We start from the raw sequence: 122,276 nt of genomic DNA on the forward strand, positions 1-122,276 counted from the left end.
TCCCGCCTGAAATGGCTACCCCTGGCTGGTGCTTTGTTGACTTTGTTGTTGGACCTGTAACCAGGGTTTCTCTGCTCAGTTCCAATAACCCCCTTGGAGAGGCAGCACACTGTGCTTCACCAACCTCAAGTGCCTTAATGGGAAAGAGTTGCAAAATAACTTCGGGAGGACAGTGATTGTTGGTGAAGCAAAATGGCTCTTGGGATCTGGGGTGGAGAAATGAGGGTAGTACAGAAGGTCTGGGAGCGGGAGTCACAGCTTCAACCTCCTTTTATTTTCCCCCTTTCCTGTAAACCTCCCCTGAACTGCTAGTTGCCTTTGTGATTATAACCAGGTCAGTGTAGACCTAGTGTTGCCATTAAAAATATTCTCCCTTCACTCTTTTGGGAATAGGCCACTTACCACCTTCTGTAGAGCTTATGTCAAAAAATCTGCACTCTTCCTGATGACCTCAGAGCCAGTTTTCCTTCTCCACCTATTCCTTTGAATGGTTCCAAATAGCAAGACGTCCTTTGGTGGAGGGGACTCAAACCCATCATTTGAATGGAAACATAGTCTTTTGGTGGGAAGGGGAAAGATTCAGCATCTTTTGGAAAAATACCAGGTTTTGGGGTCAGACATCGATTTAAGCTCTGGTTCTGCCAGTTTCTGGGTGTGTGACTTTCAGCGAGTTACTTAACCTCTCTGAGCCTCAGATTTCTCATACCAGGGGCAGTTAATAGGTTAATGTGATGCCCGGTCCAAAGTCGTCCTTCCTACCACAGCTACTTTCTATGCCATTGCATTGTTCATTTCCTCCATCATTCTTACCACAATCTGAAATCCTTCTCCCTACTGATTGATTTCTTGTCTGTTGTCTGTTTTGCCTCCCTGTGAGGACAGGGAGTGTGTCCATCTGGCATCAGGCTGCAGCCCCACTCCCTAGAGCAGTGTCTGGCACATTGGAGGCATTAGCGTGTATTTGCTGAATGAGCAGATGAATGAACAGCATTATCCTTTGGCAAACACAGAACTCACTTGAACCATCTGTGCAGAGGGGCCTGGTCCTCCTCTTCCAGATCTGCCCACGCTCATCCAGTCAATTCAATCTGCAGATATATATATATTTTTCTTTTTGAGATGGAGTCTTGCTCTGTTGCCTAGGCTGGAGTGCAGTGCCATGATCTCAGCTCATTGCAACCCTTGCCTCCTGGGTTCAAGCGATTCTTCTGCCTCAGCCTCCTGAGTAGCTGGGACCACAGGCATGTGCCACACTCCCAGCTAATTTTTTAGTATTTTTAGTAGAGACAGGGTTCGCCATGTTGGCCAGGCTGGTCACAAACTCAAGTGATCTGCCCACCTTGGCCTCCCAAAGTACTGGGATTACAGGCGTGAGCCACCGTGCCTGGCCTGAATGCAGATATTTCTTGAGCATCTACTACTATGTGTGAAGCATTGTTCTAGGTTCTGAGTATACAGCAATGGATAAAACAGACAAAAATCCCACCTTGTACAGCTTGCATTTTAGTCAGAGCAGACAGGCAAAAGAATAAAGAAGTGAAATAGAAGGAGGCCAGATGGTGAGGAGTGCTGTGGGGAGAGGATGGGAGTGTTAGGGAGTGCTAGGGAGGAGCAGTTGGTAAGGCTGCATGGAGGAGGTGCTATGTTAGAAAAACTCTGGAGGAGGGGAACGAGTGAGTCTCCAGCCATTTGGGGAAAAAGTCTTCAGGCAGAGGGAGCAGCGAGTGCAAAGGCCCTGGGCCTGGATGATGGTTAGAGTGGGCAAGGGGGAGAAAGGGCAGGGGTATCTCATGCAGGGCCTTACAAACCATGGGGGGGCTTTGAGCCTTACTCTGAGCAAGATGGGAGGCATGCAATGGGATTTGTGTGTGTCGGGGTCCCTAGAGGGCTGTTTGTTGCTGGAAGATTCTGTGGTTGGATGGCATCCTGATGAACGTGGAGCTCATCTGTCCTTCAGATGGGAGGCAGCAGCTGCTGTGAGTGCTGTCCTGGACACGGTCTCAGCTCTGCGTGTCATTTCCCCTCTCTGGACCTCATCATCCCCAGCTGGAGGCTGAGTGGTGAAGGAGAACTGGCTCATCACCAGCCCCCGTTGAACCACAAGACTTCTTTCTGGGGACCTCTGGACAGCATGGGTGAGCCGCTCACCATCCCCACCTACAAAGTCATTGCCTGCCGAGCACCTGCTCTGCCTGGGGCACTGGAATTACAGAGGGGCAGCAGGAGACAACGGGTCTCAGCTTGGTCCTCAAAGCCCAGCAGGGAGGTGTGGGGTGGTGGGGGCAAGGGGGAGTGGGTGAAGGAGGGTAGGAAGGGGTCCCCTTGTAACTGATTGGGAAGACCGGCTCTCTGAGCAACAAAAATGAGTGACATTATAAATATCAGATACACAATGTCAAAAGATTGTTACAACGATAACAATGACTAGCAATTACAGTGTGCTACTCAATGAGGGTACAATTATGGTGTGCTACTCAATGAGGGTACAATTAGAGTTTGGGGTCAGACTGACACCGGAAGGGGAGCCCTGGTCACACAAATTATGGGTTGCAGGGACTGGAAGGCAATCAGCAGCTGCCGGAAGGTGCTACAGCCCTGACCCTTCCCACCAGGTTCCCGTCCTTCTGTCCTCCTCATCTCTCTGTCAGGTCACCGGCTCCTGGCTCAGAAATCAGAGAACCCTCAGAGGTGGGAGGTGGGAGGGGCCCTGGGCTGCCTTCCCGATCTCCATCTTCCTCTGGCTTCCCGGGGCACTGGTCTGTGGGTAGAAAGAATCTTTAGAAAACGGAGAACAACGGCCTGTTTTGGGAAGTCTGCCTGGGACCCCAGCTCAGCTTCGTGGCAGGGATGTGTGCCTGGAAGCCCCAGGGACCCTGCTGGGCCTCTCAGTGCCCTGTCTTATGAAGGGAGGGCTTGGCCACCCACAGGTAATCCTCAGCTCTGACAGCAGGTGGCCCTAGGGGAAGGGCCTGGAAGGGGACTCCCTCACCACAGTCAGGAGATTCCACTGCCCTGTTTGAGGTTTTGGGGCTTCCCCATGAATTCCAATTTAGGAAAGGATTCTGTAGCTTTAAAAAAAGCCATATATGGCCAGGCACAGTGGCTCACGCCTGTAATCCCAGGACTTTGAGAGGCCGAGGCAGGTGGATCACAAGGTCAAGAGATCGAGACCATCCTGGTCAACATGGTGAAACTGTCTCTACTAAAAATACAAAAATTAGCTGGGTGTGGGGATGCCCGCCTGTAGTTCCAGCTACTCGGGAGGCTGAGGCAGGAGAATCGCTTGAACCCGGGAGGTGGAGGTTGCAGCGAGCTGAGATCGCACCACTGCACTCCAGCCTAGCGACAGAGCGAGACTCAAATAAATAAATAAAAAGCCACATATGACCCTTGTAGGGGGCTCTTCCCCATGAAGACCAGTCTTCTGGTGCTGGGATTTAGGGGCTTGGTCCGACCTCCTGGAGTGTGCTATGGGGAGCCGCTTAAAATTGCCTGGGGGAAGGTGCTTTGCAAATGGGGCCTGGGTGCCGAGTCTCTGAGCTTTAATGGGCTTCTCTTACTTCCTGTTGTTCTTCATGGCAGTTCTGGGATGAATCAAATGGAACTTTGTGGTTGTGGTCTTCCACCCCATGCTGTTTAAGCAGATGCTTCTAACCAGTAGGCAGGGGAAGATGAGGGTCCTCTGGGAGGGGCTACTGCTGGAAGGGGTTGTCCCCCCGGAACCCTTCTCTTCCTCCAAAGAAAGACCTTTCTAAATGGTGTCTTAGGAGCCACAAAATGGCCTTGGGACAAGATGGGGCACCTGACGGTGAAGCCCGAGGACCCACACAGTGTTGGCAGGTGGCCCTCAACCCCATTGTCTTCTGCCCGCACGCCCGGGACCACCACATCCTTCTTGTTCCACTGATGTCACCCATTTCCCACCTGGGATGCCTATCTGGGCTGGCTTTGAAATGACAGCTAGCCTTCACCGTTTCCTTCTTCCTGGTGTCTCGTGAATAAAAAGCTCACAAGCCCTTGTTGTCTTAGGATCTTTTCTGCTAACCAGCGTGGACAAAGGATGCGGTCAAAACAACAAAAACGGGGAGGTTGCACAGTTCAGAAAATCCCACACATTCTCAAGAAGGGTGTCCCTGGCAAGCTGAGAGATAGCTGGGACATCACGCTTTCCTGGAGGGGAAGGCTCCCCGCCCCCATTCCTGCACAGCTGGGAGAATCTCTCCCGTTCCTCCTCCAGTCTTCTCACTCTCATTTGCTGGGCTGACCCCTGCTGGTATTTCAAGACTGTTTGGTGCCACTGTCTCTGAGGGATGGCCTCCGTCATCTGATTTAGATGCTTTTCTTTACGTTCTCATAGTGGCTTGTGCTAATACTTGCTACCCCCTGTTGAAATTGTCACCAGGCCGGTCTAAGACCAGGCAGTCTGCTTTTGTCTCAGGACACTTATTACCCCTTCCTGTTCACAGGTATTGAGTATTCTTACCATCATCTTTCCCTGCTGTGCTCACGGCAGACAATGCTAATCTATCATGACACTCTGAGGATCCCAGACCCAGCTGCATAATCATTCTCAGTCCAACACTCCAGGAACCAAGGGATCACAATCCCCTTCTAAGAGGAATCCAGCGTGTGTCTGGTCTTGGGCATTCCCTGGTAGGTGAGTAACCCTGTTCTCTCATCACTCAGTGCTTATCAGTTGCTGATCTGGCAGTAGGAGGATGAAACACAGTCAGCCTATTTTGTGTTCCTGTTCTCCTCAAGGGGTGAAGAGGCACCTGGAAACAACAGGAAGAGTTGTAGGATTAAAAAGGAAATCAAAGATTGAATGTAACTTTCATCTGGATGAAGCCAAAGGCAGACTTCCAGCCCTAAATTCTGACTGGTGGCTGACACAGGACATAGGTTCATGGTACCCTTCTAGAATGCAGCACAGACTACTGATGAGCAGTGCATGGCAAAGAAGCCAAGTGTCATTTGATGGCCTCAGCCTCTCAGCTGAGAAGCAGGGCACAGCTCATCCAGGCTAGGAAAACAGAGGCAAGTCCTGGAAAACTGCCTGCCTTTAACTAAGAGTTACTGGCCATCAAGTGTCTTTCCCAAAAAATAAATGTCAGGCAACCTTCTCAGTAGAGTGTGTGGGGGGATTGTCAGACTCTGGTGATGACTTCTGAGGGTCCCAAAGAGTGAAGTGATATTTACATAGCAAATTCAATGAGGGGGATTGTGTGCAGTGTAGGTGGAGGTTGGGGGCAGGTTTTGTAGGTTTGCCAAGCTCCAAGGGTCATACAATGTGCATGTCAAGTATAAGAAATCAAAGCCGTGGAAATGGTTGGAGGTGGTTCAGTTTGAGGTCATGTGTTTCTCAGCTCCTGTTGTGGAATTAGTGTGAGACCCAGAAGACTGTGGCCAAAGTTATTATGGACTCATGGTCTCCATGGAATCATCCCTCATGCCTTCTGCTCTCTGATCACATCCACACTCATGTCATCCTCATTCTTCCAAGGTGAGGTTACTTGCACTGCACAGGGGCTGATGAGAGAATGTCCTGCCAGGAAAAACCATCCCAAAGAGATTCTTTCCCCCTTGGCACTGTGTCTTGTATTTGCTCAGCAGCCCACATCCTGTTCTGCTCCAAACCTTGGGGCAAACTTCCCACAGGTTAATTTGAACTCCCCAAGATTAAAATCAAGCCCATATTCAGGAAACACTTAGGAGTCTTCGAGGTTCACCTAGAAGGAAGTTGGAAATTGTTCACTTATGTCAGTGCATTTGCAGTTGGGCAACAGCCAGATTGTTCATATGGCAATCAATCAAACACACCTAAGTTTTTCCCACAGATTAGCCATTGACCGTTAGCAAAAGCCCTCACTTCCTTATATTGATTTATAGCAGCAGTGGAAATATGCCACCCTAGAGGACACACCTCCTTTTAGCTAGGTACCTATAAATGTCAAGGATTTTCTATTCAATTAAGAACCCAGCAAAATGGGGATCTCCACGGTCATCCTTGAAATATGTCTATTATGGGGACAAGTTCTATCTACAGGTATTACGTTTAATTATTATATTCATTAATTTCTCTCTTGCAGACTCAATCATGGCAAATTATATATACTGGTTTCCATTTCAAGGGAAGTTTTATATCAAAGAGTGGGTAGCCCTTTGCTGATAATTCTAATTGTTTGCAGGTATTTGGGAGGAATGGCTCTTTTTTGTTTTGTTTCTGGCTGAGAAATATAAATGGTTGTAGTTAGAAAAAGCCAGTCATTATGTCAATGTTTTCAGTAAGTCATTCAACTAAAGGAATGATTGATTGGTCTTAGAAAAATCCCTGAAGTTCAGGAAAGGTGGATGTGTATTATTAAAGAGGCCCTCAAACTTTGCAGCAATTGGTTAAACACACAATTTGTGTGCTATGAAAATGGACAGAAAGGATGCCCACTGTAAATGCCCTTTATGCGGCTTCTTTCTACAGGTGTGTCTGGCTTGATGGCTAATATTTGCCGAGCAAAATCAGGTCAAGTAATTGAGCACAGACAAAATCATTAAGATTCCAAGTTTGTCTTGGAATTCCAAGTTTGTCTGTCATGCACAGCTTTAAACAAACACTTGAAGCCCAGTCACTCAAGCATAGCTGTATGTTCTTAGAGTCAGATGATAAACGTGAGAGAGCCATCGGCAGAGTGTGCTGATTGCTGAATCTCAATGGCATTTTGCAGAGATACTAGGGGAACAAGTGATTCTCAGTTTCCCTATTCTGTCTCTCTCTCTTCCTCTCTCTATGCCTCTGTCTGTCTCTCTCTCTGTATCTTTCTCTCTTATCTATTGTGTAGTTATTATCACCTTTTCTCTCCCCTCTCTCTCCCTGTTTCTGTCTGCCTCTCTGTTTCTCTCTTTCCGTATCTTTCTCTCTTTCCCATCTTTTGGGCAGCTATCACCTTTTCTCTCTCCTTCTCCCTCTGTTTCTGTCTCTGCCTTTCTGTCCCTGCCCCCCTCACCGTATCTTCCTGTCTCTCTCATCTATCAGGCAGTTATTACTTTTCCTTCCTCCTTCCTCCCTCCTCTCTGTTTCTCTCTCCATCTCTCTTTCTCTTTATTGGGGAGATGTTATCACCTTTCTCTCTGTCTCTCTCTTCAACTATTGGGCAACTATTATCACCTTCCTTCTCTCTCTCTCTCTCTCTCTCTCTCTGTTTCTCTTCATCTATCAGGCAGCTATTACCACCTTCCCTCCCTCTCTCTTTTTCTCTCTCGCTCTTTCTCCTCATCTATCAGGCAGCTCTTATCACCTTTCCTCCCTATTTCTCTCTCTCTCCCTTTGTTTCTATCTTCCTACCTTTCTTCCCTCCCTTTTGCTTTCTCTTCCTCTCTTTATTCATTTCTTTCTTCCTTCTTCTATATTTCCTACTGCCATTTTTTTTTTCTTTTGTGTCACCTTTTGCTAGATTTATGAATTTCAGGAGACAGGTAAAAACCACCTAATTTTCAGATAACTTCCAGAACTCTCACTCTCCCCCTAGGCTCAGTGGGGGAAGCTTTGAAGATTAAGGTTCATTTGGGAGGTTGCTTTCATGAAAGCAGCACCCCAAAATCCAGCCCTCACACCCGGGTGGTAGGGAGCAGGCCCACGCCCTGTGATGAGCGTGTGGAGGGGCTGGGGGTCACCAGACCCAGGACCTCAGGGGAGTGGAGACTGGGCATCCTCATCCTGCCTCCATCAGAAGCATCTGAAACTGGGAGGCTGCGTCCTCAGCCCCAGCTCTTGTCAGTACCGAGTTCACCCTCCAGATTGTCTCTGAACCATGACATGGAATTCGCGTCAGCCACTGCAGATGGAGTGAATTGCCCTGTCTTTATCCACAAAGGAACAACAGGCAGCAGTGCTGTTGGATTGAGGAAATTTGTAGTTTGCCCATGATGTTACGTGCATGCATATGGACAGACACGCACACATGTGCAAGCAGGCCTGTGTTTGCCGTTCAGAGGTGGGAATTCATGCTCTCTGAAATGGACCCGTATTCTTTTATTTAAATTTGCTAACATTCCTGAAGTTAGGAACAATTATTTCTACATTTCAGGTGGGGGAACTGAGGCTCAGAAAGGTTATTGACTTGTCCAAAGACAGCACTGGTGAGTGGCTGTGTTAGGGCTTGAATCTGGATCAAATTCATTAGCATTCAGATGACAGCTCTGGCCCTCTGGCCCACTGGCCCTTGCTGATCCTTGCAGGGAGCTGAGGTGATGAACTGAACCGTGGCGTCTTACTCAGTGCTTGGAGCCTGGTCACAGAGCTTTGCGCTGGAAGTACCAAGGTGGCAAGCACCTGTCAGCTTTGGTCTTCACACAAACTCTTGAGAATGCCCAGGTTTGTGCTGGGCAGGAAGGGCTGTGGTACCCACTGGCTGGCCCCAGCAATGCCCCTCCTCTGCCACTTGCCCGCTGTGGAGCCTCTGCGAGTCTCAGTTTACTCATTTATAAATGGGGGTTATGTTCCAACCCATGCAGTGTCTGGCACATGGACAGAGCCTCAGAACCATTTAGTGTTGCTACTCTAGACATTTTCCTCATGTTTTATCCAAAAGCAGCTTCCTAAAAGTAATGTGAACTCTTGAATTGGATCCTGGAACAGAAAAGGAAAAACTGGTGAAATCCAGATAAAGCCTGGAGTAAACTCAGTAGGAAGGTACCTGTGTTTGTTTGTTAGCATGAGAATCACTTGAACTCAGGAGGCGGAGGTTGCAGTGAGCTGCGACTGTGCCACTGCACTCCAGCCTGGGTGACAGAGTGAGACTCTGTCTCAAAAAAAAAAAAAAAAAAAAAAAAAAAATTAATAAATCATTTTCCAGAAGTGATTCTTACTTCTACCAGGAAAAAACAAGAGTAGCAATTCCTGCACTTTCACCAGCTCTGAAGTTACTGTTCAAAAATCTTGGCTGAACTGCTGGATGAAAAAATGCCATAGAGTCATTTAAGTTTGCATTTCTTAGTCTACAGTGAGAGTGAACATTTTTAAGCCATCTGTACTCCTTTTCTTTGAATTGCTTATGTATTTTGTCCAATTTTGGGGAAAGTTAGTGTTTTCTTTATTGATTTATATAAACTCTATATATTTGGGATACTTATACTTTGCCATTATATTGATGACAAATATTTTCCCAGTTTGTAGTTTGCCTTTTAATCTTGATTTTTTTCTGCACACATATTTTATATTTTTATGTAATTAAATATACTGCTGTTTTCCTTTGTGATTTCTGCAATTGATTTTTTTTTTTTTTTTTTTTGAGATGGAGTCTTGCTCTGTTGCCCAGGCTGGAGAGCAGTGGTGTGATCATCGCTCACTGCAACCTCTGCCTCCCGGGTTCAAGCAATTCTCCTATCTCAGCCTCCCGCGTAGCTGGGACCACAGGCGCCCACCACCACACCTGGCTAATTTTTGTATTTTTAGTAGAGATAGTGTTTCACCATGTTGGCTAGGCTGGTCTCGAACTCCTGAGCTCAGGTGATCCACCTACCCCAGCCTCCCAAAGTGCTGGGATTACAGGCATGAGCCACCACACCCAGCTGATTTCTTCTATTGATTTTAAATCTAGAAATTTCTAACAGGAATCAGATAAAAATGTAACTAGTTTCTTATTTTTGTGCCTTTAAAAAATAGTTCTTGAGTTCTGAAAATTATTTTACTTTCTGGTGTGAGTTATATCTGACTTAGGTTTTTTCTATATTTTAATTTTTATAGCTTTAGTTTAGTTTATCTCACTTTATTTTACTAATTTTGAGCAAATGTTTTTGAACACTGACTACGTGGCAAACACTGTACTAAACACTTATGTTTTCTGATTTTGTCTTCACAATAACCTTATGAAGTAGCATAATCACCCTTTTACAAATGAGGAAACGAAGACTGAGGAGGTCGCATGGCTTGTCTGTGTTCAGAGAAAAAATATAGGGCGGGTCTAGAACTTGAACCCCGGTCACCTGCCTCCCAAGTCCATGGGGAACTCAGGTTCTCCCATCCCATTTCCATCCTCCTAACACCCTGCCCTGTCAGTATTTTTTATTTTTCAAGAATGTATCAGTTATTTTTAGCCTATTCATTTGTCCTGGTGAACTTTAGAATTATTTTCTGAAAGAACTAGTCAAACAAAGAAAAACCCTTTGATAAAAATTATATGAAACCTATGAATTAGTTTTGAATGATCAACATTTCTATGCTCAGTGTCGCCATCCAGAAACCTGGTTCTTCTCTGTCTGCCATGAGGCGCTCAAGAAGTTTTGTAGTTTGTAGCTTAATTCTTAGGAGGTTGTTTCGAAGGAGTAGTTCGTTCATAGTGTCTCTGCCTCCTTAGTGCTAATTTTAACCTGGACCTTCCCCTTTGCCTGGCTTTCCTCTGCCCATCCTGCCTGGTATAGCTCAGTGATTGACTTGAGGGTCAATCACATGTGACCTTCTGCTGTCCTCCTGAACATCCGTCCATTGGAGCCCTTAGTTTGCTATGCTCTACTTGCTTACCTGCATGTTTGCTGCAGCTACTAATTGCTTATCTGTACGTTTCACTCACTAGAGCCGAATTCCAAAGGGCAGTGGAGGCGTCGTATAATCTCAATATTCTCCCCGCCTGGTGGAAGAGCATCTATTATAGCCACAGCTCAGTATGTGGTTGTAAATGAATTCTTCCTTACCACACTAATAACATTGCTGCTACCGTTCCCTTTACACATGCTGTAGAACAGCATTTTTCAAGCTTAGTGTGTGTTAGAATCATGGGAGTGCTTCTGAAAACAGTGTTGAGTGCCACCTCTGAAGTTCCTGACTTTGTAAGTCTGGGCGAGGCTAAGACTTTACATTTTCATCAAGTCCCCAGGTGCTGCCTGATGCTTCATGGAACCCACTTTGAGAATCATTTCTCAAGAAGAACTCTTTTCTTTTTTTTTTTTTGAGACGGAGTCTTGCTCTGTCGCCCAGGCTGGAGTGCCGTGGTGCGCAATCTCGGCTCACTGCAAGCTCTGGTTCCGGGGTTCACGCCATTCTCCTGCCTCAGCCTCCCAAGAAACTGGGACTACAGGCACCCACCACCACGCCCAGCTAATTTTTTGTGTTGTTTAGTAAAGACGGGGTTTCACCATGTTAGCCAGGAAGGTCTCGATCTCTTGACCTCGTGATCCACCTGCCTCAGCCTCCCAAAGTGCTGGGATTACAGGCATAAGCCACTGTGCCTGGCCTAAGAAGAACTCTTCTCTAATGTAATTGAGACAGGTAGTTGATGGGTTATTCAAAAAAGCTGTTTAAAACGGGAAATCAGAAAATAGGATCTACACACTTTAGATGTTTCGTTTTAACTTAAAACATGTAATCCATACATTGATTCCCTAATTTGTTGATGTAGGCATTTCTCTCTGCAGGGATCTTCAGTAGTTCTGCAATGCTTTTCTGGCATAAACCACACCCATTATGCATCATCTATTATTTCTAATTTTAGTTTCTCTAAAGAGGAACCTGGCATTAAAAACATTTGCAAAGCAAATAAAAGTGCAAAAGTTCTGTTGTTTTATTTACCTTTCTTCTACTTATTTTTATTTTCTTTCTTCTACTGAATAAACTAAGTTGCTAAAAAGCATTCTGCCTTATCTTTATAGAAAGACATCTTTCTTTTTGTACTCATATTTCATTAATGTATTTAATATTTAATTTAATTTCATGCCAAGTACCACTGGCACAAGTACGTTTGGGACTCACATCTGACTCTAGATGACCACGCATTGCAGTTGGTTGGAGTGGAAACTGCCAGGTGTGCCAAATGTGCTTGGCCCACCCACACTAGTGCTCAGCAGGTTACAGAGGTTGAAGGGCTTCAGTTGACCTGGCTGGGGTTTAGCTAAAGGTCGGTGAAGAGAGCTTCCTGCCTATTGCCACCTCTGGGGTACCTTTCATCCAGAGTTAACAGATTCCTCAAATAAAAATACAGGACACCCATTTAAATGTGAATTTTGGATACAAAATAATTTTTTTTTGTATAAGTTTGTCCCATGCAATATTTGGGACATACTTACATTTAAAAAGTATTTCTTGTTGATCTGACATTCAAGTTTAACTGGACGTCCTGTATTTTATCTGACAATCCTATTTTTACCCCGTTTTCTCTTGACACATGTCTATATCTCCTTCCATACCTACGTGAAATATCCACTTCTCTGGGTAGTTCCTGCTCAGAGGGGCCCCGTGAATTGCTCCCTCTGATGTTTCCACTTCTCCTCTACTCTGGGCCCCACTTAGGCCAAAACCCAATTTATCAGGCACCAAACTGTGTCTGCCCAAGTGGCCTGTGAGCTCCGGAGGGCTGAGTCTTACCTTTTAGGACAAATTCCTTCTTTTCTCCCTGACGTTTAATGCTTCATGGAGCAGTCAGAGATTATTCCATATTCACTGAGTGACTTAATTAACAAGTGACAAACCCAGTGAACCCCCAAACTAAAATGTAGTGTTGCCTCCCTCTCCTGCTTGAATTAAGAAGGGTGTCAGATCTAACTCTTGTTTTCAGCTGACCTCTCATTTGGCCTTTTTGCTTTGCAATTTCAGCAGCAGTAAGCGTGAGACACGCCACAGAAACTGGTTTTCAGGAGACTCGGGTGATGACTGGTAATGCTATATCTAAGCTCTGGGGCTGGGGAGTGGTGCTGCCCAAGACTACCCCCAAGGAATCAGGAGGGTCTGCTGCAGAAAATCCTGCTGGGTTTTGTTTTAAAAGAAAATACATATATAGACATATATGTGTACATCTCAAATATATGTCTTTTTCTGATATATATATATATATATTTATATTTGAGACAGGGTCTTGTTCTGTTGCCAGGGATGGGGTGCAGTGGCCTAGACATGGCTTACCATAGCCTCGACCTCCCAGGTTCAAGCCTTTCTCCTCCCTCAGCCTCTGGAGTAGCTGGGACCACAGGTGCACACCACTATGCCTGGCTATTTTATTTTATTTTATTTAACTTTTGTAGAGACAAGTTCTCGCCATGTTGCCCAGGCTGGTCTGCAACTCCTAGGCTCAAGCAATCCTCCTGCCTTGGCCTCCCGAAGTGCTAAGATTACACATGTGAGCCACTGCATCCAACTGCTGCTAGGTTTTAGACATAGGGCAGGGAGAACCTCCTTTAATGGGGTCACCAATGTTGGGCCCTTCAGCCCCTTCCTCCTTCCAGCTGACAGGCCCTGGGCCTCCATGCCCACCCCTGCCTATGCATACCTCCTGCCTCTGATCTCTGCCCCCAGGCTGCCCCACTGGGTGTCTGGGGGATTGTACCCAGTCACCAGGGCAGCAGAGGCACATGAGTACAGCAGCATCTAACTGAGGACCTTTGGATATAATCCCTTATTTTTTTTTTCTTTTCTAGAATTTGCAACACATCTTGAAACCTCTACCCTAGTTAATACTTCAAATGATAACTGCCTCCACTCAGTATTTCCTCATCTTATTATAGTCCTGTGTGTGTATGTGAGCACCTGTTTGTACAAAAGCATAGGCCATGAGTTGGGTCAAATGTTTCAAATGTTAAAAAATATATAGCAGAAGGCAGAAGCGTGAAATGGTTAAGAGCAATAGCTTGAGGACATGTCCTGCTCTGTCACTTGCGAGTCAGTTGACGAGCAAGTGGGTGACCTTCTTGACCCTCAGTCTCTCCATGGAGTTGTGTTGAGAATGAGCTAAGATGATACGTGTGAAGCTCTTGTACATGATCTGAGGTTCCCATGTTAGCAGATGCCCAAAATCATCTGCCATGAGTAAGCTTTCGAGATTGGCACCTTGGGGCATGAGGGACTGGGGAGAAGAGGTATCAGGAGTGTGGAAGTGTGAAGCGCAGGGTTACAGGCACCTTAGAAGCAAGCCTAGCTCTCCCAGTGATACCTGGAGGGCTATTTTGTTTCCTGAAGGGAGCCCATCTGGAGTAATTCCCATCACAGTGCTGGGCTCACGTGGGGCACTTCCATTGGCGAGAAAAGGAGTTGCCGTGGGCAGGACAGGTTCTTCATAACTGGAACCTTACTTGAAAGGTCAGGCCAGAGGCACAGTAGAACTTGAAATTGATGATGCCATGCAGGCCCCCTCAAGACGCAAGGTTGGCCAAACTCTACTGAAGGGTCAGGAAAGTCGAGCTTAAGTTCAAACAGGAAAACACGCTGAGGAATCTGGGTTTCGGATCGTCGGTTCTTTTTGGGGTCCTTGCTCACAGTGTAGGGCAAGGGACAGAGAAGTGAAGTCTCTGTATCTCCCTCTAGATTTGACCCTGAGGCTGGTGAATGGAGGTGACCGGTGTAAGGGCTGGGTGGAGGTCAGGTACCATGGTTCCTGGGGCACCATGTGTGATGACTTCTGGGACATCAATGATGCCAACGTGGTCTGCAGGCAGCTCGGCTGTGTCAGCCCCGGGAAGTGGCTGGTTTTGGCCAGGGCTCAGGGCCGGTTGTCCTGGATGACATACGCTGCTCAGGATATGAGTCTTACCTGCGGAGCTGCCCCCACAATGGCTGGCTCTCCCATAATTGTGGCCACAATGAAGACGCTGGTGTCATCTGCTCAGTTGGGCCTCGAAGAGATAATGCAAATGTGTAGCACAGGGCAGAGTAATAATAGTCATTATACCTATTCCTCCCTAAACTTCAGTTTCTCCAAAAGGAAAATGGAAATAATACTAATATCTTGGGTAACTTATTTTACCTCTAAGTGCTTCAGTTTACGTCTCTATAAGCCAAGAGGAAAAGCCCCACCATCGCGAGTTGCCATAAAGACAAAATGAGATAATACAGGTGAAATGTTTAAAACACTGAGTAGTAGAAATTGTACAATCAGTCATCATCATCATTGATATTACTATAGTACCTAACCCTTGCGGTTTGCTGACTTTGTGCCAGTTAGTAGGATGAGAATTTCATCTGCATTGTCCCCTTTAATTCTCCCAGTAACCTTATGAAAGGTAGGAAGTCTCAATAAATGATTATCTCTGTCATTTTATGGGAAAGAAAAGGCATTTTCATCGCCCATTGTCTCTGTCAACACATCACTTGACGTTTTAGAATTAAATGACCAAGTAATTGCTGATCTGAACTTTTAGCAATTTCATTCAGTTCATTTAAAGCTAGCAAATTAATTCAAAGCTCTCAAACTCAACTCCTCAGGCCTATAAATACAAGCTGGATGGGCTAATTTTTTCAAAGAAATAAGAAAAGCAACGAGTCCCACATTTGTGCACAAGCCTAATCTGCTTTTCCACTGTGATGAAGGGTTGATTGTATTTTAGTAAAATAACAAAGTATCTTCAGCAGGAAATATACAGGAGCAAATGTACAAGTTATTACCGAGTGTTTCATTAAACTTATTTTTAAGATATTGAGAGCCCTTTTTTTTAAATCGCCACATTTCCTGGGGCTGGTTTAGTATTTCGCCTTGTATATGCTAAAGACTCAGGAAATTGTTATCAATTTGAATTACATTTCAAAAACAGACTATAGATCTGTTGATGGTGATTTATGTGTAGCCTCTACAACTCTAGTTCACAGCCCACTGTATTGGTTTGAAGGTGGGTGTTTTGGTCAGGATTCCTGTGGGTGAAACACATGTGTCTGATTTTTCTTTTATTTCTTTTCAGCTTCTGAATCATCTCATCTCACAATACCCAGTAAGTACTTTGAAAAGAACATCCTGTATTAGTCTATGATTTTAAAAAATCCTATATAGTTATTTATATCTTAAGAATAAACGCTGCTGCACTGAACTTTAATGAATGGTACAAGGACTGAGTAAAACTTTGATTTGTGTCCCTTCTTGAAATACAAAGGCAATAGAAACTTCTTTCAGTACAGCATAAATGGATTATAAATTGTGTTCTTTTTCAATGTTATTTTGTCTCTGCCTTAAACTTCAGTGCACGTCAGAATCAACTAGAGTATTTGTTCGAATAGGTCCTTGGAATTCCTCCCTCCAGAGACCCTGATTTGGAGGGCCTGAGGTGAGGCTCAAGAATCCTCAGTTTTATAGAACCACACGAGGATGGTTTGCAGACCACACTTTGAGAAACCATCCTGCATGGCCCAATACTGAATTAAACTTTGGTGTCTGCAATGTAATTTTGGAAGCACTACTTTGCTCAGAATTTACAAAGAAAGTGACAGAAGGGGTGTGTGTATGTGTGTGTGTGTCCTTTAAGTGCTGCCTACTTTTATTTATTGTCAAGTGAATTTAAATTTTTAACATTTTCCCAAACAGTTCTTGGCTACATCGTAAGTTTGACTTGTTGATATTAAAGACTTTTTCATGAGCAGATTGGTAACACTGAACCTTTAACATTGACTTCTCAAAATGGCCTCGACATCCTTGCCACCTCATCTGGCGAACCCCAGTCCTCCTAGGAGCCTTCTAAGCAGGAGAGCCCACAGCTTGGGAACACGTTCCCTGCCTTCAGGGATGATGCATCAACTGATCACACAGGCACAATGACAAAGTGTAAAAAGTGCTGGAGCCAGAGGTGCATGGCAGGAGAGGTGTGAGCAGCCCATCTGGGAGAGCAACCCTGAGGAAGTCACAGGGAGCTGAGGTCGGGAGCAGGTGCAGGAGTAGCCAGGCAGAGTGGGGAAGGAGAGTATTTGCCTCTTACCCCAGGCACTATTGTTAGGAACTTGAAAGAAACAGACATGGACTTAGGTTGACTGTAGCCACTGTCCCCCAGCAACCATATACTCTCCTCCCTGCTCAGCTACCCTAATGTGTATCTAGTCAGGGTGATGCTCTGATGGGAGGTTCTCCTGAGGTCCCATTTCTCTGTCTGTGTTCTTGATACACTTGCTGAAGCTCTAGGGAAAAAGACTGCTGATCAGTGAAGTTTTGAAAGTGGTGCTTGCCTTTGGTGGCGGGAAAATATTGGTTTTTGGGGATAAAGGGGTGAAGAGCGGGTGTGTGCACAGCTGTGGTCAGTCTTGGTTCTTATTTGCTTTCTAAGTCCTTGTCTAAATCTGGAGGGAGAGGGCAGGGGTAAGTCCGCAGATATAATCAATGAGGAAATCTCTGGGGAGCTCATTCTTGGTCATGTCTCGAACCGACACATTAAGCAATGAACAATCCACCACTACATCCACTTTGTGGCATCCTCTACCTCCTCCACACTATCCCCTCGGGCTGTCCCCATTCACTTGGGGACAATGAGACTCCATGGCAAGGGCTCACATGAGGCTCCCATCCACAAAATCCTTAAACCGTGCTGAGACAGAGGCAGACTATAGGGCAGAAAAGATAGTTCCTGAGAGTGTGAGATAAGCTGTGTGCTTGTGGTGGATGAAGGGGAAGGGCTTACCACCTCCTTAAAGATGAAAACTGTGAGGATCAAAATGGTCTTATCTTGAATGGTGCTGCAAAGTCAATAGTAAAGCAATGTGGAGCTTTGGTCAAGGCTGCTGGGTGACTTCCCATTGAAGACCCACCTCTGGTGGGCTATGGAAAGTAGGTTGGCATGGACCACCTTCCTTGCATCAGCTAGAACCACAAGGAGTGGGTTGGTAGCAGACAGTGGTTTTGCAAGAGGCAGTACATGGGAAAATGGTGGACAGGGATGTTACAATCTGTGTGTCCTTGCCTACTCTGTAAACATCTGTGCCTCAGTTTCTCATCTATAAGTGCAGATGACAGGGTTTATGGGAGGGTTAAAAGTGATAACATATATAAATAGTAAAACGTTATTATCTTCAAGAAATTATGAAGACACAGTAAGTCTTCAATGAATGTTTGCTTAGGTTCTCTTCCCGTAGTGCTCCTCCTCTTAGGCTTCTCTCCCAGCATCATTGGAGTAGCCTACTTGGTAGATATGGGCTGGCTTGATGATACCTTGCCTATTTTTATGTTCAAGCTCTTCATCAGCAGGTACATTTCTCACCTTCATGAGATTTGTGGCAGTGACTAAGTCCAAATGGAAAGGCACCAGAACTCTTGGAAAATGCTTAGATCTTTGGGAAATACCTTGACAGATCTCTTTGTGGCTTCTGGTTGGGCCATTCTGATGGCTTAGCTATGTCGGACACTGATCCCCAGTGGTAGAGACCAGCCTATCTCCATTTCCTGGAAAACAAACAAGTGGAAGCTTCTCTCTTCAGACAATGTACCACCATTCCTACAATGGCAGCTGGAGTAATCTATAGCTATGTGGTTGATTCTTGGAAGACTACAAATTGGTCTCAATATGTGCAGAAAGGTCTATTCAAAATGTGTGGACAGCAGAACCAGGAACAACTTCAATGTTCTGTTCCATGCGGTGGATGAGCCTTGTCAAGGTTCTGGAGCTCTGAGTTTCTGAGCTGGATGAGTTTGACTGCCATGGGATTAAGCAGGATACTTGGGGCCTGGCAGTGGGAATTGCATGGTGTCATGTAGACTGTGTTTAAATGACAGAGTGTTGAATGGAAGGCTCTCTCAGGCACATCTGTCAGCTTGTCCTTGAGTGTGGGAGCAGGGATGGCATGTCAGAAATGAGGTGGGGATGTTCTGGTACAGATGTTCCCTAGTTCACTATCTTTGTTGAAAGAATGTTCCGGTTTCTGGTTTCTTTTTTTATTTTATTTTTAAGTTTTTTATTATACTTTAAGTTCTAGGGTACATGTGCATAACGTGCAGGTTTGTTACATATGTATACATGTGCTATATTGGTGTGCTGCACCCATTAACTCGTCATTTACATTAGATCTATCTCCTAATGCTATCCCTCCCCTCTGCCCCCACCCCACGACAGGCCCCATTGTGTGATGTTCCCCTTCCTGTGTTCAAGTGTTCTCATTGTTCGATTCCCACCTATGAGTTAGAACATGTGGTGTTTGGTTTTCTGTTCCTGCGATAGTTTGCTGAGAATGATAGTTTCCAGCTGCATTCATGTCCCTACAAAGGACATGAACTCATCCTTTCTTATGGCTGCATAGTATTCCATGGTGTATATGTGCTATATTTTCTTTATCCACTCTATCATTGATGGACATTTGGTTCCAAGTCTTTGCTATTGTGAATAGTGCTGCAGTAAACATGTGTGCATGTGTCTTTATAGCAGCATGATTTGTACTCCTTTGGTTATAAACCCAGTAATGGCATGGCTGGGTCAAATGGTATTTCTAGTTCTAGATCCCTGAGGAATAGCCACACTGTCTTCCACAATGGTTGAACTAGTTTACAGTCCCACCAACAGTGTAAAAGTGTTCCTATTTCTCCACATCCTCTCCAGCACCTGTTGTTTCCTGACTTTTTAATGATTGCCATTCTAACTGGTGTGAGATGGTATCTCATTGTGGTTTTGATTTGCATTTCTCTGATGGTAAGTGATGATGAGCATTTTTTCATGTGTCTGTTGGCTACATAAATGTCTTCTTTTGAGAAGTATCTGTTCATATCCTTCACCCACTTTTTGATGGGGTTGTTTGTTTTTTTCTTGTAAATTTGTTTGCCTTCTTTGTAGGTTCTGGATATTAGCCCTTTGTCAGATGAGTAGATTGCAAAAATTTTCTCCCATTCTGTAGGTTGCCTGTTCACTCTAATGGTAGTTTCTTTTGCTGTGCAGAAGCTCTTTAGTTTAATTAGATCCCATTTGTCAAATTTGGCTTTTGTTGCCATTGCTTTTGGTGTTTTAGACATGAAGTCCTTGTCCATGCCTATGTCCTGAATGGTATTGCCTAGGTTTTCTTCTAGGGTTTTTATGGTTTTAGGTCTAACATTTAAGTCTCTAATCCATCTTGAATTACTTTTCGTATAAGGTGTAAGGAAGGGATCCAGTTTCAGCTTTCTAAATATGGCTAGCCAGTTTTCCCAGCATCATTTATTAAATAGGGAATCCTTTCCCCATTTCTTGTTTCCGTTGGGTTTGTCAAAGATCAGATGATTGTTGATGTGTGGTATTATTTCTGAGGGCTCTGTTCTGTTCCATTGGTCTATATCTCTGTTTTGGTACAAGTACCATGCTGTTTTGGTTACTGTAGCCTTGTAGTATAGTTTGAAGTCAGGTAGCGTGATGCTTCCAGCTTTGTTCTTTTGGCTTAGGATTGTCTTGGCAATGTGGGCTCTTTTTTGGTTCCATATGAATTTTAAAGTCATTTTTCCAATTCTGTGAAGAAAGTCATTGGTAGCTTAATGGGGATGGCACTGAATCTATAAATTACCTTGGGCAGTATGGCCATTTTCACAATATTGATTCTTCCTATCCGTGAGCATGGAATGTTCTTCCTTTGTTTGTGTCCTCTTTTATTTCATTGAGCAGTGGTTTCTAGTTTTCCTTGAAGAGGTCCTTCACATCCTTGTAAGTTTGATTCCTAGCTATTTTATTCTATTTGAAGCAATTGTGAATAGGATTCACCCATGATTTGGCTCTCTGTTTGTCTGTTATTGATGTGTAAGAATGCTTGTGATTTTTGCACATTGATTTTGTAACCTGAGACTTTGTTGAAGTTGCTTATCAGGTTAAGGAGATTTTGGGCTGAGACGATGGGGTTTTCTAAATATACAATCATGTCATCTGCAAAGAGGGACAATTTGACTTCCTCTTTTCCTAATTGAATACCCTTTATTTCTTTCTCCTGCCTGATTGCCCTGGCCAGAACTTCCAACACTATGTTGAATAAGAGTGGTGAGAGAGGGCATCCCTGTCTTGTGCCAGTTTTCAAAGGGAATGTTTCCAGTTTTTGCCCATTCAGTGTGATATTGGCTGTGGGTTTGTCATAAGTAGCTCTTATTATTTTGAGATACGTTCCATCATGAATGTTCTGGTTTCTACTGTGAGTTTCGTCTTCATTTTCAGGGATGCGTAGCCACGTGGTTTCAGTGGCCCCCTTCCTAAGCCATCAGGGCAGCTGGGGGAGCCCATCATGGAGCTCACATTCAGACTGTTGAGGCAGGTGAAGAGGTTCTCTGACATACAGCAAGTCCTGTCACTGGCCTGTTGGTTCCATTAGAGAAATTCAAATCTCTGAACCATGATTGTCACTGCTATCAGGACCCACGTTTACAAAGAATCTGAAGAGCCGGGCATGGTGGCGCATACCTATAGTTCCAGCTACTCCAGGGCTGGAGGCAGGAGGCTCACTTGAACCTAGGAATTTGAATCCAGCCTGGGCAATACAGCAAGACTCTGTCTCTAAAACTAAAATAATAATCTGTCAAATGCCTTAATCCTCCTTTTACCAGGAAGTAAAAAGAAAAGGAATAATGAAAGAAAGTTGTTGGATTGTTAATAAAAATTTAAACATAGCAGACCTTTTTGTATCACATAGATTTTGGTATATAAACATCAAAAAAGACAAAAGAATACCATCACAGGTCTTTTTTTCTAGCAAAATAAGATGATTGAAGTTCTTGCTGTAAAATATCATGTGATGAAATCCCTATCAAAGTGGGTAAGAGTACTGTATTTTATTTTTGTCCTTAGAATTGTATCATTGGCTCCTGGATTCTTGAATTTAAGAAATTCATCTAGGATATCATCATCTGAGGACTCATAGTCTGAGATTTTTGTTGTACAATCAATTCTACCATTATTTGTATCTGGAGTGCTATATCTTGTATCTTTATGTTCCTCTTCTGGTTCATCTAATTATTGCAAAAACATCTTCCTTTGTCAGTTTTCTTCTCTTTGCTATCACAAGTAGAAAATGAAAAAATTCTAATTCCTAATTGCATTCAATGAAAGCTAAAAGCAGACTATGAAGAAAGTATCTCTAGTCTTAAAAAAATCTTCTTGAAAGATAATACAATACTTTGGGCATGGAAGAATTATGACTTATTTCACTCGTTCATCTTCCTTCTAGGCAACTTGACCATTCTATCATTTTCTTACTATTTAATAATTGATGAATAATGATGCAATAATTTATTGGATGACAAAATAGTGAAATGTTTCAAGATATAGAAAAAATAAAATCAGGAGCCAATAATGAATCTTGGATTTATAAAAGGATCTAATGGATTCATATGGTGATTACAAGATAGAATGAGTTTTATCCTTTAAAAAAATGAATAAATGTTGTCTCTGATCTTTGAAAGACCTCTAAAATATATAAAAGTTGTGAAATATCAACAATCACAAGTATAGTTAGAGTTGCTCAAAAAGAAACTCAAAAGCTACAGTTGAGTCCGACGGACCTTGTCCAGCCTCACTGAATATAAAGATCCAGGGATCTCTAGATTTCCATTTGCTTCAAGATAGAATAAAATGTTTTCAGGTTATGGGTCAGAAGGAACAGAATATCTGACACTAACATATTTTCTTATTTAGGGGGCATCCGAGTGGTTGTTGTCAATGCCAGCTATACTCATATTTCAGACTGGACAACCAGCTTAAGCTGTCTTCTCTTGTCCAGCCCTTCTTTCCAAGCATAGATTACATCCTGTAGCTATAAGCTGTAGCGTTAGGGGCCTAGTAAAGAGACATATGTGCTTCATTACATCTAAAATGATCGAACTCCTCATATCCAATCCCCTTGCTTTAATCTGCTATTGCAAAATTCATTTAGCAAGAACGTCGGAGACACACAAACCCAAGATTGAGCCACAGCGCCCTCTGGTGTGATTGCACGGTGAAGCGAAAGCCAATTTCTGTGACTCATAGGAAATCATTTCTAAACAGTGTTTCTAAGACGAATTTGCGTTCTTTCCAGGTGAGTGGATCCCAAGTACTGCAGACTACGATAAGACCTTTTCTTCATTCGTCTTCCCTGGTGGGGTTGGCCAGTTCTCCTCTGCTGCTGTTGGCTAGCTGAGGCTGAGCACAGCCCAGGTCACAGAGCAAACACCCGCCTTGCGAACGCAGGAATGCCGGGGAGACAGGAGACGTGGGTGCCAAGACCTGGGGCGTATCCCAAGTGCACACTGGGTCAATCCCAGCTGTCGTTCCCCTTCCTCTTGTTCTCTGACTCTCAGTCATTTATCAGATGAGGTTAGCTTCAGTTTGGTGTGAGGAGAGATAGTTGAAAATAAAGGTCAGTACCTTTTCTTTCTTTCTTTCTTTTTTTTTTTTTTTTTTGAGGCGGAGTCTCGCTCTGTCGCCAGACTGGAGTGCAGTGGTGCAACCTCGGCTCACTGCAATCTCCGCCTCCCAGGTTCAAGCAATTTTCCTGCCTCAGCCTCCAGAGTAGCTGGGACTACAGGCACGCGCCACCACGCCCAGCTAATTTTTGTATTTTTAGTAGAGATGAGGTTTCACCATGTTGGCCAGGATGGTCTCGATTTCTTGACCTCGTGATCCACCCACCTCGGATTCCCAAAGTGCTGGGATTACAGGCGTGAGTCACTGTGTCCAGCCCACCTTTCTTTTCACTAATAATGACAGGTATCTTGAAGATAACTAAACTCTACCAAGTACTTGCTATATACCATGCGTAAAATGATTTTCATGTATGAAATGAATGGATATATTTTAAAAATACTTAAAATATCACCTGGCACACAGTAAGTGCCCAACTAATGCACATAGTGAGTGCTATTGTCATGAAATCTTCCCAAGAACACTTTGAGGTAAGTAATATGATTATGCCCATTTTGCAGATGGGAAAACCAGGGCACAGTTAGCTAATTTGTCAATATTTCTATGTCTAAGATTATGTGTCTGGTGAGTAGCAGGGCAGAGATTTGAGCCTAGGATGGGTGCCTCCTCCTACCCCTGTCCTGGTCTTTGACTTTGGCTAAATGTCCCCGCCTCTCCAGTGAGAGTGTGCAGACTTTTGTGCCTAAGTTTGATTTTTCAGGGTCTTCTATGTGTTCACTTAAGATGACTCTGCTCCTGGGCCCTTGGCCCTGTTGAGGTCAGTCCCTCCCTTTCCAAGACATGACTTGAGAGATCCAGAAATGGCCTGGGAAAGGCAGCTTTCTGACCAACACCCAGCAAGGGAGAGTCTGAGGCAGGGACACTGAGCACTTTTCTGGAAGGACCATTCACAGGGTGACCAGGAGGGGGCGCATTGCCCCGCTGCACCTCTAGGTTCATCTCTGTACCAGAAGAGGTGCAGATGGCATAGAAGATAGCGTGTTTAGCTCCTAAGAGGAGCTCTTCCGAATAAGGCCTCAGGTCTGAACAGGCATCTCCTCCGTGGATTATGTCCCTGAATCTGGGGAGGGACAGAGCATGGGAGGTCCTGAATGTATTTTGGGGATGCCCTGAAGATGGTGCAGCTGGCCTTTCCTCCCTCTGGGAGAAAAAGCAACCTGCCCCCTTCCCTTGCATCCCATTCCAGCCTCTCACTCTGTGACCACAAGTTTCTCATAATCTCAAACTCACCATTGAAAAGCCACACCCAGGATCTGGCTGGTACTCTCAGGATGGTGGGCTGTACCCCTCAGGACCTGTGCCTCTTTTCCTCACACCATCAATGCAGCTTACCCCAGTGGGTGGTCTAGTGGCATTGTGTCAGGCAGGAACATGGTACTTATTGACTTCCCAGCATGGCCAGCTCTGCGGTGGGAAGCAGGCTGTTTCAGCCCCTCCCAGGATAGGAGGCTGGAAAAGTAGGTCAAAGCTTGCTCTTGGACTTGATCCTGATGGGACTGGAGAGTGTATTGAAGCATTTTGAGCAAGGAATTGAATTGAATATATTTGTACTTTGTAAAGATAAAACTTGAAGACCACCTGGAGACTGATGAATCCTCTTAGCACTGAAATGGGCACAGAGTAAGCACTCCATCAATGCTGGTTGAATCAATGAATGTGGATGGACTAGAGAAAGGAAGAGCAGAGACGGAGGATTCAGCTGGGAGGAGGCCAGGTTCAAGGGGATGAAGGCTTATCCCAGTGAAATGGCAGTGGGAATGACAAGGAAAGAATGACCTTGGTGATGTTAGATGTAGGACGTGAGGAGAAGGAGGAGTCGAATATGATGCCCTCGTTCCCAGCATGGTTGATGTGGAGCATGATGACATCCTTAATTCAAATGGAGGGAAGAGGCTGTGTTGAGTTTGGGATGATGTGGGGGATAGGATGGCCAGGAGGCCACTGAAAATGCTGGTCTAGAGCTCAGGGCTGGGCTGTCAGGGCTGAGTCAGGATCAGAGAGGTAGATTTGGGGGTCTTCTGGAAAGTTCTCAGAGTACATGAGGTTCTCCAGGGGGAAAATACAGAATGAGAAGAGGGCAAAGACAGAACGTGGAAGAACAAGGATATTTAAGGTCCTGTGGGGAGAAGGACTATAAATAGGCAGGGTGGTGAGAGGAAGAAGGGGGAGTGAGGTGGGTAGGGATGCAAGTCAAGGTGGCCAAGAGCACCAGGATAAGGGCTTCTCGCTGTGTCACTGCAGGTCTGCCTCTGAGACTGGTGAATGGAGGTGACCTGTGTCAGGGCCGGGTGGAGGTCCTGTACCAAGGCTACTGGGGCACTGTGTGTGATGACAGCTGGAATGCCCAGGATGCCAATGTTGTCTGCAGGCAGCTCGGCTGTGGCTATTCCGTGTCAGCCCTGGACGGGGCCCACTTTGGTCAGGGCTTGGGAAACATTCTCTTGGGTGATGTGCATTGCTCGGGAAGGGAGCCCTACCTGTCAAGCTGTCCCCACAGCGGATGGCATAACCACGAATGTGGCCACAGGGAAGATGCCGGTGTCATGTGCTCTGGTAGTGTGGATATCACCTTGCTCTGTGTATGTGCAACTCTGAGCCAATATCAACACAGATGAGCACGTGTGTGTATGTATGTGTGTGCTCTGCAGCTTACTTGCTTTGCAGTAAGTCATGTCTTAATTGATATTGGAGGGCAGGTGGTTACTGGCCCATTTCATAGACAATGAAGGTCAAGGGATCATCAGCCTGTCCTGAAGCTGGATGTAGTGGAGGCAGGCTTCAGTCTCAGGCCCCCAGAGCCTGCTGATGCAATCATCTCACGGACTGGTTCTGATGAGCAGCATCACGACCACCCCTGGCCTCGGATACCAAATAAATATCTTCCTAAGTGGCAGTTTCTCCTCCTTTAAAGGCTGAGGAAGATGGGGGGAACTTAAAACATAAATGTATACCAACATCAAATTGAGGAGTAACGCAAAGCATTCTCTTTATTGGGAATTAAATAAAGGATACTTAAAATCCTCAATGGAAAAGAGAACTTCTCCTGGACCCAACCCAGCAAATCTCAGTGCTGATGTCCTTTGTTCACATAGTGCCAGGATGTGCACAAAGACCAAGGGGTTCTTTGATCCACAAATAAACCTCCAAGGACACTGGCCAATGGCGTGCTCCCCAAAGAGGAGTTTTGGGTTAAACTGTCCACTTCTAGAGGAACCGTGGCATTTGCTGTGTGGACTGGCCTGAGCCCATGCCTCTGCGCATGGGATGTGCCCTTGATAATCCAACCACCATGTAGGACTGGGCTCCCCAAGGGGGCATGGTTCTATATGCAGCCACTTTGTGAGTGGTTTAGTTTTGCATTCTGAAAAGGATAGTTTTCTTCAGAAACCACCTTTTTTTCTGGTTGAATCACGTTCTCAGGGATGTTTCAGTGATGGTGAATATTTGTCATTTGAGGGTGTGTTTGAGCTATAGAAACGGCCAGGTGTTATTTGTCATCCAATCTTGTGACTAGGATGGGGCTGTGAATGGACTGGGTGACTTTTTGAATAGAGGCTGTGGCAGCAGAGCAGGTTGGGGGAGGGAAACAAGAGCAAAGGATGCTCGTGCGGCATCCTAGCCCAGCCTGGGGCCATTATGGTGACAGAGGGATTGACAGTCGATTGGCTCTTAGTAATGGAGCCTGCACTTAGGCCCTGTGCTTCCAGTCTTTGCTTGAGAGCTGAGGAAGCCATGGACCAGCCCTTCCCAAGCAAGGGCTACCATTAATGAGCCCCTCCTTTCTCCACCCTGCAGGTACTGTGTTTCCCTCAGAGGCGCTCCTGGAGTCAACTGCAGCAGAAGGTAACATCTACTATGGGGGATCCCTGTGGGCTCATTACCCCACTGCACCCCTAGGTTCATCTCTGATCCAGAAGAGGTGCAGAGGGCATAGAAAGTAGTGAGCTGGCGTCATGTGCTCAGGTAGTGTGGATATCACCTTGCACTGTGTATGTGCAACTCTGAGTCAATATCACCACACATGAGCACGTGTTTGTACACTTGTGTGTGCTCTGCAGTTACTTGCTTTGCTGTAAGTGATGTCTTAGTTGATGTTGGAGGGTAGGTGGCACTGCCCCTATTTCATAGACAATGAAGGTCAAGGGATCATCTGCCTGTCCTTCTGAACCTGGATGTGGTGCAGGCAGGCTTCAGTCTCAGCCCCTCAGAGCCTGCTGATGCAATCACCTCATGGACTAGTTCTGATGAGCAGCATCAGGACCACCCCTGTCCTGCGCTACAAATAAATACCTTCCTAGGGAGAAGTTTCTCCTCTTTTAAAGGCTAAGGAGGATGGGGGAACTGCTGGTCCTTAAGACATAAATGTTTACCAACATCAAATTGAGGAATAACCCAAGGCATTCTCTTTATTGGGAATTAAATGACAAATAAAAGATACTTAATACTCTCGATGGAAAAGAGAACTTCTCCCGGACCTGACCCAGCAAATCCCAGTTCTGATTTCCTTTGTTCACACAGTGCCAGGATGTGTGCAGACACCAAGGGGATTTTTAATCCACAAAGAAACCTCCAAGGACACTGTCCCATGGTGTGATCCCCAAAGAGGAGTTTCTGGTTAAACTGTCTACTTTGAGAGAAACTCTGGCATTTGGAGTGTGGGCTGGACTGAGCCCAGGCTACCATGCTGGGGTGTGCCCTTGATAATCCAACTACCAAGTGGGACTGGGCTCCCCAAGGGGGCATCGTCCCCCATGCAGCCGCTTTGTGAGTGGCTTAGTGTTGCATTCTGGAAAGGTTGGTTTGCTTTCAAAACCACCTTTTTTCTAGTTGAACCACCTTCTCAGGAATATTCCAGTCATGGTGAATATTTGTCATTTGAGGGTGTGTTTGAGCCATAGACACAGTCAGATGTCTTTTGACATTCAATCTTGTGACTAGCCTGGGGTTGTGAATGGACTGGGTAACCTCTTGAATAGAGACTGTGGCAGCAGAGGAGGTGGGGGGTAGGGTAATAATAGTAAAGGATGCTCGTGTGGCATCCTAGCCCAGTCTGGGACCAGTACAATCAATCACAGAGCGATTGGCACATGGTTGGCTTTTAGCAATGGAGCGTGCCCTTAGGCCCTGTGTTTCCAGCCCTTGCTTCAGAGCTGAGGAAGCCATGGACCAACCCTCCCCAAGCAAGGGCTACCATTAATGAGCCCCTCCTTTCTCCACCCTGCAGATACTGTGTTTCCCTCGGAGGCGCTCCTGGAGTCAACTACAGCAGAAGGTAACATCTACTATGGGGGATCCCTGTGGGCTCATTACCCCACTGCACCCCTAGGTTCATCTCTGATCCAGAAGAGGTGCAGAGGGCATAGAAAGTAGTGAGCTGGCGTCATGTGCTCAGGTAGTGTGGATGTCACCTTACACTGTGTATGTGCAACTCTGAGTCAATATCACCACGCATGAGCTCATGTGTATACTTATGAGTGTGCTCTATAGTTTACTTGCTTTGATGTAAGTCATGTCTTAATTGATGTTGGAGGGCAGGTGGTACCGCCCCTTTTCATAGATAGTGCAGGTCAATGGATCATCTGCCTGTCTTTCTGAAGCTGAATGTGGTGGAGGCAGGCTTCAGTCTCAGCACCCCGGAGTCTGCTGATACAATCACCTCATAGACTGGTTCTGATGAGCAGCATCGCGACCACCCCTGGCCTAGGATACCAAGTATATATCTTCCTAAGTGGCAGTTTCTCCTCTTTTAAAGGATGAGGAGGATGGAGGGTTTTTTAAATCCACAAAGAAACCTCCAAGGACACTGTCCCATGGTGTGTTCCCCAAAGAGGAGTTTCTGGTTAAACTGTCTACTTTGAGAGTAACTCTGGCATTTGGAGTGTGGACTGGACTGAGCCCAGGCTACCATGCCTGGGGTGTGCCCTTGATAATCCAGCTACCAAGTGGGACTGGGCTCCCCAAGGGGGCATCGTCCCCCATGCAGCCGCTTTGTGAGTGGCTTAATGTTGCATTCTGGAAAGGTTGGTTTGCTTTCAAAACCACCTTTTTTCTAGTTGAACCACCTTCTCAGGAATATTCCAGTCATGGTGAATATTTGTCATTTGAGGGTGTGTTTGAGCCATAGACACAGTCAGATGTCTTTTGACATTCAATCTTGTGACTAGCCTGGGGTTGTGAATGGACTGGGTAACCTCTTGAATAGAGACTGTGGCAGCAGAGGAGGTGGGGGTAGGGTAATAATAGTAAAGGATGCTCGTGTGGCATCCTAGCTCAGTCTGGGACCAGTACAATCAATCACAGAGCGATTGGCACATGGTTGGCTTTTAGCAATGGAGGGTGCCCTTAGGCCCTGTGTTTCCAGCCCTTGCTTCAGAGCTGAGGAAGCCATGGACCAACCCTCCCCAAGCAAGGGCTACCATTAATGAGCTCCTCCCTTCTCCACCCTGCAGGTACTGTGTTTCCCTCGGAGGCGCTCCTGGAGGCAACTGCAGCAGAAGGTAACATCTACTATGGGGGATCCCTGTGGGCTCATTACCCCACTGCACCCCTAGGTTCATCTCTGATCCAGAAGAGGTGCAGAGGGCATAGAAAGTAGTGAGCTGGCGTCATGTGCTCAGGTAGTGTGGATGTCACCTTACACTGTGTATGTGCAACTCTGAGTCAATATCACCACGCATGAGCTCATGTGTATACTTATGAGTGTGCTCTATAGTTTACTTGCTTTGATGTAAGTCATGTCTTAATTGATGTTGGAGGGCAGGTGGTACCGCCCCTTTTCATAGATAGTGCAGGTCAATGGATCATCTGCCTGTCTTTCTGAAGCTGAATGTGGTGGAGGCAGGCTTCAGTCTCAGCACCCCGGAGTCTGCTGATACAATCACCTCGTAGACTGGTTCTGATGAGCAGCATCGCGACCACCCCTGGCCTAGGATACCAAGTATATATCTTCCTAAGTGGCAGTTTCTCCTCTTTTAAAGGATGAGGAGGATGGAGGGTTTTTTAAATCCACAAAGAAACCTCCAAGGACACTGTCCCATGGTGTGTTCCCCAAAGAGGAGTTTCTGGTTAAACTGTCTACTTTGAGAGTAACTCTGGCATTTGGAGTGTGGGCTGGACTGAGCCCAGGCTACCATGCCTGGGGTGTGCCCTTGATAATCCAGCTACCAAGTGGGACTGGGCTCCCCAAGGGGGCATCGTCCCCCATGCAGCCGCTTTGTGAGTGGCTTAGTGTTGCATTCTGGAAAGGTTGGTTTGCTTTCAAAACCACCTTTTTTCTAGTTGAACCACCTTCTCAGGAATATTCCAGTCATGGTGAATATTTGTCATTTGAGGGTGTGTTTGAGCCATAGACACAGTCAGATGTCTTTTGACATTCAATCTTGTGACTAGCCTGGGGTTGTGAATGGACTGGGTAACCTCTTGAATAGAGACTGTGGCAGCAGAGGAGGTGGGGGTAGGGTAATAATAGTAAGGGATGCTCGTGTGGCATCCTAGCCCAGTCTGGGACCAGTACAATCAATCACAGATCGATTGGCACATGGTTGGCTTTTAGCAATGGAGGGTGCCCTTAGGCCCTGTGTTTCCAGCCCTTGCTTCAGAGCTGAGGAAGCCATGGACCAACCCTCCCCAAGCAAGGGCTACCATTAATGAGCTCCTCCCTTCTCCACCCTGCAGGTACTGTGTTTCCCTCGGAGGCGCTCCTGGAGGCAACTGCAGCAGAAGGTAACATCTACTATGGGGGATCCCTGTGGGCTCATTACCCCACTGCACCCCTAGGTTCATCTCTGATCCAGAAGAGGTGCAGAGGGCATAGAAAGTAGTGAGCTGGCGTCATGTGCTCAGGTAGTGTGGATGTCACCTTACACTGTGTATGTGCAACTCTGAGTCAATATCACCACGCATGAGCTCATGTGTATACTTATGAGTGTGCTCTATAGTTTACTTGCTTTGATGTAAGTCATGTCTTAATTGATGTTGGAGGGCAGGTGGTACCGCCCCTTTTCATAGATAGTGCAGGTCAATGGATCATCTGCCTGTCTTTCTGAAGCTGAATGTGGTGGAGGCAGGCTTCAGTCTCAGCCCCCCGGAGTCTGCTGATACAATCACCTCGTAGACTGGTTCTGATGAGCAGCATCGCGACCACCCCTGGCCTAGGATACCAAGTATATATCTTCCTAAGTGGCAGTTTCTCCTCTTTTAAAGGATGAGGAGGATGGAGGGTTTTTTAAATCCACAAAAGAAACCTCCAAGGACACTGTCCCATGGTGTGTTCCCCAAAGAGGAGTTTCTGGTTAAACTGTCTACTTTGAGAGTAACTCTGGCATTTGGAGTGTGGGCTGGACTGAGCCCAGGCTACCATGCCTGGGGTGTGCCCTTGATAATCCAGCTACCAAGTGGGACTGGGCTCCCCAAGGGGGCATCGTCCCCCATGCAGCCGCTTTGTGAGTGGCTTAGTGTTGCATTCTGGAAAGGTTGGTTTGCTTTCAAAACCACCTTTTTTCTAGTTGAACCACCTTCTCAGGAATATTCCAGTCATGGTGAATATTTGTCATTTGAGGGTGTGTTTGAGCCATAGACACAGTCAGATGTCTTTTGACATTCAATCTTGTGACTAGCCTGGGGTTGTGAATGGACTGGGTAACCTCTTGAATAGAGACTGTGGCAGCAGAGGAGGTGGGGGTAGGGTAATAATAGTAAAGGATGCTCGTGTGGCATCCTAGCCCAGTCTGGGACCAGTACAATCAATCACAGAGCGATTGGCACATGGTTGGCTTTTAGCAATGGAGGGTGCCCTTAGGCCCTGTGTTTCCAGCCCTTGCTTCAGAGCTGAGGAAGCCATGGACCAACCCTCCCCAAGCAAGGGCTACCATTAATGAGCTCCTCCCTTCTCCACCCTGCAGGTACTGTGTTTCCCTCGGAGGCGCTCCTGGAGGCAACTGCAGCAGAAGGTAACATCTACTATGGGGGATCCCTGTGGGCTCATTACCCCACTGCACCCCTAGGTTCATCTCTGATCCAGAAGAGGTGCAGAGGGCATAGAAAGTAGTGAGCTGGCGTCATGTGCTCAGGTAGTGTGGATGTCACCTTACACTGTGTATGTGCAACTCTGAGTCAATATCACCACGCATGAGCTCATGTGTATACTTATGAGTGTGCTCTATAGTTTACTTGCTTTGATGTAAGTCATGTCTTAATTGATGTTGGAGGGCAGGTGGTACCGCCCCTTTTCATAGATAGTGCAGGTCAATGGATCATCTGCCTGTCTTTCTGAAGCTGAATGTGGTGGAGGCAGGCTTCAGTCTCAGCCCCCCGGAGTCTGCTGATACAATCACCTCGTAGACTGGTTCTGATGAGCAGCATCGCGACCACCCCTGGCCTAGGATACCAAGTATATATCTTCCTAAGTGGCAGTTTCTCCTCTTTTAAAGGATGAGGAGGATGGAGGGTTTTTTAAATCCACAAAGAAACCTCCAAGGACACTGTCCCATGGTGTGTTCCCCAAAGAGGAGTTTCTGGTTAAACTGTCTACTTTGAGAGTAACTCTGGCATTTGGAGTGTGGGCTGGACTGAGCCCAGGCTACCATGCCTGGGGTGTGCCCTTGATAATCCAGCTACCAAGTGGGACTGGGCTCCCCAAGGGGGCATCGTCCCCCATGCAGCCGCTTTGTGAGTGGCTTAGTGTTGCATTCTGGAAAGGTTGGTTTGCTTTCAAAACCACCTTTTTTCTAGTTGAACCACCTTCTCAGGAATATTCCAGTCATGGTGAATATTTGTCATTTGAGGGTGTGTTTGAGCCATAGACACAGTCAGATGTCTTTTGACATTCAATCTTGTGACTAGCCTGGGGTTGTGAATGGACTGGGTAACCTCTTGAATAGAGACTGTGGCAGCAGAGGAGGTGGGGGTAGGGTAATAATAGTAAAGGATGCTCGTGTGGCATCCTAGCCCAGTCTGGGACCAGTACAATCAATCACAGAGCGATTGGCACATGGTTGGCTTTTAGCAATGGAGGGTGCCCTTAGGCCCTGTGTTTCCAGCCCTTGCTTCAGAGCTGAGGAAGCCATGGACCAACCCTCCCCAAGCAAGGGCTACCATTAATGAGCTCCTCCCTTCTCCACCCTGCAGGTACTGTGTTTCCCTCGGAGGCGCTCCTGGAGGCAACTGCAGCAGAAGGTAACATCTACTATGGGGGATCCCTGTGGGCTCATTACCCCACTGCACCCCTAGGTTCATCTCTGATCCAGAAGAGGTGCAGAGGGCATAGAAAGTAGTGAGCTGGCGTCATGTGCTCAGGTAGTGTGGATGTCACCTTACACTGTGTATGTGCAACTCTGAGTCAATATCACCACGCATGAGCTCATGTGTATACTTATGAGTGTGCTCTATAGTTTACTTGCTTTGATGTAAGTCATGTCTTAATTGATGTTGGAGGGCAGGTGGTACCGCCCCTTTTCATAGATAGTGCAGGTCAATGGATCATCTGCCTGTCTTTCTGAAGCTGAATGTGGTGGAGGCAGGCTTCAGTCTCAGCACCCCGGAGTCTGCTGATACAATCACCTCGTAGACTGTTTCTGATGAACAGCATCGCGACCACCCCTGGCCTAGGATACCAAATATCTTCCTGAGTGGCAGTTTCTCCTCTTTTAAAGGATGAGGAGGATGGAGGGTTTTTTAAATCCACAAAGAAACCTCCAAGGACACTGTCCTATGGTGTGTTCCCCAAAGAGGAGTTTCTGGTTAAACTGTCTACTTCGAGAGCAACTCTGGCATTTGGAGTGTGGGCTGGACTGAGCCCAGGCTACCATGCTGGGGTGTGTCCTTGATAATCCAGCTACCAAGTGGGACTGGGCTCCCCAAGGGGGCATCGTCCTCCATGCAGCCGCTTTGTGAGTGGCTTTATGTTGCATTCTGGAAAGGATTGGTTTGCTTTCGAAACTTCCTTTTTTCTAGTTGAACCACCTTCTCAGGAATATTCCAGTCATGGTGAATATTTGTCATTTGAGGGTGTGTTTTGTCATTTGAGGAGGTGGGGATAGGGTAATAAGAATAAAGGATGCTCATGTGGCATCCTAGCCAGCCTGGGACCAGTACAATGACAGAGCGATTGGCAAATGGTTGGCTTTTAGCAATGGAGGGTGCCCTTCGGCACTGTGTTTCCAGCCCTTGCTTCAGCGCTGAGGAAGCCATGGACCAACCCTCCCCAAGTGAGGGCTACCATTAATGAGCTCCTCCTTTCTCCACCCTGCAGGTTCTGTGTTTCCTACAGAGGCGCCCCTGGAGTCAACTGCAGCAGAAGGTAACGTCTACTATGAGGGATCCCTGTGGGCTCATTACCACTCTGCACCCCTAGGTTCATCTCTGATTCAGATGAGGTGCAGAGGTCCTAGAAAGTAGGGTGCTTAGCTCCCAAGAGGGGCCCTTCCACATAAGGCCTTAGGTCTGAACAGGTATCTCTTGCATCGATCGTGTCTGAGACTGAGGAGGAATCAACTTGAAGATACATCTCCAAGGAGTTCTCAGTGGACTCTTGTTTCTAGAGATTCTGTTATCCTTGCTTGTTGCTCGCTCCTGTGTTCCTCACCCAGCTGTGCTCATCTCTGGCCAGCCTATGGTGCTGGATCTCTGGCTACAGGGCCTTGAGAGGCAGGTGCCTACCTGCTAAACGTAGCCAAATTGCTAGGACAGCATCCTTGCCCTTGCCCTTTCTTTAAGCCCATGTTAGGCCACCCTTGTTTCTTCTTAACAGAGAGAAATCACAGTCCTTCAACTCATGGGCATCAGAGGTCATGTACTTCCCCCTTGGGTACCTCCAGTGAGAAATCTGGGAGACATAGTCAATACAGCCTGGGATTCTGGCAGTCTGGGCTTTGGGAAGGGAAGTCACTTCCCATTTCCCATGGGAAACCTTGGCCCTAGGAGAAGCTCAAGGACAACATTCTCACCAAAGCCTCTGCCCTGCCGAGGGTTGGCATGCAGCAGTTGGGAATGCAATGTACACGCATCAGGCCCTCCCATTCCTCAGGTCATCTCTTTCCTCTCCCTCTGGCCCATGGGGTGAGGCCTGACTTAACCTCTTTCTCTTTCCTATGATTAAGGACACAGAAGACACTAGAAATGAGGGTGAGACTGGCTTTATTCTGACTTAGCCATGTCCCTTACCAAGATTCCCACATTTTCTTATTTGCAGCAGCTATAAGAGGAGAATCTGTTCCTTCCTCTGGAGTGGTTTCCCCTGAGGACCCTGTTACATGTTAAGAACCACATCTTGGCCTGACAAGCCCTTTGGTATAACTGGTCCAGCCAAGGATGGGAGCAAGAGGGTGGAGGGATTTGGCTGATCTGCCTGTCACACAGGATTGCAGATAGGACTTACTCGGAGTTGCTCTTATCAGGAACTCCAGTGTCAAGTGGGAGTCACATTTCTTCTAGATATAGAGACCTCATGTGGAAGCCCAGTGGAGAGCTCAGACAGAAGCTGAGTGCTGTGGCTGCAGTGGGTTAAGGGTAACTCTCAGGTCACTTCCTCTCCAAGCCCCAGTTCTTGTAGGTCAGTTCTTGTAGGTGCCCTGGACAAATTCCAGGGCTCCGGAGCAATTCAAAAACAGAGATTCCAAGCCAGTATCTTACTTAAAGGGGAATATTAGAAGCATTTCCACTAGTGTGAAAAACAAGGCAAGTATGCCCTCCATCCCCACTGCTGTTCAATGTCATACTGGAGGTAGTAGCCAATGCAATTAGAGAAGAGAAATCAATTAGAGGCATAATAATGAGAAAAGTTATTTTTGCATCCCTCTCCTGGAGTTCTGTATAGGATACATGTAGACATATCAGAATCAGAGTGAGTATGTTGGTACAGAAATATTTCCTCCACAAGCAGCCCTTTAGAATTGAAGAACTCAGTGCCAGACAGGTTTCTTGACTTTCCCAAAGTTACACAGCAAGACAATATCCAGATCAGGAGTGATGGCTTCTCAGCAGATCCTAGTTTACTTTTAGCCCATGAGTGTCCTCAGAGGAGGTCTAATTATATATATATATATATATTTTTTTTTTTTTTGATTTTGTTTTTCATCTTCTACAATTGGCAAATGCAGAGACTACCACCACAAATACCGAGTCTACTGTTGTGACAGATAATCAGTAATTTTGAGTCTGTTTCTGTTATGTCATGATGCCAACTATATCCATGGGCTTTACTGTTATTCAGGAAAAGTTTTAGGGAATGGGATGGGAGGGAATGTTGTGAGTACACAGTGACCTGGATCCCAGAGGTCAGCTAGAGTGAAGCTTCCTTCATTGCCCATGCTCCTGGGAGTAGGGAGAAATCAGTCAGAATGTGGCATCTCCAAGAGCCTGTGTGCTTTGGAAGCAGAGACCAGTGGGATCAGTCTCCAGTTCAGAGTGACAACCCAGCTCCCCCATCTCCACAGCTCTGTGCTGACCCCAGCCATCCTGGCCCTGAGGAAGGCTATAAGGCCAGGAAGATCACATGCAAAATGTGCTCCAAGCCAACCTTAGAGCTACAGATACACATCAGAGCTCCTTCCAGGACATCCTGATGTCATCACGCTGCTCTTCAGTGTGGGATGTTATGTGTCCCCTGTCTGAGTGAATCAGGCAGAGCCCATGGTCTGCTTAGAGAAGGGTCTTGTGTATCTCTAGGCCCCTTCCAGGATGCAGATTAGGTGGAGTCTTTTATTCTCCTCCAGCAGAAGCTCTAAGACTTGGGTTTGGGCCAAGCAGTCACTGTCCTCTTCCCCATGAAGAACTCTAACCTTAAGGCACGTTAGAGCCCAGCCTAGTTAGAGATTCTCTCAAAGATATTTGCCTGTGGGAAAGACCCTGAATACCCTGCAGGCCCTGAGACCTTGTCTCTCAGTAGGAGTGTACAAGAGAAATTCTGCACCTTCCTCTAGGATCTGATTATGATTTGGCCCTGAGACTGGTGAATGGAGATGGCAGGTGTCAGGGCCGGGTGGAGGTCCTGTATCAAGGCTCCTGGGGCACCGTGTGTGATGACAGCTGGGACACCAATGATGCCAACGTGGTCTGCAGGCAGCTGGGTTGTGGCTGGGCCATGTCAGCTCCAGGAAATGCCTGGTTTGGCCAGGGCTCAGGACCCATTGTCCTGGATGACGTGCGCTGCTCAGGGTACGAGTCCTACCTGTGGAGCTGCCCCCACAATGGCTGGCTCTCCCATAACTGTGGCCATAGTGAAGATGCTGGTGTTATCTGCTCAGGTGGGCATCAAAGATCTCTGGAGGGTCAGGTGTGGTGGCTCACAACTGTAATCCCAGCACTTTGGGAGGATGAGGCAGGCAGATTGCTTGAGCTCAGGTGTTCAAGACCAGTTCTGGGCAAGATGGCAAACCCCGTCTCTATTAAAAAAAGAAAATCACTTGGGCCCATTCTGGGGACAGACTGTATTCAGAGAATATAGTGACAAACAGGTTTCTCACTCCAGGGCCCCTGCCCAAGACTTTCCTGGTTATCTGGTGGCTCTGGAGTTTAGTTGGGGCAACTGGCCTGTGGGTACAATGCCATGGTCAGCACGGATCCCCAAGCTGCAAGCAGTGCCCCAACATTGGTTTGGGGGTGACTGAGGCACCGGTGTTCAGACACAGGGTCCAGCATGCTGACATCAGAAATAACGAGCTTTTTATTCTGCTCTAGGAACGTCCGCATAACTCATACCCCTGTTTTCCCCGATGCTCCTTCTCAGGGATGGCATGTTTCAGGGACCTGGTTGGTGAAACCTCCCCTCCCCTTGAACACCGTATTACCTTGAGTGCTGTCAGCCACTGACCCAGAGGGAAGGATGCATTTGTAAATAGTTCACTTATGATTGCTGTGAAGAGAGGCAGGGAAGTGGGGTAAGGGTGGGAGGATGTCAGTGAGTCACAAATGGTGGGCTCACATGCGAGCTCAGCGTGGGGAGCAGGGGGACCTCCCAGAGGATCACCAAGAATCCACGTCAAACCTCAGACTCATTGCCGCTCAAGGGTGGAGAGTTAGGGTCTTCATCCACTCATTGCTTAGAGTGGCTGTTTGCTGCTCCCTGGGTGTTGATACTGAGGTTGTTGTGGCCAGTTCCAGGCACCGAAGTGACCTTCATATCCCTGGAGAGTGAGCCGCAGGCACAGAGATGGAGGCAATGCCGGGGGCTGTAGGTTCCCTGAGGGACTGAGGGCTTCACGGTGGGCACTGGCAGGGCCCACTTGGTGGACATGTGATGGGCATCAGCTGAGGGTGTGGCTACCCCAAGTCACTTCAACCTTAACTCTAGTTGGAGTCACTGAGTGTTTGGTGTCTAATGTTGCTATTTTTTCTCATAGCTGCCCAGCCTCAGTCGACGCTCAGGCCAGGTGAGTCCCCAGAATCCTTCCTCGGGATACCCCTTTCTGCTTGGTTACCCCTTCCCCAATCCACAGAGCCTTCCTGCTTCTCTGCAGATACTCTCGGGCATGTTATTTTCACCCCAGCTCTATAACTGAGACCCTAGCATGGTGCTTCTTAAGCACACGTAGGATTCAGCTTCTGCCTTCTCTTCAATCCATCTCAGCTTTCATCATATAGTTCCATGCTGTCCCAATGGAAAACCCTTACAGGTTCAGAAAGAAGCCACCTGTTTAATGAGCTTTGGCCCCTTTATGTTCTGGGCTGACATAACCTTTCTGAGAATTGAGGGTGAGACCCTCTAATGTTCTGTTGAAGGCAAGGTCAGTATAGGCCTGATACCCGCATCTCTCACTACTTGAAAGACCCTTGAAAGACCCCCAGATTCTGCAGGGCCATGTCTGCATTCAGAAGAGGCAGAGGCCATGCTCAGGTGAGAGAGAGGCTAAGAAATGTTTCTGGTGCCTTCACTTACCAGGAAACCTGATATCCCCCGGGTGGGCCCGCTAGTCCCCCGAATATTTTAGCTGCAAGTGTCAAGACTTGGCAGTGGTGTCAGATGAGTCAGACAGTCCATGTGTCAGTGGATGGTGGGGGATGGAGGTGGCGAAGGTTTCCTAATTGAGAAGAGGTCATCCTTGTCTCAGAGAGAGATGGAAGGGCCTGCATGGTGTCCTTTGTCCCTGAATGAGTTCTGTGGGCAGGAGACCTGGGCAGACACATGGGGAGCAAGTGGCTGGACCTGGGAGTGGAATTGTTTTCACAACCATGTCCTAGGAAATGCCCGGTTTGGCCAGGGCTCAGGACCCATTGTCCTGGATGATGTGTGCTGCCTGGTCCAGAGAACTGCTTGTTTTTTACCTTTTTCCCTTCAAATCCAATTGTATCCTTTCTCTTTGTTGCTGTTTACAGACAGTTGGCCTGTCAGGACATCACCTGTACCCACAGAAGGTAAAGAATCCTCTCAACACTCCCTGGGGCTCACTTTCTACCTCTGCATACACTTCGGAGTTCATAGTTCACTTATGATTGCCATGAAGAGAGGTGGGGAAGTAGGCTAAGGGTGGGAGGATGGCAGCAGGTGATAAACAGTTGGCTCAACAGTGAGCTGGGCACTAGGAACAGGAGTAGGACCTCCCAGAAGATCATTAGGAATCATTAGGCTCACGATAGGATGAGGCTCAAGGTGGGCCCTTGCTTCTTCATGTTTCTGTGGGTTGGGTAGGGAGGAAGCTGGAGTCTCTGAAGACCCAGAACTAGATGTGATGTTGGAGAGTGGAGGGTGCTGGTGACCTATCTCCTGTGGGATCCTGTTCCAAGTGGTCAGGAAAGATCCTCATCTGTGTGCTCAGGACAAGCCTTGGGGGTCTCCCTAATCCTACGGGGACCTCATCCCTGCCATCTCTGGTACTTTCCCAGTCAGCCAGACAGGACCATGCTCCTGAATAAGGGAGGGGTCTGGGCCTGCCATCTGCAGCTGAGAAGCTCCATCCTCTGTGTACCCAACTAGATAGTGGGATATCCATTCCTATCACCTCCACTGGGGTCACAGGTGCTTCCCCAGAAGTTGAGCATCCATAGACCTGGGCAGAGTAGGCTGTCAGTGCTACTTTCACTATAATTAAGCCTAATCTCTGGCTTCATTATGCAAAGGTGACTGCCTGCCTGGGTGACTTAGTTCATTAGGAAATGCCCTGAGTGTGGAACTTGCCCTAGATTGTTAGGGGTCTAGGCCTGCCATTTGTAGCTGTGTAGCTCCATCCTGTCTGCCCCCAGAGTGGGGAGTGGGGTGTCCATTCCTGGCCCCTCCTCTGGGATGTCATACATGCTTACCCATAACTTCAGCTTTTATAGACTTGAGTAGAATAGGGCATCACTTTTTCCACTATGACAAAGCTTAACCTCTGGGTATGGTAATCTTCAGTCGTGACTGCGTGTCCTGGTGACATTGGCATTTGTATTCAAACTTGACTACTTTGCCTACTGCTCTGAGTGTTGTACATGCCTTATCCTTGACCTCATCATAGAGATGGATGAAGGGTTCTTGTGTTCCCCTGTAGGATCTGAATCCAGTTTGGCCCTGAGGCTGGTGAATGGAGGTGACAGGTGTCAGGGCCGAGTGGAGGTCCTATACCGAGGCTCCTGGGGCACCGTGTGTGATGACTCCTGGGACACCAGTGACGCCAATGTGGTCTGCAGGCAGCTGGGCTGTGGCTGGGCCACGTCAGCCCCAGGAAATGCCCGGTTTGGCCAGGGCTCAGGACCCATTGTCCTGGATGACGTGCGCTGCTCAGGACAGGAGTCCTACTTGTGGAGCTGCCCCCACAATGGCTGGCTCTCCCACAACTGTGGCCACAGTGAAGATGCTGGTGTCATCTGCTCAGGTGGGTCTCCAAGACCTTGGGCTCCCTCTCTTGGAGTAGATTTTGCTCAAGAAGCAAGATCTCATGATGCTCTGATCTCCTCACTCAGAGCTTTTTCAACCTTTCCTATATTTCTAATATCTCCTTAGCTCTCTGCTAGGAAACAGCGTGAGTGTTCATTGCCAGGTTTTGAGGAGGTCAGGCAGGACAATGGCCAAAGTTAAATAAGGGTCACACCTTTGTTCACCGAAGCAGCACAAGCAGAGGGAAAAAACGAAAGCGCCAGGTCTTTGCCTTTTAGTGTGGCTGGAAAGGAATAGCTTGGGCAGGTTTGTTCAGCTCAGCTTCTGCTGAGGGCCTCGGGCTACTCGTACTCCTGGCAGAAGAGGATGGGGAACTGGCCTGGGCAGAGGTCACATGGTGAGGGAGGAAGCAAGAGAGGGCAAGAGGGAAGGCCCAGGCTCTTTTCAACCACCAACTCTTGCTAGGAACTAAGAGAAGAACTCATCCCTCACCAGGAGGGCAGTAAGTTATTCATGAAGGGTGGGTCTCCATGACCCAGACATGGCGCATCAGGCCTCAACTCTAAACTTGGGGATCCAATTGCAATATGACACTTGGACGTGACAAGCCTCCAAAGTATAGCACTCTGGTTCTCCAGGGTTCCAACTTTCCCCTACTGAAAGATTTTGCATAAGGGTTACGTGGATGAAGCACATATAGGGGATGGGGGAGGGACTGTCTCACTGGAAGGAGCCCAGAACCAAAGGCTCCTGCTAGGAACTGCGGTCTTCTGCTTAGGCCCAATAAGGTGGTGTCTTAATAGAGACACAAGGCTAGGAGTGCAGATCTGTGTCTGTCCGTGTCTGGTCTGGGATTTGGGCACTGTGAGTCCTTGACCACAACTCCCTCCAGAGCACTGCAGTGTTGTGCCTGTGCACCAGTCTGGTGTGGAGTGTGCAGTTCCCATGAGGTCTGCTGGGCAAAGCCTTATTATGAATGCCTGTTGGCTGGGCTGGAAGATCACAGGCAGGACTTTGGCTGGAGTGGCCTCCTCACATTTTTTGACTCAGGGACTGCTAAGATGTGCAAGGGAGAGTGTTGGTTTTGTGTCAACCTGATTACTATTGGCAGACACAAAGTTAATCACTTTGGAGTTGGCAATAGTGGACAGGATCTGCCTAGACACCTTCCAAGGAGCATCTCTGTGGGGATGTGCATGGCAATACCCCTCCCTCTGTGATGGAGACCTAGGGTGGACTGAAGGCATGACCTGTTTAGTTCCTTCCACCTTTGTTCTGGTTTTGCCATCTTCGTAGTGCATCTGATCTGACCTCCTCTTTCTCACAGCTGCCCAGTCCTGGTCGACGCCCAAGCCAGGTGATTCCCCAGTGTCCTTCCTTGGGATGTCCCTCTTCTTTCTGCACAATTATCCCTTTCTGCACTCCACAGAGCCCTCATTCTTCTCAGAGTGGATACTTCAGGGCATATGATTTTCCCTTGCTCTGTAACTGAGACCCCAGCATGGCACTTCTAAACCAGACCTAGGGTTCAGGAGGCTTCTGTCTTCTGTTCCATTTATCTCAGCTTTCGTGAAGCAGTTTCATATTGTCCCAATGACCAACCCTTAGAGGTTTAGAAAGTGGCCTCATATTTAATTAGCTTTGGTCCTTTTCTATTCAGAGCTGATATGACCTTCCTGAGAATTGAGTGATTGCCAAAGTCTCCTGGGAAGCCAATATCAGTCAATAAACATGACTTCTGCCATGGGCAAGCAATGTCAGTGCAGGCCTAATACCTCCATTCCTCACTCCTTCAAACACCTCAGATTCTGCAGGGCCACATCTGCATCTAGAAGAGGCATAGGCCATGCTCGGGCAGGGAGAGGGATAATAAATATTTCTGGCAATTCCACGTACCAGGAAACTTGATACCCCTTGGTTAGCTCCTTGGTTCCCCTAACATTTTAGCTCGAACTAGTAGAGTCTCAGCAATGGTGTCAAATATGCCTGTTAGTCCATGTGTCAGTGCATGGAACAGGCTAACCCTTTGTGACTGAGAAGAGGACATCCCACACTTCAGAGATAGGAGGGATCGAACTAGTCTTCCATCAGGCCTATGTCCCTTGCCGAGCTTGTTGAGCTGAAGACTTGGGCAGACACATAGGGAACAAGTGGCAGGAACCAGAAGTGGGGTAGTTTTCATGATGCTTGCCTTGTCCGGAGACCTTTCCTTTTGGGGCTTTTCATCCTCAGGTTTAACTCTAGCCTTTGTCTTTGTTGCAATTTATAGACGCGTTGCCAACCACCACCTTACCGGCATCGACAGTAGATAAATAGTCCTCTCACTCCTCCCTAGGGCTCGCTCTCTACCTCTGGACAAATGTTTTGTCTGAAAATGATAGAATGAGGGTCAAGGAGGGCCCATCTCTTTTTCATGTCCCTGCGGGTTGCGGGGGAGGAAGGTAGAGTCTGTGGGGACCCAGCTCTGGGTCTGATGTTGGAGGCTGGAGGTTGCTGGTGACTTGTCTCCTGTGGAATCCTGTTCCAACTGGTCAGGAAAGATCTTCATCCAGGTGCTGAGGAAAAGCCCTGGAGGATTCCCTAATCCTACTAAGACCTCATTCCTGTCCCTCAGCCCATGCATTGCAGAGGTGTGAAAAGTCAGTGAAAGTGACTGTCCCCGCACCTGTCTGGCCAAGGCCTTGTCATACCTGTGAAATTTTCAGAAGCCAGAAAGGACCATAGAATTGCCACCAAGCTCCTGAGCATGGGGAGGGTCTCGCCTGCCAACTGTAGCTGTGTAGCTCTGTCCTGGGTGTGCCCAAGTTAGGGAATGGAGTATCCATTCCTTTTAACTCCAGTGGGATCACAGGTGCTTCCCCAAAACTTGAGCCTTCATAAACCCAGACAGAAAAGGGTGTCACTGCTCCTTCAACTTTGATGAAGCTGAATCTCTGGTTGCAGTCATATTCAAAGGTGACTGCCTGCTCAGGTGACTTTAGCCATTAGGATGTGCCTTGAGTGTGGAACATTCCTTAGATCCTTGACCTCCTGATAGGGATGGATGAAGGGTTCTTCTGTTCCCCTGTAGGACCTGAATCCAGTTTGGCCCTGAGGCTGGTGAATGGAGGTGACAGATGTCAGGGCCGAGTGGAGGTCCTATACCGAGGCTCCTGGGGCACTGTGTGTGATGACAGCTGGGACACCAATGATGCCAGTGTGGTCTGCAGGCAGCTGGGCTGTGGCTGGGCCACATCAGCCCCAGGAAGTGCCCGGTTTGGCCAGGGCTCAGGACCCATTGTCCTGGATGATGTGCGCTGCTCAGGGAATGAGTCGTACCTGTGGAACTGCCCCCACAATGGCTGGCTCTCCCACAACTGTGGCCATCATGAAGACGCTGGTGTCATCTGCACAGGTGGGTCTCCAAGACTTTGGGTCTCCTCTCTTGGGGTAGATTTTGCTCAGGAAATGAGGTCTTAATATGTTCTAATCTCCTCACTCAGAGCTTTTTCAATATTTCCTATATTTCTGATATCTCCTTAGCTCTCTCCTAGGAAACTGCGTGAGTCTTTACCACATTGCCAGGTTTTGAGGAGGTCAGAGAGGACAATGGGCCAAAGTGAAATAAGGGTCACACCTTTGTTCACTGAGGCAGCACAAGCAGAGGGAGAAGACAAAAGCACCAGGTCTTTGCCTTTTAGTGTGGCTGGAAAGGAATAGCTGGGGCCAGGTTGTTCATGAAGATAGAGGTTGATTTGAGTCGTGACTTTGCAGGCTGCATAGGAGCATGGTGCAGGCATCTGCTCAGCTTTTGCTGTGGGCCTCAGGCTGCTTGTACTCCTGGTAGAAGGGGATGGGGAGCTGGCTTGGGCAGAGGTCACATGGTGAGGGAGGAAGCAAGAGAGAGCAAGAGGGAGGGCCCAGACTCTTTTCAACCACCAGCTCTTGCTAGGAACTAAGAGAAGAACTCATCCCTGACCAGGGAGGTCACTAAGTGATTCATGAAGTGTTGGCCTCTATGACCCAGACGTGGGACATCAGGCCTCACCTGTATACTTGGGGATCCAATCCCAACATGAGTCTTGGAGGGGATAAGCATCCAAACTATAGCATGCTGGCTCTCCAGGGTTCTGCCTTTCCCCTACTGAAAGGTTTAAGTGAGGGTGAGGTGGATGCAGCACATATAGGCATTGGTGGAGGGATGGTCTCACTGGGAGGAGCCCAGAAGCAAAGGCTTATGCTGGGAAGGGAGGGTCTTCTGCTGAGGACCAATAAGGAGGCATCAGACTGGAAACACAAGGCTGGGAGTGCAGTTTTGTGACTGTCCATGACTGTCCATGTCTGGCCTGCTTGACTGCAATTCCCTCCAGAGCACTGCAGTGTCCTGCCTGTGCACCAGTCAGGTGTGGTGGTGGTGGGGTGGTGGCAATGTCCATGAGGCCTGCTGAGCAAAGCCTTGTTATGAATGCCTGTGGGCTGGGCTAGGAGATGACAGGCTGGATTTTTGCTGGAGTGCCTCTTCATACTTGCTGATGCAGGGACTACTAACATGTGCAAGGGAGAGGGTTGGTTTTGTGTCAACCTGATTGCTATGGGCAGACACAAAGTCCTTCAAACATCCCCAGATGCATCAGGGCCCCATCTACATCCAGAAAGGCAGAGGCCATGCTTGGGCAGGGAGAGAGATATTACATATTTCTGGTGCCTCCACTTGCTAGGAGACTTTATACTCCTTTGGGCAGCTCCCTGATCCTTCTAACACTTTAGCTCCAAAGGTCAGAGGCTCATCAATGGTGTCAGATATGCCCATTAGTCCATATGTCAGTGGATGGGGCAGGCAAACCCTTTGAACCTGAGAAGAGGATATCCCACACTTCAGAGGCTGGAGGGACCAGACTGGTCTCCAGTGAGGCCTGTGTCCCTTGCAGTGCTCACTGGGCTGAAGACATGGGCAGACACATGGGGAGCAAGTGACAGGAACCAGAAATTGAGTAGGTTTCATGATGCTTGCCATGTCCGGAGACTTTTCCTTTTGGAGCTTTTCACCCTCAAGTTTAATTCTAGCCTTTGTCTTTGTTGCAATTAAAGACCCGTTGCCGACCACCACCTTACCTGCATTGACAGTAGGTAAATAATCCTCTCAACCCTTCCTAGGGCTCGCTCTCTACCTCTGGACAAATGTTTTTTTCTGGAAAGGATAGGATGAGGGTCAAGGTGGGCCCCTGTGTTTTTCATGCCTTGTGTATTAGTGGGAGGAAGTTGGAGTCTCTGGGGAGCCAGTCCTGGTTCTGGTGTTGGAGGCTGGAGGGTGCTGGTGACCTGTCTCCCACGGGATCCTCTTCCAAGTATCAGGAAAGATCCTCATCCACGTGCTGAGGACAAGTCCTGGAGGACTCCCTACATCCTAATGGGACCTCGTTCCTGGCCCTCCGGCCATGCATTGCAGACCTGCAAGGGTGGGTGACAGTTCCTGTCCCTGCAGCTGTCTGGCCAAGGCCTTGCCATCCTTGGCAATTTGCCAGAAACCAGGGAGGACCACGTGGGTGCCACCTAACTCTTGAACATGGGGACAGCATGGGCCTGACCTCTGGAGCTGTGACACTCCATCCTGTGTGTGCCCAGAGTAGGGAGTAGGGCGCCTACTCCTGTCACCTCCACTGGGGTCACAGATGCTTCCCCAAAACTTGATCCTCCATAAACCCGGGCAGGATAGCGTATCACCTCTCCTTCCACTGTGATGAAGCTGAACCTCTGGTTGCAGTCATACTCAATCGTGACTGCCTGCCCAGGTGACTTTGGCATTAGGAAGTGCCCTGAGTGTGGAATGTGCCTTAGATCCTTGACCTCCTGATAGGAATGGATGAAGAGTTCTTGTGTTCCCCTGTAGGACCTGAATCCAGTTTGGCCCTGAGGCTGGTGAATGGAGGTGACAGGTGTCAGGGCCGAGTGGAGGTCCTATACCGAGGCTCCTGGGGCACCGTGTGTGATGACAGCTGGGACACCAATGATGCCAATGTGGTCTGCAGGCAGCTGGGCTGTGGCTGGGCCACATCAGCCCCAGGAAATGCCCGGTTTGGCCAGGGCTCAGGACCCATTGTCCTGGATGACGTGCGCTGCTCAGGCTACGAGTCCTACCTGTGGAACTGCCCCCACAATGGCTGGCTCTCCCACAACTGTGGCCATCATGAAGACGCTGGTGTCATCTGCTCAGGTGGGTCTCCAAGACTTTGGGTCTCCTCTCTTGGGGTAGATTTTGCTCAGGAAGCAAAGTCTTAATATGTTCCAATCTCCTCACTCAGAGCTTTTTCAACCTTTCCTGTATTTCTGATATCTCCTTAGCTCTCTCCTAGAAAACTGCATGAGTCCTTGCCACATTGCCAGGTTTTGAGGAGGTCAGAAAGGACAATGGGCCAAAGTGAAATAAGGGTCACACCTTTGTTCACCGAGGCAGCACAAGCAGAGGGAGAAGACGAAAGCACCAGGTCTTTGCCTTTTAGTGTGGCTGGAAAGGAATAGCTGGGGCCAGGTTGTTCATGAAGATAGAGGTTGATTTGGGTTGTGGCTTTGCAGGCTACATAGGAGCATGGTGCAGGCATCTGCTCAGTTTCTGCTGCGAGCCTCAGACTGCTTTTACGCCTGGCAGAAGGGGATGGGGAGCTGGCTTGGGCAGAGGTCACATGGTGAGGGAGGAAGCAAGAGAGAGCAAGAGGGAGGGCCCAGACTCTTTTCAACCACCAGCTCTTGCTAGGAACTAAGAGAAGAACTCATCCCTGACCAGGGAGGTCACTAAGTGATTCATGAAGGGTTGGCCTCCATGACCCAGACATGGGACATCAGGCCTCACCTGTATACTTGGGGATCCAATCCCAACATGAGTCTTGGAGGGGACAAGCATCCAAACTATAGCATGCTGGCTCTCCAGGGTTCTGCCTTTCCCCTACTGAAAGGTTTAGGTGAGGGTGAGGTGGATACAGCACATATAGGCATTGGTGGAGGGATGGTCTCACTGGGAGGAGCCCAGAAGCAAAGGCTCATGCTGGGAAGGGAGGGTCTTCTGTCGAGGACCAATAAGGAGGCATCAGACTGGAAGCACAAGGCTGGAAATGCAGTTTCGTGACTGTCCATGTCTGGCCTGGGTTTTGGGGGTGTGAGTGCTTGACTATAATTCCCTCCAGAGCACTGCAGTGTCTTGTGTGTGCACCAGTCAGGTGTAGGTCAGACAGTGCCCATAAGGCCTGCTGAGCAAAGCCTTGTTATGAATGCCTGTGGGCTGGGCTAGGAGATGACAGGCTGGATTTTTGCTGGAGTGGCCGCTTCATACTTGCTGATGCAGGGACTACTAACACGTGCAAGGGTGAGGGTTGGTTTTGTGTCTTCCTGATTGCTATGGGCAGACACAAAGTCCTTCAAACACCCCCAGATGCGTCAGGGCCCCATCTACATCCAGAAATGCAGAGGCCGTGCTCAGGCAGGGAGAGAGATATTATATATTTCTGGTGCCTCCACTTGCTAGGAGAATTTATACTCCTTTGGCAGCTCCCTGATCCTTCTAACACTTTAGCTCTAATGGTCGGAGGCTCAGCAATGGTGTCAGATGTGCCCATTAGTCCATGTGTATCGGGAGAACCTGCTCCCAATGTTTAATGTGGGTTCTTTTTATTTCCTAAGTGTCTCGGCTGGGTTGGGAAATAAAGGGAAAGAGCACAGAGAGAAATTTAAAGCTGGGTGTCCGGGGGAGACATCACATGTCGGCCGGATCCGTGATGTTCCCTGAGCCATAAAACCAGCAAGTTTTTATTAGCGATTTTCAAAAGGGGAGGGAGTGCACGAATAGGGTGTGGGTCACAGAGATCACATACTTCACAAGGTAATAAAATATCACAAAGCAAATGCAGGCAGGGCAAGATCACAGGACCACCGGATGAGGAGAAATTAAAATTGCTAATGAAGTTTCGGGCACGCATTGTCATTGATAACATCTTATCAGGAAACAGGGTTTGAGAGCAGACAACCTGTCTGACCACAAATTATTAGGCGGGAATTTTCCTCCACCTAATAAGCCTGGGAGCGCTACAGGAGTCCGGGGCTTATTTCATCCCTTTGGCTTCAACCACAAAAGACGGGAGGCCTTAAAAGGGGTCATCTATAAGCCTACCTTCAGGGCGCATTCTCTTTCTCAGGGATGTTCCTTGCTGAGAAAAAGAATTCAGCAATATTTCTCCTATTTGCTTATGAAAGAGGAGAAATATAGCTCTGTTCCGTCTGGCTCTCCGGCAGCCAGTTCAAAGTTACCTCTCTCGCTCCCTGAATCTCACTGTTATCCTGTTTTTTTTTTTTTTTTTTAAGATGCCCAGATTACATATTGTTCAAACACACATGCTCTACAAACAATTTGTGCAGTTGATACAATCCCAGGGTCCTGAGGTGACATTCATCCTCCTCAGTTTATGAAGAAGATGACAGGATTAAGAGATTAAACTGAAGACAGGAATCGGAAAACACAAGGGTATTGATTGGGGAAGTGATAAGTGTCCATGAAATCTTCACAATTTATGTTCAGAGATTACAGTAAAGACAGGTGTAAGAAATTATAAAAGCATTAATTTGGGGAACTAATAAATGTCCGTGAAATCTTCACAATTTATGTTCTTCTGCCGCAGCTTCAGCCGGTCCCTCTGTTCAGGGTCCCTGACTTCCTGCAACACATGTGTCAGTGGATGGGGCAGGCAAACCCAGAGGTCAGAGGGATCAGATTGGTCTCCAGTGAGGCCTGTGTCCCTTGCTGAGCTCACTGGGCTGAAGACTTGGGCAGACACATGGGGAGCAAGTGACAGGAACCAGAAATTGAGTAGTTTTCATGATGCTTGCCATGTCCGGAGACTTTTCCTTTTGGAGCTTTTCACCCTCAAGTTTAATTCTAGCCTTTGTCTTTGTTGCAATTAAAGACACGTTGCTGACCACCACCTTACCTGCATTGACAGTAGGTAAATAATCCTCTCAACCCTTCCTAGGGCTCGCTCTCTACCTCTGGGAAAATGTTTCTTCTGGAAAGGATAGGCTGAGGGTCAAGGTGGGCCCCTGTCTTTTTCATGTCCTTGTGCATTAGTGGGAGGAAGTTGGAGTCTCTGGGGAGCCAGTCCTGGTTCTGGTGTTGGAGGCTGGAGGGTGCTGGTGACCTGTCTCCCGTGGGATCCTCTTCCAAGTAGCAGGAAAGATCCTCATCCACGTGCTGAGGACAAGCCCTGGAGGACTCCCTACATCCTGATGGGACCTCGTTCCTGGCCCTCCGGCCATGCATTGCAGACCTGCAAGGGTGGGTGACAGTTCCTGTCCCTGCAGCTGTCTGGCCAAGGCCTTGCCATCCTTGGCAATTTGCCAGAAGCCAGGGAGGACCACGTGGGTGCCACCTAACTCTTGAACATGGGGACAGCATGGGCCTGACCTCTGGAGCTATGGCACTCATTCCTGTGTGTGCCCAGAGTAGCGAGTAGGGCACTATTCCTGTCACCTCCACTGGGGTCATAGGTGCTTCCTGAAAACTTGATCCTCCATAAACCCGGGCAGGATAGCATATCACCTCTCCTTCCACTGTGATGAAGCTGAACCTCTGGTTGCAGTCATACTCAATCGTGACTACTTGTCCAGGTGACCTTGGCCATTAGGAAGTGCCCTGAGTGTGGAATGTGCCTTAGATCCTTGACCTCCTGATAGGGATTGCTGAAGGGTTCTTGTGTTCCCCTGTAGGACCTGAATCCAGTTTGGCCCTGAGGCTGGTGAATGGAGGTGACAGGTGTCAGGGCCGAGTGGAGGTCCTATACCGAGGCTCCTGGGGCACCGTGTGTGACGACAGCTGGGACATCAATGATGCCAGTGTGGTCTGCAGGCAGCTGGGCTGTGGCTGGGCCACATCAGCCCCAGGAAATGCCCGGTTTGGCCAGGGCTCAGGACCCATTGTCCTGGATGATGTGCGCTGCTCAGGGGATGAGTCGTACCTGTGGAACTGCCCCCACAATGGCTGGCTCTCCCACAACTGTGGCCATAGTGAAGATGCTGGTGTCATCTGCTCAGGTGGGTCTCCAAGACTTTGAGTTTCCTCTCTTGGGGTAGATTTTGCTCAGGAAGTGAGGTCTTAATATATTCTAATCTCCTCACTCAGAGCTTTTTCAACCTTTCCTGTATTTCTGATATCTCCTTAGCTCTCTCCTAGGAAACTGCATGAGTCCTCGCCACATTACCAGATTTTGAGGAGTTCAGGGAGAAAAATGGGCCAAAGTGTAATAAGGGTCACGTCTTCGTTCACCTACTGAGGCAGCGCAAGCAGAGAGAGAAGAGGAAAGTGCTGGGTCTTTGCATTTTAGTGTGGCTGGAAAGGAATAGCTGGGGTCAGGCTGTTCATGAAGATAGTGGTTGATTTGGGTCGGGGCTTTGCAGGCTGCATAGAAGCATGATATCTGCTTGGCTTCTGTTGATGGCCTCAGGCTGCTTTAGTTCCTGGCAGAAGGAGATGGGGAGCTGTCCTGGGCAGAGGTCACATGGCCAGTAAAGGAAGCAAGAGAGGGCAAGAGGGAGGGCCCAGACTCTTCAACCACCAGCTCTTGCTAGGAACTAAGAGAAGAACTCACCCTTGACCAGAGAGGGCACTAAGTGATTCATAAAGCGTTGGCCTCCATGACCCAGACATGGCGCATCAGGCCTCACCTCTATACTTCGAGTTTCCAATCCCAAGATGAGTCTTGGATGGGACAAACATCCAATCTATAGCACGCTGTCTCTCCAAGGTTCCGCCTTTCCCCTACTGAAAGGTTTAGGTGACAGTGAGGTGGACGCAGCACATATAGGCGTTGGGGGAGGGTCGATCTCACTGGGAGGAGCCCAGAAGCAAAGGCTCATGCTGGGAAGGGAGGGTCTTCTGGTGAGGCCCAGTAAGCAGGCCTCAGACTGGAAACACAAGGCTTGGAATGCAGATCTGTGTCTGTCCATGTCTGGCCTGGGTTTTGGGAGTGTGAATGCTTGACTGCAATTCCCTCCAGAGAACTGCAGTGTCCTGCCTGTGCACTGGTCAGGTGTGGGGTGGGCAGTGCCCGTGAGACCTGCTGAGCAAAGCCTTGTTCTGAATGACTGTGGGCTGGGCTGGAAGATCATAGGCTGGATTTTTGCTAGAGTGGCCTCTTCATACTTGCTGACTCAGGGACTGCTAAGACATGCAAGGGAGAGAAGGTTGGTTTTGTGTCAACCTGATTACTATGGGCAGACACAAACTTAATCACTTTGGAGCTGGCAGTAGTGGCAGGATCTGCCCAGACATCTTCCAAGGAGCATCCTTGTGGGGACATGCATGGCAATGCCCCTCCCTCTTGATGGGGACCTAGCATAGACTGAACGCATGACCTGTTTAGCTCCTTCCACCTTTGTTCCAGTTTTGCCAGCTTCTGTGTAGTGCATCTGATCCGACCTCCTTTCTCACAGCCGCCCAGTCCCATTTGACGCCCAGGTCAGGTGATTCCCCAGTGTCCTTCCTTGGGATATCCCTTTTCTTTCTGCACAATTGTCCTTTTTCCCACTCTGCAGAGCCCTCCTTCTTATCTGTGGGTCATACTATTTTCCCTGCTCTGTAACTGAGACCCTAGCATGAAGCTTCTTAACCAGACATGGTTAAGAAGGTATGATCTTTCTAAGAATTGAGAGTGATTGCCAAAGTCTCCTGGGAAGGCAATGTCAGCTATAGCCTTAAACATGACTGTCCGTGGGCAAGCAATGTCAGTGCAGGCCTGATACCTCCATTCCTCACTCCTTCAAACACCCCCAGATGCGGCAGGGCCCCGTCTACCTCCAGAAAGGCAGAGGCCGTGCTCTGGCAGGGAGAGATATATTAGATATTTCTGGTGCCTCCACTTGCCAGGAGACTTTGTACTCCTTTGGGCAGCTCCCCGATCCTTCTAACATTTTAGTTTCAAGTGTGAGAGTCTCAGCAATGGTGTCCAATGTGCCCATCAGTCCATGTGTCTGTGGATGGGGCAGGTAAACCCTTTGTAGCTGAGAAGAGGATATTCCACACTTCAGAGGTAGGAGGGGATCGGACTGGTCTCCAGCGAGGCCTATGTCCCTGGCTGTGCTCCTTGAGCTACAGACTTGGGCAGACACCTGGGGAGCAAGTGGCAGGAACCAGAAATCGAGTAGTTTTCATGATGCTTGCCTTGCCCAGAGACCTTTCCTTTTGGAGTTTTTCACCCTCAACTTTAATTCTAGCCTTTGTCTTTGTTGCAATTTACAGACCTGTTGTCGACCAGCACCTTACCTGCATCGACAGTAGGTAAATAATCCTCTCACCCCTCCCTAGGGCTCACTCTCTACCTCTGGACAAATGTTTTGAATGAAAATGATAGGATGAGGGTCAAGGTGGGCCCTTCTCTGTTTCATGTCCCTGTGCATTGAGTGAGAGGAAGTTGGAGTCTCTGGGGAGCCAGTCCTGGGTCAGGTGTTAGAGGCTGGAGGGTGTTGGTGACCTGTCTCCTGTGGGACCCTGTTCCAAGTATCAGGAAATATCCTCATTCAGGTGCTCAGGACAAGCCCTGGAGGGCTCCCTACTCCTGGGACCTCATTCCTGGCCCTCTGGCCATGCATTGCAGACCTGCAAGGATGGGTGAGAATTTCTGTCCCTGCAGCTGACTGGCCAAGGCCTTGCCATCCCTGGTAATTTTCCAGAAGTCAGAGAGGACCACGTGGGTGCCACCAAAGTCTTCAACATGGGGACAGCATGGGCCTGGCCTCTGGAGCTGTGGCGCTCCATCCTGTGTGTGCTCAGAGTAGGGAGTGGGGCGTCCATTCCTGTCACCTCCACTGGGGTCACAGGTGCTTCCCCAAAACCTGAGACTCCACAAACCCAGGCAGAATAGGGTATCACCTCTCCTTCCACTGTGATGAAGCTGAACCTCTGGTTGCAGTCATGCTCAATCGTGACTGCTTGTCCAGGTGACCTTGGCCATTAGGAAGTGCCTGAGTATGGAATGCGCCTTAGATCCTTGACCTCATGGTAGGGATGGATGAAGGGTTCTTGTGTTCCCCTGTAGGATCTGAATCCAGTTTGGCCCTGAGGCTGGTGAATGGAAGTGACAGGTGTCAGGGCCGAGTGGAGGTCCTATTCCGAGGCTCCTGGGGCACTGTGTGTGATGACAGCTGGGACACCAGTGATGCCAATGTGGTCTGCAGGCAGCTGGGCTGTGGCTGGGCCACATCAGCCCCAGGAAATGCCTGGTTTGGCCAGGGCTCAGGACCCATTGTTCTGCATGATGTGCGCTGCTCAGGACACGAGTCCTACCTGTGGAGTTGCCCCCACAATGGCTGGCTCTCCCATAACTGTGGCCATCATGAAGACGCTGGTGTCATCTGCTCAGGTGGGCCTCCAAGACCTTGGGTTCCCTCTCTTAGACTGGAGTTTGCTTAGGAAGAAAATCCTAATTACATTGTGATCTCCTCACTCAAAGCTTCTTCTATGTTTCCCGTATTTATGCAGTCTTGTTAGCTCTCTGCTAAGAATCTGTATGAATTTCGCTATAGGGCCTGGTGTTCCTGTGGTCACTTAGGACAGGGGACCAAACTCAAACAACCCAGACTTTCTCCCTTTGTTGAGGCAGTGCAAGGAAGAGGCAGAAGAGAAAAGTGCTGGCTCCCCAGGGCTCCATTTCTCCCCTGCTGAGTAGCACTGGGTGAGGGTATCATGGACGCAGGACAGACAGCAAGGCAGGGGAGGAATCCTCTCGCTGCGAGGAACTTGGAACTAAAAATGCTTGTCTGGAAGTGGGTTCTCAGCTGCGACCCAGTAAGGACGTCTGCAAATAGAGGCTCAAGGGTTAGGAATGTAAATGTGTGTCTCTTCATGTCAGGCCTGGGTTGCGTGGGGTTGGAGTTCTTGACCTCAGCTCCTCTTAGAACGCTGCTGAGCATTGCCTGTGCCCCAGGTCTGGTGTGGGGAGGGCAGCCCACATGAGGCCGGCCAGGCATGGCCTTGTTATTGCCTCTGGTCCGGGCTGGAAGATCACACAAGGGATTTTGGCTGGAGTGGCTTCCTCAGCCTTGTTGACTCAGAAACGCCTAAGACATGCAAGGGAGAGGGTTGGTTTGGGGTTATCCTAGTTACCCTGGGCAGACACAAAGTTAATCACCTCAGAGCTGGCAATAGTGGACAGGATCTGCCTCGACCCCTTACACGGTGCATCTCTGTGGGGATGGCATGGCAATGTCCCTGCCTGTGTGATCGGAACTAGGATGGACTGAGTGTCACATTTGCCCATTTCTTTCCCTCCTCGTTCCAGTTTTGCAGACTTCTGTGTAACGTGCCTGATCTGACCTTCTCTTCTCTTTCTCACAGTTTTCCACTCCCAGTCGACACCCATTCCAGGTAAGTTTCCAGTGTCCTTCCTCAAAACGTCCCTTCTCTTTCTGCCCAATCACCCCTTCCCCACTCCACAGAGCTCTCCTGTTTCTGTCTGTGGATACTGTGGAGCATATTATTTCTACCCCCAACACCGGCTATGTAACTGAGACCCCAGCACAACGCTTTTTAAACACACGTCGGATTCAGGAGGCTTCTGTCTTCTTTTCAACCCCTCTCAGCTTAATGAAACAGTTTCAAACTGTCCCAGTGGACAGCCCTTACAGCTTCAGGAACTGGCCCATGTTTAATCAGCTTTGGTCCTTTTATATTCAGGACTCACGTATAGTTTCTGAAAATTGAGGGTGTCACCCCCTGAACTGTTCAAGGCATCGTCAGGGCAGGCTCAATACCCCCATCCATCGCTGCTGGAAAAATTCCAAGATTATGATGGGCCGCATTTGTATCCAGAAGATGCAGAGTTTGTGCTTGGGCAGGGAAAGGGATAATAAAGGTTTGTGGTGTCTCTGCTTAGCCAGAAACGTGATTCCTGATTGTCCCCTGGGAAGCCCCTGGTTCCCCTAACATTTTAGCTTCCAGTGTCCGAGCCTCAGCAATGGCGTCTGATATCCTAGTCAGTCCATGCATCAGCAGATGTGGGATGGCATGGTGGGGAGCATCCCCTAACACATAGAAAGATACCTCAGGATTAGAGAAATGGAGGGCTCAGTCTGGTCTCCAGCAGGACCTTTGCCCCTGGATGAGTTCACAGCAGAGGAGACCTGGGCAGACACATGGGAAGCAAGTGGCAGGAACAGGAAGTGGAATTGTTTCCAGTTTGATTCCCCCTCCCACGGAACCTTTTGTTCTGGGCCTTTTCCCTTCAAGTCTAATTCTGTCTTTTTTCTTTGTTGCAATTTACAGACACTTGGCTGACCTCACCTGCGTCAACAGCAGGTAAATAATCCTCTCACCCCTCCCTAGGGCTCACTATCTCTGGACATATTTTGTGTTTCAAACTGATAGGATGCGGCTCAAGGTGGGCCCCTCTCTTTCATGTCCCTGTGGGTTGCGTGGGAGGAAGGTGGAGTCTCTGGTGAGCCAGTCCTGGGTCTGATGTTGGAGGCTGGAGGCTGCTGGTGATCTGTCTCTCATGGGACCCTGTTCCAAGTGTTCGGGAATGATCCTCATCCAGGTGCTCAGGACAAGCACTGGAGGGCTCCCTAATCCTGTAGGGACGTCATTCCTGGCCTTCTGACCATGCACTGCAGACCTGCAAAAGTGCGTGAAAATTTCTATCCGTGCAGCTCTCTGGCCGTGGCCCCGCTATCCCTGGCAATTTGCCAGAAACCAGAGAGGACAGCATGGGTGCCACCAAACTCTTGAACATGGGGCCAGCATGGGCCTGCCCTCTGGAGCTGTGGAGCTCCATCCTGTGTGTGCCCAGAGTAGGGAGTGGGGATACCATTCCTGTCACCTCCACTGGGGTCACAGATGATTCCCCAAACTCTGAGCCTCCATAAACCCGGGCAGCATAGTACATCCCCTCTCCTTCCCCTGTGATAAAGCTGAACGTCTGGTAGCAGTAATATACAATCCCTGATAGGGATGGATGAGGGTTCTTGTGTTCCCCTGTAGGACCTGAATCCAGTTTGGCCCTGAGGCTGGTGAATGGAGGTGACAGGTGTCAGGGCCGAGTGGAGGTCCTATACCGAGGCTCCTGGGGCACTGTGTGTGATGACAGCTGGGACACCAATGATGCCAGTGTGGTCTGCAGGCAGCTGGGCTGTGGCTGGGCCACATCAGCCCCAGGAAATGCCCGGTTTGGCCAGGGCTCAGGACCCATTGTCCTGGATGACATGCGCTGCTCAGGGCACGAGTCCTACCTGTGGAACTGTCCCCACAGAGGCTGGCTCTCCCACAACTGTGGCCATCATGAAGACGCTGGTGTCATTTGCTCGGGTGGGCCTTCATTCAAGACCTTGGGCTCCCACTCTTAAGTTCCAGTTTGCTCGGGAAGAAAATCCTAATTACATTGTGATCTCCTCACTCAAAGCTTCTTCTATGTTTCCCGTATTTATGCAGTCTTGTTAGCTCTCTGCTAAGAATCTGTATGAATTTCGCTATAGGGCCTGGTGTTCCTGTGGTCACTTAGGACAGGGGACCAAACTCAAACAACCCAGACTTTCTCCCTTTGTTGAGGCAGTGCAAGGAAGAGGCAGAAGAGAAAAGTGCTGGCTCCCCAGGGCCCCCTTTCTCCCCTGCTGAGTAGCACTGGGTGAGGGTATCATGGACGCAGGACAGACAGCAAGGCAGGGGAGGAATCCTCTCGCTGCGAGGAACTTGGAACTAAAAATGCTTGTCTGGAAGTGGGTTCTCAGCTGAGACCCATTGAGGACGTCTGCAAATAGAGGCTCAAGGGTTAGGAATGTAAATGTGTGTCTCTTCATGTCAGGCCTGGGTTGTGTGGGGTTGGAGTTCTTGACCTCAGCTCCTCTTAGAACGCTGCTGAGCATTGCCTGTGCCCCAGGTCTGGTGTGGGGAGGGCAGCCCACATGAGGCCGGCCAGGCATGGCCTTGTTATTGCCTCTGGTCCGGGCTGGAAGATCACACAAGGGATTTTGGCTGGAGTGGCTTCCTCAGCCTTGTTGACTCAGAAATGCCTAAGACGTGCAAGGGAGAGGGTGGGTTTGGGGTCATCCTGGTTACCCTGGGCAGACACAAAGTTAATCACCTCAGAGCTGGCAATAGTGGACAGGATCTGCCTCGACCCTTTACACGGTGCATCTCTGTGGGGATGGCATGGCAATGTCCCTGCCTGTGTGATCGGAACTAGGATGGACTGAGTGTCACACTTGCCCATTTCTTTCCCTCCTCGTTCCAGTTTTGCAGACTTCTGTGTAACGTGCCTGATCTGACCTTCTCTTCTCTTTCTCACAGTTTCCCAGTCCGAGTCGACACACGGTCCAGGTAAGTTTCCAGTGTCCTTCCTCAAAACGTCCCTTCTCTTTCTGCTCAATCACCCCTTCCCCACTCCACAGAGCTCTCCTGTTTCTGTCTGTGGATACTGTGGAGCATATTATTTCTACCCCCAACACCGGCTATGTAACTGAGACCCCAGCACAACGCTTTTTAAACACACATAGGATTCAGGAGGCTTCTGTCTTCTTTTCAACCCCTCTCACCTTAATGAAACAGTTTCAAACTGTCCCAGTGGACAGCCCTTACAGGTTCAGGAATTGGCCTGTGTTTAATCAGCTTTGGTCCTTTTATATTCAGGACTCACATATAGTTTCTGAAAATTGATGGTGTCACCTTCTGAACTGTTCAAGGCATCGTCAGGGCAGGATCAATACCCCCATCCATCGCTGCTGGAAAAATTCCAAGATTATGATGGGCCGCATTTGTATCCAAAATAGGCAGAGTTTGTGCTGGGGCAGGGAAAGGGATAATAAAGGTTTGTGGTGTCTCTGCTTAGCCAGAAACGTGATTCCTGATTGTCCCCTGGGAAGCCCCTGGTTCCCCTAACATTTTAGCTTCCAGTGTCCGAGCCTCAGCAATGGCGTCTGATATCCTAGTCAGTCCATGCATCAGCAGATGTGGGATGGCATGGTGGGGAGCATCCCCTAACACATAGAAAGATACCTCAGGATTAGAGAAATGGAGGGCTCAGTCTGGTCTCCAGCAGGACCTTTGCCCCTGGATGAGTTCACAGCAGAGGAGACCTGGGCAGACACATGGGAAGCAAGTGGCAGGAACAGGAAGTGGAATTGTTTCCAGTTTGATTCCCCCTCCCACGGAACCTTTTGTTCTGGGCCTTTTCCCTTCAAGCCTAATTGTGTCTTTTTTCTTTGTTGCAATTTACAGACACTTGGCTGACCTCACCTGGGTCAACAGCAGGTAAATAATCCTCTCACCCCTCCCTAGGGCTCACTATCTCTGGACATATTTTGTGTTTCAAACTGATAGGATGCGGCTCAAGGTGGGCCCATCTCTTTCATGTCCCTGTGGGTTGCGTGGGAGGAAGGTGGAGTCTCTGGTGAGCGAGTCCTGGGTCTGATGTTGGAGGCTGGAGGCTGCTGGTGATCTGTCTCTCATGGGACCCTGTTCCAAGTGTTCGGGAATGATCCTCATCCAGGTGCTCAGGACAAGCACTGGAGGGCTCCCTAATACTGTAGGGACCTCATTCCTGGCCTTCTGACCATGCACTGCAGACCTGCAAAAGTGCGTGAAAATTTCTATCCGTGCAGCTCTCTGGCCATGGCCCCGCTATCCCTGGCAATTTGCCAGAAACCAGAGAGGACAGCATGGGTGCCACCAAACTCTTGAGCATGGGGCCAGCATGGGCCTGCCCTCTGGAGCTGTGGAGCTCCATCCTGTGTGTGCCCAGAGTAGGGAGTGGGGATACCATTCCTGTCACCTCCACTGGGGTCACAGATGATTCCCCAAACTCTGAGCCTCCATAAACCCGGGCAGCATAGTACATCCCCTCTCCTTCCCCTGTGATAAAGCTGAACGTCTGGTAGCAGTAATATACAATCCCTGATAGGGATGGATGAGGGTTCTTGTGTTCCCCTGTAGGATCTGAATCCAGTTTGGCCCTGAGGCTGGTGAATGGAGGTGACAGGTGTCAGGGCCGAGTGGAGGTCCTATACCGAGGCTCCTGGGGCACCGTGTGTGATAATTACTGGGACACCAATGATGCCAATGTGGTCTGCAGGCAGCTGGGCTGTGGCTGGGCCACGTCAGCCCCAGGAAATGCCCGGTTTGGCCAGGGCTCAGGACCCATTGTCCTGGATGACATGCGCTGCTCAGGGCAGGAGTCCTACCTGTGGAACTGTCCCCACAGAGGCTGGCTCTCCCACAACTGTGGCCATCATGAAGACGCTGGTGTCATTTGCTCCGGTGGGCTTTCAAGACCTTGGGCTCCCACTGTTAAGTTCCAGTTTGCTCGGGAAGAAAATCCTAATTACATTGTGATCTCCTCACTCAAAGCTTCTTCTATGTTTCCCGTATTTATGCAGTCTTGTTAGCTCTCTGCTAAGAATCTGTATGAATTTCGCTATAGGGCCTGGTGTTCCTGTGGTCACTTAGGACAGGGGACCAAACTCAAACAACCCAGACTTTCTCCCTTTGTTGAGGCAGTGCAAGGAAGAGGCAGAAGAGAAAAGTGCTGGCTCCCCAGGGTTCCATTTCTCCCCTGCTGAGTAGCACTGGGTGAGGGTATCATGGACGCAGGACAGACAGCAAGGCAGGGGAGGAATCCTCTCGCTGCGAGGAACTTGGAACTAAAAATGCTTGTCTGGAAGTGGGTTCTCAGCTGAGACCCATTGAGGATGTCTGCAAATAGAGGCTCAAGGGTTAGGAATGTAAATGTGTGTCTCTTCATGTCAGGCCTGGGTTGTGTGGGGTTGGAGTTCTTGACCTCAGCTCCTCTTAGAACGCTGCTGAGCATTGCCTGTGCCCCAGGTCTGGTGTGGGGAGGGCAGCCCACATGAGGCCGGCCAGGCATGGCCTTGTTATTGCCTCTGGTCCGGGCTGGAAGATCACGCAAGGGATTTTGGCTGGAGTGGCTTCCTCAGCCTTGTTGACTCAGAAATGCCTAAGACATGCAAGGGAGAGGGTGGGTTTGGGGTCATCCTGGTTACCCTGGGCAGACACAAAGTTAATCACCTCAGAGCTGGCAATAGTGGACAGGATCTGCCTCGACCCTTTACACGGTGCATCTCTGTGGGGATGGCATGGCAATGTCCCTGCCTGTGTGATCGGAACTAGGATGGACTGAGTGTCACATTTGCCCATTTCTTTCCCTCCTCATTCCAGTTTTGCAGACTTCTGTGTAACGTGCCTGATCTGACCTTCTCTTCTCTTTCTCACAGTTTCCCAGTCCGAGTCGACACCCGGTCCAGGTAAGTTTCCAGTGTCCTTCCTCAAAACGTCCCTTCTCTTTCTGCCCAATCACCCCTTCCCCACTCCACAGAGCTCTCCTGTTTCTGTCTGTGGATACTGTGGAGCATATTATTTCTACCCCCAACACCGGCTATGTAACTGAGACCCCAGCACAACGCTTTTTAAACACACGTCAGATTCAGGAGGCTTCTGTCTTCTCAACTTTTTCAACCCCTCTCACCTTAATGAAACAGTTTCAAACTGTCCCAGTGGACAGCCCTTACAGGTTCAGGAATTGGCCTGTGTTTAATCAGCTTTGGTCCTTTTATATTCAGGACTCACATATAGTTTCTGAAAATTGAGGGTGTCACCTTCTGAACTGTTCAAGGCATCGTCAGGGCAGGCTCAATACCCCCATCCATCGCTGCTGGAAAAATTCCAAGATTATGATGGGCCGCATTTGTATCCAAAATAGGCAGAGTTTGTGCTGGGGCAGGGAAAGGGATAATAAAGGTTTGTGGTGTCTCTGCTTAGCCAGAAACCTGATTCCTGATTGTCCCCTGGGAAGCCCCTGGTTCCCCTAACATTTTAGCTTCCAGTGTCCGAGCCTCAGCAATGGCGTCTGATATCCTAGTCAGTCCATGCATCAGCAGATGTGGGATGGCATGGTGGGGAGCATCCCCTAACACATAGAAAGATACCTCAGGATTAGAGAAATGGAGGGCTCAGTCTGGTCTCCAGCAGGACCTTTGCCCCTGGATGAGTTCACAGCAGAGGAGACCTGGGCAGACACATGGGAAGCAAGTGGCAGGAACAGGAAGTGGAATTGTTTCCAGTTTGATTCCCCCTCCCACGGAACCTTTTGTTCTGGGCCTTTTCCCTTCAAGCCTAATTGTGTCTTTTTTCTTTGTTGCAATTTACAGACACTTGGCTGACCTCACCTGGGTCAACAGCAGGTAAATAATCCTCTCACCCCTCCCTAGGGCTCACTATCTCTGGACATATTTTGTGTTTCAAACTGATAGGATGCGGCTCAAGGTGGGCCCATCTCTTTCATGTCCCTGTGGGTTGCGTGGGAGGAAGGTGGAGTCTCTGGTGAGCGAGTCCTGGGTCTGATGTTGGAGGCTGGAGGCTGCTGGTGATCTGTCTCTCATGGGACCCTGTTCCAAGTGTTCGGGAATGATCCTCATCCAGGTGCTCAGGACAAGCACTGGAGGGCTCCCTAATACTGTAGGGACCTCATTCCTGGCCTTCTGACCATGCACTGCAGACCTGCAAAAGTGCGTGAAAATTTCTATCCGTGCAGCTCTCTGGCCATGGCCCCGCTATCCCTGGCAATTTGCCAGAAACCAGAGAGGACAGCATGGGTGCCACCAAACTCTTGAGCATGGGGCCAGCATGGGCCTGCCCTCTGGAGCTGTGGAGCTCCATCCTGTGTGTGCCCAGAGTAGGGAGTGGGGATACCATTCCTGTCACCTCCACTGGGGTCACAGATGATTCCCCAAACTCTGAGCCTCCATAAACCCGGGCAGCATAGTACATCCCCTCTCCTTCCCCTGTGATAAAGCTGAACGTCTGGTAGCAGTAATATACAATCCCTGATAGGGATGGATGAGGGTTCTTGTGTTCCCCTGTAGGATCTGAATCCAGTTTGGCCCTGAGGCTGGTGAATGGAGGTGACAGGTGTCAGGGCCGAGTGGAGGTCCTATACCGAGGCTCCTGGGGCACCGTGTGTGATAATTACTGGGACACCAATGATGCCAATGTGGTCTGCAGGCAGCTGGGCTGTGGCTGGGCCACGTCAGCCCCAGGAAATGCCCGGTTTGGCCAGGGCTCAGGACCCATTGTCCTGGATGACATGCGCTGCTCAGGGCAGGAGTCCTACCTGTGGAACTGTCCCCACAGAGGCTGGCTCTCCCACAACTGTGGCCATCATGAAGACGCTGGTGTCATTTGCTCCGGTGGGCTTTCAAGACCTTGGGCTCCCACTGTTAAGTTCCAGTTTGCTCGGGAAGAAAATCCTAATTACATTGTGATCTCCTCACTCAAAGCTTCTTCTATGTTTCCCGTATTTATGCAGTCTTGTTAGCTCTCTGCTAAGAATCTGTATGAATTTCGCTATAGGGCCTGGTGTTCCTGTGGTCACTTAGGACAGGGGACCAAACTCAAACAACCCAGACTTTCTCCCTTTGTTGAGGCAGTGCAAGGAAGAGGCAGAAGAGAAAAGTGCTGGCTCCCCAGGGTTCCATTTCTCCCCTGCTGAGTAGCACTGGGTGAGGGTATCATGGACGCAGGACAGACAGCAAGGCAGGGGAGGAATCCTCTCGCTGCGAGGAACTTGGAACTAAAAATGCTTGTCTGGAAGTGGGTTCTCAGCTGAGACCCATTGAGGACGTCTGCAAATAGAGGCTCAAGGGTTAGGAATGTAAATGTGTGTCTCTTCATGTCAGGCCTGGGTTGTGTGGGGTTGGAGTTCTTGACCTCAGCTCCTCTTAGAACGCTGCTGAGCATTGCCTGTGCCCCAGGTCTGGTGTGGGGAGGGCAGCCCACATGAGGCCGGCCAGGCATGGCCTTGTTATTGCCTCTGGTCCGGGCTGGAAGATCACACAAGGGATTTTGGCTGGAGTGGCTTCCTCAGCCTTGTTGACTCAGAAATGCCTAAGACATGCAAGGGAGAGGGTGGGTTTGGGGTCATCCTGGTTACCCTGGGCAGACACAAAGTTAATCACCTCAGAGCTGGCAATAGTGGACAGGATCTGCCTCGACCCTTTACACGGTGCATCTCTGTGGGGATGGCATGGCAATGTCCCTGCCTGTGTGATCGGAACTAGGATGGACTGAGTGTCACATTTGCCCATTTCTTTCCCTCCTCATTCCAGTTTTGCAGACTTCTGTGTAACGTGCCTGATCTGACCTTCTCTTCTCTTTCTCACAGTTTCCCAGTCCGAGTCGACACCCGGTCCAGGTAAGTTTCCAGTGTCCTTCCTCAAAACGTCCCTTCTCTTTCTGCCCAATCACCCCTTCCCCACTCCACAGAGCTCTCCTGTTTCTGTCTGTGGATACTGTGGAGCATATTATTTCTACCCCCAACACCGGCTATGTAACTGAGACCCCAGCACAACGCTTTTTAAACACACGTCAGATTCAGGAGGCTTCTGTCTTCTTTTCAACCCCTCTCACCTTAATGAAACAGTTTCAAACTGTCCCAGTGGACAGCCCTTACAGGTTCAGGAATTGGCCTGTGTTTAATCAGCTTTGGTCCTTTTATATTCAGGACTCACATATAGTTTCTGAAAATTGAGGGTGTCACCTTCTGAACTGTTCAAGGCATCGTCAGGGCAGGCTCAATACCCCCATCCATCGCTGCTGGAAAAATTCCAAGATTATGATGGGCCGCATTTGTATCCAAAATAGGCAGAGTTTGTGCTGGGGCAGGGAAAGGGATAATAAAGGTTTGTGGTGTCTCTGCTTAGCCAGAAACCTGATTCCTGATTGTCCCCTGGGAAGCCCCTGGTTCCCCTAACATTTTAGCTTCCAGTGTCCGAGCCTCAGCAATGGCGTCTGATATCCTAGTCAGTCCATGCATCAGCAGATGTGGGATGGCATGGTGGGGAGCATCCCCTAACACATAGAAAGATACCTCAGGATTAGAGAAATGGAGGGCTCAGTCTGGTCTCCAGCAGGACCTTTGCCCCTGGATGAGTTCACAGCAGAGGAGACCTGGGCAGACACATGGGAAGCAAGTGGCAGGAACAGGAAGTGGAATTGTTTCCAGTTTGATTCCCCCTCCCACGGAACCTTTTGTTCTGGGCCTTTTCCCTTCAAGCCTAATTGTGTCTTTTTTCTTTGTTGCAATTTACAGACACTTGGCTGACCTCACCTGGGTCAACAGCAGGTAAATAATCCTCTCACCCCTCCCTAGGGCTCACTATCTCTGGACATATTTTGTGTTTCAAACTGATAGGATGCGGCTCAAGGTGGGCCCATCTCTTTCATGTCCCTGTGGGTTGCGTGGGAGGAAGGTGGAGTCTCTGGTGAGCGAGTCCTGGGTCTGATGTTGGAGGCTGGAGGCTGCTGGTGATCTGTCTCTCATGGGACCCTGTTCCAAGTGTTCGGGAATGATCCTCATCCAGGTGCTCAGGACAAGCACTGGAGGGCTCCCTAATACTGTAGGGACCTCATTCCTGGCCTTCTGACCATGCACTGCAGACCTGCAAAAGTGCGTGAAAATTTCTATCCGTGCAGCTCTCTGGCCATGGCCCCGCTATCCCTGGCAATTTGCCAGAAACCAGAGAGGACAGCATGGGTGCCACCAAACTCTTGAGCATGGGGCCAGCATGGGCCTGCCCTCTGGAGCTGTGGAGCTCCATCCTGTGTGTGCCCAGAGTAGGGAGTGGGGATACCATTCCTGTCACCTCCACTGGGGTCACAGATGATTCCCCAAACTCTGAGCCTCCATAAACCCGGGCAGCATAGTACATCCCCTCTCCTTCCCCTGTGATAAAGCTGAACGTCTGGTAGCAGTAATATACAATCCCTGATAGGGATGGATGAGGGTTCTTGTGTTCCCCTGTAGGATCTGAATCCAGTTTGGCCCTGAGGCTGGTGAATGGAGGTGACAGGTGTCAGGGCCGAGTGGAGGTCCTATACCGAGGCTCCTGGGGCACCGTGTGTGATAATTACTGGGACACCAATGATGCCAATGTGGTCTGCAGGCAGCTGGGCTGTGGCTGGGCCACGTCAGCCCCAGGAAATGCCCGGTTTGGCCAGGGCTCAGGACCCATTGTCCTGGATGACATGCGCTGCTCAGGGCAGGAGTCCTACCTGTGGAACTGTCCCCACAGAGGCTGGCTCTCCCACAACTGTGGCCATCATGAAGACGCTGGTGTCATTTGCTCCGGTGGGCTTTCAAGACCTTGGGCTCCCACTGTTAAGTTCCAGTTTGCTCGGGAAGAAAATCCTAATTACATTGTGATCTCCTCACTCAAAGCTTCTTCTATGTTTCCCGTATTTATGCAGTCTTGTTAGCTCTCTGCTAAGAATCTGTATGAATTTCGCTATAGGGCCTGGTGTTCCTGTGGTCACTTAGGACAGGGGACCAAACTCAAACAACCCAGACTTTCTCCCTTTGTTGAGGCAGTGCAAGGAAGAGGCAGAAGAGAAAAGTGCTGGCTCCCCAGGGTTCCATTTCTCCCCTGCTGAGTAGCACTGGGTGAGGGTATCATGGACGCAGGACAGACAGCAAGGCAGGGGAGGAATCCTCTCGCTGCGAGGAACTTGGAACTAAAAATGCTTGTCTGGAAGTGGGTTCTCAGCTGAGACCCATTGAGGACGTCTGCAAATAGAGGCTCAAGGGTTAGGAATGTAAATGTGTGTCTCTTCATGTCAGGCCTGGGTTGTGTGGGGTTGGAGTTCTTGACCTCAGCTCCTCTTAGAACGCTGCTGAGCATTGCCTGTGCCCCAGGTCTGGTGTGGGGAGGGCAGCCCACATGAGGCCGGCCAGGCATGGCCTTGTTATTGCCTCTGGTCCGGGCTGGAAGATCACACAAGGGATTTTGGCTGGAGTGGCTTCCTCAGCCTTGTTGACTCAGAAATGCCTAAGACATGCAAGGGAGAGGGTGGGTTTGGGGTCATCCTGGTTACCCTGGGCAGACACAAAGTTAATCACCTCAGAGCTGGCAATAGTGGACAGGATCTGCCTCGACCCTTTACACGGTGCATCTCTGTGGGGATGGCATGGCAATGTCCCTGCCTGTGTGATCGGAACTAGGATGGACTGAGTGTCACATTTGCCCATTTCTTTCCCTCCTCATTCCAGTTTTGCAGACTTCTGTGTAACGTGCCTGATCTGACCTTCTCTTCTCTTTCTCACAGTTTCCCAGTCCGAGTCGACACACCGGTCCAGGTAAGTTTCCAGTGTCCTTCCTCAAAACGTCCCTTCTCTTTCTGCCCAATCACCCCTTCCCCACTCCACAGAGCTCTCCTGTTTCTGTCTGTGGATACTGTGGAGCATATTATTTCTACCCCCAACACCGGCTATGTAACTGAGACCCCAGCACAACGCTTTTTAAACACACGTCAGATTCAGGAGGCTTCTGTCTTCTTTTCAACCCCTCTCACCTTAATGAAACAGTTTCAAACTGTCCCAGTGGACAGCCCTTACAGGTTCAGGAATTGGCCTGTGTTTAATCAGCTTTGGTCCTTTTATATTCAGGACTCACATATAGTTTCTGAAAATTGAGGGTGTCACCTTCTGAACTGTTCAAGGCATCGTCAGGGCAGGCTCAATACCCCCATCCATCGCTGCTGGAAAAATTCCAAGATTATGATGGGCCGCATTTGTATCCAAAATAGGCAGAGTTTGTGCTGGGGCAGGGAAAGGGATAATAAAGGTTTGTGGTGTCTCTGCTTAGCCAGAAACCTGATTCCTGATTGTCCCCTGGGAAGCCCCTGGTTCCCCTAACATTTTAGCTTCCAGTGTCCGAGCCTCAGCAATGGCGTCTGATATCCTAGTCAGTCCATGCATCAGCAGATGTGGGATGGCATGGTGGGGAGCATCCCCTAACACATAGAAAGATACCTCAGGATTAGAGAAATGGAGGGCTCAGTCTGGTCTCCAGCAGGACCTTTGCCCCTGGATGAGTTCACAGCAGAGGAGACCTGGGCAGACACATGGGAAGCAAGTGGCAGGAACAGGAAGTGGAATTGTTTCCAGTTTGATTCCCCCTCCCACGGAACCTTTTGTTCTGGGCCTTTTCCCTTCAAGCCTAATTGTGTCTTTTTTCTTTGTTGCAATTTACAGACACTTGGCTGACCTCACCTGGGTCAACAGCAGGTAAATAATCCTCTCACCCCTCCCTAGGGCTCACTATCTCTGGACATATTTTGTGTTTCAAACTGATAGGATGCGGCTCAAGGTGGGCCCATCTCTTTCATGTCCCTGTGGGTTGCGTGGGAGGAAGGTGGAGTCTCTGGTGAGCGAGTCCTGGGTCTGATGTTGGAGGCTGGAGGCTGCTGGTGATCTGTCTCTCATGGGACCCTGTTCCAAGTGTTCGGGAATGATCCTCATCCAGGTGCTCAGGACAAGCACTGGAGGGCTCCCTAATACTGTAGGGACCTCATTCCTGGCCTTCTGACCATGCACTGCAGACCTGCAAAAGTGCGTGAAAATTTCTATCCGTGCAGCTCTCTGGCCATGGCCCCGCTATCCCTGGCAATTTGCCAGAAACCAGAGAGGACAGCATGGGTGCCACCAAACTCTTGAGCATGGGGCCAGCATGGGCCTGCCCTCTGGAGCTGTGGAGCTCCATCCTGTGTGTGCCCAGAGTAGGGAGTGGGGATACCATTCCTGTCACCTCCACTGGGGTCACAGATGATTCCCCAAACTCTGAGCCTCCATAAACCCGGGCAGCATAGTACATCCCCTCTCCTTCCCCTGTGATAAAGCTGAACGTCTGGTAGCAGTAATATACAATCCCTGATAGGGATGGATGAGGGTTCTTGTGTTCCCCTGTAGGATCTGAATCCAGTTTGGCCCTGAGGCTGGTGAATGGAGGTGACAGGTGTCAGGGCCGAGTGGAGGTCCTATACCGAGGCTCCTGGGGCACCGTGTGTGATAATTACTGGGACACCAATGATGCCAATGTGGTCTGCAGGCAGCTGGGCTGTGGCTGGGCCACGTCAGCCCCAGGAAATGCCCGGTTTGGCCAGGGCTCAGGACCCATTGTCCTGGATGACATGCGCTGCTCAGGGCAGGAGTCCTACCTGTGGAACTGTCCCCACAGAGGCTGGCTCTCCCACAACTGTGGCCATCATGAAGACGCTGGTGTCATTTGCTCCGGTGGGCTTTCAAGACCTTGGGCTCCCACTGTTAAGTTCCAGTTTGCTCGGGAAGAAAATCCTAATTACATTGTGATCTCCTCACTCAAAGCTTCTTCTATGTTTCCCGTATTTATGCAGTCTTGTTAGCTCTCTGCTAAGAATCTGTATGAATTTCGCTATAGGGCCTGGTGTTCCTGTGGTCACTTAGGACAGGGGACCAAACTCAAACAACCCAGACTTTCTCCCTTTGTTGAGGCAGTGCAAGGAAGAGGCAGAAGAGAAAAGTGCTGGCTCCCCAGGGCTCCATTTCTCCCCTGCTGAGTAGCACTGGGTGAGGGTATCATGGACGCAGGACAGACAGCAAGGCAGGGGAGGAATCCTCTCGCTGCGAGGAACTTGGAACTAAAAATGCTTGTCTGGAAGTGGGTTCTCAGCTGAGACCCATTGAGGACGTCTGCAAATAGAGGCTCAAGGGTTAGGAATGTAAATGTGTGTCTCTTCATGTCAGGCCTGGGTTGTGTGGGGTTGGAGTTCTTGACCTCAGCTCCTCTTAGAACGCTGCTGAGCATTGCCTGTGCCCCAGGTCTGGTGTGGGGAGGGCAGCCCACATGAGGCCGGCCAGGCATGGCCTTGTTATTGCCTCTGGTCCGGGCTGGAAGATCACACAAGGGATTTTGGCTGGAGTGGCTTCCTCAGCCTTGTTGACTCAGAAATGCCTAAGACATGCAAGGGAGAGGGTGGGTTTGGGGTCATCCTGGTTACCCTGGGCAGACACAAAGTTAATCACCTCAGAGCTGGCAATAGTGGACAGGATCTGCCTCGACCCTTTACACGGTGCATCTCTGTGGGGATGGCATGGCAATGTCCCTGCCTGTGTGATCGGAACTAGGATGGACTGAGTGTCACATTTGCCCATTTCTTTCCCTCCTCATTCCAGTTTTGCAGACTTCTGTGTAACGTGCCTGATCTGACCTTCTCTTCTCTTTCTCACAGTTTCCCAGTCCGAGTCGACACCCGGTCCAGGTAAGTTTCCAGTGTCCTTCCTCAAAACGTCCCTTCTCTTTCTGCCCAATCACCCCTTCCCCACTCCACAGAGCTCTCCTGTTTCTGTCTGTGGATACTGTGGAGCATATTATTTCTACCCCCAACACCGGCTATGTAACTGAGACCCCAGCACAACGCTTTTTAAACACACGTCAGATTCAGGAGGCTTCTGTCTTCTTTTCAACCCCTCTCACCTTAATGAAACAGTTTCAAACTGTCCCAGTGGACAGCCCTTACAGGTTCAGGAATTGGCCTGTGTTTAATCAGCTTTGGTCCTTTTATATTCAGGACTCACATATAGTTTCTGAAAATTGAGGGTGTCACCTTCTGAACTGTTCAAGGCATCGTCAGGGCAGGCTCAATACCCCCATCCATCGCTGCTGGAAAAATTCCAAGATTATGATGGGCCGCATTTGTATCCAAAATAGGCAGAGTTTGTGCTGGGGCAGGGAAAGGGATAATAAAGGTTTGTGGTGTCTCTGCTTAGCCAGAAACCTGATTCCTGATTGTCCCCTGGGAAGCCCCTGGTTCCCCTAACATTTTAGCTTCCAGTGTCCGAGCCTCAGCAATGGCGTCTGATATCCTAGTCAGTCCATGCATCAGCAGATGTGGGATGGCATGGTGGGGAGCATCCCCTAACACATAGAAAGATACCTCAGGATTAGAGAAATGGAGGGCTCAGTCTGGTCTCCAGCAGGACCTTTGCCCCTGGATGAGTTCACAGCAGAGGAGACCTGGGCAGACACATGGGAAGCAAGTGGCAGGAACAGGAAGTGGAATTGTTTCCAGTTTGATTCCCCCTCCCACGGAACCTTTTGTTCTGGGCCTTTTCCCTTCAAGCCTAATTGTGTCTTTTTTTTTTGTTGCAATTTACAGACACTTGGCTGACCTCACCTGGGTCAACAGCAGGTAAATAATCCTCTCACCCCTCCCTAGGGCTCACTATCTCTGGACATATTTTGTGTTTCAAACTGATAGGATGCGGCTCAAGGTGGGCCCATCTCTTTCATGTCCCTGTGGGTTGCGTGGGAGGAAGGTGGAGTCTCTGGTGAGCGAGTCCTGGGTCTGATGTTGGAGGCTGGAGGCTGCTGGTGATCTGTCTCTCATGGGACCCTGTTCCAAGTGTTCGGGAATGATCCTCATCCAGGTGCTCAGGACAAGCACTGGAGGGCTCCCTAATACTGTAGGGACCTCATTCCTGGCCTTCTGACCATGCACTGCAGACCTGCAAAAGTGCGTGAAAATTTCTATCCGTGCAGCTCTCTGGCCATGGCCCCGCTATCCCTGGCAATTTGCCAGAAACCAGAGAGGACAGCATGGGTGCCACCAAACTCTTGAGCATGGGGCCAGCATGGGCCTGCCCTCTGGAGCTGTGGAGCTCCATCCTGTGTGTGCCCAGAGTAGGGAGTGGGGATACCATTCCTGTCACCTCCACTGGGGTCACAGATGATTCCCCAAACTCTGAGCCTCCATAAACCCGGGCAGCATAGTACATCCCCTCTCCTTCCCCTGTGATAAAGCTGAACGTCTGGTAGCAGTAATATACAATCCCTGATAGGGATGGATGAGGGTTCTTGTGTTCCCCTGTAGGATCTGAATCCAGTTTGGCCCTGAGGCTGGTGAATGGAGGTGACAGGTGTCAGGGCCGAGTGGAGGTCCTATACCGAGGCTCCTGGGGCACCGTGTGTGATAATTACTGGGACACCAATGATGCCAATGTGGTCTGCAGGCAGCTGGGCTGTGGCTGGGCCACGTCAGCCCCAGGAAATGCCCGGTTTGGCCAGGGCTCAGGACCCATTGTCCTGGATGACATGCGCTGCTCAGGGCAGGAGTCCTACCTGTGGAACTGTCCCCACAGAGGCTGGCTCTCCCACAACTGTGGCCATCATGAAGACGCTGGTGTCATTTGCTCCGGTGGGCTTTCAAGACCTTGGGCTCCCACTGTTAAGTTCCAGTTTGCTCGGGAAGAAAATCCTAATTACATTGTGATCTCCTCACTCAAAGCTTCTTCTATGTTTCCCGTATTTATGCAGTCTTGTTAGCTCTCTGCTAAGAATCTGTATGAATTTCGCTATAGGGCCTGGTGTTCCTGTGGTCACTTAGGACAGGGGACCAAACTCAAACAACCCAGACTTTCTCCCTTTGTTGAGGCAGTGCAAGGAAGAGGCAGAAGAGAAAAGTGCTGGCTCCCCAGGGTTCCATTTCTCCCCTGCTGAGTAGCACTGGGTGAGGGTATCATGGACGCAGGACAGACAGCAGGGCAGGGGAGGAATCCTCTCGCTGCGAGGAACTTGGAACTAAAAATGCTTGTCTGGAAGTGGGTTCTCAGCTGAGACCCATTGAGGACGTCTGCAAATAGAGGCTCAAGGGTTAGGAATGTAAATGTGTGTCTCTTCATGTCAGGCCTGGGTTGTGTGGGGTTGGAGTTCTTGACCTCAGCTCCTCTTAGAACGCTGCTGAGCATTGCCTGTGCCCCAGGTCTGGTGTGGGGAGGGCAGCCCACATGAGGCCGGCCAGGCATGGCCTTGTTATTGCCTCTGGTCCGGGCTGGAAGATCACACAAGGGATTTTGGCTGGAGTGGCTTCCTCAGCCTTGTTGACTCAGAAATGCCTAAGACATGCAAGGGAGAGGGTGGGTTTGGGGTCATCCTGGTTACCCTGGGCAGACACAAAGTTAATCACCTCAGAGCTGGCAATAGTGGACAGGATCTGCCTCGACCCTTTACACGGTGCATCTCTGTGGGGATGGCATGGCAATGTCCCTGCCTGTGTGATCGGAACTAGGATGGACTGAGTGTCACATTTGCCCATTTCTTTCCCTCCTCATTCCAGTTTTGCAGACTTCTGTGTAACGTGCCTGATCTGACCTTCTCTTCTCTTTCTCACAGTTTCCCAGTCCGAGTCGACACCCGGTCCAGGTAAGTTTCCAGTGTCCTTCCTCAAAACGTCCCTTCTCTTTCTGCCCAATCACCCCTTCCCCACTCCACAGAGCTCTCCTGTTTCTGTCTGTGGATACTGTGGAGCATATTATTTCTACCCCCAACACCGGCTATGTAACTGAGACCCCAGCACAACGCTTTTTAAACACACGTCAGATTCAGGAGGCTTCTGTCTTCTTTTCAACCCCTCTCACCTTAATGAAACAGTTTCAAACTGTCCCAGTGGACAGCCCTTACAGGTTCAGGAATTGGCCTGTGTTTAATCAGCTTTGGTCCTTTTATATTCAGGACTCACATATAGCTTCTGAAAATTGAGGGTGTCACCTTCTGAACTGTTCAAGGCATCGTCAGGGCAGGCTCAATACCCCCATCCATCGCTGCTGGAAAAATTCCAAGATTATGATGGGCCGCATTTGTATCCAAAATAGGCAGAGTTTGTGCTGGGGCAGGGAAAGGGATAATAAAGGTTTGTGGTGTCTCTGCTTAGCCAGAAACCTGATTCCTGATTGTCCCCTGGGAAGCCCCTGGTTCCCCTAACATTTTAGCTTCCAGTGTCCGAGCCTCAGCAATAGCGTCTGATATCCTAGTCAGTCCATGCATCAGCAGATGTGGGATGGCATGGTGGGGAGCATCCCCTAACACATAGAAAGATACCTCAGGATTAGAGAAATGGAGGGCTCAGTCTGGTCTCCAGCAGGACCTTTGCCCCTGGATGAGTTCACAGCAGAGGAGACCTGGGCAGACACATGGGAAGCAAGTGGCAGGAACAGGAAGTGGAATTGTTTCCAGTTTGATTCCCCCTCCCACGGAACCTTTTGTTCTGGGCCTTTTCCCTTCAAGCCTAATTGTGTCTTTTTTCTTTGTTGCAATTTACAGACACTTGGCTGACCTCACCTGGGTCAACAGCAGGTAAATAATCCTCTCACCCCTCCCTAGGGCTCACTATCTCTGGACATATTTTGTGTTTCAAACTGATAGGATGCGGCTCAAGGTGGGCCCCTCTCTTTCATGTCCCTGTGGGTTACATGGGAGGAAGGTGGAGTCTCTGGTGAGCCAGTCCTGGGTCTGATGTTGGAGGCTGGAGGCTGCTGGTGATCTGTCTCTCATGGGACCCTGTTCCAAGTGTTCGGGAATGATCCTCATCCAGGTGCTCAGGACAAGCACTGGAGGGCTCCCTAATCCTGTAGGGACCTCATTCCTGGCCTTCTGACCATGCACTGCAGACCTGCAAAAGTGTGTGAAAATTTCTATCCGTGCAGCTCTCTGGCCATGGCCCCGCTATCCCTGGCAATTTGCCAGAAACCAGAGAGGACAGCATGGGTGCCACCAAACTCTTGAACATGGGGCTAGAATGGGCCTGCCCTCTGGAGCTGTGGAGCTCCATCCTGTGTGTGCCCAGAGTAGGGAGTGGGGATACCATTCCTGTCACCTCCACTGGGGTCACAGATGATTCCCCAAACTCTGAGCCTCCATAAACCCGGGCAGCATAGTACATCCCCTCTCCTTCCCCTGTGATAAAGCTGAACGTCTGGTAGCAGTAATATATAATCCCTGATAGGGATGGATGAGGGTTCTTGTGTTCCCCTGTAGGATCTGAATCCAGTTTGGCCCTGAGGCTGGTGAATGGAGGTGACAGGTGTCAGGGCCGAGTGGAGGTCCTATACCAAGGCTCCTGGGGCACCGTGTGTGATGACTACTGGGACACCAATGATGCCAATGTGGTCTGCAGGCAGCTGGGCTGTGGCTGGGCCACGTCAGCCCCAGGAAATGCCCGGTTTGGCCAGGGCTCAGGACCCATTGTCCTGGATGACATGCGCTGCTCAGGGCACGAGTCCTACCTGTGGAACTGTCCCCACAGAGGCTGGCTCTCCCACAACTGTGGCCATCATGAAGACGCTGGTGTCATTTGCTCGGGTGGGCCTTCAAGACCTTGGGCTCCCACTCTTAAGTTCCAGTTTGCTCGGGAAGAAAATCCTAATTACATTGTGATCTCCTCACTCAAAGCTTCTTCTATGTTTTCTGTATTTCTGTAGTCTTGTTAGCTCTCTGCTGAGAATCTGTATGAATTTTGCTACAGTACCTGATCACTTAGGCCAGGGCTCTAAACTGAGACAACCACCCAGACTTTATCTGCTTCCTGAGGTAGTGCAAGAAAGAGGAAGAAGAGAAACGTGCTGGCTCCCCAGGGCTCCATTTCTCCCAGGCTGAGTAGCGCTGGGTGAGGGTATCGTGGACACAGCACAGACAGCAGGGGCAGGGAGGGATTCTCTGACTGCAAGGAGCTCTGAACTAAAGATGCTTGTCTGGAAGTGGGTTCTCAGCTGAGATCCGGTGAGGACGTCTGGAAATAGCGGCTCAAGGGTTAGGAGTGCAAATGCATGTCTGTTTGTGTCAGGCCCGGGTCACATGGGGTTGGAGTCCTTGACCTCAGGTCCTCCCAGAACGCTGCAGAGCACTGCCTGTGCCCCAGGTCCGGTGTGCGGAGGGCAGCTCCCATGAAGCCAGCCAGGCATGGCTTGTTATTGCCTGTGGTCGGGTCTGGAAGATCACACAAGGCATTTGGGTTGGAGTGGCCTCCTCAGCCTTGCTGTCTCAGGAACTGCCAAAACATGCAAGGGAAAGGGTTGGTTTAGGGTCAATCTGGTCACCCTGGGCAGACACAGTTACTCACCTCGGAGCTGACAATAGTGGCTGGGATCTGCCCAGACCCCTTATATGATGCATCTCTGTGGGGATGTCCTCGGCAATGCCTCTCCCTCTGTGACAGGGACTAGGATGGACTGAGTGTCAGGCTTGCCCAGTTCCTTCTACCTTTGTTGCGGTTTTGCCATTTTCTGTATAGTGCATCTGATCCGACCTTCTCTTTCTCACAGCTGCCCAGTCCCAGTCAACGCCCAGGCCAGGTGAGTCCCCAGCATCCTTCCTCGGGATGTCCCTTCTCTTTCTGCCCAGTTACCTCTTCCCCACTCCACAGAGCTCTCCTGCTTCTCTGTGCAGATACTGTGGGGCATGTTATTTTCACCCCCACCACTCTGTAACTGAGACCCCAGCACAGTGCTTCAACAGACCTAGGGTTCAGGAGGCTTCTGTTTTCTGTTCATTTATCTCAGCTTTCATGAAGCAGCTTCATACTGTACAATGGAAAACCCTTACAGGTTCAGGAAGTGGCCTCGTGTTTAATGAGTTTTGGCTCCTTCATATTCAGAGCTGATACAACATTTCTGAGAATTGAGAGTGATTGCCAAAGTCACCTGGGAAGACAATGTCAGTTCAAGCCTTAAACATGACTTCTGCCATGGGCAAGCAATGTCAGTGCAGGCCTGATACCTCCATCCCTCACTCCTTCAAACAGCCCAGATTTTGCAGGGCCACATCTGCATCCAGAAAAGGCAGAGGCCATGCTTGGGCAGGGAGAGGGATAATAAATATTTCTGATGCCTCCACTTACCAAGAAACTTGATACCCGTTTGGACGGCTCCTTGGTTTCCTAACATTTTAGCTCCAACCGTCAGAGTCTCAGCAATGGTGTCAGATGTGCCCATCAGTCCATGTGTCACTGGATGGGGCAAGCTAACCCTTTGTAGCCGAGAAGAAGACATGTCACACTTTAGAGGTAGGAGGGATGAGACTGGTCTCCAGCAAGGCTTTTGTTCCTGGCTGAGCTCACTGAGCTGAAGACTTGGGCAGCACTTGGAGCAAGTGGCAGGAACCAGAAATTGAATAGTTTTCATGATGTTTGCCTGGTCCAGAGACTTTTTTTTTTTTTTTTTTTTTTTTTTTTTTTTTTTTTTTTTTTTTTGTAGCTTTTCATCTTCAAGTCTAATTTTGTCCTTTCTCTTTGTTGCAATTTACAGATACTTGGCTGACCACCAACTTACTGACACCACCAATAGGTAAATCATCCTCTCACTCCTCCCAGAGGCTCACTCTCTACCTCTGGACAAATGTTTCTTTTGAAAATGATAGAATGAGGCTCAAGCGGGTGACTCTGTTTTTCATGTTTCTGCATTTGCCTGGGGAGAAAAGTGGACTCCCTGGGAATCTAGTTCTGGGTCTGATGTTGGGGGCTGGAGGGTGCTAGTGACCTGTATCCCCCGGGATTCTGTTTTATGTAGTCATGAAAGATCCTCATCCAGGTGCTCAGAACAAGCCCGGGAGGGCTCCCTAATCCTACTGGGACCTTGTTCCTGGCCCTCAGGCCACAGGCTGCAGACCTGAGAAGAGTGGGGAAAGTGCCTGTCCCCGCCGCCGTCTGGCCACAGTCCTGCCATTTCTGGCACTTTGTTAGGAGCCAGAGAGGACCCTGTGGGTGCCACCAAACTCCTGAACATGAGGCAGGTCTCGGCCTCCTATCTGGAGCTGTGGGGCTTCATCCTGTGTGAGAATGGAGCTCAGAATGAGGAGTGAGGCCTCCATTCCTGTCACTTCCAGTGGAGTCGCAGGTGCTTTCCCAATTATTTGAGCTTCCATAGACTTGGGTAGAGTAGGACCTCACTGTTTCTTCCACTATGATGAAGCTGAACCTCTGTTTGTATTCATATTCGAAGGTGATTACCTGCCCACGTGACTTTGGCCATGAGAAACTGCCCTGAGTGTAGAACATTCCTTAAATCCTTAAATCCTTGAACTCATAATCAGTATGGATGAAGGGTTCTTCTGTTGCCCTGTAGGATCTGAATCCAGTTTGGCCCTGAGGCTGGTGAATGGAGGTGACAGGTGTCAGGGCCGAGTGGAGGTCCTATACCGAGGCTCCTGGGGCACCGTGTGTGATGACTCCTGGGACACCAGTGACGCCAATGTGGTCTGCAGGCAGCTGGGCTGTGGCTGGGCCACGTCAGCCCCAGGAAATGCCCGGTTTGGCCAGGGCTCAGGACCCATTGTCCTGGATGACGTGCGCTGCTCAGGACAGGAGTCCTACCTGTGGAACTGTCCCCACAGAGGCTGGCTCTCCCACAACTGTGGCCATCATGAAGACGCTGGTGTCATCTGCTCAGGTGGGTCTCCAAGACATTGGGCTGCCTCTCTTAGGTTGAAGTTTGCCCCTGAAGAAAATCCTAATTACATTGTGATCTCCTCACTCAAAGCTTCTTCTCTGTTTTCTGTATTTCTGTAGTCTTGTTAGCTCTCTGCTAAGAATCTGTATGAATTTTGCTACAGTACCTGATCACTTAGGCCAGGGCTCTAAACTGAGACAACCACCCAGACTTTATCTGCTTCCTGAGGTAGTGCAAGAAAGAGGAAGAAGAGAAACGTGCTGGCTCCCCAGAGCTCCATTTCTCCCAGGCTGAGTAGCGCTGGGTGAGGGTATCGTGGACACAGCACAGACAGCAGGGGCAGGGAGGGATTCTCTGACTGCAAGGAACTCTGAACTAAAGATGCTTGTCTGGAAATGGATTCTCAGCTGAGATCCGGTGAGGACGTCTGGAAATAGCGGCTCAAGGGTTAGGAGTGCAAATGCATGTCTGTTTGTGTCAGGCCCGGGTCACATGGGGTTGGAGTCCTTGACCTCAGGTCCTCCCAGAACGCTGCAGAGCACTGCCTGTGCCCCAGGTCCGGTGTGCGGAGGGCAGCTCCCATGAAGCCAGCCAGGCATGGCTTATTATTGCCTGTGGTCGGGTCTGGAAGATCACACAAGGCATTTGGGTTGGAGTGGCCTCCTCAGCCTTGCTGTCTCAGGAACTGCCAAAACATGCAAGGGAAAGGGTTGGTTTAGGGTCAATCTGGTCACCCTGGGCAGACACAGTTACTCACCTCGGAGCTGACAATAGTGGCTGGGATCTGCCCAGACCCCTTATATGATGCATCTCTGTGGGGATGTCCTCGGCAATGCCTCTCCCTCTGTGACAGGGACTAGGATGGACTGAGTGTCAGGCTTGCCCAGTTCCTTCTACCTTTGTTGCGGTTTTGCCATTTTCTGTATAGTGCATCTGATCGGACCTTCTCTTTCTCACAGCTGCCCAGTCCCAGTCAACGCCCAGGCCAGGTGAGTCCCCAGCATCCTTCCTCGGGATGTCCCTTCTCTTTCTGCCCAGTTACCTCTTCCCCACTCCACAGAGCTCTCCTGCTTCTCTGTGCAGATACTGTGGGGCATGTTATTTTCACCCCCACCACTCTGTAACTGAGACCCCAGCACAGTGCTTCAACAGACCTAGGGTTCAGGAGGCTTCTGTTTTCTGTTCAGTTTATCTCAGCTTTCATGAAGCAGTCTTATAGTGTACAATGGAAAACCCTTACAGGTTCAGGAAGTGGCCTCGTGTTTAATGAGTTTTGGCTCCTTCATATTCAGAGCTGATACAACATTTCTGAGAATTGAGAGTGATTGTCAAAGTCACCTGGGAAGGCAATGTCAGTTCGAGCCTTAAACATGACTTCTGCCATGGGCAAGCAATGTCAGTGCAGGCCTGATACCTCCATCCCTCACTCCTTCAAACAGCCCAGATTTTGCAGGGCCACATCTGCATCCAGAAAAGGCAGAGGCCATGCTTGGGCAGGGAGAGGGATAATAAATATTTCTGATGCCTCCACTTACCAAGAAACTTGATACCCGTTTGGACGGCTCCTTGGTTGCCTAACATTTTAGCTCCAACTGTCAGAGTCTCAGCAAATGGTGTCAGATGTGCCCATCAGTCCATGTGTCACTGGATGGGGCAGGCTAACCCTTTGTAGCCGAGAAAAGGACATCTCCCACTTCAGAGGTAGGAGGGATGAGACTGGTCTCCAGCAAGGCTTTTGTTCCTGGCTGAGCTCACTGAGCTGAAGACTTGGGCAGCACTTGGAGCAAGTGGCAGGAACCAGAAATTGAATAGTTTTCATGATGCTTGCCTGATCCAGAGACTTTTTTTTTTTTTTTTGTAGCTTTTCATCTTCAAGTCTAATTTTGTGTTTTCTCTTTGTTGCAATTTACAGATACTTGGCTCACCACCAACTTACTGACACCGCCAATAGGTAAATCATCCTCTCACTCCTCCCAGAGGCTCAATCTCTACCTCTGGACAAATGTTTCTTTTGAAAATGATAGAATGAGGCTCAAGGTGGGAGCCTCTGTTTTTCATGTTTCTGCGAATGGCCTGGGGAGAAAGGTGGACTCCCTGGGAACCTAGTTCTGGGTCTGATGTTGGGGGCTGGAGGGTGCTAGTGACCTGTCTCCCCCGGGATTCTGTTTTATGTAGTCATGAAAGATCCTCATCCAGGTGCTCAGAACAAGCCCTGGAGGGCTCCCTAATCCTACTGGGACCTTGTTCCTGGCCCTCAGGCCACAGGCTGCAGACCTGAGAAGAGTGGGGAAAGTGCCTGTCCCCGCCGCCGTCTGGCCAAAGTCCTGCCATTTCTGGCACTTTGTTAGAAGCCAGAGAGGACCCTGTGGGTGCCACCAAACTCCTGAACATGAGGCAGGTCTCGGCCTCCTATCTGGAGCTGTGGGGCTTCATCCTGTGTGAGAATGGAGCTCAGAATGAGGAGTGAGGCCTCCATTCCTGTCACTTCCAGTGGAGTCGCAGGTGCTTTCCCAATTATTTGAGCTTCCATAGACTTGGGTAGAGTAGGACCTCACTGTTTCTTCCACTATGATGAAGCTGAACCTCTGTTTGTATTCATATTCGAAGGTGATTACCTGCCCACGTGACTTTGGCCATGAGAAACTGCCCTGAGTGTAGAACATTCCTTAAATCCTTAAATCCTTGAACTCATAATCAGTATGGATGAAGGGTTCTTCTGTTGCCCTGTAGGATCTGAATCCAGTTTGGCCCTGAGGCTGGTGAATGGAGGTGACAGGTGTCAGGGCCGAGTGGAGGTCCTATACCGAGGCTCCTGGGGCACCGTATGTGATGACTACTGGGACACCAATGATGCCAATGTGGTCTGCAGGCAGCTGGGCTGTGGCTGGGCCACGTCAGCCCCAGGAAATGCCCGGTTTGGCCAGGGCTCAGGACCCATTGTCCTGGATGACGTGCGCTGCTCAGGACAGGAGTCCTACCTGTGGAACTGTCCCCACAGAGGCTGGCTCTCCCACAACTGTGGCCATCATGAAGACGCTGGTGTCATTTGCTCAGGTGGGCCTTCAAGACCTTGGGCTGCCTCTCTTAGGTTGAAGTTTGCCCCTGAAGAAAATCCTAATTACATTCTGATCTCCTCACTCGTAGCTGCTTCTATGTTTTCTATATTTCTGTAGTCTTGTTAGCTCTCTGCTAAGAATCTGTATGAATCTTGCTACAGTACCTGTTATAGTTGTGGTCACTTAGGCCAGGGCTCCAAACTGAGACAACCACCCAGACTTTATCTGCTTCCTGAGGTAGTGCAAGGAAGAGGCAGAAGAGAAACGTGCTGGCTCCCCAGGGCTCCATTTCTCCCAGGCTGAGTAGCGCTGGGTGAGGGTATCGTGGACACAGCACAGGCAGCAGGGGCAGGGAGGGATTCTCTGACTGCAAGGAGCTCTGAACTAAAGATGCTTGTCTGGAAATGGGTTCTCAGCTGAGACCCAGTGAGGACGTCTGGAGATAGCGGCTCAAGGACTAGGAGTGCAAATGCATGTCTGTTTGTGTCAGGCCCGGGTCACATGGGGTTGGAGTCCTTGACCTCAGGTCCTCCCAGAACGCTGCAGAGCACTGCCTGTGCCCCAGGTCCGGTGTGCGGAGGGCAGCCCCCATGAAGCCAGCCAGGCATGGCTTGTTATTGCCTGTGGTCGGGTCTGGAAGATCACACAAGGCATTTGGGCTGGAGTGGCCTCCTCAGCCTTGCTGTCTCAGGAACTGCCAAAACATGCAAGGGAAAGGGTTGGTTTTCGGTCAATCTGGTCACCCTGGGCAGACACAGTTACTCACCTCGGAGCTGACAATAGTGGCTGGGATCTGACCAGACCCCTTATATGGTGCATCTCTGTGGGGATGTCCACGGCAACGCCTCTCCCTCTGTGACAGGGACTAGGATGGACTGAGTGTCAGGCTTGCCCAGTTCCTTCTACCTTTGTTGCGGTTTTGCCATTTTCTGTATAGTGCATCTGATCCGACCTTCTCTTTCTCACAGCTGCCCAGTCCCAGTCAACGCCCAGGCCAGGTGAGTCCCCAGCATCCTTCCTCGGGATGTCCCTTCTCTTTCTGCCCAGTTACCTCTTCCCCACTCCACAGAGCTCTCCTGCTTCTCTGTGCAGATACTGTGGGGCATGTTATTTTCACCCCCCACCACTCTGTAACTGAGACCCCAGCACAGTGCTTCAACAGACCTAGGGTTCAGGAGGCTTCTGTTTTCTGTTCATTTATCTCAGCTTTCATGAAGCAGTCTTATAGTGTACAATGGAAAACCCTTACAGGTTCAGGAAGTGGCCTCGTGTTTAATGAGTTTTGGCTCCTTCATACTCAGAACTGATATAACCTTTCTGAGAATTGAGAGTGATTGCCACAGTCACCTGGGAGGACAATGTCAGTTTGAGCCTTAAACATGACTTCTGCCATGGGCAAGCAATGTCAGTGCAGGCCTGATACCTCCATCCCTCTCTCCTTCAAACAGCCCAGATTTTGCAGGGCCACATCTGCATCCAGAAAAGGCCGAGGCCATGCTTGGGCAGGGAGAGGGATAATAAATATTTCTGATGCCTCCACTTACCAAGAAACTTGATACCCGTTTGGACGGCTCCTTGGTTGCCTAACATTTTAGCTCCAACTGTCAGAGTCTCAGCAAATGGTGTCATATGTGCCCATCAGTCCATGTGTCACTGGATGGGGCAGGCTAACCCTTTGTAGCCGAGAAAAGGACATCTCCCACTTCAGAGATAGGAGGGATGAGACTGGTCTCCAGCAAGGCTTTTGTTCCTGGCTGAGCTCACTGAGCTGAAGACTTGGGCAGCACTTGGAGCAAGTGGCAGGAACCAGAAATTGAATAGTTTTCATGATGCTTGCCTGGTCCAGAGACTTTTTTTTTTTTTTGTAGCTTTTCATCTTCAAGTCTAATTTTGTGTTTTCTCTTTGTTGCAATTTACAGATACTTGGCTGACCACCAACTTACTGACACCGCCAATAGGTAAATCATCCTCTCACTCTTCCCAGAGGCTCACTGTCTACCTCTGGACAAATGTTTCTTTTGAAAATGATAGAATGAGGCTCAAGCGGGTGACTCTGTTTTTCATGTTTCTGCATTTGCCTGGGGAGAAAAGTGGACTCCCTGGGAATCTAGTTCTGGGTCTGATGTTGGAGGCTGGAGGGTACTAGTGACCTGTCTCCCCTGGGATTATGTTTTATGTAGTCAGGAAAGATCCTCATCCAGGTGCTCAGAACAAGCCCGGGAGGGCTCCCTAATCCTACTGGGACCTTGTTCCTGGCCCTCAGGCCACAGGCTGCAGATGTGAAAACAGTGGGGAAAGTGCCTGTCCCCGCCGCCATCTGGCCAAAGTCCTGCCATTCCTGGCACTTTGTTAGAAGCCAGAGAGGACCCTGTGGGTGCCACCAAACTCCTGAACATGAGGCAGGTCTCGGCCTCCTATCTGGAGCTGTGGGGCTTCATCCTGTGTGAGAATGGAGCTCAGAATGAGGAGTGAGGCCTCCATTCCTGTCACTTCCAGTGGAGTCACAGGTGCTTTCCCAATTATTTGAGCTTCCATAGACTTGGGTAGAGTAGGACCTCACTGTTTCTTCCACTATGATGAAGCTGAACCTCTGTTTGTATTCATATTCCAAGGTGATTACCTGCCCACGTGACTTTGGCCATGAGAAACTGCCCTGAGTGTAGAACATTCCTTAAATCCTTAAATCCTTGAACTCATAATCAGTATGGATGAAGGGTTCTTCTGTTGCCCTGTAGGATCTGAATCCAGTTTGGCCCTGAGGCTGGTGAATGGAGGTGACAGGTGTCAGGGCCGAGTGGAGGTCCTATACCGAGGCTCCTGGGGCACCGTATGTGATGACTACTGGGACACCAATGATGCCAATGTGGTCTGCAGGCAGCTGGGCTGTGGCTGGGCCACGTCAGCCCCAGGAAATGCCCGGTTTGGCCAGGGCTCAGGACCCATTGTCCTGGATGACGTGCGCTGCTCAGGACAGGAGTCCTACCTGTGGAACTGTCCCCACAGAGGCTGGCTCTCCCACAACTGTGGCCATAATGAAGACGCTGGTGTCATCTGCTCAGGTGGGTCTCCAAGACTTTCCAGACCCAAGAGTGGGCTCCCTCTCTTGGGGTGGAGTTTGCTCCAGAGGAAATTCGTAATTGCATTCTGATCTCCTCACTCGAAGCTTCTTCTGTGTTTCCTATGTTTCTGAAGACTTGTTAGCTCTCTGCTAAGAATCCATATGAATTCACTGCCTGGTGTTCCTATGGTCACTTAGGAGAGAGGGCCAAACTCACACAACAATCCAGACTTTATCCCCTTCCTAAGGCAGCGCAAGGAAGAGGCAGAAGAGAAAACTGCTGGCTCCTCAGGGTTCCATTTCTCCCCTGCTGAGTAACAGTGGGTGAGGGTATGGTAGCCACTGCACAGACAGCGGGGCGGAGGAGGGATCCTCTCCTTGGGAGAGACTCATGGTAAGGAAAGGACACATTTTGGGGTAGGGAATTCTCACTTAAGGCCCCAGTAAGGAGCATTTGGATTGGAGGCATATGGGCTAGCAGTGTAAATGTGTAGCTGTGCATGTGTGACCTGGTTCTTCATCAGTTTCAACTCCTTCCAAAGAACTGAAGTGCATTGTCTGTCTAGCAAGCCTGGTGGGAGGGCAGCCCCCATGAGATCGCCAGGCAAACCCTTGTTATTACCTGTGGTTTGGGATGGAAGATCACACAGGAGATTTTTGCTGGAGTGGTATCCTGAGACTTGCTGACTTGGTGAATTACTAAAACCTTCAAGGGAAAGGGTTGGTTTTGGTTCAACTTGGACATCACATCCAGACACAGAGTTAATCGCCTTGGAGCTGGAAATGGTGGGCAGAATCTGCTTGGACCTTTTCTAAGGAGCATCTTCGAGTCCAGCCAAAGCACTGGCATTCAGCAGGTCTGGGTGAAACTCCTGGGTCTTGCTTGAAGCCTCTGGCCACTCCTTACCTCATTCGATGTGGAAGGTTCCCTTATTTACCAGTTGTCAATTGATCTTTAAAGAGGATTTATTATTAGGGATGCTTTTGTTTGCACATGGCAGGAACTGAACTCAAACTCTCTTTAGCTAGAAAGGAATTCATTGGCTCAGGTATCCAGAATGTTTAGTGGTGGATCTGGAGCTTCAGGTACAGCTGGTTCCAGAAGTTCTAAGTCTTTTTTCCCTATGCTTTGCTTACATTTACCCTTTTATCTGTGTGGGCTTCACTATCAACTTGCTTTTTGCATATGGCTGAAAGACAGCAGAGGGCAGCCCCAAGTCTATATCCCACCAGGAGAAGGAGTCAGGCTGTCCCAGTACCTCTGGCTGACAAGGCCTGGGAGGACTCTGATTGACCTGCTTGTCAACAGGTGCTTTCTTCCAAACCATCTCTATTAGCTCTGATGGCTCAGCCAGAGTTCTATACCCATCTTTGTGTTCCCTTGGGGCGATGGGAAGGATGGGGGCACTAGGCTGTACTTGAACCTTGTAGGATGCTACTTTTTAAAATAGGAATGACTGTTTCTATTAGCATAAAAAACAGGCAGGATGTTTGAGACAGAGTCAGCAGTCCCTTAGTTGGACCCTTCCTTTCCTTTGATACTCTCTGCTCTTTGTTGGCTGACGTTACCCCTCTATCCCAAGATGGAACCTTCCCTCTCCCTGGCTGTTGTCCATGTTCGTTACCATCATCTCTATCTAGTTCCAGGACTTTTTCATTATCCCCAACTGAAAGCTCTTACCCCTTAACCATTCATAATCCATTCCTCTTTCCCTCAGCTCCTGGCAACCACTAATCTGCTTTCTGTCTCTGTATACAGATTTTACTAAGAACCCTGATCATTTTCTGTGAATGGAATCATAGCCTTTTCTGTCTGGCTTCATTCACTTAACATAATGTTTCCAAGGTTCATTCATGTTTTAGCATGTGTCAGAACTTCATTACTTTTAATTGCCAACTAATATTCCATTGTATGGCCATGCCATCTTTTGTCTATCCATTTATCAGCTTATGGACATTTGGATTGCTTCCATCTTTTGGCTGTTGTGAATAAGGCTGCTATGAACATTAGTGTGTGATTTTTTTGTTTGCACTTGTGTTTCCAATTTTGGGAGATATATATCTAGGAGTGGGATTTCTGGGTAATAGGGTAATTATGTTTAATTTATTGTGGAAACACCGAACAGTTGCCATAGCTGCTGCACCAATTTGCTTTCCCCCCAGCAATGCCTGAGAATTCTGATTCCTCCATATCCTCACCAACACTTGTTATGATGTCTTTTTCATCATGGCCATCCTAGTGGGTGTAAGGTGGTATTTCATGGTGTTTTGATTTGCATTTCCCTGATGACTAATGATGCTGAGCATCTTTTCATGTGTTGGTGGGCCCTTTGTATATATTCTTGGGAGAAGAGTGGCTTCGTTTTATAGATACTAAGCTGAAGACCAGAAGAACTAGACTAATATCAGTATCTTAGCCCAGCTCCTGAGCTCACCGGACAGGGTTCAGTTACACAGAGGGATCAGGATGCCTGGCCCAGTGTTGTGTCTAGCATGTGACATTCCTTCATGGAGGCCTAACTCTGCCATTTTTCCTCCACTCTCAGGCATAGGCACCTCTAGGTATGCACAACTAAGTGTTATCATAGTCACTTCTGCCCACTGTCCCTGTAGCTCATGGTATTCAGTGGGTCCAGGTTTTGTTTCAGATTGAAGGCAAGCTGTGGGTTTGAAAGTGACTCAGGAACAAGCCTCAGGCCTGATGGGGTGGTCCCTGTGAGCAGAGTGAGTCAGCCAGAGGTGGAGAGGTGGAATCTCCCAAGAACCAGGTCCTAGGGCTGCACTTTGCCAGGCAAGTGGGAGCTGGTCTTGGTTGCATCCTGCTGCAGGGGCGCTTGAGCCCAGTGGTCCCTGCAGATCCAGGCTGATGGCTCCTGCACTTTAACCTCTGAATCTGAAGGCCTGGCTCAGCACTTGAATTTCTGGGCACTGAGATAACTCCATTGGAGAACATGCACAGCTCAGTCCGTGCCCAAAGGTTCTAGAAGACAGCCCTTAAGGATAACATGTTGAAGAACAGGCTTCCGTCAATGTCTATGCTGCTGGAGAACATTGACTGGAGACCCAGAAACCTTGGCCTTCTGGAAGAATTCAGAACTTCACTCTGACCTCAGATCCTCTCCCTTTAGCAGATACAGGAGAGAGTGAATTTTCCTGTCTCTTCTAGAATCCAATTCTGGTGTGGCCCTGAGGCTGGTGAATGGAGGTGACAGGTGTCAGGAGTGGAGGTCCTATACCAAGGCTCCTGGGGCACCATGTGTGATGACAGCTGGGACACCAATGATGCCAATGTGGTCTGCAGGCAGCTGGGCTGTGGCTGGGCCATGTCAGCCCCTGGAAATGCCCAGTTTGGTCAGGGCTCAGGACCCATTGTCCTGGATGATGTGCGCTGCTCAGGGAACGAGTCCTACCTGTGGAGCTGCCCCCACAATGACTGGCTCTCCCTCAGCTGTCAGCATAGTGAAGCCACTGTCATCTGTTCAGATGGGCCTCCAAGACTTGGGCCTCTATTTTAGTGCATGGTTTTCTCCATGACAAGGCTTCTTTTTGCACTAACCTCCTCCCAGCCTGAGCTTCTCTTCTAGATGGCCAGTTTCTCTGATACCTCAACAGGGCAAGAACATCAGCAAATGTTGTCGATGTCTTTGACTTTTATGGGTAGGCACTAGCTTCTTCCTTACATAGGTTCCTATAGCAAACAAGGGTTCAGTCAACTTTCAGCTGTAAGAGTGAATTCTTCAAACACCTTTTTTTGAGACTAACCCTTAATGTTTATGTCTACTGTTCCACTCTCCTGGATGACTCTTGGGGAGCATTTCTAAGTGACAAGGTGGGACAGACACTCAACATTTATCTCGCTCATCATCCTGGGCACTGGGACTGACTCACGTTTTCTTCTTTTCCTTGCAGCCACCCAAATAAATTCTACTGTGTCAGGTGAGTCTGCTCCACCCCAGCCTAGCAATATTCTCTTGGAAATTCCACTCTCTCTTGTTTCCAGAAGTAGGAGGAGTAGGGTAAGTTCCCCCTGAGGGGTAATTTCTCTCTGAGGGCTCAGACCTTTGTTAGGGTGATGAGCTGAGTTCCCACTGCCATCACTCTCATGTCTGGCTGCACTGCAGAGGACCCCTGTGGCCTCCTGCTATTGCCTGCTGATAGTGCTAAGTGCTGGCAGAGATGCTGCTGTGGAAGGAGGCTTTGGTCCTCCCATTATTTCAGATGAAAATAACTGTCTAAATTAACCCATGGAAAATTGGGACCTTCATTTTAGAAACATAGCCAAGCGAGACTTCTGCATGTATTTGTCAAATGAAGAATTCTTTCACTTTGAGGGAGCCATCCCCAACATGTTTTTGTGCCACAGTGAAAATATCCTGGGCCAAATATGTTGGGAGGTGCTACATACTCTAGACCTTACTGGCCATGAACAGTGTAAACTGGAATGGTCAAGGCTCTGAGAAGTCCTATACTAAGGAAAAGGATTTAACTTTGTCAGTCATACAAATGACTATGGAATGGAAAAATTATCTAGTAAATTCCTAAACAGCTTCATTTTTTTTTTTCTAGATTGGTGGCATCCAACAACTACAATCACTACAAGTAAGTATCACATTTTCCACCTGAACCATAGGTCATGCATTTCTTATCCTCAAGCTGGGCTATCCATGAGTGAATGCTCTGCCCCCACCCCAGCCTTCCTCAATCTGCACATAGCCCTGGCCTGTCCCACTACACCCTTCACCTCTTCATTTGAATCAATGAGATAAGTATTCTTAAAATAATCGACTTAAAGGCTTTTATTTTGGGGGGTATCTCCAAAGCTTTGGGAAGAAGAAGGGAGACAAATAGTAAATGGATAATTTTACTACAAATTATGCTTTTCCACGTCATTTTTATTTCACTATATGGATATGTTTCAATAGATTTTCATTGCTTTTAAAAAATAGTAGGACTACTTTTCTGTGTTATTAAATCTTTTCTCACTATTATTTTAAGTGCCTGTATTGTATTCTACTATAGAGATACGCCATGAATTATTTGACAAATCCTCATACTAGATATTTGTTTGTATTTCTTCATTACTGTAAATGATTTTGTGATGAAGAATATTTTTATAGACAATTTTTTTGCATACCTCACTAATTTTTCCTTTAGGATATAAATGGGTGTACTGGACTAAAGTCAACATCAACATAGTGCCTGGTACATAGAATGTACTCCATACATACTAATTTTTACTGTGTAAGGTATTTTAAGATCTTGCTGTGTGTATGGTCCAACTACCATCAAGAATGGTTGTAAAATTATGGAATGATGTAACAGACAAAGTGATCTTCTTCCTCAGAGCTCACAATATTATTTAATACACAACCAACTAGAAAATTACAGTTGTGACAAGTGTTTCCAAGGAAAAGTTCAGTGTGCAAAGAGGAAGTATTAGTAGAGATCTTCCTTGACTAGGGGGTTAGGGGAAGTTCCTTATGGAAGTGACATTTAAGCTGGGAGTTAATAGAGGAGCAGGTTCATTTGCTGAAGTGTCTTCTAACTAGAAGGAATGCTTTGAAGGCCCTAGGCTGGGAAGGAGCTTGGCTCTTTGAAGGAGAGTGGGGTGGAGGCAAGGAGGGACTGCAGGAAATCTGTTGGGTGAGGCCAGATCATTCAGGGCCTTGTGGGTGGGTTAAGACTTCCATCTTTATCCTAAAGGTAGGGAGGCTGTGGAAAGATTTTAATCTTGAGAATTAGCTAATTGTAAATATATTTGCAAAAGATCATGTTTATCTTTTCTGCCAAACTGCATTTCCTGAAGGCAGGGGCCATATCTGCCTTTTCCATAATGTATCCTTATTATGCAGCATTGTGTCTGCCTTTCAAGAACTATTTATTGAAAGAATAAATGAACGAATGGATAAATTAATGAATACATACATAATTACTGTTGGCATTTTGGCATACGTTCCATACACTACACACACACACACACACACACACACACACACACACACACAGTATGGCATGCTTTATATCCCTTTGTATAACCCATCATTTTCATTTAAGTGTATATAATACTTTTTTCATGACCTTAAAATTAGCATTTTTATAGCATTGAAATTATTTGTATAGAAGAAGGTTTAATGACTACACAGTTTTCCACTGTATAGATATACCATCATTTAGTTAAACAGTTACTAATTGTGGGACAAAAACATTGTTTCCAATTATATTTTATAATGTTAAGTGACTACATATAATAGCATATTTTATAACCATTTCTATTTAATGTTTAGAAATATGTAATTCATATCCTTGCCTCTGAAAGTTTGACTTTATCCTTAATTATTTCCCAGTGTAGAAATAGAATGGGTGGGCAGGCCACACGATCTTCAAGAAACACTGTATTCCCACCAAATGGGAGAACACATTTCTATCTCATAAGGGACTTGTACCTAGGATATGTAAGTGACTCTTGTAGTCAATGATAAAAAGTCAAATAACCCAACTGAACAATAAGCAAAAGACCTAAGAGGTATTTCTCTACGGAAGATTCACAGATGGCAGAGAAGGCATTGGAAAGATGCTCAATGTCATTAGCCGTCAAGGACATGCAAATGAAACACCCAGTAGGTGGGTCGTAGTCAAAAAGCCAGATCATAGCAAGTGTTGATGAGGATGTGGAGAAATTGGAAACCTTATGCATGGCTTCAGGGAATGTGAAATGGTATAGCCACTTTGAGAAGCAGTTTGGTGGCTCCCCAAAAGGTTAGACCTGGAGTCACCATATGACCCACCACTTGAACTCCTAGGCATATACCCAGGAGACATGAAAACATACGTCCACACAGAAACTTGTATGTGAATGTTCAGGACAGCTTCATTCGTAGTAGCCAAATGTGAATGCAATGCAAATGTTCCTCATGGTGAATCAAGAAACAAATATGATACGTCCATGCAGTGGAGTATTATTTGGCAATAAAAATGAATTTAATAGTGGCCGGACGCGGTGGCTCACACCTGTAATCCCAGCACTTTGGGAGGCTGAGATGGGTGGATTGGCTGAGGTCAGGACTTTGAGACCAGCCTGGCCAACATGGTGAAACCCTGTCTCTACTAAAAATACAAAAATTAGCTGGGTGTGATGGTGGGCAGCTGTAATCCCAGCTACTTGGGAGGCTGGGGCAGGAGAATCGCTTGAATCTGGGAAGCGGAGGTTGCAGTGAGCTGAGATCGTGCCATTGCACTCCAGCCTGGGCTACAAGAGCGAAACTCCATCTCAAAAAAAAAAAAAAAAAAAAAAAAAGAATTTAATACTGATTTATGCTACAACATGATGAACTTTGAAAACATGTTGAGAAGTAAGTCAAAAAAGACTACCATATCGTACAATTTGTTTTATATAAAATGTCCAGAATAGTCAAATCTATAGGGACAGAAAAGTAGATCAGTGGTTGCCAGGAATGGAGGGTGTTGAGAAGAAATGGGGAGTGATTGCTAATCACTCCTAAACAAGGTTTCTTTTTAGGGTGACGAAAATAATCTAAAACTGTGGTGATTTCAGAGCTCTGAGTATGCTAAAAACCATGGACTTGTCCCCTTAGAAAAACTAAACAAAGAGTTATGAAAAAGAAAAAAAAAAAGAAAACATTTTAATTTATATCACTGAGTGCACATTTTGAAAAAATTTTTATTACTATAAACCACCCACAAAATGTTTGACTGTTTAGTATTTATCCCTTTCTGATAAATAGCAATAGCTAATATTGCTGGGTGCTTATGTGCCTGGCACTCTCTAAGAGTTTATATAGACATAGAAACATATCTCATGTTTAGGTATAAATGTTCATATATACACATCTTATTTGATACCCATAAGAGTCTGATGAGGCAGACGCCATTACCACTCTCATTTTTCTGATGAGGAAACTGAGGCAGAGAGGTTAAGTAACTGGCTCCGGATCATGGAGCTGATAGAGGCAGAGCCAAGATGCAAACCCAGGCTTCTTGTTGCAGAAACGCTGCTCCTAACCCAACGTTGTGCTACTTGTGAATTGACAGAGTCCTGTGCTCATGGAAGACGCTAGGGAGCACCCCGTATTATGGAGTGCTCTCCACGGGTCGGTGCTGTGCTCAGCCGGGACTATCCCACGTCCCTGTCTGTAGCGGATTGAACAATGATAGCAGTCACTTTGTTGCTTTCTTGGCATTTTTGCTAGAGGTGACACATGCTCCCTCTGAAGCTTAGGTCACCTCCTCCCAGAGGATTGCTGTCCAGGCCCAACAGGGAAAGCAGACTCGAATCAAAGCTCCTAATATTGGGCCACCTCGAACCAGGCCCAAGAGAGGGGACTTGTTTACAGGGAAAGTTAAGTCATGTTATAAAGTGCAGAAGATGAAACTGGATGATACTTACACGGATGATTGCTTGTCACAAAATACCTGAAGACCTGGTACAATGGAGATGTCCCCTCTCTCCTCTCTAGGACCCTCTTCAAATTGTGGTGGCTTCTTATTCAGTGCCAGTGGGACATTCTCCAGCCCATCCTACCCTGCATACTACCCCAACAATGCTAAGTGTGTTTGGGAAATAGAAGTGAATTCTGGTTATCGCATAAACCTGGGCTTCAGTAATCTGCAGTAAGTAATGCCTGGTCATCTGGTGAGGGGTGAGTCCCTCTGCAGCACACCCAGTGGTCTAGACTGTGTCCTGGGCTGGGATGCTTTTCACTGTCGTGTGCTGTGGACAAGCTTTTGGTCGCTTTGGTTCTTATCATAAAGCATCAGGGAATACTGATGTCCTTTGGCTTAATTGAGGAAGAGCTAGAAGAAAAACCTGTATTCAATGGCATCACTCGTAAAGTCCAAACTATTTAAAAAATGGAGGGCCAATAGGAATTTCGATGTTGACTTGAATACATTTTCTCCATACAGGCTGGAGGCACACTATAACTGCAGTTTTGATTATGTTGAAATCTTTGATGGATCATTAAATAGCAGTCACCTGCTGGGGAAAATCTGTAATGATACCAGGCAAATATTTACATCTTCTTACAACCGAATGACCATTCACTTTCGAAGTGACATCAGTTTCCAAAACACCGGCTTTTTGGCTTGGTATAACTCTTTCCCAAGCGGTAAGTGCACACTAGACCATGCCTACGAGGCTTGGTGGATTTACCCAGCTGCCTCTTTGGGGGCATCATGGTTCCCCAAGGAAATCAACGAAGGGCCTCAGCGATGCATTGCCCATTCTCCTTCTCTTAGCACTGGCTGTGTGAGCCTCAAGGAGGGGCAGGCCCTTGGGAAGGCAGCAAAGGGTGCAGACTGGGGGGTCACACCTGGCCTTGGGTCTGCCACCAACTTTCCGGGGGACCTAGTGACTCTCCTTGCAGAGCCACCCTTCTCTGTCTGGAGGTGAGGGGATCTGAGCTTGGTGATGTCTGAAGCCCCTTTCAGCTCTGCGTGGAGTGGTCCAGTACCTCCACTCCAGCTTTTCCACATTTCTATTTGATGACTTTGGAGGTGGGGAAAGGCCTGTGGGATGCTTGGCCTTTGAGGTTTGTTGTGGGACATTTGCTGTGGGAAATGGCCATGATTTCCCAGTTAATGTGTCTTTCAGATGCCACCTTGAGGTTGGTCAATTTAAACTCATCCTACGGTCTATGTGCCGGGCGTGTTGAAATTTACCATGGTGGCACCTGGGGGACAGTTTGTGATGACTCCTGGACCATTCACGAAGCTGAGGTGGTCTGCAGACAGCTGGGGTGTGGACGTGCAGTTTCAGCCCTTGGAAACGCCTATTTTGGCGCTGGCTCTGGCCCCATCACCCTGGACGACGTAGAGTGCTCAGGGACGGAATCCACTCTCTGGCAGTGCCGGAACCGAGGCTGGTTCTCCCACAACTGTCGTCACAACGAAGATGCTGGTGTCATCTGCTCAGGTATGGCCCAATGCCATGGAAGGCCCATTTCACCTGTAACCTGCTATAAAGGGAGAGCTTAAGGCCAGTGGCTGATGGTGTCTGTGGCCCAGGCAGGAGCTGGTCATGTGTGCTCGTGGCCTGTGCACTCCAGAAGAGCATGCAGGGGGCTGCTTTATCTTTGGCCAGTTTCTGGACCCAGGGCCATTATGCTGAACACTCATCTGACTAAAGGACCTCCAGCAATGATTCAACTTCTTTATGCTTCAGTTTCCTTGACTGTTGAGTCGGGGTGGCTATGATAGTACTTGCTGCCAGTGACAATTGGGATGATTTTAGAACAATCATGGTCAAGGAGAGAGTGATGGGTGTTATGACCTCAGCTGTAATCCTGATGACCACAAGTATGACGGGATTTAGGGAGCATCTGGGGAAGCTGTGAAGGCTTCTCAACAGCAATTGCTCGGTGGACCTGGGGGTCCTCGACAAGGGGGTCAGGTTATGAGCCATGTACGTGTATCTCTGCCTCATTCTGGCCCCTCCTCAAAGCCACATGTCTGTGACCTCTGCTTTTCTTCTATTCCTTTTCAGGAAACCCACTATCGACACCTGGTAAGTCCCCCCGATTTCCATTCCACTTCCCTAGTCTCCAGGTCTCTCCATTGCTGCTGCCTAGACTGTGCAGGGCGTGTTGCTCACTCTCCAAGGAGTTTATCTGTGGTGCCCTCCTCTATAGCCCCTGTCCCCTCCCCTGCCAGCCACCAGGACAGTGTGCCCGTCTCTGTGCTTCAGTGGCTTGGCCCACCTAAGAGTAGGATCTCCAGTCAGTCCCGAGGTGAGGCCTGCCACCTGTCAGATTTGCCTGTCCTCGCAGACACTAGACCCTGACCAATGCTGGCCAAATGGGGCCCACTGCATTGCTAAGCTCCTCCCTGCCTGCTCCTGAGCTGCTCTGAGTGTTCCCAGCATGGCTCTGGCACCTCAGGTCTTTCCTTTCCAATATCACCTCCCATCCCTGCTTGCCTTGTCATCTCGTCTGGCCTCCCACAGCAGCAGCTTCAGGCCTGCCCCTCTCATCCATTCTCCACTGTGCAGCCCCTTCAAGTGATTCCTCAGGGTCTTCTGGTGGTGACCCCCTCCTCAGCACAGCATGACTGCCAGGCTCCCTATGCTTGGTGCCCTCTCCCCCTCCGCTGCCTGCTCCATCCACATGGAGGTTCCCAAATCTCTTCCACCTGGGTGCAGTTGCACCTGCTGTTCCTCTGCCTGGGACACCCTGTTTCTACCTCTTTGCCTGCCCTCTAATTACTGCCCTTTTTTCCCCATTCCATCTGGGGCAGGGGCCAGACTTCCAGGCTCCTCTCCTTCCCCAGGCTTTGGTCAATCTCAGCCTCTTCCCACTCTGCTGGGATTCGCTCTCCTCCAGACCTCCCCAAGGGCAAGTGAGCTCCCCAAGGGCAAGGCCTGTGTCCAGCTCCTCCCTGTGGACTCAGGCTTGGCACAGCATCTGCACAGCTCACAAGCAGTCGACAGCTGTGCCAGGGATGCCGGAAAACTGATCCTGATCTTTTCTTTTTGTCAACAGCTCCTTTTCTCAACGTCACCGGTCCAAACAGTAAGTTCTGAGCTCCCTGATGAGTCTGTGGCAGAGTGGCCTGGAAATCCCCCTTCCCATTTCCTCAGTGACAATGGGGCTGGGGAGGAGACGGCTTCCCCCAAGGTGATCTCCCTGCAAGAGTGCCCCGCCAGCCCTCAGTGGATGGTCCAGATCTAGGCCACCTCTTGCTTTTATTTGGTTTCTGTCTTGGGAATTATTTTTTAAATTTTTAAAGTAATTTAAATTTAAAATAGTCCCCAGGTGACTGTGTGCTCTGGGGGTCCCCGACATTCCCGTTTTTTGTCCTGACAGCAAATTATTCCTGTGGAGGCTTCCTGTCCCAACCATCAGGGGACTTTTCCAGCCCATTCTATCCCGGGAACTATCCGAACAATGCCAAGTGTGTGTGGGACATTGAGGTGCAAAACAACCACCGTGTGACGGTGGTCTTCAGAGATGTCCAGTAAGTGTGTGCCAAGAAGAATGCCTTGGGGCCTCACAGACCTTTCAAGAGGGAATAAATGGTACTTAGAACATCAGGAGAGATGTTTGCTGGGAGACATTTTTGACCTAGCCCAGAGGCATCCCGTGCAGAGTTGGGGAGGGAGCACAAGAGCCTTGGACTGGACAAAAGCTCTGGTTTCAAGTCCTAGGTCTGCCACCAATTTGCTGTGTGACCACAGGAAGTCACTTAACTTTCCTGAGCCTCAGTCAAAAGAGGGGAATAAAATACCTGCTCTCCTCACCTCATTGGTTACTGGGAAGGTCACGAGAAAGAGAGAGGAGAGAGAGGGAGAGAGATGTGAAAATATTTACAAAATGTTGTCCAATGGAAAAGATGGTTGTTAAGTAGTAATGATAGACTTAGGGGCAATAATAGCACAAATAATCCTATTAGCAACCACACTGGCCAGGTATGGTGCCTCAGGCTTGTAATCCCAACAGTTTGGGAGGCTGAGGCCGGAGGATCACCTGAGCCCAGGAGTTCAAGACCAACCTGAGCAACATAGGGAGACCCCCATCTCTATGAAAAAAGAAAAATACAGAAATTAGCTGGGCATGGTGGCCTGCACCTGTAGTCCCAGCTACCCAGGGGCTGAGGTGGGAGAATCGCCAGAGCCCTGGAAGTTCAACATTGTGGTGAACTGTGATAGCGCCAGTGCACTCCAGCTTGTGGAACAAAGCGAGACCCTGTCTCAGGAAAGCAAAACAAAACAAAACAAAAAGAACAATTGTATCAGTTTTGTGGAACCCTTTTTCTCCACCCTCTCCTTTCTTCATGTGAGTTCCCAGGGATCAGGGAGAGATGGAGGAATTGCTGCTGCAGAGGGTAGGGTATCTGCTCTGCATCCAATCACAAGTAGAAATCATTGTTTTAAGCAGAGGGGACATTACTAAAAGCACTTTTCTTTTCTTTCTTTTTTTTCTTTTTTTGACACAGAGTCTCGCTCTGTCACCCAGGCTGGAGTGTAGAGGCACGGTCTTGGCTCACTCTAACCTCTGCCTCCTGGGTTCAAGCGATTCTCCTGCCTCAGCCTCTCAAGTAGCTGAGATTACAGGCGCACACCACAATGCCTGGCTAATTTTTGTATTTTTATTAGAGATGGGGTTTCACCGTGTTGGCCAGGCTGGTCTCTAACTCCTGACCCCAGGTGACCCTCCCACCTTGGCCTCCCAAAGTGCTGGGATTACAGGTGTGAGCCACCATGGCTGACCTCAAAAGTACATTAATATATGATTTATCCAAGGAGGTGGGTGGCCCAACTGACCACGAAGAGGCACCAGTATTTTCTAGTGTCCTGAACAAGGGGCTACACTAATTTCTTCTCTAACAGCCACTATTGAACAAAATAGTTTTCCCTGTTGATTTCTGTTTGCAGTGGGTTTTGGAGTCTCTGCTTTAGTAATTCATATGGGATTTTGCAAAAGATATATCATTTTATTCTCTTTGTCATTACAATACAAAGATTGCACTTAAAACTTATGCAGTCCTATGGGAAAAGGTTGACCATGAGTGGTTCTTTAACCAGCATCTTGATAGCAATGACCATCACCATTTGTGACATTTTACAAAGCCCTTTTCTGTATGTTGTTTTATTTGAGCTTCACCATAGCCCTCTTCAGCGTGCATGGATCAGATTATTTTGCCTTTGTAAACAGGAAAAGCTTTAGAGAGATTATTTGACTTGCCCAATATTTATTCAGTTATTTATTTCTCTCACTATGAACTCATGCATATTGATTTTATTCTGTGGGGGCACCAGGGGCTTTTCGATAGAAGAAAAATGGTCTAGATCAGGATGCAAGCCCTTCCTTTCCTGATGTAAAAGGCTGACACGTGAGGGGCTGTAGATTTCATATTTGTGACCACAAAGGGCAGGACTAAGACCCAGGCATGGAAGTTGAGGGAAGATGAGACTCTCTTGATTTAAGGAGACCTATGACTTTCTTTTTTTTCAATTTTTATTTTTATTTTTATTTTTTGAGACAGGGCCTCGCTCTGTCGCCCAAACTGGAGTGCAGTGGCACGATCTCGGCTCACTGCAACCTCTGCCTCCCAGGTTCAAGCGATTCTCCTACCTCAGCCTCCTGAGTAGCCTCCCTCACACTACAGGCTTGTGCCACCATGCCCAGCTAATTTTTGTATTTTTAGTGGAGACAGGGTTTCACCACATTGGCCAGGCTGGTCTCTAACTTATGACCTCAGATGATCCACCCACCTTAGCCTCCCAAAGTGCTGGGATTATAAGCGTGAGCTACTGTGCCCAGCCAAGGAGACCTATGACTTTCATTGATGAACTTTGTCAGAGTTTCTGGCACAGAAGTGCGACCCCACCCTGAGATCTGACCCCTGTGTCAAATTCTGGGAGGAAATGAAGCCAAATGGTGTTTCCTCTCTCTGCAGGCTTGAAGGTGGCTGCAACTATGATTACGTTGAAGTTTTCGATGGCCCCTACCACAGTTCCCCTCTCATTGCTCGAGTTTGTGATGGGGCCAGAGGCTCCTTCACTTCCTCCTCCAACTTCATGTCCATTCGCTTCGTCAGTGACCACAGCATCACGAGGAGAGGGTTCCGGGCTGAGTACTACTCCAGTCCCTCCAATGACAGCACCAGTAAGTCCCCTTGTGGGAATGATTTGTTGGGACTGGGGACATCCTGAGAGCATCTGTGGCTCAACTGTCCCGTGGTTGTGGAATAAGAAATGAAGGAACCCTTTCAGGTCACCAGGGCTTGATTTTCAGCTGAAAGGGGCCAGGAGTAGTGGGCCTCAGGACTCTGGCTGCCCAGAAATGAAGTCAGGACTAGAACTGGCTGACAGGTGCTGATTGGCCTTTCTGTGGTCAGCAGAGACTAAGTAGAGGGTCCCAGATGATGCTCTTAGTGGAGAGAGATGAGTCAGTGCCAGAGGCAGAGGTGACCTCTTGGCTTGAAACCTTGTGACCTTCTCAGAGTGTGGGACACTGTGTCCATGGCCTGAGACCTAACACATTTGGCTTCTGTCTGAAGATAGACTGAGCTGGGTGGCTGGAAGTGGCTGAGATAAGGTCACTCAGCCACTTCCAGCAGAGCCTGTATGGCTATGATTTGAGTTGCTGTATGGACTGATGTATAGATTGGCCAAGGGCCAGGCAAGGTGACCTCCAGGGTCTCTTATGCAGTCAGGATTAAAGACTGACTTGCTTCATGGCTAAAAGACTTTGTTTTATGACATTCCCATAATTTGAGCATGCAGTTACTTTCCTTTATAGATAAATGGTAACTTGGCCAAACATTCCACTTATTTAAAAATGCTGCCTCCAGTTCTCCATCAGAGAAATCCTGAGTCCACGTGCTCTCCCTGGGCTTTCATAAGAATGGGGCTGACTTGACCCTAGGGTCCTTGGGGGATTGCAGGGAAGTCTGTGCCCACACCCTAAGTGCCCACCCTCCCTGTCAGCCACCCTGGTCTGTGCACTTTTTAAGTGGAAAGGGCATCTGACTCCGTAGGACTTGTGGAGTCCGGGGCAGTAACTGAGTGCCTTATCTGTCCTTGTCTATCAGACCTGCTCTGTCTGCCAAATCACATGCAAGCCAGCGTGAGCAGGAGCTACCTCCAAGCCTTGGGCCTTTCTGCCAGTGACCTTGTCATTTCCACCTGGAACGGATACTACGAGTGTCGGCCCCAGATAACGCCGAGCCTGGTGATATTCACAATTCCCTACTCAGGCTGCGGCACCTTCAAGCAGGTAAGCCTGGGGCTTCCCATTCCATTTCCCAGTGCACGAGCTTTCTTATAGTGGTATGTGCTGTGCTTCTTGAATTCTGGGGATGCAGAAATTATGATTTTGGCATAATCAGGACATAATTGGAATAAAGGAAGATAAAAAACTTTCGTTTTTTTTCCATCAGCAGTAACAACAGCAGCTCCTGGAGCAGCTCCAGATTTTGCAGGGCCCGAAGCTTATACAGTTAGGGTCGGGCGTGAGGGGCAGGTGTTGAGAGGGGCAGGGGCCTCATTAAGTCAAAGAGTGCAGTATCTATGAACTTTTATAAACTTTATGACAACGTATGGCTGTGCAAACACATCACTAGGCCTTGGACGAGGCCCGCACATTGCACCAGGCAGGAAAGAGGGGCCCGAAAGCTTCAGCTTCATTAGCTCCACAGTCAGTTGGCCTCTGCAGCTGCCATTTGTTGAGCTATCACCATCTAAGATGGCCCCCTGCGTCCAATTTTGGGTGAAAGTGAAGCCAAAATGGTGTCTCCCTTCTCTATAGGCTTGAAGGTGACTGCAGCTATGGTTATACTGAAATTTTCAACAGCCCCTACCACAGATTTCTGTGATTTGCCTGGGACTTTGCAGATTTTAGCATAGAAAGTCCCATATTCCAGGAAACCCCTCACTCCCAGGCGAACGAGGACAGTTAGTCACCCTACAAGTGGCAGATGCTGTGATTAGTCCTTATCATACTCCCCCAGTGAAGGCTCAGCCTTAATTGTGTTGGGTTCTGGCTTGCTGTGAGTTTGGTCGGTGGAAGTCAGTTCACTGAAGGTGACCATTGTTCCTGTGCCAAGTGTGTAGCCTGAAGATTGCCACCTGAGCAGCCCTGCTGAGAGCCCTTCACACCTGTTCACACCTGTTCACACCCATTTGGAGCAGCCAGACAATTCTCTCAGCCCTGTTTCTTCTAACTTGGCTAATTATGCACAGCACATTCCACATTCTTATTCCTCCACTTATTTATTTATTTTTATTTTAATTTTTTAATGACAGGTTCTCATTCTGTTGCCCAGGCTGGATGCCCAGGCATGGGTGCATCATAGCTCACAGCAGATCTGAACTCCTGGGCTTAAGCAATCTTCCAGCCTCAGCCTTCAGAGTAGCTGGGACTACAGGCATGCGCCACCACCACACCCAGCTAATTAAAAAAAGTTTTTTTTGTAGAGGTGGGATCTTGCTATGTGTCCAGGCTGGTCGCAAACTCCTGAGCTCAAGTGATCCTCCTGCCTTGGCCTCCCAAATGCTGGGATTATGGGCATGAATCACTGCTCCTGGCCTCCTCTATTTCTTTAAATAACCATATTTCCTATCACACTGAGTGCCTCAGGGGCAGGGCCAATGTTTGGTTCATCTTTGCAACCCCCAGTGCCCCTGGTCCTGAGCCTGAGAGTTGATATAGTGTTATTAATAGCTCATACAGATATCAGACACTGAACTAAGCGTACTATATAACTTTTAAAATTCCTAGGACAACTTTATTCCCACTTAATTATGAGGCAATGGAGGCTTGCAGAAGGTAAGCCACTTGCCCAGGACCATATGGCCATGAGCTGCATGTCTAGGACACAGAGGTAGGGCTGTGCCATCCATGGCTGGAGCTTCCCACAGCTCTACCAGGCTGGCCTGTGATAATGAATCTTAATCTAAAATTAGAACTGCTTCTTCTGACCAAGAAATAAATCTGTACTCCACGTTCATTGTTTGGAGTGGATTCAGAATTTATCTCCATCGTAGGCACCATAGGCAAAGGTGACATCCATGCAAATGATCATGTTAATGTACAGGGTTCAATGGAAAGCACCTGAGAGTATCTTTGAAAGACTAAGAAAGGTCATACTGTCACGCGCATCTGTGTGAAAAGACCACCAAACAGGCTTTGTGTGAGCAATAAAGCATTTTAATTACCTGGGGGCAGGCGAGCTGAATCCGAAAAGAGAGTCAGTGAAGGCAGATAGGGGTGGGGCCGTTTTATGGGATTTGGGTAGGTAGTGGAAAATTACAGTCAAAGGGGGTTGTTCTCTGCGGGCAGGGGTGAGGGTCACAAGGTGCTCAGTGGGGGAGCTTCTGAGGCAGGAGAAGGAATTTCACAAGGTAATGTTGTCAGTTAAGGCAGGAACTGGCCATCTTCACTTTTTTGTGATGTTTCAGTTACTTCAGGCCATCTGGACGTATACGTGCAGGCTCAGGCTCAGAGGCCTGACATTCCTGTCTTCTTATATTAATAAGAAAAATAACATAAAATAGCATTGAAGTGTTGGGGCAGCGAAAATTTTTTTGGGGGTGGTATGGAGAGATAATGGACAATGTTTCTCAGGGCTGCTTCGAGCAGGATTAGGGGCTGTGTGGGAACCTAGAGTGGGAAGGATTAAGCTGAAGGAAGATTTTGTGGTAGGGGGCAATATTGTGGGGTTGTTAGAAGGAGCATTTGTCATACAGAATGATTGGTGATTTCCCGGATGCAGTTTTGTATGAATTGAGAAATGAAATGGAAGACACAAGATCTGAATAAGAGAGGGAGAAAAACAGGTATTAAAGGACCAAGAATTGGGAGGACCCAGGACATCCCATTAGAGAGTGCCCAAGGGGATTCAGCATAATTATTTGCTTGGTTGGTGAGTTTCTGGGCTCTATTCTTGAGTTTTTTTATGTTGTCGTACACCAGGCCAGATTGATTTAGGTAAAAACAACACTTTTCATTAAAAAATATACAGAGTCCCCTTTCTTCAGTAGTGAGTAAGTCGGGGCTTTGGTGATTTTGGAAGAAAGAGAAATGCAAAGCCAGCAACTGTTTGTTAAAGAAGGATTAGAAATGGCTAGGAGAGAGTGAGTGAGATTGATAGTGTGGTGGAGATAGCTGGGGAGAGGTAGAGGGTGGCTTAAGAATAGGAACGAGAATAAGATTTTGAGTATAAAAGTAAAGAATAGGACTTCAGGGTGAAAGTATTGGAGCATACTTCCTGTCAGCAAAGATTATCTATCCACTTTAAAAGAGACTTAAGGGTGGTGGTTTGAGATAAAACCAGGACATATCAGTTATGATGGTTTGAAGGAAAAGTGTAAACCGGCAGAGTAGTTGAGAATGGTGAATAGGAGTATGACTAGACAGAAGACAGTAGGGATGACAAGTTTTTGGGGTGCAATTCAAGTAGGGCTAGTGTCTGGAATGAGACTGAGGCCTAATAAAAAGGAGCGTCCATACAGGAGTCCAAATGGGCTGTACCCTGTAGCATCCCGGGGACAGGCTCTAATTCTGAGAAGGGCAAGAGGTAAAAGTACCATCCAGTCCTTTTTAAGTTGGAGGCTGAACTTGGCAAGATGTGTCTTTAAAAGACTATTAGTCCGTTTTACCTTTCCTGAAGATTGAGGACAGTAAGGGGTATGAAGGTTCCACTGAATACCAAGAGCCTGAGAAACTGCTTGGGTGATTTGACTAGTAAAGGCTGGTCCGTTATCAGACTATATAGACGTGGGAAGGCCAAACTGAGGAATTATGTCTGACAGAAGGGAAGAAATGACCGCGGTGGCCTTCTCAGACCCTGTGGGAAAGGCCCCTACCCATCCAGTGAAAGTGTCTACCCAGACCAAGAGGTATTTTAGTTTCCTGACTCCAGGCATGTGAGTAAAGTTAATTTGCCAGTTCTGGGCGGGGGTAAATCCCCAAGCTTGATGTGTAGGGAAGGGAGAGGGCCTGAGAAATTCCTAAGGAGTAGTAAGATAGCAGATGGAACACTGAGAAGTGATTTTTTGAGGATAGATTTTTATGATGGAAAGGAAATGAGAGGTTCTAAGAGGCAGGCTAGCAGCTTATAACTTACATGGAAGAGGTTATGAAATGATGACAGAATAGAATGGGCCTGTGAGGCTGGAAGGAGATATTTTCCTTGGTCCAAGAACTATTTACCTTGTGTGGGAAGAGATTGATAGGTGGCAGTTTCAGTGGGGGAGTAGGTGAGAGTGAGTGATGAGAAGGAGAAAAACTGGCCATAAGGGACAGAAGTTAGAACGCTAGCTGCTCCTTTAGCTACCTTATCAGCATAAGCGTTGCCCTGAGCGATGGGATCTGACTCCTTTTGATGGCCCTTGCAGTGAATGACTCCAGCTTCCTTTCAAAGTAAAGCAGCCTTGAGAAGAGTTTTTATTAAAGAGGCATGAATGATGGAGGACCCTTGTGTAGTGAGGAAACCTCTTTCTGCCCATATAACAGCATGGTGGTGCAGGATATGGAAGGCATATTTAGAGTCAGTATAAATATTAATGTATAGTCCTTTTGCAAGAGTGAGGGCCTGAGTTAAGGCAATGAGTTCGGCTTGCTGAGAGGTAGTGGACGGGGGCAGAGCAGTAGCCTCAAGGATAAATGTGGAAGATACTATAGCATAGCCTGCCTTTGCTGGTGAGTAGTGATTAGGCCTGGTTGAACTGCCATCAATAAACCAAGTGTGATCAGGGTGAAGAACACGAAAGAAGGAAACATGGGGAAATCGTGAATGCCAGGTGGATTAGAGAGATACAGTCATGGGGGTCAGGTGTGGTATCAGGAATAATTTGGGAGGCTGGATTGAAGTCCAGGCCAGGAACAATGGTAATTGTGGGAGACTCAAAAAAGAGTGAATGTAGTTGAAGGAGCCAGGGAGCAGAAAGTATATGCGTCAGGTGTGAGGAAGAAAATAGATTTTGGAGGTCATGAGAACTGTAGAGAGTGAGTTGAGCATAGTTTGTGATTTTGAGGGTCTCTAAAAGTATCAGGGCAGTGGCAGCTGCCACACGCAGACATGAGGGCTAGGCTAAAACAGTAAGGTCAAGTTGTTTGGGAAGAAAGGCTACAGGGTGCAGTCCCAGGTCTTGTATAAGAATTCTGACTGCATAGCCCTGTACTTCGGCTGTGTGTAATGAAAAGGATTGGGATGAGTTAGGGAGAGCTCATGTGGGAGCAGCTTTTAGGGCTGTTTTTTACGGATGGAAAGGGGAGTGAGGAAAGGATTTAGGATTTATGGGGTCAACTAGCATTTCTTTTGTGAGTTTATATAATGGTTTAGCCAGGATGGTAAAACTAGGTATTTAAAGGCAGAAGTATCCAACCACGCCCAGGAAGGAAAGGAATTGTTGTTTTGTAGAAGGGGTTGGGGTTTTGGAGATTAGCCAGACACGATTAGCAGGGAGAGCACATGTATTTTTATGAAGAATTATGCCAAGATAGGTAATGAATGAGGAAGAAATTTGGGCTTTGGAGGGGGATACTCGATATTCTTTTGAGAATAGATGTTGGAGGAGCAGAAGGGTGTCCTGTTGGGAAGATTTATAGGAGGGGCTCTAAAGTAGAAGGTTGTCAAAATATTTAATAAGGTGAGAAGCAGATGGATGGAAAGAGAGTAAATCATGAGAAAAGGCTTTACTGAAGTAATGAGGGCTGTCCCTAAAGCCTTGTGGCAGTACAGCCCAGGTAAGCTGCTGGGACTGATGGGTGTCAGGGTCAGTCCAGGTAAAAGCAAAGAGAGGCTGGGATGAGGGGTGCAGGGGAATAGTGAAAAAAACATCTTTAAGATTAAGAATGTGGAATAGTGAGTTGTGGAGGAAGGTATTGAGGACCAAAGAGTGTATGGGTCGGGCACCACAGGGTGGACAGGCAGAACGATTTGGCTGATAAGGCACAGATCCTGAACTAACCTGTAAGACCTGTCCAGTTTTTGGACAGGTAAAAGGGGGAATTTTAAGGAGCATTTATAGGCTTTAAAAGGTCATGCTGTAATAGGTGAGTGATAATGGGCTTTAATCCTTTTAAAGCATGCTGTGGGATGGGATATTGGTGTTAAGCTGGGTAAGTGTGATTAGGTTTTAATGGGATGGTGAGGATGCATGATCGGTCACCAAGGAGGGAGTAGAGGTGTCCCATACTTGTGGATTAAGGTGGGGAGATACAAGGGGAGGATGCGAAGACGGCTTTGAACTGGGGAAGAGGGCAGCAATTGGGCGTGGCTATCACCTAGGAATAGTGAGGGAAGCAGATAATTTAGTTAAAATGTCTCCACCTAATAAGGGAGCTGGGCAGGTGAGGATAACTAAAAAGGAGTGCATAAGAGAATGTTGTCCAAGTTGACATCAGAGATGGGGAGTTTTAAGAGGTTTAGACGCCTGGCCATCAATACCCACAACAGTTATAGAGGCAAGGGAAACAGGCCCTTGAAAAGAAGGTAATGTGGAGTAGGCAGCCTCCATATTGATTAAGAAGGGGATGGACTTACCCTGCACTGTAAGAGTTACCTAAAGCGTCCATGATAGTCCAGGAGGCATCCGAGGCGATGGGGCAGCATCAGTCTTCAGCCACTAAGCCGAGAAGATCTGGGAAGGAGTCAGTCAGAGAGCCTTGGGCCAGAGTTCCAGGGACTCTGGGAGTGGCAGCCGAGTGAGCTGGAGAGTCCGATTTCCAGTGGGGTCCTGCACACATGGGACACAGCTTGCGAGGAATCCCAGGCTGTGGGCATTCCTTGGCCCAGTAGCCAGATTTCTGGCACTTGAAGCAAGATCCCGATGGAGGAGGTCCTGTAGGAATGTTTGACCACTGTGGCTTAGGCATTTTGAAGTTCTTGTGTGCTGGAGATGTGGCTGGGGTTTCTCTCACAGTGGAGGCAAGGAATTGCAACTCAGAAATGTGTTGCTACTTAGTTGCCTCTATTATTGTACATCTTGAAGGCGAGGTTAATTAAGTCCTGTTGTGAGGTTTGAGGGCCAGAATCTAATTTTTGGAGCTTTATTTAATGTCGGGATCAGATTGGGTAATAAAATGCATATTGAGAATAAGACAGCCTTCTGATCCTTCAGGGTCTGGGGCTGTAAAGCATCTCAGGGTTGCTGCCAAACAAGCCATGAACTGGGCTGGGTTTTTATATTTGATGAAAAAGAGCCTAAACGCTAACTGATTTGGGAGAGGTCAGATAAAGAAAAAGGAGCATTAACCTTGACTATGCCTTTAGCTTCCTCTTTAAGAGGAAATTGTTGGGCGGGTGGGGGAGGGCTAGTCGCAGAACAAAACTGTAAACCGGACCAGGTGTGAGGAGGGGAGGTGATAGAAGGATTATAGGGTGGGGGAGTGGAGGCTGAGGAAGAACTGGATCCTGATTCAGTCAGGTGGGGAGCGACCTGAGAAGTAGCAGTCTGGGTAGGAGGGGAGAGGTCAGATGGGTAGGTAGAAAAGGAAGATTGAAAAGACTCAGCGACCCTTGGGGTTGGGACTGAGGGGACAGGCGGGAGGGAAAGGAGGAGGATTTGGGATGAGTCGCACTGGGAACAGAGACTAGGGAGTGACGGATGATGTGTAAAAGAATGCCTGGACGTCAGGCACCTCAGACCATTTGCCCATTTTACGACAAGAATTATCTAGATCATGTAGGATGGAAAAATCAAAAGTGCCATTTTCAGGCTATTTGGAACCACTGTCAAGTTTGTAGTGGGGTTAAATGGCATTGCAGAAGAAAATAAGGCATTTAGGTTTTAGGTCAGGTGTGAGTTGAAGAGGTTTTAAGTTTTTGAGAACACAGGCTAAGGGAGGAAAAGGAGGAATGGAGGGTGGAAATTTGCCCATAGTGAAGGAGGCAAGGCCAGAGAAAAGAAAGGATAGAGACACGAGAGAAGGGGTTGGGGGTGCTTGCCCCCCAGAAAAGCGGTGATTGCCACTAAGGGTGAAGGATCAAGGCAGGCATCCCTGCAGTGATCAGACACCTCTGAAACATGGAATAATCAAGCAGGCATCCCCACAGTGATTAAACACCAAGGGGAGACTGTCTTCCTGAGTCTGTGACTGGCGCTGGAGTTTTGGGTTCATGGATAAAACGTGTCTTCTCTATCTCTACCAGGAAAGGAAAGGAACTGAAATAAAGAGAAGGCAGAGATTGAAGGAAGGCGCCAAGATTGAAAGGAGAAAGAGGCTGAGGGACAGTGAGAGAGGTTGGGGAAGAGAGTAAAAAGTGGCCACTTACCTGATTTAAAATTGGTGAGATGTTCATCGGGCTGGTCGGTCTGAGGACCAGAGGTCATAGGTGGATCTTTCTCATGGAACAAAGAGCAGGAGGACAGGGGATTGATCTCCCAAGGGAGGTCCCCCAATCTGAGTCACGGCACCAAATGTCACACGCATCCATGTGAAAAGACCACCAAACAGGCTTTGTGTGAGCAATAAAACTTTTTAATCACCTGGGTGCAGGTGGGCTGAGTCCAAAAAGAGCGTCAGTGAAGGGAGATAGGGGTGGAGGCCATTTTATAGGATTTGGGTAGGTAGTGGAAAATTACAGTCAAAGCGGGTTGTTCTCTGGTGGGCAGGGGTAGGGGTCATAAGGTGCTCAGTGAGGGAGCTTCTGAACCAGGAGAAGGAATTTCACAAGGTAATGTCATCAGTTAAGGCAGGAACTGGCCATTTTCACTTCTTTTGTGATTCTTCAGTTACTTCAGGCCATCTGGATGTTTATGTGCTGGCTTAGGCTCAGAGGCCTGACAATATGGTTTATTGTGGTCATATGGTTTAAGTCATATGATTTATTGTGACAACTGTTGGTACTGAAATATAAAGCAAAAAAAAAAAATTTTAAGACAGTTTAGAGTCAGAAAATGTAGCTAAGAGCAGGTGGGCAACGTAGAACCCCTTCCTGTGGGTCTTCCCCAGACCTGGAACCAGAGTGTGGGCTCTGGCATCCTCTGCTGCCTCATAGCTAAAGGACAGGCATGTGCCATCGCCATCTCTGAGTGGTTCTGGGAGGGGTGGAAGTCTTGCTGAATCATGTCCCTCTCATTCACACCCAAATCAGCTGTGGGATTCCCTTAGCAGGTGACATGTGCCTGACTCTGCTCTCTTGCCTGCCTCTCCTAGGTAGACAATGACACCATCGACTATTCCAACTTCCTCACAGCAGCTCACGTGGCATCACGTGGCATCATCACAAGGAGGAAGAACTTCCGTATTCACCTCAGCTGCAGGATGCTTCAGAACACCTGGGTCAACACCATGTACATTGCTAATGACACCATCCAGGTCGAGGAAGTCCAGTATGGCAATTTTGACGTGAACATTTCCTTTTATACTTCCTCCTCTTTCTTGTATCCTGTGACCAGCCACCCTTACTATGTGAAGCTGAACCAGGACTTGTACGTTCAGGCTGAAATCCTCCATTCTGATGCTGCACTGACCTTGTTTGTGGACACCTGCGTGGCATCACCATACTCCAATGACTTCACGTCTTTGAATTATGATCTAATCCGGAGTGGGTAAGGAGTGTCTTTATGCGATGGCCTTAAATCTTTACTTGGTAACTCAAACATGAGTAGCCCTAAAGGCTTAAAGAATGCAAATTTTGATGGACTGCAGTTCCCAGTACTTCAAGCTTAACTAGATCCCTTTCTACATGTAGTAACATCCTGTAGCTTTTACCTTTGAGGTGATTTTACTCTGTGTTCTGTATCACATCCCTGATTTCTCATCAGGTAGGATGACCATGTATCATCTCCAGTTAACATCTGGGGAGGTGGGTGTCTGGAGAATAGAACAGCTCAGCAGTGTTCACTCAGCAGGTTAGCTGTAAACTGGGATTAGACTCCAGGTGACTGAACTCCAGCCATATGGTTAAAAAGACCTACGTATAGTGGGAAAAGCATTGATTTGCAGCAGACCAAGTTGAAATGTCAGCTCTGCCACGTGCCAGTTGCATGATTCTGGGCCAGTGAAAGCAACTCTATGGCCCAGCTGCTCGCCTGTCAGGTAGGGATAATGACACACACATCGTAAGGCTGTTGGGAGGATGAGATGAGAGAGAGTGGACGGGGCACTGAGCACAGACAGTGTGCGGCAGGTGGTGCACCAGGAATGTGCACTGAAGATGGCAGGAGCCCTGCTGCCCTCCTTCAGTCTGGGAATAGAAGCTCTGGGAGTCCATGGTTCTAGTCAAGCTCAGGGGGTGCAGAGGTCAGGCCAGGAATGTCAGGCTGGGGCCAGAGGGTGTCCAGGCTGGGCTGCTGTACCACAGCCCAGCTTCCTGGGATGACTGCACGTGGATGAGGTGGGGTTTGACTCTTCTGCACTCACGACAACACCATGATGTGCAACTCCAGCCCCCTCTGAAGTCTCTGTTGATGGGTGTGTACCACGCTTCTTGGCTTACAATGTAGACCTGGACACTTCAGTAGCCATTGCCTTCCAAGATAATTTATACCAATAGGGTAAAGGGTTCTGCTAGGAATTAGAGGTGGGTGGATTCAATTCAACACCCCCTTGATATGCTAAGCATAGCACCTCTTTCCAGGCACAGTGTGAACATATGTCAGTTCAGTAAGCAGGTGTTGAGGCTCATCTTGTTCACAGTCTATGCACTTTGTTCAATTCACAGCAGCCCCCTTGGTGGCTGAGAGGAGGGGAGAAAGCTTAACCAGATTCCCTTTGTACAAAGAGTCATCAGGTGACATTTAAATTTGTGTGAATTGATTGACATTAATGAAAACGAGTGGGTGACTTAGTTCTTCCCTGCCAAAGGATCCTTTCTGGTCAAATCCTGCCATTTATATATGACAATGCAATTTGCTGGGAAGATGGGGATGTGTGTGCAGGGGTAGATGCACCCTAGCTATATCTGGAGCACAGGGAGTTATTGGCTATCGCTGGCCATCAACAAGATCATGCACCTGGATGTACATTAGAATGACCGGGGCTCCAAACACACCCTGCCCAGGCCCCACCCATACATTCTCTGTATTTGGCCTAGTGGGGCCTGGGTTACATTTAAAAAATCTTGAGTGATTCTGAGGTGGACTCTTGGCTGTGGCTTCGCTGTGGCATTCTGGTCTGCCTGAAGCCCTGAATGGCAGGGTTTGATGGCAAATACAGTGACTGCCCGGGGGCTTCTGAGTGACCCTGACCTTTTTCCCCAGTGTCCCACCTCTGAACAAGCCTCCAGCTATTTTTGATTCCTCCTTTGCCACTAAGGGAGTTACTGTGGGAAAAAAAAAAATCTTGGTATTTGAGAGAATCTGGGTTGCCTATGGAGGAAAGAAGGAGGCTCTAGAAGACAGAAGGAGGGGAGCAGATCCTGGCCAGGTTCCCAGGCTGAGCCAGACTGCCCTGGAGACCACACCCACCACCCATGAGAAATGCCCATCCTAGGCCGGTGGGCCAACTTTCCTGGCTCTTCTGTTTGCCGCACCCTTCAAAATCCCACCAATCTATAATAACTGGGTTAGTGTGAGCTGCTTCTTCCATATCTTAGGAAAATTCCTGTAAGCATATCCTTAGGTTATTTTCCTTCTGACAGTGGCTGAGAGGAGGTGCCCAAGGGAATGAGGAAGGGGTTGATATCGGGGTAGGGGCTACTGGAGGGTTCGCAGGCCAGTGTGGAAAGTACAGTTGCATAGGGCTCAGGGCAGGCTGACGAGGGTCAGGAGAGAGAGGCCCTGGGAGAGGGAGGGCCAGGGCACTGTACTCAGAGTGCAGCCCAATGAGACACTGCCTGGCCCTGACACCAGGAGAGAGAAGGGAAGGTCATTTCCTTTTCTGCTCTGTCTCTGGGTCCCGCTCCTGGGCGCCAAACTCCAGCTACTTCCCTGACTCACCAGGCTTACCTGGGTACATGGAGCGTGTGGTCATTGTGGAATTAGGCTGCAACCCACTATGCAGTATGGGGCCTGCGTGTCTATCGGGAAAACCCCCGCAGGCTTTGCTACCTAAAGATGGTGGTGAGGTACCAGAGCTGCCAGGATTTGTCTGCAGGCCCCACAGTGAGTGTCTGATCCACACGTTCTGACAGAAGGAAAGTCAGGTGTGCAGGAGGCAAGGGCAGTGAGGACAGGCTGTGGAGTTCCTCACCTGGCATAACTGAGTCATGAAGAAAGAATTGGGCCTTGGTGAGAGCTAAAGGGCTACTGTTCTCTTCCAGATGCGTGAGGGATGACACCTACGGATCCTACTCCCAACCGTCTCCTCGCATTGCCCGCTTCCGGTTCAGGGCCTTCCACTTCCTGAACCGCTTCCCCTCCGTGTACCTGCGTTGTAAAATGGTGGTGTGCAGGGCGTATGACCCCTCTTCCCGCTGCAACCGAGGTTGTGTGATGAGGTCCAAGAGGGATGTGGGCTCCTACCAGGAAAAGGTGGACGTCGTCCTGGGTCCCATCCAGCTGCAGACCCCCCCACGCCTAGAAGAGGAGCCTCAGTAGGTGGTCGCTCTCAGACCCCACTGCCCACCGGGGCACAGACCCCTGACTCTCGGGGACTTGGGATGTTTCTCTTGGTGTCATACTCCAACTCAAATTGAGCTCTACACTGTGCTGCACCTGGTCATACAGAGTTGAATCAGACCTGGTTCCTGCCTTCCCCAAGGCTCATGGTCCTTAGAGGACCCATTGCAGGGCGAGGTCAAGAGAGTTCTGACCTGGATGGCCCATAGACCTGACGTCCTAGAATCCATGCTTCTCACCTGTGAAATGAAAATGTCAATACTTACTTCTTAGCACTGTTGAGAGGGTTACATAAAAGAATTTTGGTGAAACTGCCTCAGCCTGTTCCTGGTGCAAGTCACTGAGTGCTTGGTAAATGGTAGTTTTTGTTACTCCTGTTGTCACCCATGTTAACAACACTAATGATGACAGTATTCCTCACAATGATAGTAACTATAACAGCAGACATGTTGACATCAGGGTCTAGACAGGGCCATGGGGATGCCAGCTGCATCGATTTGTCCTGACCGCTGGCAGGCTCCGCTCGGCACAAGCCATGTCACTTTTCTCCTCTGGAACAGGGAGTGCACCCGCTGCTGTGTTGCTGTGCTGCTGTGCTGCTGTGTTGCTGTGTTGCTCTGTTGTTGTGTTGCTGTATTGTGTGCTGCTGTGTTGCTGTGCTGCGCTGTTGCTGTGCTGCTCTCCTGCTGTGCTGCTCTGCTGCTGTGCTGCTGTGCTGCTCTCCTGCTGTGCTGCTGTGCTGCTGTGCTGCTCTGCTACTGTGCTGCTGTGCTGCTGTGTTGCCTGAGCTCCTGTGCTGCTGTGCTGCTCTGCTGCTGTGCTGCTATGCTGCTGTGTTGCCTGAGCTGCTGTGCTGCTGTGCTGCTGTGCTGCTGTGTTGTTCTGTTGCTGTGTTGCTGTGCTGCTGTGCTGCTGTGTTGTTCTGTTGCTGTGTTGCTGTGCTGCTGTGTTGCTGTGCTGTTGTGTTGCCGTGTTGTGGACATGGATGAGGGAATGAATGTTCGCAGAGTGATGCCCAGGATTTCTGGCCCAGTCTGGGGCCAGGTCAATGGATGTGGTGGCAGTGGTATTGGGGATGGGTAGGGCAGCAGTAGTTGTCCCAAACCCTCTCCTTGTTCAGGGCGCTGTCCATGGGGCATCTTTGACAGCTCTCTCTCTTCTTTATTCCTATTCAGGCCGTCTTTATGTCCAGCTGATTCCAGACTCTTTCCTCACTTGTTCATTCATTCGATGCATGTTTAATGAAGGAATGTTATGCACCAGGAGGCAGATAAAGTCTTGCAGGAAAAGATACAATTCAGAATAAGTCTCATGAATGGTGCATGCAATGGGGTTGCAGTGAGGAGCAAAGGACATCAGGGTAGGGCGATAGGCGCCTGTGGGCACAGGCTCACTTCCCTCCTCTTCCTCCTGTTCCCTGCAGCTGCTGTAGTAGCTCACGTCCTGGAGGCCTGTTACCTGGGACTCTTGTAATCATTTCCCAGCTGGTCTAAAATGCCCAATTCTCTCCCCTCCCATCCATCTGGAGCCTCAGGCCAGATTCGTTCTGCCAAAGCCCAGTTCCCAGTTCTTGCTAAGAAAACCTTCCCTGACTCTCCTTGGCTGACAAACGTGAAATCTCTCTAGTCCGACAGTCAGCTGCCCATTGGGGTCTGGCCTCAGTTTCCCATTCAGCACTTCCTTCTCCAAGTTTTTTATCCCTTCCCACCAAACAGTTCTGATTGTCTTTACCATGCCCAGGGGGCCACGGCCTTTACTTGTCTTCCTCTCCTCCTCTGCCGGGCTCTGTCCTGGTCCCCACTCTATTATTGTGGTCTCCTATCCTTCCCAGACGTGTTGGTGGCTGACACCAACTGGAGACAGCCAGCTCCCAGGGGAGCTATCACAGCACTGCTATCTCTGCTGGGGTCTTCCTGGCTGTGGTCCTGGCTGTGGTCCTGGCTGTGGTAGCCTTCACCCTGGGGAGGAAGACACATAGCACCAGTGGCCGGCCTCTGAGCTCCAAGATGTGAAGTGCAGAGAAGGTCTTTAGATATTGGCTCTGTCAGCCCAGGCACCCGAGAGAGGATGGAAGAAACAAGGGTGCAGAGCTTGGGGCCCGGCAGCACCTGAACTCCATTTGCCTTGGCACAGGTGTATGGTGGTGTGGGTGGAGGTGGGGTGAAGAAAGGTGGGGCCCAGGTTTTCCCCAGATCCAAAGGCTCAGTTCTGGGGCAAAATGTCAAAGGTAAACGGGTGCTAACGTCTAAAGTCTCACTTTTTTTTTTTTTTTTTTTTTTGAGACAGACTCTTGCTCTGTTGCCCAGGCTTGAGTGCAGTGGCACAATCTCAACTCACTGCAACCTCCGTCTCCCGGGTTCAAGCAATTCTTCTGCCTCAGCTTCCCTAGTAGCTGGGATTACAGACACGATAGACCATGCCCAGCTAAGTTTTGTATTTTTAGTAGAGACGGGGTTTCATCGTGTTGGCCAGGCTTGTCTCAAACTCCTGACTTCGAGTGATCTGCCCACCTAGGCCTCCCAAAGTGCCAGGATTACAGGTGTGAGCCACTGCACCTGGCCTCTTTTCTGACCTTTTATAAGCTCGCTTCTTAGGCCTGTAGCATAAATCTCAGCCTTTCCTTAGGGTAGAGCCAACTGAAAAAAGAATCTTTTTCAGAGTAAGTATCAGTTTGGATACTGTTTACTTTATTTCCCCTAAGAACTAGATCCCTTCAAATTAAGCAGACAGGTGGGGTGGTTGTCATACAGAATGAGAAGGGGCAGCTCGTGTGTCTTCCCAGTGTCCTTGGAGTGATTTTGTTCTTCCTAAAGCAGGATATGCAGGATGCAGCCTGGAGAAAGACAAGAATGCTAACTGCATCATAAGTTGCAGTGGCTGTGATTGAAAATTAAAGATGATTGCCTCCATTTCTCTAGGGATCTGCCTGTTGGTTTTTGACACATCCTCTCCAGAACTGTGGACTGGGGCGGTTCAGGGAAAGAAGCAAACTCCTTAGGGCCCTTAGGAAGAGAGTCCTGTTTGCATGAGGTCTCCAGAGAGAAGGAGATCGACAGGCGACCCAAGGAGCTCAGAAGAAACAAAGGGATGAGCTGGGTTCCAAGGAAGCAGTGAATTTGCCTATAAAATCAGAGAGAAATCAGGCTCAGAACTCCTAGGTTAGGCTTGGCAGGAATGGGAGCTTTTGTTTACTGCCCTGGCAGTGCCAGTGTTTGCCCCAAGAAGCCAAATCTCAGGACCCCTGTCCCAAGAGGGGACAGCTCAGACAACCTAACTCTGGATGTGTGAGTTGAGCTGCATGAGATCCCAGCAGGGCAATGGCTACAGGGGAAACCCCAGGACGAGGGCACAGAGAATTCCAACAGAGACTTGGCCACAGCTGCCAGCTCTGACTAGGGCTGCCTAAGAGCTGCCCACCACCAACAGCTGTGGTGAGAGGCCGTGAGCCTCCGTGGGATGCAGGGCAAGTCCTGAGGAGCTAGGGGGCCCCAGGGACTGTCTCTTGTTGGTTTCCATTCTCCTTGCCATCACCCCCCACACTCACCCTTACCCTCCCAGGCTGGGGCAGTTAAGGAAAGCCTTGAGGGTCACCCTGTGACCATGAGTCTGCCCTGAAAAGCAATGTCAATACAGTGGAATGCAGGCACCAGCCCAGGACTGGATCTGAGCAGTTGCAGAAGAAGCAGGAACCTGGAGTGGTATGCGGGTTTGAGATACACATCAACCACAGTAATGAAGTGGCAAGTCAGATCCGATAATTCAAAAAAGTTCAGAGGCTGGGAACCCAACATGGAATCCCAACTCCCCATTCATTCATTCATTCACTCATTCATGAATGTCCAGGTTGTACCCTGTGCTTGAGAAGGAGCAGTGGAGGCTGCAGGTCTCCGCTGTGAGGATGAGGGGGACCCTGGGGCTGGGGGCTCAGCAGGCTTGCCCTGAGTAGTCCCCATGGGTTCTAACCCCAAGCCAGGCTCTGTGCTTGAACCTGTGGATACAAAGAGGGGTCATGCAAGGGTCGCCATTATAAAGGGGAAATTTATTTCCACCAGAAACATTTCCACCTCCTGAAGTGTCCTCTCTCCTTAAAAAGAGCCCCCAGTAGCCAATGCTGCTTCACAGATAACCACCACAGTCTTAGCCACTTGGCAGCCTCTCAAGGAAGGAGGTAAGGGCCCCTTTATCAGCAGGGCCCAGCCAGGTGAGTGGCTAGTAGGGACAGATGAATTTGGTAGCAAGAGACAGTAACATCCAGGTGACAGGTGGAGCAGAAGACAGGGCCACTGGTGACAGGGGCTCTGGACTAAAGCTGTCAGAGTGTGACTGAGGGTCCAGTCACAGGGGACACAGAGAACAGGCTTGCCTGGGAGCAGGGACCCGTCCCCCGCATCCACACCACACTCAGGGAGGATTGGGCTCACACCAAGTGGCTGTGATTGCCAGCAACTGAGACTGTGGTTTGAGGCAAGGGTGCTCAACTCTACTGCACATGAGAATGGCCCAGGGGTTTTTGAATCTGCTGCTGCCAGGCTGCACCCAGGCCAGTTAGATCAGAATCTAACCAGAGGGTAGACCTGGACATTGGTGACCCACCAGACTCAGGTTGTTCCAATATTGAGAGCTGCTGGTTTAGGGCTCCTTAAATCCCTCTGAAAGAGTCCAGGTTATGCCCTGAGCTGAAGAAGGAGCAGTGGAGACTATGGGTCCCTGCTGTGAGGATGAGGGACACCATGGGGCCGGGGTCTCAGCAGGCTTGCCCTGAGTGTTCCTGAAAGATCTACTTTCCAAGTCCCAAAAGACCATATCAAAATACTACTGACCTAAAGTGCTTCATTTCTGCTGATTCACATTTGCCCCAGCCTCTGCCATCCATAAGAATATGCTGTAGAGGAAACACTGATTAAGCATCGTCTGCCAGCCTGGCACGTTGGACATAATCCTCTAATCCTCTGTGTGACCAGGTATTATTCTCACCTGTCAGGGATGGAAACTGAGGCTGAGAGAGGTGAGTCAGCACAGAACTGCACAGGATTCGGGCAGCGAGTGGCAGAGCTGGGGTCTGAGTTGGGGTCACTGAATCCTGGTCCTAGGTTCCCTCCTCCCTGTTCCATCATCCTCAAGGCACCAGGAGCCCAGGAGCCCAGGAGGCCTGGCCTCACATTGAGTTTGCACAGAGAACTGCATCAGACACACTCCTGTCTTCAGCTCCTGAGTGGGATGTAGTACCAGGTGCAAAAGGAGGGGTTACAGGAGGGTTGTGATGTCTACACCACACCCACACCCCAGCTGGCCCCACGGGACTACTCACTTGACCTGTGGTGGCTCTTCCAAGTTCTCTGCACCTCCAGGACCTGCTCATAGCCCAGTGATCCTGCCCCAGGCTCCACCCCCAGCAGAGTGACTGACAACCAGGCATCAGGAGAACATAAGGCTGGGCCACATGGCACCTGTTTTGAGCTGTCTCCTGTGACCTTGTAGGGACAGAAGCTGCCCTCCAGCCGCTTCAAACCACAGCAGCATCTCTCACCACCCTCCTGTTAGCCCACCTGCCAGTGCCAGAGGGTGCTGCAGAGTAACCTCGGAAATATTTTATTCCTGAGGAACTTGTTACTGTGTTTACTGTGAGTGCCAGTGGTTGTCCATTATAGGAAGGGGTTCCACAGTTTTCAGCTCTAATAAAGGACTCTTGTGAAAGCCTGTCCTGGCTCCTTTCCCTTACTTTAAGAGGACAGAATCCAATCTATTCTCTGACAACAGAGTGGATGGTAGCTCCCCTTTCTGCCTGGTCCCTACCACAGACTGAGGTGGCATCCAGCAGCCCCTCGAGATCCTGTCCCTTCCAGCCCTGTTCCCGGCATCCGGATCCCTGCAGTGGCCAGTAAGGGGTTCTTCCCTGGGCAGGGGCTCTATCCTCTGCAGGTTTGATGGCACCTGAATGGCTTCTGGTGTGTGGGAATCAGGGACAGTCCCAGCCAATGGTCGTTTCCTGTAGGGGATGAAACTTTTGACCTCAGTGTCTCTCCCCATTGTCTGTGTTGGCGGGAGTACTTTTAAGTGTTCCGAGTGCTTAGCGAGGCCACTCAGGTGTGCACTGACTGGAGGGAGAAGGTCCTCTCGGGAAACCTGTGTCTGTGAAATGCTACATTTTCAGAAATCATACAAGCTGGATGTTATATGGCCATTATTAAAAATTAAATTGTAGAGTCTTACAATTAAGTAAATTATATTAAAAATAAAAGTATTAAATACCAAAACTCAGCACTTTCTGGTTATTTGACTCCATTTTACTATTATCTGTGCCCAAGGATATTTACATCACATTGTGTCTGTCTGCTGGAAATACTGTCCCCTGCAGAGTGACTGCCCAGCTCTCCCAGCTCCACATGCACTGGGGTCTTATTGCTGGCATAAAATGGCCATGGGGGGAGGATTCACACTGTGAAAATCATGCTACAAAGGAAGCTTCCCCCATCCCAGAGCCTGTTGGTAGAGATTTCACAACACCCCACTGCCTACAGCTCACCCAGAAAGGGGCAATTACGCTAGGAGAGTCTGGAAAAAGCCTTCATTGGCCTGCCACCATGTTCAAGTTTCCTCCGTTGGCATTACATTTTTTTTGGAAAGCATCTGTATTTTAGCAAGTGTGGAATCCAAAGCTACCTGGGCAAGGAGATGCCTCGGGAAGCTCCCACAGGCTCTGATGAAGGCGGTGGTTGTGGCGCTTGGCCTACTGTGGGCCCCTGGGAAAGGGAAAGCTGTCCAGGTGCAGGTTAGGGGCAGGCCAAAGATGGGGAGCCAGGTGGTGGAGGCTACGGGATGGCACATGTCAGAGTACTGCCTCATCTCCATCTGCCTGAGTCCAGCACCAAATTCCCTCTCCTGTTCCTCTTAGCCATGAGGAAGTCTGATACCCCTCAGCCCCAGCTGTGGATCTCTGGCCTGAGCCAACCTTCAGGTGACAGTTCTGTTTTCCCTGGAACTCTGTACCTGTAAGTGCCTGGGAGCCCATATGGTTTGTCCAAGCTTCGAAATGAGGAATAGCATCCCTGCTGAATCAGAGACAAACATTTGTTTCTGCAATAGCATCTTCCAAGAGGCTTAAGCTCCAAGATTAAGTGATGGAGTCATGTGGGGGCACTGATGGCCCAAAGGGCTTGGCCTGGGACAGCTGCTCAGGACAAAGGAGAGGCCAAGGCAGAGTGAGGCCACCATGCTGGGTTATGACTCATCTGACTGAGATCTAAGATTTGTACAGAGCTGGCAGGGAACATAGAGGGGTGAACTGCTCCATCCTCATTCACAGCCTACTGGGGAGCTCTCCATGGTCAGGGAGGCTTGGAATGTGTGCACAGCCACCCAGGCTTTCCTGTGTTCTGATGAGTTAGAATCTCTCCTCAACGCACCTCCACCCCATTCACCATTGCAGCTTTCTATATATGGGGCTACAGGTGGCAAAAATGGAGAGTCTTTGTTTCTTGATACCTGTCTTCTCCCAAGTATGTAAATACTGGAGGGCTGAGTGTTGGCCTGGGGTGCCGAGGGATAGTGCCAAGCTCAGACTTTTGTATTGGAGGGGTGGGTGGGGGTGGAAGATGATGAAGAAACTCACAGGGGACGCAGGATCAGTAACTTCTCAGAATAGAGACCCACAGTGACTGTCCCAGCTTGTCACCTTCTCCCAGAGGGCTGTCTTCTGTGTGCTGTGAGGAGAGGAGTGGAGTTGGTGAGGGGGTATCAGGAAACTGCTGGAACTCTTAAATCTTTGTGGAAGCCTCTCTGGTTAGGTTTGGCCAGGATCTGGTTGGCTCCCATTGTGTCAGGATGGCTGCCTGGTTAATAAAATTGTTGTCTCTTCTCCCTTTCTCTGATCACTGGATTTTCCTTTAAATTACATCCAGAATTCTGGTAGGGGAACCAATTCAGTACTATTTTCCTGGGACTTTTGTTAATAAAATCTCTGTCTCTTCTCCCTTCCTTTGATCACTGGATTGTCCTTTAAATTACACCCAGAATTCTGGTAGGGGAACCAATTCAGTACTATTTTCCTGGGACTTTTGTTAATAAAATATCTGTCTCTTCTCCCTTCCTCTGATCACTGGATTGTCCTTTAAATTACACCCAGAACTTTGGTAGGGGAATCAATTCAGTACTATTTCCCTGGGACTTTTCCAGTTTTAGCACTGAAAATCTCAAGTTCTGGAACCCTTCAATCCCAGAGAAACCAGAATAACTGGTCACTCTAGAGCCTCTGGACAAGGCTATAGGGAAGAGGAGGTCCAGATGCTATATCACCAAACACAGAAGACTGGAAAACCTTTAGCAATGAAATTTAGACTTTCACTTTTTTAGTCTCTTTTCAACCCAATTTGAATAATTCCTTTTAGCATTTCTTGTAGGGAAGGTCTAGTGGTGATAAACTAATGAACTCCCTTGGTTATAGGTAGTCTGGGAAAATCTTTATATTTCCTTTGTTTAAAAAGGACAGTTTTCCCGTCTAAAGTATTCTTGGTTGGATAACTCTTTTCTTTTAGTATTTTGAATATATCATTATCCCACTCTTTCCTGGCCTGCAAAGTTTCCACTGAGAAATTAACTCAGTCTTAAGGGGAATGTCTTTGTATATGATAAATTGCTTTTCTCTTGTTGCTCTCAAAATTCTCTCTTTGACTACTGAAAATTTAATTATATTGTGTCTCAGTGTAAACCTTTTAGGATTCAACCTATTGGGAACCTTTGATCTTCATGAATCTGGACGTCCATTTCTCTGCCTAGATATCAGAAATTCTCAATTATGATTTTCTTAAATATGTTTTTCTCCCTTTTCTCTCTCTTTTCTGCATCTGGAATTCTCAGAATATTTACATTTGTTTACTTGACGGTGTCACATAAATCCCAGTCTTTTCCCTCTCTTTTTCGTCTTTCTTCTTTTTGTTTATCTAACCAAATGATTTCAAATAACCAGTGTTTGAGTTCACTGATTCTTTCTTCTGCCAATTGTGCTTACTATCAAAGATCTCTTGAGTTTTTCAGCTCAGTCATTGTATTATTCAGTGATAGGATTTCTGCTTGTTTCTTTTTATGGTTTCTATTTTTTAAATGAACTTATAATTTTGGTCATTGTTGTTTCATAGATTTCATGTAGTACTAAGTCTGTTCTTTTCTATGAACTTCAAGACAATTATTTGAATTATTTGTCAAGTAGTTAATGGATTTCTACTTCTTTAGAGTTGGTTACTAGAGGCTTATTAGTTTCCTTTGATGGAATCATGTTTGCCTGATTCTTAATGGTCCTTGTAATCTTGCATTGGTGTCTGTGCATCTAAAGGAGCAGTCGCCTCTTCTGATCTTTAAAGACTGGATTTTGTAGGAAATGATCTACTGGGTCTCAAGACAGATATGCTGCCTCTGGGACTGCAGTCAAGGTGGGATGACCTTTGGTCATGGGGCTTCTTTCATGTCTTCAGCTGGGTCTATGGTTGGCAGTCCTATTATCCTGGGTGTGGGTGAGTATAGTTTCTGTGGGGCCCCCAGAGAAAAGAGACTGCTTTTAACACTATGGATAGTAGGGCTAGAGTTGACTATGCAGGCTGGTTTTGAGTCTGGGGCTGAGTCCATGGTAGCTGACCTGTTCCTGGGACACAGGCATACCTTCTAGAAGCAGATTTCCATGCTCTTAGGTTCCAATGGTGTGTCACAACCTCCTACCTGGGTCCTGAAGCTTCCATACAGGTATATGTGTCTGTGGATGGTTGCCCAATTGTTGTTCTGTGGAGAAGTGAAACTTGGGGATTCCTATTCCACCATCTTGCTCACATCACCCTTGCCCTCTGCCTTGGACATTTTTTCTTTAAACAAATAAATTCATCAGTTGGCATATAGCCTTGAACTGTATAAGCCTGGATAACTGTAATAAAAGTTTCTTAGGCCTACATTTGTGGGTGTCCACAATCACCTTCGATATAAGGAGCAATGTGAAAGTAGGTTGATGTTGACCTTCCTTCCTTCCTTCCTTCCTTCCTTCCTTCCTTCCTTCCTTCCTTCCTTCCCTCCTTTCTTTTCTTTTCTTTTTTCTTTTCTTTCTTCTTTCTTTCTTTCTTTCTTTCTTTCTTTCTTTCTTTCTTTCTTTCTTTCTTTCTTTCTTTCTTTCTTTCTTTTTCTTTCTTCTTTCTTTCTTTCTTTCTTCTTTCTTCTTTTCTTCTTTCTTTTTCTTTCTTCTTTTTTTTCTATTGGGGACATAGTTACTAAGGTCATAACGTTTATCTTTTGGTAGCTATGAACCAGTTACTCATTAGGATGTAAATATAATTAGCTAACATTTAACCCCCACATT

The 122,276-nt window shown here is 48.7% G+C and overlaps 1 protein-coding gene across 1 annotated transcript; it reads left to right on the forward strand.

Annotated features, from left to right (window-relative positions):
* Positions 1 to 5,977: 5,977 nt before the first annotated feature.
* On the forward strand, positions 5,978 to 112,261 carry DMBT1 (deleted in malignant brain tumors 1). The gene is made up of 54 exons (XM_050803012.1): positions 5,978 to 6,046; positions 15,643 to 15,672; positions 26,845 to 26,892; positions 29,499 to 29,546; positions 30,724 to 30,771; positions 34,298 to 34,345; positions 36,966 to 37,289; positions 38,385 to 38,414; positions 39,358 to 39,396; positions 40,506 to 40,829; positions 42,159 to 42,188; positions 43,101 to 43,133; positions 43,896 to 44,225; positions 46,698 to 47,021; positions 50,555 to 50,878; positions 52,277 to 52,306; positions 53,082 to 53,120; positions 53,878 to 54,201; positions 55,176 to 55,205; positions 56,103 to 56,135; positions 56,817 to 57,140; positions 58,119 to 58,148; positions 59,046 to 59,078; positions 59,760 to 60,083; positions 61,058 to 61,087; positions 61,991 to 62,023; positions 62,705 to 63,028; positions 64,003 to 64,032; positions 64,930 to 64,962; positions 65,644 to 65,996; positions 66,942 to 66,954; positions 67,870 to 67,902; positions 68,584 to 68,907; positions 69,882 to 69,911; positions 70,809 to 70,841; positions 71,523 to 71,846; positions 72,821 to 72,850; positions 73,748 to 73,780; positions 74,462 to 74,785; positions 75,745 to 75,774; positions 76,726 to 76,764; positions 77,542 to 77,865; positions 87,889 to 87,915; positions 88,546 to 88,578; positions 92,454 to 92,607; positions 92,902 to 93,104; positions 93,590 to 93,910; positions 94,481 to 94,501; positions 95,475 to 95,504; positions 95,799 to 95,949; positions 98,392 to 98,600; positions 99,529 to 99,713; positions 108,600 to 108,994; positions 111,649 to 112,261. The coding sequence occupies exons 1-54, from the start codon at positions 5,986 to 5,988 to the stop codon at positions 111,923 to 111,925; spliced, it is 7,554 nt and encodes a 2,517-aa protein (XP_050658969.1). The 5' UTR covers positions 5,978 to 5,985; the 3' UTR covers positions 111,926 to 112,261.
* Positions 112,262 to 122,276: the final 10,015 nt, after the last annotated feature.

The sequence above is a fragment of the Macaca thibetana genome, chromosome 9, assembly GCF_024542745.1.
Source record: "Macaca thibetana thibetana isolate TM-01 chromosome 9, ASM2454274v1, whole genome shotgun sequence".
NCBI classification, from domain to species: Eukaryota; Metazoa; Chordata; class Mammalia; order Primates; family Cercopithecidae; genus Macaca; species Macaca thibetana.

What these genes read in the sequence shown, in the direction of transcription:
- DMBT1 (XM_050803012.1), top strand. Translation starts at nt 5,986, where the DNA reads ATGGGGATCTCCACGGTCATCCTTGAAATATGTCTATTATGGGGACAA. An exon ending in CCAGTCGACACCCATTCCAG is followed by an intron (nt 55,206 to 56,102) that starts GTAAGTTTCCAG and finishes TGCAATTTACAG; the next exon opens with ACACTTGGCTGACCTCACCT. An exon ending in CGCTGGTGTCATTTGCTCCG is followed by an intron (nt 63,029 to 64,002) that starts GTGGGCTTTCAA and finishes TCTTTCTCACAG; the next exon opens with TTTCCCAGTCCGAGTCGACA.